The following is a 129,859-nucleotide window of genomic DNA, read 5'->3' as shown; positions in this document are numbered from 1 at the left end:
TGGTCCTATACTAGAGGAGTTGTAGTAGCCTGGTCCTATACTAGGATTGTAGTAGCCTGGTCCTATACTAGGAGTTGTAGTAGCCTGGTCCCTTATACTAGGAGTTATAGTAGCTGGTCCTTATACTAGGAGTTGTAGTAGCCTGGTCCCTATACTAGGAGTGTAGTAGCCTGGTCCCCTATACTAGGAGTTGTAGTAGCCTGGTCCTATACTAGGAGTTGTAGTAGCCTGGTCCTTATACTATAGTGGTAGTAGCCTGGTCCCTATACTAGGAGATTGTAGTAGCTGGTCCCTATACTAGGAGTTGTAGTAGCCTGGTCCCTATACTAGGAGTTGTAGTAGCCTGGTCCCTATACTAGTAGTGTAGTAGCCTGGTCCTATTCTAGGAGTTGTAGTAGCTGGTCCTATACTAGTAGTGGTAGTAGCCTGGTCCCTATACTAGGAGTTGTAGTAGCCTGGTCCCTATACTAGGAGTTGTAGTAGCCTGGTCCCTATACTAGGAGTTGTAGACTGGTCCTTATACTAGTAGTTGTAGTAATCTGGTCCCTATACTAGGAGTTGTAGTAGCCTGGTCCCTATACTAGTAGTGGTCGTAGCCTGGTCCCTATACTAGGAGTGGTAGTAGCCTGGTCCCTATACTAGTAGTAGGAGTAGTAGTAGTATGGTCCCTATACTAGGAGTGATAGTAGCCTGGTCCCTATACTAGGAGTGGTAGTAGCCTGGTCCCTATATTAGTAGTGGTAGTAGCCTGGTCCCTGTACTAGTAGTAGTAGTGGTAATAGCCTGGTCCCTATACTAGTAGTGGTAGTAGCCAGGTCCCTATACTAGTAGTAGTAGTGGTAATAGCCTGGTCCCTATACTAGGAGTGGTAGTAGCCTGGTCCCTATACTAGTAGTAGGAGTTGTAGTAGCCTGGTCCTTATACTAGCAGTGGTAGTAGCCTGGTCCTTATACTAGGAGTGGTAGTAGCCTGGTCCCTATACTAGTAGTGGTTGTAGCCTGGTCCTTATACTAGAGTGTAGTAGCCTGGTCACTATACTAGTAGTGGTAGTAGCCTGGTCCCTATACTAGGAGTGGTAGTAGCCTGGTCCCTATACTAGTGGTGGTAGTAGCGTGTTTATACTAGTGTGGTAGTAGCCTGGTCCTTATACTAGGATTGTAGTAGCCTGGTCCTTATACTAGTAGTGGTAGTAGCCTGGTCCTATACTAGGAGTTGTAGTAGCCTGGTCCTTATACTAGGAGTTGTAGTAGCCTGGTCCCTATACATAGTGGTAGTAGCCTGGTCCCTATACTAGGAGTGTTAGTAGCCTGGTCCCTATACTAGGAGTTGTTAGTAGCCTGTCCTATACTAGTAGTGGTAGTAGCCTGGTCCTTATAATAGTGAGTGGTAGTAGCCTGGTCCTTACTAGGAGTTGTAGTAGCCTGGTCCTTATACTAGGAGTGTAGTAGCCTGGTCCTATACTAGGAGTTGTATAGCCTCGCTTGATACTAGCTTGTGAGTAGCCTGTCCCTTACTGAGTTGTAGTAGCCTGGTCCCTATACTAGGAGTTGTAGTAGCCTGGTCCTATACTAGGAGTTGTAGTAGCCTGGTCCTTATATACTAGTAGTGGTAGTAGCCTGGTCCCTATAACTAGGAGTTGTAGTAGCCTGGTCCCTTATACTAGGAGTTGTAGTAGCCTGGTCCCTATACTAGGAGGTGTAGTAGCCTGGGCCTATACTAGGAGTTGTAGTAGCCTGGTCCTATACTAGGAGTTGTAGTAGCCTGGTCCTTATACAGTAGTAGGTAGTAGCCTGGTCCCTATACTAGGAGTTGTAGTAGCCTGGTCACTATACTAGGAGTTGTAGTAGCCTGGTCCCTATACTAGGAGTTGTAGTAGCCTGGTCCCTATACAGGATGAGTAGCCTGGTCCCTATACTAGGAGTTTTAGTAGCCTGGTCCTTATACTAGTAGTGGTAGTAGCCTGGTCCCTATTCTAGGAGTTTAGTAGCCTGGTCCTATACTTAGCGGTGAGTGCCTCGGTATACTAGGAGTTGTAGTAGCCTGGTCTATACTAGGAGTGTAGTAGCCTGGTCCCTATACTAGGAGTTGTAGTAGCCTGGTCCCTATACTAGGAGTTGTAGACTGGTCCTTATACTAGTAGTTGTAGTAATCTGGTCCCTATACTAGGAGTTGTAGTAGCCTGGTCCCTATACTAGGAGTTGTAGTAGCCTGGTCCCTATACTAATAGTGGTAGTAGCCTGGTCCCTATACTAGGAGTAGTAGTAGTATGGTCCCTATACTAGTAGTGGTAGTAGCCTGGTCCCTATACTAGGAGTTGTAGTAGCCTGGTCCTTATACTAGGAGTTGTAGTAGCCTGGTCCCTATACTAATAGTGGTAGTAGCCTGGTCCCTATACTAGGAGTTGTAGTAGCCTGGTCCCTATACTAGGAGTTGTAGTAGCCTGGTCCTTATACTAGTAGTGGTAGTAGCCTGGTCCCTATACTAGGAGTTGTAGTAGCCTGGTCCCTATACTAGGAGTTGTAGTAGCCTGGTCCTTATACTAGGAGTTGTAGTAGCCTGGTCCCTATACTAGGAGTTGTAGTAGCCTGGTCCTTATACTAGGAGTTGTAGTAGCCTGGTCCCTATACTAGGAGTTGTAGTAGCCTGGTCCCTATACTAGGAGTTGTAGTAGCCTGGTCACTATACTAGGAGTTGTAGTAGCCTGGTCACTATACTAGTAGTGGTAGTAGCCTGGTCCCTATACTAGGAGTGGTAGTAGCCTGGTCCCTATACTAGGAGTTGTAGTAGCCTGGTCCCTATACTAGGAGTTGTAGTAGCCTGGTCCCTATACTAGGAGTTGTAGTAGCCTGGTCCTTATACTAGTAGTGGTAGTAGCCTGGTCCCTATTCTAGGAGTTGTAGTAGCCTGGTCCTTATACTAGTAGTGGTAGTAGCCTGGTCCCTATACTAGGAGTTGTAGTAGCCTGGTCCCTATACTAGGAGTTGTAGTAGCCTGGTCCCTATACTAGGAGTTGTAGTAGCCTGGTCCCTATACTAGGAGTTGTAGACTGGTCCTTATACTAGTAGTGGTAGTAGCCTGGTCCCTATACTAGTAGTAGTGGTAGTAGCCTGGTCCCTATACTAGTAGTGGTAGTAGCCTGGTCCTTATACTAGTAGTGGTAGTAGCCTGGTACCTGCACTAGGAGTTGTAGTAGCCTGGTCCTTATACTAGGAGTTGTAGTAGCCTGGTCCTTATACTAGTAGTGGTAGTAGCCTGGTCCTTATACTAGTAGTGGTAGTAGCCTGGTCCCTATACTAGGAGTTGTAGTAGCCTGGTCCTTATACTAGGAGTTGTAGTAGCCTGGTCCCTATACTAGTAGTGGTAGTAGCCTGGTCCCTATACTAGGAGTGGTAGTAGCCTGGTACCTATACTAGTAGTGGTAGTAGCCTGGTCCTTATACTAGGAGTTGTAGTAGCCTGGTCCTTATACTAGTAGTGGTAGTAGCCTGGTCCCTATACTAGGAGTTGTAGTAGCCTGGTCCTTATACTAGGAGTTGTAGTAGCCTGGTCCCTATACTAGGAGTTGTAGTAGCCTGGTCCTTATACTAGTAGTGGTAGTAGCCTGGTCCCTATACTAGGAGTTGTAGTAGCCTGGTCCCTATACTAGGAGTTGTAGTAGCCTGGTCCCTGTACTAGGAGTTGTAGTAGCCTGGTCCCTGTACTAGTAGTAGTGGTAGTAGCCTGGTCCCTATACTAGTAGTGGTAGTAGCCTGGTCCCTATACTAGGAGTTGTAGTAGCCTGGTCCCTATACTAGGAGTAGTAGTAGCCTGGTCCCTATACTAGGAGTAGTAGTAGCCTGGTCCCTATACTAGGAGTTGTAGTAGCCTGGTCCTTATACTAGGAGTTGAAGTAGCCTGGTCCCTGTACTAGGAGTTGTAGTAGCCTGGTCCCTATACTAGTAGTAGTGGTAGTAGCCTGGTCCCTATACTAGTAGTGGTAGTAGCCTGGTCCCTATACTAGGAGTTGTAGTAGCCTGGTCCTTATACTAGGAGTTGTAGTAGCCTGGTAAGCTCATGGGCCTACTCTCTGGATTCCAGACAGTATCCCAGTATATGTACTAGACTACTAGACTTTATTAGAATGTACTAGACTGTACTAGACTAGACTGTACTGTATTGTACTAGACTGTACTAGACTAGACTGTACTGTACTAAACTGTACTGTATTGTACTAGACTGTACTAGACTAGACTGTACTGTATTGTACTAAACTGTACTGTATTGTACTAGACTGTACTGTACTAGACTGTACTGTATTGTACTAGACTGTACTTTACTGTATTGTACTAGACTGTACTGTATTGTATTAGACTGTATTAGACTAGACTGTACTGTATTGTACTAGACTATACTATACTAGACTAGACTGTACTCTACTAAACTGTACTGTATTGTACTAGACTGTACTAGATGAGACTGTACTGTACTAAACTGTTCTGTATTGTGCTAGACTGTACTAGACTAGACTGTACTGTACTAAACTGTACTGTATTGTTCTAGACTGTACTAGACTGTACTGTACTAAACTGTACTGTATTGTACTAGACTAGACTGTACTGTATTGTACTAGACTGTACTAGACTAGACTGTACTGTACTAAACTGTACTGTATTGTACTGTACTAGACTAGACTGTACTGTACTAAACTGTACTGTATTGTTCTAGACTGTACTAGACTAGACTGTACTAAACTGTACTGTATTGTACTAGACTGTACTAGACTAGACTGTACTGTATTGTACTAGACTGTACTTGACTAGACTGTACTGTATTGTACTAGACTGTACTGTACTAGACTGTACTGTACTATACTTTATTAGACTGTACTGTATTGTACTAGACTGTACTGTACTATACTTTATTAGACTGTACTAGACTACTAGACTGTCCTATAATGTACTGTACTAGACTGTACTAGACTTTACTAGAATAGACTTTACTAGAATACTAGACCTTATTAGACTGTTCTGTACTAGACTACTAGATTATTAGACTGTAATGTACTAGACTGTACTAGAATGTACTGTGCTATACTAGCCTGTACTATACTTTATTAAACTGTACTGTACTAGACATTATTAGACTGTACTAGACTGAACTATACTGTACTGTACTACAATGTATTAGACTGTACAGTACTAGACTGTACTAGACTATACTGTGTTGTACTAAACATTTTTAGTCCGTACTATACTGTACTGTGTTAGACTGTACTGTATTGTACTAGACTATATTAGACTATTAGACTGAACTGTACTAGACTGTACTGTGCTGAACTACACTGTATTGTACTATACTATATTATACTATACTGTACTATACTGTACTAGACTGTTTGTACTACTGTATGTGAATTCCTATTTCAGGGGGAAAGCAGTGCATTCCTGTTTCAGGGGGGAAGCACTGCATTCTTGTTTCAGGGGGGAAAGCACTGCATCCCTGTTTCAGGGGGGAAGCAGTGCATTCTTGTTTCAGGGGGGAAAGCACTGCATCCCTGTTTCAGGGGGGAAGCAGTGCATTCCTGTTTCAGGGGGGAAAGCACTGCATCCCTGTTTCAGGGGGGAAAGCACTGCATTCCTGTTTCAGGGGGGAAGCAGTGCATTCCTGTTTCAGCGGGGAAGCAGTGAATTCCTGTTTCAGCGGGGAAGCAGTGAATTCCTGTTTCAGCGGGGAAGCAGTGAATTCCTGTTTCAGCGGGGAAGCAGTGAATTCCTGTTTCAGGGGGGAAGCAGTGAATTCCTATTTCAGGGGGAAAGCAGTGCATTCCTGTTTCAGGGGGAAATCAGTGCATTCCTGTTTCAGGGGGGAAAGCAGTGCATTCCTGTTTCAGCGGGGAAGCAGTGAATTCCTGTTTCAGCGGAGAAGCAGTGAATTCCTGTTTCAGGAGGAAAGCAGTGAATTCCTGTTTCAACGGGGAAGCAGTGCATTCCTGTTTCAGCGGGGAAGCAGTGAATTCCTGTTTCAGCAGAGAAGCAGTGAATTCCTGTTTCAGCGGAGAAGCAGTGAATTCCTGTTTCAGGAGGAAAGCAGTGAATTCCTGTTTCAGCGGGGAAGCAGTGCATTCCTGTTTCAGCGGGGAAGCAGTGAATTCCTGTTTCAGCGGAGAAGCAGTGAATTCCTGTTTCAGGAGGAAAGCAGTGAATTCCTGTTTCAGCGGGGAAGCAGTGCATTCCTGTTTCAGGGTGGAAGCAGTGAATTCCTGTTTCAGGAGGAAAGCAGTGAATTCCTGTTTCAGCGGGGAAGCAGTGCATTCCTGTTTCAGCGGGGAAGCAGTGAATTCCTGTTTCAGCGGAGAAGCAGTGAATTCCTGTTTCAGGGGGGAAGCAGTGAATTCCTGTTTCAGGAGGAAAGCAGTGAATTCCTGTTTCAGCGGGGAAGCAGTGCATTCCTGTTTCAGCGGGGAAGCAGTGAATTCCTGTTTCAGCGGAGAAGCAGTGAATTCCTGTTTCAGGAGGAAAGCAGTGAATTCCTGTTTCAGCGGGGAAGCAGTGCATTCCTGTTTCAGCGGGGAAGCAGTGAATTCCTGTTTCAGCGGAGAAGCAGTGAATTCCTGTTTCAGGAGGAAAGCAGTGAATTCCTGTTTCAGCGGGGAAGCAGTGAATTCCTGTTTCAGGGGGGAAGCAGTGAATTCCTGTTTCAGCGGGGAAGCAGTGAATTCCTGTTTCAGCGGGGAAGCAGTGAATTCCTGTTTCAGCGGGGAAGCAGTGAATTCCTGTTTCAGGGGGAAAGCAGTGCATTCCTGTTTCAGGGGGAAAGCAGTGAATTCCTGTTTCAGCGGGGAAGCAGTGCATTCCTGTTTCAGCGGGGAAGCAGTGAATTCCTGTTTCAGGGGGGAAGCAGTGCATTCCTGTTTCAGCGGGGAAGCAGTGAATTCCTTTGATATGGAAGATAGTTGGCTTGTGAAGACTACAGGATAAATATTTCCCCTCTCTCAGCTCCCCTTCAGATCATCTGCCTGCCCCGGGATGTTAGTGAGTACTGTGGATGCTGCGTCAAGCAGCTGATAGCGATTCCGGCTGCTGTGAAATAGGTCAGAAAGAAGCTGATCAGTAAGATAGAGTGCCGACAGCTACTGTACATCTCCTCAGGAGCTATGTGAAGGTCCATACAGATTTTTGATTCATAAACTTCTGTTTCACCAACTTTTCTCTCTCGCTGTCACCCTGTATACTCTCTCTCTCTCAAAGTCAACTCTCTCTCTCAGACTCACACCTTAGGGACCCAGGGAAACCATTTTCCAAAACATTGACTCTGGGGAGGTCTTTTTTAGATGACTGGGGAGGTCTTTTTTAGGTGACTCTGGGGAGGTCTTTTTTTAGGTGACTCTGGGGAGGTCTTTTTTTAGGTGACTGGGGAGGTCTTCTTTAGATGACTGGGGAGGTATTTTTTAGGTGACTGGGGATGTATTTTTTAGGTGACTGGGGAGGTATTTTTTAGGTGACTGGGGAGGTATTTTTTAGGTGACTCTGGGGAGGTATTTTTTAGGTGACTCTGGGGAGGTATTTTTTAGGTGACTCTGGGGAGATCTTTTATAGGTGACTCTGGGGAGATCTTTTATAGGTGACTGGGGAGGTATTTTTTAGGTGACTGGGGAGGTCTTTTTAGGTGACTGGGGAGGTCTTTTTAGGTGACTTGGGAATATCTTTTTTATGTGACTGGGGATGTATTTTTTAGGTGACTGGGGAGGTATTTTTTAGGTGACTGGGGAGGTATTTTTTAGGTGACTGGGGAGGTATTTTTTAGGTGACTGGGGAGGTATTTTTTAGGTGACTGGGGAGGTATTTTTTAGATGACTGGGGAGGTATTTTTTAAATGACTGGGGAGGTATTTTTTAAATGACTGTGGAGGTATTTTTTATGTGACTGGGGAGGTATTTTTTATGTGACTGGGGAGGTCTTTTTAGGTGACTGGGGAGGTCTTTTTAGGTGACTGGGGAGGTCTTTTTAGGTGACTGGGGAGGTCTTTTTTAGGTGACTGGGGAGGTCTTTTTTAGGTGACTGGGGAGGTCTTTTTTAGGTGACTCTGGGGAGGTCTTTTTTAGATGACTGGGGAGGTATTTTTTAGGTGACTGGGGAGGTATTTTTAGGTGACTGGGGAGGTCCTTTTAGGTGACTGGGGAGGTCCTTTTAGGTGACTCTGGGGAGGTCTTCTTTAGATGACTGGGGAGGTCTTCTTTAGATGACTCTGGGGAGGTCTTTTTTAGGTGACTGTGGAGGTCCTTTTAGGTGACTGTGGAGGTCCTTTTAGGTGACTGTGGAGGTCCTTTTAGGTGACTGTGGAGGTCCTTTTAGGTGACTCTGGGGAGATATTTTTTAGATGACTGGGGAGGTCTTTTTTAGATGACTGGGGAGGTATTATTTAGGTGACTCTGGGGAGTTTTTTTTAGATGACTGGGGAGGTCTTTTTTAGGTGACTCTGGGGAGGTCTTTTTTAGGTGACTCTGGGGAGGTCTTTTTTAGGTGACTCTGGGGAGGTCTTTTTTAGGTGACTCTGGGGAGGTCTTTTTTAGGTGACTCTGGGGAGGTCTTTTTTAGGTGACTCTGGGGAGGTATTTTTTTAGATGACTCTGGGGAGGTATTTTTTAGGTGACTCTGGGGAGTTAAGTTTTCACAGACTATTCCCCTTTGACCATGCATAGGACAGATTGACTTTTCACATGATTCAACATGAACTCCCAAATAGACAAACACTTTACCCTCTACAGAATAATAGGTTAATACTGGGCTTGGGCCAATTCAGTTCAATTTCTCTGATGGATAGGAGAAAAGTAAACAAATGTGTGTCAATAATATCTGCTTGGAGTTTGTTTTGTCATGTGCTGTGTTTCTTGTAACTCTCCTCAGCCTTGTCAGCTCATGTGGAAGAAGGTCCATCTACAGCTCTGCAGCATGTCATATTCAGCCACTAATGTGTTTGAGACATCACTCACAGATTTAGGTCTTATTAATTACACTGATGGAGAGATAATATAATATAATTAATGTCACTCACTAAATCAGCCATGACTTATTATCGCTGTCTGGATATTCTCATCAAAATTAGGAATAAGTGTCCATACAGTAGGAGGATGTGATGGAGATGAACTTTACAACAGCAGTGTGAACATGAAGACTCACAAGCCAGGACAGGAAAATCCCCCCAGCAATGTTAACCAAAATAGAGAGAGAGAAGACAAAGAGGGAGAGGGAGAGGGAGAAGAAGAGGTAGAGGGAGGGAGAACAAGAGGAAGAGACAGGAGGAGGGAGAACATGAGGGCGAGAGAGAGAGAGAGAGAGAGAGAGAGAGAGAGAGAGAGAGAGAGAGAGAGCGAGAGAGAGCGAGAGAGAGAGAGAGAGAGAGAGAGAGGAGAGAGAGGAGAGAGAGGAGAGAGAGAGAGAGAGAGAGAGAGAGGGGAGAGGGAGAGGGAGAGAGAGAGAGAGAGGGGAGAGAGAGAGAAAAATAATCCATAGACTCTAACCACTTTGGAAAATTGAAAACAAACAACAACACAAAGAGTTATCTATCCAAAATGGAGATGTATGGGTAAATCACTTCTCCAATCCTATAACAAAGAACAAACAGCAAAAACATATACATGATTAAATACAAATCTTAGAATCAACTATTAAAGACTACCAGAAACCACTGCATTCTCCAATTACATTGAATGAACTCCAGGAAAAAATACAAACCTTCCAACCCAAAAAGGCCTGCAGTGTTGACGGCATCCTCAATGAAATGATCAAATATACAGACCACAAATTCCAATTGGCTATACTAAAACTCCTCCAGTAAGTCTCAGTAAGACAAAAATAATGGTGTTCCAAAAAAGGTCCAGTTGCCAGGACCACAAATACAAATTCCATACATAGCTCGGCCTAAACATCAGCGCCACAGGTAACTTCCACAAAGCTGAGAAACGAGCTGAGAGACAAGGCAAGAAGGAACTTCTATGGCATCAAATGGAACATAAAATTTGACATACCAGTTAGGATCTGGCTAAAAATACTTGAATCAGTTATAGAACCCATTGCCCTTTATGGTTGTGAGGTCTGGGGTCCACTCACCAACCAAGAATTCACAAAATCGGATAAACACCGAATTGAGACTCTGCATGCAGAATTCTGCAAAAATATCCTCTGTGTACAACGTAAAGCACCAAATAACACATGCAGATCAAAATTAAGCCGATACCAGGTAATTATCAAAATCCAGAAAAGAGCCGTTAAATTCTACAACCACCTAAAAGGAAGCGATTCCCCAACCTTCCATAACAAAGCCATCACCTACAGAGAGATGAACCTGGAGAAGAGTCCCCTAAGCAAGCTGGTCCTAGGGCTCTGTTCACAAACACAAACACACCCCACAGAGCCCCAGGACAACAGCACAATTAGACCCAACCAAATCATGAGAAAACAAAAAGATAATTACTTGACACATTGGAAAGAAATATCAAAAATCTGCGCAAACTAGAATGCTATTTGGCCCTAAACAGAGAGTACACAGTGGCAGAATACCTGATCACTGTGACTGACCCAAACTTAAGGAAAGCCTTGACTATGTACAGACTCAGTGAGCATAGCCTTGCTATTGAGAAAGGCCGCCGTAGGCAGACCTGGCTCTCAAGAGAAGACAGGCTATGTACACACTGCCCACAAAATGAGGTGGAAACTGAGCTGCACTTCCTAACCTCCTGCCAAATGTATGACCATATTAGAGACACATATTTCCCTCAGATTACACAGATCCACAAAAAAATTGAAAGCAAACCCAATTTTGATAAACTTCCATATCTATTGTGTGAAATACCACAGTGTGCCATCACAGCAGCAAGATTTGTGACCTGTTGCCACAAGAAAAGGGCAACCAGTGAAGAACAAACACCATTGTAAAAACAACCCATATTTATGTTTATTTATTTTACCCTTTGTACTTGAACTATTTGCACATAATATGACATTTGAAATGTCTTGATTCTTTAGGAACTTCTGTGAGTGTAATGTTTACTGTTCATTTTTATTGTTTATTTAACTTTTGTTAATTATCTACTTCACTTGCTTTGTCAATGTTAACATATGTTTCCCATGCCAATAAAGCCATTAAATTGAATTGAATTGAATTGAGTGGGAGACAGAGAGAATGAGAGACAGAGAGGGAGAGGGAGAGGGAAATGGAGAGAGAGAGGGAGAGAGAGGGAGAGAGCGAGAGAGTGGGGCTTTAACGGGGGGGAACTATGTGAATTGTCGGCCAGTGAGGAACGAACGTCTTGATGGAGAATTAAGCTCCAATGCTTATGTAAGCCGCCTCCACAAGCGTGGAGAATTTATGTAACAGGAAGGGAGAGTGCACCTTCTCACAGAGAGAGCTCAGCAGGAGAGGAAGGACATGTCTGGCACAGCCCCTACCACACTCCTTTCTAACCCCTTCTGCCGCTAGTCCATTAAACTATCTACACCTGCCTCTAATCCATTAAACTATCTACACCTGCCTCTAGTCCATTAAACTATCTACACCTGCCTCTAGTCCATTCAACTATCTACACCTGCCTCTAGTCCATTCAACTATCTACACCTGCCTCTAGTCCATTCAACTATCTACACCTGCCTCTAGTCCATTCAACTATCTACACCTGCCTCTAGTCCATTCAACTATCTACACCTGCCTCTAGTCCATTCAACTACCTACACCTGCCTCTAGTCCATTAAACTACCTACACCTGCCTCTAGTCCATTAAACTATCTACACCTGCCTCTAGTCCATTAAACTATCTACACCTGCCTCTAGTCCATTCAACTATCTACACCTGCCTCTAGTCCATTCAACTATCTACACCTGCCTCTAGTCCATTCAACTATCTACACCTGCCTCTAGTCCATTCAACTATCTACACCTGCCTCTAGTCCATTAAACTACCTACACCTGCCTCTAGTCCATTAAACTACCTACACCTGCCTCTAGTCCATTAAACTATCTACACCTGCCTCTAGTCCATTCAACTATCTACACCTGCCTCTAGTCCATTCAACTATCTACACCTGCCTCTAGTCCATTCAACTATCTACACCTGCCTCTAGTCCATTCAACTATCTACACCTGCCTCTAGTCCATTAAACTACCTACACCTGCCTCTAGTCCATTAAACTACCTACACCTGCCTCTAGTCCATTAAACTACCTACACCTGCCTCTAGTCCATTAAACTACCTACACCTGCCTCTAGTCCATTAAACTACCTACACCTGCCTCTAGTCCATTAAACTATCTACACCTGCCTCTAGTCCATTAAACTATCTACACCTGCTTCTAGTCCATCAAACTACCTGCCATAGAGTGATTGCTGCGTCTCAAGCCGCTATGTTGTGTTTGACAAGTGCCTTAAGCGTTCAGTGCCTCTACCTTGGCGAGGCCAGACCTGGTCAGTGTGTAATGTGCCCAGAGGAATGGATCTCTCCCATTGACTGCGCTCTCATCTCCCTCTCTCTCATCTCCATCTCTCTCTCATCTCCCTCTCTCTCTCAGCTCCCTCTCTCTCTCAGCTCCCTCTCTCTCTCAGCTCCCTCTCTCTCTCAGCTCCCTCTCTCTCTCAGCTCCCTCTTTCTCTCTCTCAGCTCCCTCTTTCTCTCTCTCAGCTCCCTCTTTCTCTCTCTCAGCTCCCTCTCTCTCTCTCTCAGCTCCCTCCCTCTCTCAGCTCCCTCTCTCTCCCTCTCTCAGCTCCCTCTCTCTCCCTCTCTCAGCTCCCCCTCTCTCTCAGCTCCCCCTCTCTCTCAGCTCCCCCTCTCTCTCTGCTCTCTGCTCTCTGCTCTCTGCTCTCTCAGCTCTCTCTCTCTCTCAGCTCTCTCTCAGCTCTCTCTCTCTCTGCGCTCCCTTTCTGTGTCTCCGCTCCCTTTCTGTGTCTCCGCTCCCTTTCTGTGTCTCCGCTCCCTTTCTGTGTCTCTCTCTCTCTCTCTCAGCTCTCTCTCTCTCTGCTCTCTCTCTCTCTCCGCTCCCTTTCTCTGTCTCCGCTCCCTTTCTCTGTCTCCGCTCCCTTTCTGTGTCTCCGCTCCCTTTCTGTGTCTCTCTCTCTCTCAGCTCTCTCTCTCTCAGCTCTCTCAGCTCTCTCTCTCTCAGCTCTCTCTCTCTCTGCTCTCTCCGCTCCCTCTCTCTCTCTCTCTCTCTCTCTCTCTCTCTCTCTCTCTCTCTCTCTCTCTCTCTCTCTCTCTCTCTCTCTCTCTCTCTCTCTCTCTCTCTCTCTCTCTCTCTCTCTCTCTCTCTCTCTCTCTCTCTCTCTCTCTCTCTCTCTCTCTCTCTCTGCTCCCCCTCTCTCTCTCAGCTCTCTCTCTCTCTCAGCTCTCTGTGTCTCCTCTCCCTTTCTGTGTCTCCTCTCCCTTTCTGTGTCTGTCTCTCTGTCTCTCTCTGTCTCTCTCTCTGTCTCTCTCATTGTCATGTGTTTCCATCGGTACACTGTTTCCATGACAACAGCTTCTTCCCGGCAAGATTTTGTAGTAATGTTTGATATACTCAAATATACACATTAGACATGGCAAAATGTATAGAATTGCAAGAAAATTTGCTTTAAAACTGCAAAATGTTCTCTCCGCCAACAAGAGGGGTGTGAACAGTTGGTGTCATGAACAGTGCTTGTGCCCATAGAAATAGATGTGCTGTGCGGGGGGGGGGGTCTGGGATCCAGGGGTAGAGAGTGACTGACGGAGCGTGGGGGGGGGGGGGGGGGGGGGGGGGGGTCTGGGATCCAGGGGTAGAGGGTGACTGACGGTGCGTGGGGGAGGGGTCTGGGATCCAGGGGTAGAGGGTGACTGACGGTGCGTGGGGGGGGGGTCTGGGATCCAGGGGTAGAGGGTGACTGACGGTGCGTGGGGGGAGGGGGGTCTGGGATCCAGGGGTAGAGGGTGACTGACGGTGCGTGGGGGGGGGGGGTCTGGGATCCAGGGGTAGAGGGTGACTGACGGTGCGTGGGGGGGTGGGGGGGGGGGTCTGGGATCCAGGGGTAGAGGGTGACTGACGGTGCGTGGGAAGTGGACTCTGTTGAACACAGCTGCGATACGTCAAGTGCTCCCAAGAGAAAAAAATAGAGGGCAAGAAATAGAGGGCAAGAAAGGGGGGGTGGCACCAATTGGACAAACCCTCTGAACAAATCCTCTGGGCTTTTATGTTCAAACTTTACAAGTAAATAGGGATCTGTGTGTGTGTGTGTGTGTGTGTGTGTGTGTGTGTGTGTGTGTGTGTGTGTGTGTGTGTGTGTGTGTGTGTGTGTGTGTGTGTGTGTGTGTGTTGCGTCATTTTCATAGCTAGAAAGTTCCATGCACTTTAGGCACTCCAAGTTGAGAATTTGCCCAATTTCCATCCATTCCAGCCTGCAGCTCTCCCCTGTTTTGTTCCCATTTTGATGAAACAACTCACCAGTGACAGAATCACATGGGAGTCACAGCAGGGCCTGTTCCAGGCATTAGACCAGTCGCATAGGGGCGCCAGCCACTAGGGGGCCCTAGACCTCAACTTACTATTATACAAAGTCTCAACTTACTATTGAGAGTAAGAATAGTAGAATACGTAAGGTGCCATTAATAAATGTGGTTGTGCATCAGCAGTTTTTCTCTTGTTGTGTCAGTCACTGACAGTCACTCAATTAGTCATGTCAAGTAAAATGTCTTAGATTGGTAGTTAGTCTAGCCAGCTGTCTAAACTTGTAGTAATCATGGCCGAATACTGACTGTGCATGCAGGACATGTGGCCCAGGGGCCCTGATTCATTCTTACACAGATATCATATTAACATGGCATAAGTCAGGACAAAATGTCTAAAATTGCAGGAAATTAGCTTTAAAACTGCAAACATTTCTCTCCACCCCATGGCAAAATGGGTAGAATTGCAGGGAAATAGCTGTAAAACAGCAAAACATTTATCTCTCTGCCCCATGGCAAAATGGGTAGAAATTCAGAAAGCTTGCTTTAAAAATGCAAATGTCCTCTACGCCCCATGGCAAAATGTGTAGAATTACAGGAAATTAACTTGAAAACTTATCTCCAGCGTCAAGAGGGGGGTCACTAAAATGTTTTGCCGTGAAGTGGGGGCCCCCCCAACCAAATCTCACTCACAGTGTGTAAAGTACTATACTAATATTCTGTCTGTATTCCTCATCATGTCCGCTCTGTCTCCATTCTCACTGTCTACTGGTCTGAATGAAATATTCTACCTTTTAACAGATGTGGGAGGCTGTGGCATGCAGTTTCACCTCTAAGGAATCAACAGACAACCAGTTGCCGTCATGAGAAGGGCTGTAATAACTACACAAAAGAAAAAGCACTATTTTTCCCGGGTGACTCGTCTTCACCCTGTTATCATCCCCTCTAAGTGTACCTCTACACCAACTTTTCACATGCTGACTGACTGAGCAGAGGAAGGATTTGTAATGCTATTCTGACTGCAAAATGTTTTCTGTCCTCTCAAACCCCCCCATTAACAGGATACTCAGGATGAAGTGGAACTGGAAAAGTGGTCTGCAGTGACGGTTCTCTCTCTCTCCCTCGCCACTATTTGACAGTGCTGAAGGATTTGAAGAGTGGTAACAGGCACAGGAGGTTGGTGGCACCTTAATTGGGGAGGACAGACGAGCTCGTGGTAATGGCTGGAGCAGAATAAGTAGAATGGTATCAAATACATCGAACACATGGTTTCCATGGTTTCAATTTGCGCCCTTCCAGCCATTATTATCAGCCGTCCTCCCTTCAGCAGCCTCCACTGGTAACAGGGCCGACCAGGTAGTCTGACTGTGTCTGACTGATATAAACAGTAAGTGATGCAGACAGCAAGAGGTAGAGATTAAACTTTGGACACACATTTTGAAGTTACTATATATCTGGGAATTTAAAAACATTCTAGAGTGTTGACAGTTTCCAGTAGCACAGTCTCCATCATTGGGAAATGGAAAAAATATGGAACTACCCAGACTCTGCCTAGAGCTGGCCGTCTGACCAAACTGAGCAACCGGGCAGGAAGGAACTTGGTCGGGGAGGTGACCAAGAACCCAATGACCACTCTGACAGAACTACAGAGTTCCTTGGCTGAGATGGAAGAACCTGCCCGATGTCTCTACAGCACTTTACCAATCTGGGCTTTATGGGAGAGTGACCAGATGGAAGCCACTCCTGAGAAAAGAGGCACTTGACAGCACACCTGGAGTTTGCAAAAAGGCATGTGAAAGACAGAGCATAATGCAAAAGATGATGTGGTCTGATGAGACAAAAATGTAACTCTTTGGCCTGAATGCAAAACTCATCACCTGTCGAACACCATCCCTACCGTGAAGCAGGTTGGTGGCAGCATCATGCTATGGGGATGCTTTTCAGCGGCAGGGACTGGGAGACTGGTAAGGATAGAGAGAACAATGAATGGAGCCAAATTCTTGATGAGAACCTACTTCAGAGGTCAAACGACCTTGGACTGGGGTGGAATATTTACATTGAAACAGGACAATGACCCCAAGCACACAGCCAAAGCAACGCTGGAATGGCTTCAGAACAAGAATGTGACGGTCCTTGAGTGGCCCAGCTAAAGTCCAGACTTGAATCCCATAACAAATCTGCGGAAGGATTTGGAGATTGCTGTTCACTGCTACTTCCCATCTAATTTAACAGAGCTTGAAAAAAATTCTGCAAGAAAGAGCGGGAGAGAATCCCCAAGTCCAGATGTGCAAAGCTGATACAGACATTCCCAAAACGGCTCAAAGTTGTAATTGCTGCCAAAGGTGCCACTACAAAGTATTGATTCAGGTGTGTGAATACTTGTGTATTTAATTTTCAATAACATGTTTTCACTTTTTCATTATGGGGTATTGTGTGTAAATGGGTGAGAAAATTGTATTAAATCGGTTTAGAATTCAGGCTGTAATGCAACAAAATGTGGAATACGTCAAGGTGTATGAATACTTTGTGATGGCACTGTGTGTCATTGCAGAACATGACCAAAAAGGACTTACACTGCCGCCTAGTGGACAAAGATGAAAACTGCTTGACAAAAATGACAAATCTTGAGATAAAACGCTTTATTGAGGGCCCAGTTTTTTTTTTTTAAACGTTTAATTCTCTAATCAATTTTTTTTGCAATCCAGGATCAGATCAATCTGGCTGATTTTGAGGCAATTTCTCTGAAAATAATGGGATAGGATTATTTTGATTCAGATCACAACAATATCAAGATCACAGAACACTGGTTTTCAGTGCTTTGAACACATTTCCATCTAATGGACATCTTGTGCTACTACTTCTACACTGTCAAAGGGAAACAGAGATGAGTGAAATACATGAAGGTACCTAAATAATAATAAAAAAAATACTATTTACATATTAGTAAGTACATGCATTAATTTGACATTTCTCAATATAACAACTGACCAGCTACCTATACTGTGGGAAATGTAACGTAATGAACCTTTGGTTTTCAGAAAATGTAACACCTCGTTACCTTAGTTACACTAAAATGTATTGGTTGTAGTTTCTAAATCCACCCTGAATTCACCCGTCCAGTGGGATCAAAATAATGCAGATTTTCACCATCAAAACACCTTTGAAAAATGAAAAAATGAAATGTAATCCTCAAGGTCAGATTGGATTACCAAACCAAATCCCTATCGGGAGGATCAGAATCGAATTGTTCAGTTTTGAAAATACTAATTCTAACATTTAATCCTATCTGATCAGATAACTTTAGAAAAACTGGGCCCTAGGGTATGAGTGTGCCCAGCCTATACCCTGTACTCATTTAACAGTGGTTCCCAACCCTGGTCCTCCAGTACCCCCAACAGTACACATTTTTATTGTAACCATGAACAAGCACACCTGATTTAACTTGTCAACTAATCATCAAGCCCTCAATGATCTGAATGAGGTGTGTTTGTCCAGGACTACAACAACAATGTGAACTGTTGGGGGTACTGGAGGACTGGAGTTGGACTGTTGGGGGTACTGGAGAAGTTGGGCTGTTGGGGGTACTGGAGGACTGGAGTTGGGCTGTTGGGGGTACTGGAGGACTGAAATTGGGCTGTTGGAGGACTGGAATTGAGCTGTTGGGGGTACTGGAGGACTGAAATTGGGCTGTTGGGGGTACTAGAGGACTGGAGTTGGACTATTGGGGGTACTGAAGGACTGGAGTTGGGCTGTTGGGGGTACTGGAGGACTGAAATTGGGCTGTTGGGGGTACTGGAGGACTGGAGTTGGACTGTTGGGGGTACTGGAGGACTGGAGTTGGACTGTTGGGGGTACAGGAGGACTGGAGTTGGGCTGTTGGGGGTACAGGAGGACTGGAGTTGGGCTGTTGGGGGTACTGGAGGACTGAAATTGGGCTGTTGGGGGTACTGGAGGACTGGAGTTGGACTGTTGGGGGTACTGGAGGACTGGAGTTGGGCTGTTGGGCTGTTGGGGATACTGGAGGACTGGAGTTGGGCTGTTGGGGGTACTGGAGGACTGGAGTTGGGCTGTTGGGGGTACTGGAGGACTGGAGTTGGGCTGTTGGGGGTACTGGAGGACTGGAGTTGGACTGTTGGGGGGTACAGGAGGACTGGAGTTGGGCTTTTGGGCTGTTGGGGATACTGGAGGACTGGAGTTGGGCTGTTGGGGGTACTGGAGGACTGGAGTTGGGCTGTTGGGTGTACTGGAGGACTGGAGTTGGGCTGTTGGGGGTACTGGAGGAGTGGAGTTGGGCTGTTGGGCTGTTGGGGGTACTGGAGGACTGGAGTTGGACTGTTGGGGGTACTGGAGGACTGGAGTTGGGCTGTTGGGGGTACTGGAGGACTGGAGTTGGACTGTTGGGGGTACTGGAGGACTGGAGTTGGACTGTTGGGGGTACTGGAGGACTGGAGTTGGGCTGTTGGGGGTACTGGAGGACTGGAGTTGGGCTGTTGGGGGTACTGGAGGACTGGAGTTGGGCTGTTGGGGGTACTGGAGGACTGGAGTTGGGCTGTTGGGGGTACTGGAGTTGTGAAACACTGCAGTAAAAGACCAATGAGATGTCATGGTTATTCTCAAACTGAGTCCATAGCTGTCAACAAGAAACAACCAGTAGCCTGACTAATTGACATATTCCTTCAGCATTGAATGTAGGCTGTGCTGTCCAGAGCTTGTATTGAGGCACTATATTCATCTTTTCAGTGGAGTTATTCTTCAGATACTAGTATATAACCAAACACAGAGCCAAAGTGTGAACATAACCAGACAGATACAAACCCCCAGCTGAACAGACAACAGACATACAGACCTGGGTTGGGTGAGTCTGATACACAAGCTATGTACATGTGGCAGGGTTTTACTCATTGTAATATGGCATGTGCTCTGACTCCATCAAGTGGTGAAGATGAAACTTGAAACTTCCATAAACGCTATCGGTGATAATCGTGGTGAGTATGGACGATTCATTTAAAAATGTCTCTTTCTTCAGATTATATTTGGATATTCATAATGACTACAGGTCTAACTGTGCAATTCAAAAATTCATGTAAGTAACGTAACCTTCAAAATGGTGGGAACATTTATCCACGCATTTTGTGGACCATTCAAGAGTTTGCCGGCATCTAATGTATGCATACTATTGTTAAATACTGTATTGATACTGAGAGGTTTCTGTCATATGGCCATCGACCACCTCAAAGCAGGGATTGGATGTGTCCCAACCCAGCCTGCCCCACCCCCAGATTAACAGAGGCACCCTGGACCCTGTCAACATCCTGGCTGTTCTTATGGAACAGATCTGTTGTCTCCTTCTATAGCCTGGTCCCAGATCTGTTGTCTCCTCCTATAGCCTGGTCCCAGATCTGTTGTCTCCTCCTATAGCCTGGTCTCAGATCTGTTGTCTCCTCCTATAGCCTGGTCTCAGATCTGTTGTCTCCTCCTATAGCCTGGTCCCAGATCTGTTGTCTCCTCCTATAGCCTGGTCTCAGATCTGTTGTCTCCTCCTATAGCCTGGTCTCAGATCTGTTGTCTCCTCCTATAGCCTGGTCCCAGATCTGTTGTCTCCTCCTATAGCCTGGTCCCAGATCTGTTGTCTCCTTCTATAGCCTGGTCCCAGATCTGTTGTCTCCTCCTATAGCCTGGTCCCAGATCTGTTGTCTCCTCCTATAGCCTGGTCTCAGATCTGTTGTCTCCTCCTATAGCCTGGTCCCAGATCTGTTGTCTCCTCCTATAGCCTGGTCTCAGATCTGTTGTCTCCTCCTATAGCCTGGTCCCAGATCTGTTGTCTCCTCCTATAGCCTGGTCCCAGATCTGTTGTCTCCTTCTATAGCCTGGTCCCAGATCTGTTGTCTCCTTCTATAGCCTGGTCCCAGATCTGTTGTCTCCTCCTATAGCCTGGTCCCAGATCTGTTGTCTCCTTCTATAGCCTGGTCCCAGATCTGTTGTCTCCTCCTATAGCCTGGTCTCAGATCTGTTGTCTCCTCCTATAGCCTGGTCTCAGATCTGTTGTCTCCTCCTATAGCCTGGTCTCAGATCTGTTGTCTCCTCCTATAGCCTGGTCCCAGATCTGTTGTCTCCTCCTATAGCCTGGTCCCAGATATGTTGTCTCCTTCTATAGCCTGGTCCCAGATCTGTTGTCTCCTTCTATAGCCTGGTCCCAGATCTGTTGTCTCCTTCTATAGCCTGGTCCCAGATCTGTTGTCTCCTCCTATAGCCTGTTCCCAGATCTGTTGTCTCCTCCTATAGCCTGGTCCCAGATCTGTTGTCTCCTTCTATAGCCTGGTCTCAGATCTGTTGTCTCCTCCTATAGCCTGGTCCCAGATCTGTTGTCTCCTCCTATAGCCTGGTCCCAGATCTGTTGTCTCCTCCTATAGCCTGGTCTCAGATCTGTTGTCTCCTCCTATAGCCTGGTTCCAGATCAGATTGTGTTTTTGCCAACTCCACTATCATTATCACACATGACAGTTCCATATGGAGTTGTCCAGTGGGCGGAATCAGACTGGCACCCAGGCTAAGGATGCAGCTGGCAGTCAAAGAATCATCACCATGCGTCCAATGGGCAGAGCCCCTCACCATGTGTGAAGCACAGAAGCTGCAGAGTGTAGGCCCCTCTATTGTCTTGAGCAGCCATATACAGTCGGCTAGGAACGTCGAGAATGTGTCCTTGAACATTGATATTTGTCTATCTCAGCTCTCGCTGAGTCTACATTGTCTCAGTTTGTGAATATGTCTTCTGAATTTATCACAGTATATGGATCTTATGACTAAATGTCTGTGAAATCTAGCCCCAGGGTTGTGTTCAGTCTGAGGGGAAAGGTGGAGTATGCAATGGAGTGATTGGATGAAAGGACACCATATGGCAATGGTGGAGATAAACAGGTGGGGAGTGTCAGAGTGCCTCTCTGCAATTCAACAGGCATAACTAGTTCATCTTTATCGTTCTGGGCAGGCTACACGCCCCCCCCCCCCCCCCCCCCCCCCTTTGAAGAAACCCTGTTGCTACTTCATATCGGCGTTGACTCATCTGCATAATCTCCCTACGGCTATTCAAAATCCTGATTTTCATCCATTACATAATTGCCTCTCTTCACCTCGTCATAATGCAGCTTAATAAACAGCGGGGTCTGAAGTGATTGACACCCTTTATAAAGATGAGAAATAATGTATAAAATAAATACATTCAAATACTGAGCTATATTGTAAGTAAAAACAATTGGGAAATTATATTATTTTATAATAATACATTTGCTTAGAGAATATGATTTTGTTTTACCAAGTATTATTTGTTTTATTTGTTTTAAAGGTAAGGGTCAAAATTGACACCATTAAATATTCTTATAAATAAAGTAATTGAAAGTTTAGTAGTTTGGTCCCATATTCCTAGCACACAGTGACTACATCAAGCTTGTGTCTCTACAAACTTGTTGGATGCATTTGCAGTTTGTTTTGGTTGTTTGAGAGATTATTTTGGGCCCAATAGAAATGAATGGTAAATAATGTATCGTGACATTTTGGTGTCACTTTTATTATAAATAAGAATAGAATATATTTCTAAACACTTTTACATGAATGTGGAGGCTACCACGATTACAGATAATTGTGAATGAATCGTGAATAATGATGAGTGAGAAAGTTACAGAGGGCTAAAGATTCCACCCTCGAGACATGCTAACATCTCACCATTACCAATAGCAGGGCACGTTAGCATGTCTTGGAGGTATGACCTTTTGACCCTCTGTAACTTTCTCACTCATCATTATTCACGGTTCATTCAGGATCATCTGAAATGACACCATATAGTATTTAATAACCACTCGTTTTTACTGGCCACAAAATAATATCAAACAAAAACAAAAAATAAACTGCAAATGCACCCAACAAGTTTGTAGAGTCACAAGCTTGATGTAGTCACTGTATGCTAGGAATATGGGGATGAAATACTAAACTTTTGACTACTTCACTTATAAGAATCTTTAGAGGTGTCAATAATGTTGACCCCTACCTTTTTTGAGAAAAACAATTATTACTTGTTAAACAAAATCCATTTCTCTGAGCAATTATTACTATAAAATAATATAATTTCCCCAGTATTTGAATAATTGATTTTATAGTCATTATCTTTATCAAGGGTGTCAATAATTTCAGACTGTTTTTCCTATCAGTGTGGAATCAGCAGTGTTACTCTGGGAACTGGTGCTGCGGCCCCTCCTACTACGTGGCATGAATATTTCATGTTGTGTCAGGATGTATGGAGGAGGATGAGATGGGCAGATCAATAGCCACCTCCCTTCCTCTTGCCCACACCCTTCTGAAACACACATGCAATATCAGACGCAGCTCTGGACTCGCTAATAGAGAGACATAGACACTGGCACGTGCAGCTTCTGGAACCAGCACACCCTGCTCTAAGGTAAGACATACTCTCCATTACATCTGTACATATATTAAATGTATATCATATTACATATGCTACGTCTATTAACTTATGTGGAAAGTTAGCCCATGAGCCTAATATCAGTGATATGATATCACTGAATGCCGTCATTCACCCCCCAGTGGGGTGGTCTTCAGGGAAACCGACGTCGTTAACAAATTGGTTGAGCGCGCAATCTGTGTCAGTATTATCTATCACGGTCCATATGCCACCCATTTACTTGGACGATAAAGCCAGTTACTTGTAGTACCACAGCAGGCTGGCTGTTAGACAGCGTTACCCCAAAAGAGTGAGGACATTTTAGGAGGGGATATTACTAATAGAATGGAATATAACGAGACACTTTCTCTCCCTGGGTGGTGATTGATTACATCTAACATGATACCTCTAGGAGGAGAAAGGAAGGGCTGGATTCACAGCGAGTGGTAGAAGGGGCAAATAGAGAGAATGAAGGAGGGGTAGAAGGGGGGGATAAACAGAATGGAGGATGGTAGAAGGGGGATAGACAGAATGGAAGATGGTAGAAGGGGGGATAGACAGAATGAAGGAGGGGTAGAAGGGGGATAGACAGAATGGAAGATGGTAGAAGGGGGGATAGACAGAATGAAGGAGGGGTAGAAGGGGGGGGTAAACAGAATGGAGGATGGTAGAAGGGGGATAGACAGAATGGAAGATGGTAGAAGGGGGGATAGACAGAATGAAGGAGGGGTAGAAGGGGGATAGACAGAATGGAAGATGGTAGAAGGGGAGACAGAATGAAGGAGGGGTAGAAGGGGGGATAGACAGAATGGAGGATGGTAGAAGGGGGATAGACAGAATGGAGGATGGTAGAAGGGGGTTAGACAGAATGAAGGAGGGGTAGAAGGGGGGATAGACAGAATGAAGGATGGTAGAAGGGGGATAGACAGAATGGAAGATGGTAGGAAGGGGGATAGACATAATGGAAGATGGTAGAAGGGGGGATAGACAGAATGAAGGAGGGGTAGAAGGGGGGATAGACAGAATGGAGGATGGTAGAAGAGGGATAGACAGAATGGAGGATGGTAGAAGGGGGATAGACAGAATGGAAGATGGTAGAAGGGGGATAGACAGAATGGAAGATGGTAGAAGGGGGGATAGACAGAATGGAAGATGGTAGAAGGGGGATAGACAGAATGGAGGATGGTAGAAGGGGGATAGACAGAATGAAGGAGGGGTAGAAGGGGGGATAGACAGAATGGAGGATGGTAGAAGGGGGATAGACAGAATGGAGGATGGTAGAAGGGGGTTAGACAGAATGAAGGAGGGGTAGAAGGGGGGATAGACAAAATGGAGGATGGTAGAAGGGGGGTAGACAGAATGGAAGATGGTAGAAGGGGGGATAGACAGAATGGAAGATGGTAGAAGGGGGTAAACAGAATGGAGGATGGTAGAAGGGGGATAGACAGAATGGAAGATGGTAGAAGGGGGATAGACAGAATGAAGGAGGGGTAGAAGGGTGGATAGACAGAATGGAAGATGGTAGAAGGGGTGATAGACAGAATGAAGGAGGGGTAGAAGGGGGGGGATAGACAGAATGAAGGATGGTAGAAGGGGGTTAGACAGAATGAAGGAGGGGTAGAATGGGGGGATAGACAGAATGGAGGATGGTAGAAGGGGGGTAGACAGAATGAAGGATGCTAGAAGGGGGGGATAGACAGAATGAAGGATGGTAGAAGGGGGATAGAGAGAGAAGGATGGTAAAGGGGAGAACAAAGACCAAGCCCAATAGTACATAGAGGATCTGAGGAGCAGACATGAGGGATCACTCAGCTAGGCAGAGAGACCAACACCCATCCATGAACCTCTTAGAACCAGCTGCCCTTCACAACCCACCTACATACACATACAGACAGCGGTAGCAATCTTAAAACTCCGAGGACATGAGTCATGTTCCATTCTAAGGCGTGTCCATACTCATAGCCATTCTGATAGTAACATATTGATACTAACTACTGTCTTATTTACAGCTCTCTTTCTCCACTTACAGCCATCATGTCTGACAAACCCAACATGAGGGAAATCTCCAGCTTTGACAAGACTAAGCTGAAGAAGACGGAGACCAGAGTGAAGAACCCATTGCCAACCAAAGAAAGTGAGTGAATCTTGTTAATCTAGCTGTGTGATGAATGTACTTGAGCCAGGGCTCAGCCCTGTGAGGCGTGCCATTGGCTGCTAGACGGATCACTCTTCATACTGGCATCTCTCCCTAGCAAAATGACCAGGCAACAACCACAAAAAATAGGACATTATCTCCCATCCATGTAAGGGCAACTGTGTGTGTGTTCAGGGGGGAGGGTATTCTGTATAATAGGTTGATTGACAACAGAAATGCAAATATGTAACAGATTAACCAAAATCGTTAACCACAGATTCCTTGTAAAAGACACTTTGTACTGTACCCTGTCCCAAACAGGGGGAGATGGTCTCCTAATTTACATACATTTTACATGGTGACAGTGGTGATGAGTCAACATTGTGCTTCAACTCAAGAGCTGCAATCTGTGAAAGTGACCTTCTGAGTCAGGGTGTCTCAGCCATCTCACTCAACCATTTTGCCTTAAGGGAGGATGAGAGAAGTTCATTGTATCATCCAATAATGGAAATGTAATGTTTATTATTCATGAATATCAGAGATGGCTGTCTTCATTGCAAAGGGTTCAACATTTGCTTTGTTTCTCTGTTGTAGCAATCGATGAAGAGAGGAAGCGAGAGCCATCGCATTGACCAGAGGAAGAGTTTCAGACAAGCTACTTTAATTTGATTATCTGACCTGTCTGCCAAGAACCACCACTACAACGAGACCTAGACTTATCACACTGGTGCTCAACAAAATTAAAAAATACTAAAGGGGTATTAGGATTGGCTGTTACAGTCAGAGTAGCAGGAGTTTTTCAAACACTTATGGCTCAATTTGTTTTGTATGTCTCTCTGGCTACGTTCACACAGGCAGCCCAATTCAAATCTTATTTTCACCAATCAGATCAGCTCTGAAAAATATCTGTGTTGCTGCCAGTGTAAACACCGCCTTAGTCCGAGCAATAAAGATGACATCGAGAAAAAAAAAGTTAGTTTTTCTTACATTGTCATGTTAACAGGATGTGTCCTCAAATTAAAGTACACTACAGGCCTAAAGATCAAAACCAGTATATTTTCCTCTTCAGATGTAGTCTTCTACATTTCCCAGCACCTCAGATTAGCAGCTGCAGCTCAAAAAACATGGAATAGTGGCTAGCCTGTGTGCCATTCAGTGTCTGCTCTCTTGCCAACTTGTTAGGCTTGATAATGGTGTAGGCAAAAGCACAAACAGATCTGGGACCAGGCTATTGGAGACAACAGACCTGGGACCAGGCTATTGGAGACAACAGACCTGGGACCAGGCTATTGGAGACAACAGACCTGGGACCAGGCTATTGGAGACAACAGACCTGGGACCAGGCTATTGGAGACAACAGACCTGGGACCAGGCTATTGGAGACAACAGACCTGGGACCAGGCTATTGGAGACAACAGATCTGGGACCAGGCTATTGGAGACAACAGATCTGGGACCAGGCTATTGGAGACAACAGATCTGGGACCAGGCTATTGGAGACAACAGATCTGGGACCAGGCTATTGGAGACAACAGATCTGGGACTAGGCTATTGGAGACAACAGATCTGGGACCAGGCTATTGGAGACAACAGATCTGGGACCAGGCTGAGACTAAAATTCCCACAAGTTTTTCTGCACCGTGAAAGAACATGAGGTGCATTGGTTTGCTCTGTTGCGGAACGGTTAGTACCGAACGACAAGTTTCCCCCAAAATGTTATTGAAGACTGAGGTACGTTTGCTGGGTGTGGCTTGAAGCAATGAGTGACCTTTTTGGTATTTTTATTAGGATCCCCATTAGCTGCTGCTTTTCCTGGGCTCCACACAAAACATAACACAGATCATTAGACATTTAAAGGGAAGTGGCTATGCTAACCATGTTCCCCACCACATTGTTCAACTGGTCATTCAGTACCGTACTGTTGCAGTTCAATTGAACATTCCAGAACATAAAAATGTATAGAATGCCACTATGTTCAATACAATTGATCTAGTCTGTATAATGTGAGACGCTTCACAGGCAATTTGTCACTGGATAGTGTAGAACCCATCAACTCAACTATGGACCCCAACACCAGTTCCATTTCATTTTTTTTTTCCATTGTGCCCTTCTAATCAGGGATAGATTTAGACCTGGTACACCAGTTGTGCAATTAAATCACGTATTACAGAACACTAACAGGTGGGAATTTAGGATTAGAGGTAATTCCCGTTGTAGACTTTGTTTTTGCTGCAGAGCTGACATGCATCTCCAAGACACTCAACGAACTTTAACACACTTCGTCTGCCATTGCAAAGCACTACCGTCCACATCGCCTACATGTAAGTTGTGTGTTCTTTTTGCAATGTGTACAGCTTCATTTACATAGGCAGCCCAAATATGATTTTAACATTTTTATTGGTGTTTTGACTGATAAGAGCAGACCTTTTGCCAATTGGGCAAAAGATCAAAATTGGGCTGCCGGTGTAAACCCAGCCATAAAATGAAAGCATAATGTTCAAAAATACCTAATTAACTTAAATATGCCAAAACGTGTCAGCAACCTCAGTTGGAAAAGCGCAAATATTTTACAAGAGGATTTTAAATTAGCCATTTGATGAACACTAAGACAGTCTCCATAAGTTATGCATTAAAACAGAGGATGGACACAAATTATAAACGAAAATGTTTATTTCTAACAATTTGCCAAAGACACTGGTGGAATGAAATTCCAGAGGGGCTGCAACCCCCTTGCAATATTTTAAGCATCAACTAGATGTATAAATGCCACTTAACACAGGTCAAAATTAAAATGAATCCAAAATATATTGGTTGCTTCCATCTACAAGCAGACATTTTCTAGAGACAATCTTAAATGAAATCAGATAAATCCCTTTTACATGATCGCCAATCCTACACCGAATTCCTTGTTGAAAGTCCTGTTGTCACTTGCAGTCAGAAAATAAAGTAATCTAGAAACCAGAAAAAAATTACTCAAAATTGCTTTATTTCAAAAGCTCTGACAGCTTCCGATGCTCATGTAAATCCAGTCGACATGTAAAATACCATACAATACATTAGATTCAAAGGTACCAAAAAGTACAGTAAAAATTACACTTCCATCTCTGGAAATGTGGACAAAAAAAAAAAAAGATTAAAAAAAAAAAAAAAACTTGGAAAAGTGACATTTGCTTCCCCAGTTCCTCAGATGGTCTGTACAAGTGGAGTTCAAGTCTGTCATCCCAAAGGAAAGAATGAAGTCCTGCACACTGCCGCACCCCAGTCTCAAATCTGGATTACTTGAGTCCTTTAAGAGAGGAGAAAAAGGGAATTGTTGCCACACCACTTATGACACGACCCCACCACCCTGCATCAGAGCAAACAGCTAGAGCAACAAGCATGCAAGAAGGGGATGATTAGGAAGCCAATGCTGCTGGTTAGATCGGTCATAGCATAGCATTAAGGGAAACGGCAGACATTTTGTTAAATTTGCTGTGCATCTTTAAGCAGATCGTCTCCCATCTCCCGCTCTAGAACATTGTTTTGAACATGGTCCACCGCAACATCAACCCTTAATGATCCAGTAGTGTAGTTGTAGGGGTGCATCTTTGATGCAGATTATGCTGACAAATTTGAGGGTTTGAGGTTGTGTACTTTTAAACAAAGTTTCCTGTCCCCAACAGAACGGTATTTTCTAAATCCAATTGATGAACAGTGGATAATTTCATTCTAATCCACAATAGCCTTTCCCCTGGGCCAGACTAAATCGTGGCAAGGAATTGTTGGCATCAATGCCACAAATCTAACAGCTATATATAGGACCACAATGTTACAAGGCACTAAAATGCATACCTGCACTACATGAGATCAGTATGGCTTGTAGCTACCCTGGTGACCTCCACGTCTTGGAGTTTTCCCATAGCTTGTATTGCCCTGGTCTGCAGGAATAGAGAGAGAGGACTGAGTGCTTCTGTGCAAAGACAAGTCATATAAATCAGGTAGGCGCTTGCCAGAGGTCTGTATACTCACTGTAGTCATAGCCACCTCCATAGCCACCTCCGTAGTATCCAGCAGAGTAGTCATAGTTGCCGTAAGCGCCATAGTTTCCATAGGCCTGCTGCCCACCATAACCATAACCCTGGTTGCCATAGCCCTGGTTGCCATAGCCCTGGCTGCCATAGCCCTGGCTGCCATAGCCCTGGTTCCAGTAGTTATTATAACCCTGGTTGCCATACTGGTTTTGACCTGAGGGAAACAAAATGTGGTTCCAAGTCAGACAAAGACTAAAAATAGTTTCACAACAAAAATTAAATAGACATTGATAGTCCAGAGATGCCAATTAGCAATCCAATTTCTCAGATCCTTCCCTGCCTTGAGTACCACACCCATCTTGCAGCCTTCGACCCAAATGTGTTCCTGCAGGTAGAACCAATTGCACACAGACCTTCTCTATGTCCTGGTCACTCATAACAACAACAAATTCAGTGTTGAGTTAACACTCACCACCACGGCTCCTGCCTCCCCGGCCTCCTCCATAGCTGCCCCCACCACGGCCTCCAAACTGCTGCTGCTGCTGGTACACCTCTTTGGGCTGGGCGATTTTGATCTCACACTGGGATGACAAACCGAGAATGTTTAATTATACAGATGCTGCAAAGATAAATCACAGCATGGAGTACAAACATGCTAGGGCTATTTAGACAAGTCACATCTTAAGTTGAAGCATTGATTTTAGCTTAAAGCTCACACTGGACCCCCCCCCATCTCAGTCAGAGGACACCGAATGTCAATACAATTCATTTAAAACTTAATTCTGAAATTCAAATAAGAAAATGTGTTCAAATTGATGAACCGAAGCATTCTAGTAATTTAACACCATGCAAACAGGTCTGAAACTCTTGCATGCAACATGAAAATGTCAATGAGGATTAGAGCTGGGCGATATGGCCAAAATATTATATCACGGTATTTATATATATAAATAAAATAGGGTATTTTTAGTTTTTGAATAAAAAAGTTTTACATTTTCTTTATGAGTAGTGAATGATCCTAGGGTGGCAACACATACATTCTAAGTGGTTTAAAGGAGTCTCTTCATTCTGATTGTTTTATACTGTTCAATTCAACCAAAATAAATTTCAGCACATCATTTCTAGGGTCCCAGGGTGCTTTATGAGTAGTGAGTGATCCCCGGGTGCTTTATGAGTAGTGAGTGATCCCCGGGTGCTTTATGAGTAGTGAGTGATCCCCGGGTGCTTTATGAGTAGTGAGTGATCCCTGGGTGCTTTATGAGTAGTGAGTGATCCCCGGGTGCTTTATGAGTAGTGAGTGATCCCCGGGTGCTTTATGAGTAGTGAGTGATCCTAGGGTGCTTTATGAGTAGTGAGTGATCCTAGGGTGCTTTATGAGTAGTGAGTGATCCTAGGGTGCTTTATGAGTAGTGAGTGATCCTAGGGTGCTTTATGAGTAGTGAGTGATCCTAGGGTGCTTTATGAGTAGTGAGTGATCCTAGGGTGCTTTATGAGTAGTGAGTGATCCTAGGGTGCTTTATGAGTAGTGAGTGATCCTAGGGTGCTTTATGAGTAGTGAGTGATCCTAGGGTGCTTTATGAGTAGTGAGTGATCCTAGGGTGCTTTATGAGTAGTGAGTGATCCTAGGGTGGAAACATACAGTCTAAGTGGTTTCAATGTAGCTCGCCATTCTGATTGTTTTATACGGTTCAATTCACCTTCAACCAAAACAAATTTCAGCACTTTTATCATTTCTGCATTTCCTACACTCAATTGCAGTGGTGTAAAAAGTACCCAATTGCCATACTTGAGTAAAAGTAAAGATACATTAACAGAAAATTACTCAAGAAAAAGTCACCCAGTAAAATACTTGAGTAAAAGTATGAAAGTATTTGGTTATATTAAATTCCTTATATTAAGCAAACCAAATAGCCAGGGGCACACTCCAACAGACATAATTTACAACAAAAAAAAGTGTGTTTAGTGAGTCCTCCAGATCAGAGGCAGTAGATGACCAGGGATGTTCTCTTCACAAGTGTGTAAATTGGACCATGTTCCTGTCCTGCTAAGCATTCAAAATGTAACAAGTACTTTTGGGTGTCAGGGAAAATGTATGGAGTAAAAAGTACAGTATTTTTAGGAAGGTAGTGAAGTAAAAGTTGTCAAAAATAGTAAAGTACAGATATCCCAAAAAGTATGTACTTAAAAGTATTTTTACACCACTGCTCAGTTGAGAATTTCCACACTGCCATGTAGGGCTGCAAATAATGGGCAATAATCTAGGACTTATTTTTAACCAAATGTTGCAACTGCGATTTGACTTGCAAATTAGAGCAACAATGTTGGAATCGTGGAAATAGAATGACTATTCTAATTATATACCGTAGTTAAAAATAAGTGGGCACTTTGAATACAGTTTTTGAGACAACGAATTAAAATGCCAGGGATGAGTTATTGTGACAGGGTAGGAACTAAAGTGTTGATAAGTGTTTCCTAGGGGATCCTATAAACGTCAGCTACATTGCATGTTTTCTCTTAGCTACTTCATGTAGCTAGCATTCTTGCTTTGTATATTCCTCTGATTTAGAAGATACTGTTGCACAAACATGCAGATTTAGGTCTACACCATCACTGGTATTATCAGGCTGTATTAGCTAGCTACGTTTGCGCTGACTCCGTACATTTATTAGCTAGCTAGCAGCTAACAATTAGCATCTCAAGATTTAGGGCAACTTGCTAAGAAAAGACAAACTATGTTTGCTGATGTAAGAAACAAACTAAGTGTCAATATAAATCCACCAGCGTTCTATAATAAGAAGCAAAGTGAAAACAGCGTTGTCATCAACATTGTTGACACTCCTTGAGTGACAGGGGGTGGGGCTAGGTCTGTGTGGAAAGTGGCATAGAGAAAGAGCAGAGAGATGACTCAAGTAGCAAAGTAAACTATACAAATTGACATTACACATGGCATATCACATTTAACAAACCCAAACATTCAAATACCGGTATATCATAAAATATGGTATACCGCCCAGCCCTAGTGCTGATACATTATTTCAAGCCAGGGTGCGTGACAATTTCCCAAAGCATTTCAGCAGGGAATGAAGACTATGCACGAACAAAGTTTCAATTAAACAAGTTAGCATTTCACACATAAAGGATGCTTAGCCAAATTGATATAGGATGCACCCAGCATGCACATGTCCACCAACAGTAAGTAGAAAAATAAAGACATATACATACAAGACCTTCCTTTCCATCTGTTACTTTAGTTCCACACACATTGTGGAACTTTTTCTCAAGGCATTTTTTAACAGTGGACTCTTCTTTGAACGTGATGAAGATAAAACCCCTCCTTTTTTTGAATTTGGGGTCCACTGGGAGTTCGATGGATTCAATCTAAAAAATAAAATAAAAGTTTGAAGAGACAAATTAATAAACACACTGGGAAAATCCATAGCTACTGAAACACAGGAGGGTCATGCAGAGGTCATCATAGAACGATAGAAGGACAGTGACAAACCTCCCCAAAGGTTCCAAAGTATTCTCTGATGGTCTCCTCTGTGGCTTCTGGATTTAGACCACCAACAAAGATCTTCTTGGCTGGTTCCTTCTTCATTGCCATAGCCTTCTTTGGGTCTATCTGTCGTCCATCTAGCCTGTGTTCTTTCTGCTCAAGAACCTTCAAGATTGCCCCCAACAACAAAAAATAAATAATTGTCTACAAAGCCCAACTTCCACAAATGTAAGATATCAAAATCATGTCCCCTTTCCCATGGAACACACACCTTGTCTACACTTGCTGCCGCTTGGAACAAGATGAACCCAAACCCACGTGACCTTCCTGTGTTTGAGTCCATCTTGATGGTACAATCTGTCACCTCTCCAAATTTGGAGAAGTAGTCTTTCAGGTCTTTTTTGCTAGTGTCCCAGCTAAGTCCACCAACAAACATTTTGCTGCAGAGAAACACAGATCAGTAAGGACCGAAGACAAAGCTCATGAACTGACAACTGAGCAGCCACTTAAATTTCATTCAAGTTCAGGGGGCACACATTGTGGCTTACAAACTAGTACAGGCCAATAAAACTGGGAGTTCCCACAGCGGTTGTATCACTGCAACTCAAAACACCGATTGCATAAGTGTAACAATGCTAGCCAGTTGAAGCCCATCCCCCAAATGGGCTGGGCATGGCGCCAAGACTAAACAAAAGATAGTCGTATTATAACAACGTTTGTAAAACAATCATACATAAACTTACCCAGCGTCATCCTCGCCTTTGCTTGCATTTATCTGTCCCCCCTCTGCCGCTCCGTTCTGAGCGTCCACTTCCTCCACAGCAGCCTCTTCCTCACAACTCTGTTTTTCTTGTTCCTCCGCCTCGGGCTGTAATGTGGATTCTTCTGCTCCATTCAGCTCTTCGGCTTCGTTTCCATTTTCGGAGGTCTCCATTAATTGCTGTTCAGCGTCGTCAGACATAGTGATCACCTACCATGGGGATAAAGGAAACGCTAGCTGGCTGTTGGCTAACATGCATTACATTTGTTGTAGACAATCGTGCACATTCTAACGCAGGCCATAAAGCTAACCGGCTTCTCTGGCTAGTTAGCGTGTACCATTGATAGCACAATCACTTTGAGCCAACGTTTTTGATTTGTATTCGAATTACTACATACGCAGTCATGCAAACTGTACAGAAACAATTCAAACGCCAGCAAAAAAAACAGCTTAACAGATCTAGCTAGCAATTCAGCTAGCTAACTTGGTTGGTTATTCTGTTAGTGTTCGCGGCCTGCCAGTGGTGCCTGACTTGACAAATCTAGTTAGTAATAGCTAACGTTAAGGTAATTATTTAGCTAGCTTGATGGCGGGTGACATAAATCGTTGAATCACATAACGCAATACGTGCGCGGTAAACAAATACAAACGGCGCTTACCGTTTAAAATTTAGCAAGGTCCCGGAGGCTAATTTTCAAGATGGATACTCTCCGACTCGGCGAGCTAACTCGTGGCAATCTTTATACTACCGGAAGAGAGCGCTCCTGTAAGAAGTAATTCAAGATTGGGTATCTAACGTTGTCATCATGATAAGTGTTTTCCTATTGGCTTCTTTGCAAAAAAGGTGCCACCTACTTACCGCAACTCACACGAGATGTTCCTCCTGGCAGCAAACCTAAATATTTCTTCCGGGAAGCTCCCAAACCTTCAAAACCCACAACATTGACCGTTCGATAGCCAATGGGCTCTCAGCAACGCTTCCACCGCCGCATCCAAGGAGAAGCTCACAATAGATCCACATAGCACTTTGGGGGCGATAAAACAACGGTAGCATATTCATTTTCAATGAAGGACCAACATTTGAATAAACTGAATTTTATTGAATTACTCCGCGACATCGCGTTGAGATTGACCAATCGAAGTTGACTATAGTTTCCACACCCTACTGGATTGACTGTTGATTTATATCGCTACCTGGCTGATCTCGGCCGGCAGTCTGCTACATCCAAAGCGGCAAAGTAGCTAGCTAACTACCGGCTGCGTCGCAAGACTGCAGAAATTCAGCCAGCTCCGATTGACTGACAGATAGCGAGCTAAATAAAATTAATGCTATATGTAAACTGACAAACTAGCTAACGAATTGGATTATAAATATAATTGCCGGTTCTAGATACAAAAACTACAGTTATGCTGGTGATGGACTGTCTCTTCCTCTTTCCCTTACCACTTTGTCTGTATAGTTGCATTTTGTCCTGCTAAAGTTACCATGTCCCCCAAGGCAAGTGGTCAGGGCCGCGCCTTGCCTTTCTGCCTCCCTAGGCGAGACCAAAAAATACCGCCCCTGCAAAAGTAGAATAGTCCCAGTAAGCAAAATCACGTTGAAAAGACTAAAGACTAAGATCACGTTGAAAAGTCTAAAATACGTATTTTCTAGATGTTGAAATTAGGTCCAATTAGGTTCTGAATGAAAGGTGAAAAGACATATTTTTCCGGATGTTGAAAAGGCATTAAAGACATTGAAAAATACGTATTTTCCGGACGATGAAATCAGGTAAATTTTCGGTTCTGAATGAAAGTTGAAAATGTAACTTAAATGTAATGTAATTTATAAACGTCTATGTTTGGCTGGTCCAGACCGCACCAAATCTGAACCAAACATAGACGTCTATGATAGGTTTGGATTTGGTCGGACCAAAAATCAATGTCCATGGATGTGATAATCAAAACCGATCCTAATGAGAGGCTGCCTAATGAGAGGCCGCCTAATCCTGCCTAATGAGCGGGCCCGGCTAATCCTGCCTAATGAGCGGGCCCGCCTAATCCTGCCTAATGAGAGGCCGCCTAATCCTGCCTAATGAGAGGCCGCCTAATCCTGCCTAATGAGAGACCGCCTAATCCTGCCTAGTGAGCGGCTGCCTAATCCTGCCTAATGAGCGGCTGCCTAATCCTGCCTAGTGAGCGGCTGCCTAATCCTGCCTAATGAGAGACCGCCTAATCCTGCCTAATGAGAGACCGCCTAATCCTGCCTAGTGAGCGGCTGCCTAATCCTGCCTAATGAGAGGCTGCCTAATCCTGCCTAGTGAGCGGCTGCCTAATCCTGCCTAATGAGCGGCTGCCTAATCCTGCCTAATGAGAGACCGCCTAATCCTGCCTAATGAGAGACCGCCTAATCCTGCCTAATGAGAGACCGCCTAATCCTGCCTAATGAGAGACCGCCTAATCCTGCCTAGTGAGCGGCTGCCTAATCCTGCCTAATGAGCGACCGCCTAATCCTGCCTAATGAGCGGGCCAGCTGTACAAGTGGTTCATAACAATGATGTTCATCTATTTTTAATAAATCTGAATTGTTGATTATCAGTTCATATGGCTTGAGTTGTCTCCTAGTAATAAACTTCCTGGTTGAGGTGTTGAAAATATGAATACATTGAAGGCCCAGTGCAGTCAAAAATGTGATTTTCCTGTACTTCATATATATATATATATATATATATATATATATATATATATCCACACTGAGGTTGGAATAATACTGTGCAATTGTGAAAATTATGAAAATGCCCTTTTAGTGTCAGAGCTGTTTGAAAAGACGGCCTGAAATTTCAGCCTGTTTTGGTGGGATGGAGTTTTGGGTCTGCCTGGTGTTTTCACCAGGCAGTAAATGAGTTAATAGACCAATAAGAAAGAGTTCCAAATCTCTTTTCCAATAACATAGTTTTCAGTTAACGAATACGTAGTTATTGTATACATTACATATATAAAACATGTGAACAGGTAGGAACATGTAGGCTGAGCAAACATTTATTAACAGAGAACACACACAAATCATAAAGTACTTCTATGTACTTTGAGGCGCTATGCCTTTTTAGGGCTTTTAAGCTCCTACTCCTGCACTAATGTACCACAAATCTGTGGATTATGTCATTGTAAATACACTGAAGAAAGACTGCCACATAAATGCTGTGGTCAGTTTGTAATACCTTGTGAATTAAATGAAAGTATAGTGGCTGGTGGGGCTCTACTTGGGGAGAGTGGGTCCACAGAGAGACCGTAGTGAGATGCGTGGAGGCACCACACATACTTCAGAGAAGTGTCTGATGCCCTCCCAGTTCTCCCGTCCAGATCCCTCGGATAGAGCCATCTCCACTCTCTCCAATGACCACCATTGGCTCCTAACTATAATGGCAAACAAGGAATAATAATTACTTGGCCTCCTCTCCTAATTTGGCCAGAACTCTTATTCATTGTACAGCAGGTTTGCAAGTCACAAAAATAAATACAATTACATTGTAGTATTGATAAATACTTCATTACCTCTTTCTCTAGCCAAGCTTGTCCCTCTCCAACTCCCCCTCCTAGTTAACCTTCTCTGTTGTTTATTATTTTGTTGTCATGGAGGACTGATTGGGCTGATTGCTTCGAGTTGAAAAATAAACGCTGCTCTCATAGAACGGCATGCTTTGAGCACTACAGAGAGTGCTAAATGCCATATGCTGAATTTGCTACAGGCCTATTGTTTACATTTTTGTTGGTGACACTTTCAATATCTTGGTAATTTACAGCCGTTTAAGTCTATCAAAAGTGTGCCAGTTTGCACATGTCCATTAGGCCTATGAATAAAAAAAATTTAAGCACAAATTAGATTGAGCAACAAAGCCAAACTTGTGGTCTTCTTAAATTAAACTTGTTTTTGACAGTATGTGGAGCACAATATTACGGAGGAGTTTAGAAGGGAGGAAGTCCTCAACCTTTTATTCCATAGGCTGGGATCCACACTATGCAGCTGTTGTAAGAGTGAATTTTACACGGTCTTGTTCACTAGTCGCAAAAACAACGAATGATAGGCAGTTTAAACTTATTTAATTCAACCATTATTGAGTTAAAATTTGTGAACAGCCATCCACAACAATCCAAAAAGCTACATGAGAGAACAGCAGGGTGATTCACATCAATGCGCTATGTAGATATCAATAATAAGTGAAATACGTATCGCCCGTAGGCTACACCACTACTGTCATTCTTACCCCAAGATTTTATTCAAGTTGGATAATCTTTGGATGCTGACAGCAGTCGCACCATTGGAAGACGTAGCTTGGACTGTAGCCTATAAAAGCCTGTTCCTGCTCCTTTCCAGCGATCCATCAAACGCATCATAGTGTGTCATCATAGTGGTCTCTGACTTGTGGTCAGACTTGCTCAGGTGGAAAACTTAAACTTGTGCCTTTTTCAATGCTTATTTGAATGTCGTGAAAACAGAAATGTGGCCCAGATTTTTTCCCCCACAAACATCCGTTCTGAAATTACAAGTAATCCTTTTTAATTATTATCTATTTTTTCAAAAGTATCTGTAATCAGATTACAATATTTTTGCTGGTACTTTAATGGATTACAGTATAAAAAAAAATGTAATCCGTTACATGTAAGTGTAACGGATGTGAAATGGCTAGCTAGTTAGCGGGTACGCGCTAGTAGCGTTTCAATCAGTTACGTCACTTGCTCTGAAACCTAGATGTAGTGTTGCCCCTTGCTCTGCAAGGGCCGCGGCTTTTGTGGAGCGATGGGTAACGATGCTTCGTGGGTGTCAGTTGTTGATGTGTGCAGAAGGTCCCTGGTTCGCGCCCGTGTCGGGGCGAGGGGACGGTTTAAAGTTATACTGTTACATAACGTATTACATGAAATCCGTTACTCCCTAACCCTGCCCCTTATGACCCCAAATTTACTGCATTGGTATCAGAAGTGCCATGGCACTATGGTGTGATAAAAGTGTCTGCTAAATGAATAATGTTATGTGGAAATGAACACTTGCAAAGCACACTGGGTATTATTCTAATGATCTCCGTCCCCAAACAAGGCCAAATTTGATTACAACACAAATTATTTGGACAGTAAGCATTTGAGCCAATTTTGATTGAAATTGGTTCAGTGGGTACTGAGGGAACATAGGGCTGAGGGGAACATAGGGATGAGGAGAAACATAGGGCTGAGGGGGACCATAGGGTCGACCCAGGTCAAAACCACCATGCCAATGATGCAACTTTAGCTCTATTTTTGTATCTGAAAACAATCAATTCTACTCGTAAACATATCTAATCCACTAACTAGCTTGCTTAGTTTACATGTAGCGTGGTGGCATTTAGCTTGCTAGGGTTAGGGTTAGGGGCACTGCGGCAGGCAGACTGCTACTCCTCGAACTGTAACGAATGTCGTCGGGAGAAGAGGACCAAAGTGCAGCGTGGTACGTGTCCATAATACTTTTAATAAATACGAACACTGAACAAAAACAACAAAGCGACAAACAAACAGTTCTGTAAGGTGCAATACACAAAACAGAAAACAACTACCCACAAACACAGGTGGGAACAGGCTACCTAAGTATGGTTCTCAATTAGAGACAACGATAGACAGCTGCCTCTGATTGGGAACCATACCAGGCCAAACACATAGAAATACAAAACATAGAACAACATAGAACACCAGACGTAGAATGCCCACCCAAACTCACGCCCTGACCAACCAAAATAGAGACATAAAAAAGGAACTAATGTCAGGGCGTGACACGAACGCGGCGGTGAAAGCGTGGCTATCGAACAGCCAATGGCGTGAGGCGTGGTTCTTGATGGCTTGGGAGCTTCCCCGAAGGAATATTTTGGTTCGCTGCGTTCCTGCTGGGATGAAATCAAATTGATTTTGCCACAACAGCAAATTGAAACATTGTAGCCAGCAAAGTAATATTATCAAATACATTTTTAAAGTTAATTTACTTGATAATTTTCTCCTCTATTTAGTAGCTATTTTTACATTGATGATTTAGCCAATCCCTGTTGACGTACAATACGTTTGAATTTGTTTATTTGTTAAATAAATGTTTGAATTTATAATGTCAATGCTGTGTTGTAACCATCTGACACTGAGTGAGGTGTGATGTGTCATACAATTGAATTAGGAAGTTTACATACACTTAGGTTGGAATTATTAAAACTCATTTTACAACCACTTCACAAATTTCTTGTTCACAAACAAAGTCGGTGAGGATATCTACTTTGTGCATGACACAAGTAATTTTTGCAAAAATTGTTTACAGACAGATTATTTCACTTATAATTCACTGTATCACAATTCCAGTGGGTCAGAAGTTTACATACATTAAGTTGACTGTGCCTATAAACAGCTTGGAAAATTCCAGAAAATGATGTCATGGCTTTAGAAGCTTCTGATAGGCTAATTGACATCATTTGAGTCAATTGGAGGTGTACCTGTGGATGTATTTCAAGGCCTACGCCTGAAGGTACCACATTCATCTGTACAAACAATAGTACGCAAGTATAAACACCATGGAACCATGCAGCCGTCATACCGCTCAGGAAGGAGATGCGTTGTCTCCTAGAGATAAACGTACCTTGGTGCGAAAAGTGCAAATCAATCCCAGAACAACAGCAAAGGACCTTGTGAAGATGCTGGAGGAATCAGGTACAAAAGTATCTATATCCACAGTTAAACCAGTCCTATATCGACGTAACCTGAAAGGCTGCTCAGCAAGTAAGAATCCACTGCTCCAAAACTGCCATAAAAAAAGCCAGACTACGGTTTGCAACTGCACATGGGGACAAAGATTGTACTTTTTGGAGAAATGTTCTCTGATTAGATGAAACAAAAATAGAACTGTTTGGCCATAATGACCATCGTTATGTTTGGAGTAAAAAGGGGGATGCTTGCAAGCCGAAGAACACCATCCCATCCGTGAAACACGGGGGTGGCAGCATCATGTTGTGGGGGTGCTTTGCTGCAGGAGGAACTGGTGCACTTCACAAAATAGATGGCATCATGAGGCAGGAAAATTATGTGGATATATTGAAGCAACATCTCAAGACATCAGTCAGGAAGTTAAAGCTTGGTCGCAAATAGGTCTTCCAAATGCACAATGACCCCAAGCATACTTCCAAAGTTGTGGCAAAATAGGTTACCGAACACAAAGTCAAGGTATTGGAGAGGCCATCACAAAGCCCTGACCTCAATCCTATAGAAAATTTGTGGGCAGAACTGAAAAAGCATGTGCGAGCAAGGAGGCCTACAAACCTGACTCAGTTACACCAGCTCTGTCAGGAGGAATGGGACAAAATTCACCCAACTTATTGTGGGAAGCTACCTGAAATGTTTGACCCAAGTTAAACAATTTAAAGGCAATGCTACCAAATACTAATTGAGTGTATGTAAACTTCTGACCCACTGGGAATGTGATGAAAGAAATAAAAGCTGAAATAAATCATTCTCTCTACCATTATTTTGACATTTCACATTCTTAAAATAGTGGTGATCCTAACTGACCCAAGACAGGGAATTTTTACTAGGATTAAATGTCAGGAATTTAGCTCTTCCCCTGTGAGATCTACTGTAAATTGCTATCCGGGCACCAGGTGGCGCCATTTAATACTTTATCGTTTTGAATCCACCCTGAACTTCAAGTACCGGTTGTAAAATGTTTTTTTTTATATCATTATGGTTGGTTAGGAGTGGAACAGTACCATTATGAGAAACAGGTGGGATAGCAGCATCTCGAATGTTGGTAGAAATAGATGACCTCTTAACAGCTTCGCTTATTAGTCAGGTGATGGAGGGTACCAAGCTCATTAATAGCTAGAGCCCAGAACTCAGGGATATTAAAGCCCCATTCAGTCTCCACACAGCCAGTAATACCAGTATACTGTCAGGACAGACATTACATGTACCTAATATCTGCTCAGAACACAAGCAGCCTTCCTAATGGTAGACTACATTCACATCCTGCAAAATTAATAGGCATATTCAAAAGTTTCTCTGTTAAACTGTCAGAAAATTATTGGAATGTATTTGATTCCTGCTCAGTTTCAACTGAACTGTTCTGCAGCCAAGTGCTGGTCATTTATGAACATTTGAACATCTTGGCCATGTTCTGTTATAATCTCCACCCGGCACAGCCAGAAGAGGACTGGCCACCCCTCATAGCCTGGTTCCTCTCTAGGTTTCTTCCTAGGTTTTGGCCTTTCTAGGGAGTTTTTCCTAGCCACCGTGCTTCTACACCTGCATTGCTTGCTGTTTGGGGTTTTAGGCTGGGTTTCTGTACAGCACTTTGAGATATCAGCTGATGTACGAAGGGCTATATAAATACATTTGATTTGATTTGATTTGTTGCTGTCTGAATAACTGCATGTATTGTTTTCCTGATGAAACATCGCCATTTCAAGTGAATATGATTAGACTGAAAAAAGTGTGCAACATAGGCTCAAAGAGCACTGGGCAAGACAAGACTTTAAATACACCAAATGTTTTACTTTGATAGAAACACACACATATTTACACTTAACAAAAATATAATTGCAACATGTAAAGTGTTGGTCCTATGTTTCATGAGCTGAAATAAAAAATCCCAGACATTTTCCATGCGCATTTCTCCTTTGCCAAGATAGTCCATCCACCTGACAGGTGTGGCATACGAAGAAGCTGATTAAACAGAATGATCATTACACAGGTGCACCTTGTGCTGGGGAAAACATGGAGTATTTCTGTCTGTAATAAAGCTCTTTTGTTGGGAAAAACTCATTCTGATTGGCTGGGCCTAGCTTCCCAGTGGGTGGGCCTGGCTGCCAAGTGAGTGGGCCTATGGCCTCCAAGGCCCACCCATGGCTGCACCCCTGCCCAGTCATGTGAAATACATAGATTACTGCCTAATTCATTTATTTCAATTTAACGATTTCCTTATATGTAACTCAGTAAAAATCTTTTCAATTGTTGCATGTTGCTTTTATATTTTTGTTCAGTGTACATATACTCAACAGCAACTAAACTCCACATTTCTTTGCCAAATGGTCATTATTCTAATCATTTTGCAGTTATTTTAATAGGTGGATTGACCAAGCTAGAAAAAAGTGAGAATTAGCAGGGGATTCCCTTGCACACTGTGAGGTGGAGTGGAGAAGCCTCCATCTCAAACCCAGGACCTCCTGCTACAGCCCAGCCCCAGGCCCCCTACCGTCCTCATTAGCAAGAAGCAGCTGGCTGCTGGGTGGGAGAGGGAAGCTTGGGCCTGGGGAGGGAGAGGGAAGCTTGGGCCTGGGGAGGGAGAGGGAAGCTTGGGCCTGGGAGAGGGAAGCTTGGGCCTGGGGAGGGAGAGGGAAGCTTGGGCCTGGGGAGGGAGAGGGAAGCTTGGGCCTGGGGTGGGAGAGGGAAGCTTGGGCCTGGGGAGGGAGAGGGAAGCTTGGGCCTGGGGAGGGAGAGGGAAGCTTGGGCCTGGGGAGGGAGAGGTCAACCTGGAACGTCCTAACAAAATGGATGGGTTGACAGATTCATCCGCTGGTCTTAAATGTTTTTTTTCAATTGTTGCTGGTTTGTTCCCCAGAGAATTCAGTTGTTCAGAGGCAGGTATGGTTTAGGACACTACAAGGACTATTATTATTTTTTTATTTTTTGAAAAATGTAACCTTTATTTAACTTGGCAAGTCAGTTAAGAACAAATTCTTACTTAAAATGACAGCCTACCGGTGAACAGTGGGTTAACTGCCTTGTTCATGGGGCAGAACAACAGGTTTTTACCTTGTCAGCTCGGGGATTCGATCTAGCCACATTTCAGTTACTGGCCCAACGCTCTAAGCACTAGCTAACTGCCACCCCAATTAAGGTTGAGTGAGATAAAAACATTGATGTGGTCAGACAAAAAGACAGTAATTATAAAATGGTGTACATTTTTTGTAATAAAAGGCACATCATTTAACAACAGATGGACCACAACTCATTTTCTTTGGATCAGTGTGCAGCTTTGGAATCGTTCTATATGAACATTTTTTTACCAGTTCCATTATTTTCTCTTATAGTGTGGTCTGGGGTACTACAGTCAGTCACCCGAACTCTGTTTGGTCACATACCAAACAACATCTAATGTAAAATATCTTCCTCTAGCCTGAGTGTCCTCCAAGGATCCCAGTTTCACCTCAGCAATCTGTGGAGCCTGCCATAGCACTAAACTGAGTAGGAGGATGTACTGGATCACACACCCCTGAAACACACAGAGAGAGGTACAGTAAGATAGAGACCCAGGGAAACAGTATCAGACATGAAAAAGTTTTCTGTCTGGAACACAAAGGCAACTACTAGACGGTATCATGCATGTGAAACAATTGCTTTGCAGATGACTGATGTGAGTAATACAGGTCGGAAATCAGAGAGAGAGATGACAGAAAAGCTTATCAGGAAGGAAGGAACCAACTCTTATCTCCTGAGATGGTGGGTCTTCTATCACGACTCATAAACACAGGCCTACAGACTGAAGAGGATTGTGAGGTATCTGAGATACTACACTTACAAGATACTAAACTTAAAACACAATGTTGTCTTTGTCTGTGGAGGGAGCCTTGCCCTCTCACTGTCTGTTTCCCTTTTAACCTAATCAAGGACCTGTACTGATTGTGTGTGTGTGTGTGTGTTGTCTATCCGGGTGTGAGGAAGAGCAGTTTCTGAGAGGAAGCGTGTTGGGATGATTCAGAGGAGTTATGAAGGGGACAAAGAGAGCCTCTGTCCAGGCATGGCCTTGAGTAAGCATCACGATCATGTGTCATGACTCTGTTCGGCACCAACGCTAGCGAACACAACGACCAAACACACTCCAAGAGCTAGTCCACTGCCAGCCTCAAACCCGCATGTGGACAAGAATGCACACGCACACACTTATTTGGCTTTGCATCATACTTCCAGAACATTAAAAAAGGTAGGATGTAGAACTGTATGGCATATAACAACCCAAATAGTATCAAATCTAACCTTGGCGCCAAGAATCAAATCTCACGTGCCAGTAACAAGACATTTATTTAATCGTATCACAAGAGACTAACTCAAACCTACCCCTCACAGTGCTGGCATGTTTAGTCGAAAAACATACATCAACCATATACCCATATGAAGCCATACATCAACCATATACCCATATGAAACCATACATCAACCATATGAAACCATACATCAACCATATGAAACCATACATCAACCATATACCCATATATCAACCGTATGAAGCCATACATCAACCATATGAAGCCATACATCAACCATATGAAACCATACATCAACCATATACCCATATGAAACCATACATCAACCATATGAAGCCATACATCAACCATATACCCATATGAAACCATACATCAACCATATGAAACCATATGAAACCATACATCAACCATATACCCATATGAAACCATACATCAACCATATACCCATATGAAACCATACGTCACTATAGTACCTGCAGTGAGTAGCTCTGCGTTCTTCCTGTCCTTTGTGATGTAGAGGGCTGTCATGAGGAAGAAGAGCCCACCCAGGACCCCTACGAAAGGGCAGAGCAGGAAACTGTACTCCAGACTACGGAAACTCCACGTATGAGAGTCAGGCTGGTATGTACGCAGAGCGTCTGAGATCTACAGACCGATAGGGGCATGAAAAGAGGCAGTAGTCACAGGGGTCTGACTCAATTCCATATTCAATTTAGTCAAATCAATGATAATTCAATGAGAATTTTTTTTAAATTGAAATTGACCTCAACCTTGATGGTCACTGGTTACTGACGTACACACGCACACAGGTTAGCGTTTTTTGTCATGAATGTTGTTCTGGAGGCAGAACTTCTGAGTGGTCACTAGCTGGCATAGCCACAAAGTCATCAAATCTGATTTTTGACCTAACCCTAACCACACTGCTAACCCTACTGACTAACCCTTACCTTAAATTAAGACCAAAAAGCTCATTTTTGTTTTCATGATTTCTTACAATATAGCCAATTTTGACTTTGCAGCTGGCCCATCTAGCAAAAATCGCTCAGTTCTGCCTCAAGGACAAGACTCATCCCAATAAATGTCAATCTGCGACATACACACCATACTGTAGGCCTAAGAGTTTTGATTCAACCATGAATGACAGTCTTACAGCTCCTATCAGGTAAGGGCTTCCGGCATCTCCTAGGAGATGACAGACCATGATTTGCAGAGCTTCAGCTGTAGCTCTCCTGGTTGGCACCACCACATACTGAGAAAAGAAGGAATACATCCAGGTGAACTCATTGACTTATAAATACACTGCAATATATATATATATATATATATATATATATATATATATATATATATATATATATATATATATATGAGGCTTTGTCACATAAGTAGAATCAAGAACTAGCTTGCTCAAGTCAATTCTTTGGCTGCAGGGTTGGAAAGGTATATAGACTTTGTCACACAGGAACATATGCCTAACTCACTGAGACTGTTGGGTTAATGCAATGTCCCATCTGAAGAGTCAAAAGATATCAGTGAATCAAACTCACCAGTAGGATATCAGCTAGAACGGCCCAGTTCAGTGACAATAGAGTCTCCCCAATGCCGATGAACACCTGAGCAGAATGAGACATTTACAGGTATCCAAAACAACATCTGGTCAATGTAACATTTGTTCAAAAGCATTTTAGCAGCTCCTAGTGAGAGCAGGACCTCAATCAAATTCATTTCTGAAGTATTTTGTCCATCAGCACTTGTCACAAAGTGATTTTTTACAGTAACCTGGCAACCCCAAAGAGCAAGCAGAATAAGCTAAAGAGCTGAGGTCATACATAAGTGGCAGGGATGCTTGTAGACGCCAGTACGATGGCGGCGAAGAAGCAGGGGGCGGAGCTGAGCATGCCCACAGCACAGATGAGGGGGTCTGCGTTGGGCACCCTGTCCCTCAGTCTCCTGGAGATGGTGCTGCCCAACGAAACACCCAAAATACCCGTCACCACCGTCACCACCCCGAAGATGTAACTGGACAGAAAGATTTAAAAAAAACAAACAGTTGAAACATGTAACTAAAGTGTTATTGTTTTAAGGAATTCAAGCGAAGAGAATGAAAAGGTCAGAGTTCAGGCAACAACAAAAAAAGGCTTTCATTCATTTGTTCATTCATTTATTTGTTCATACCTGTCGGAGGTGTCGCAGGGTGGCTGGATGCCCTGAGTGACCCGAGCTCGGCTCAGGAAGGTGGGTGTCCAGAAGGCCAGAGCTCCAGTCAGAAAAGCCATGGCAGTAACTCCCAGAGACGACCACACAAAACTCTTACTGCATGGAGAAACAAACAGAGATATTAAACAAACAGCATTCACTAAGTTGGTGAGTTATATTTTGGAGAATGTTTCACAGCTTTGTCATTCTATTTTTTATTTTAAAATAATTTTATATATTTGACATGTTATGGAAAATTCCATAAAATCCTGAAAGTTTCCAAAATTCCAGTAGTTTACTGGTAAACTTTGAAAGTTACCAGTAATATACCCTTCCCTTGTAACCCTACTGCATGGGGCTAGGGGCCTCCCACCAACTTTTTTTGTTTTTGTTTAAAGGAACTCAGCCGGAGTCTTAACTTAGTTAGACAAAGGTACAATTTTGAAACGTGGTTGTGCATCAGCAGTTTTCCTCTTGTTGTGTCAGTCACTGACAGTCACTCAATTAGCCATGTCAGTCACTGACAGTCACTCAATTAGCCATGTCAGTCACTGACAGTCACTCAATTAGCCATGTCAGTCACTGACAGTCACTCAATTAGTCATGTCAGTCACTGCCAGTCACTCAATTAGTCATGTCAGTCACTGCCAGTCACTCAATTAGCCATGTCAGTCACTGACAGTCACTCAATTAGTCATGTCAGTCACTGACAGTCACTCAATTAGCCATGTCAGTCACTGCCAGTCACTCAATTAGTCATGTCAGTCACTGACAGTCACTCAATTAGCCATGTCAGTCACTGACAGTCACTCAATTAGTCATGTCAGTCACTGACAGTCACTCAATTAGCCATGTCAGTCACTGACAGTCACTCAATTAGCCATGTCAGTCACTGACAGTCACTCAATTAGCCATGTCAGTCACTGACAGTCACTCAATTAGCCCATGTCAGCTAAAATGTTTTAGATTGCGAGGCAAGTTAGTCTAGCCAGCTATCTAAACCTGGTAGTAATCCTGGCTGAATTAACGACCGGGCAGGCAGGCCCCGGACCTCCTGAGGGCCCCCATTGATTTTGTTAGTCCCTCCCATCATATTAACATGGCATAAATCATGGCAAAATGTGTATAATTGCTGGAAATAATCTTAAAACTGCAAAATGTGAAAATACACTACATGACCAAAAGTATGTGGACACCTGCTTGTCAAACATCTCATTCCAAAATCATGGGCATTAATATGGAGTTGGTTCCCCCTTTGCTGCTATAACAGCCTCCACTCTTCTGGGAAGGCTTTCTGCAGAGACTTGATTCCATTCAGCCACAAACGCATTAGTGAGGTCGGGCACTGATGTTAGGCGTTTAGGCCTGACTTGCAGTCGGCATTCCGATTCATCCCAAACGTGTTAGATGGGGTTGAGGTCAGGGCTCTGTGCAGGCCAGTCAAGTTCTTCCACACCAATCTCAACAAACCATTTCTGTATGGACCTCGTTTTATGCACGGGTGCATTGCCATGCTGAAACGGGAAAGGGCCTTGCCCAAACTGTTGCCACAAAGTTGGAAGCACAGAATTGTCTAGAATGTCATTGTATGCTGTAGCAGCATTGTATGATTTCCCTTCGTTCGGCTTAACCCGAACCATGAAAAACAGCCCCAGACCATTATTCTTCCTCCACCGAACTTTACAGTTGGCACTATGCATTCGGCCAAATAGCATTCTCTTGGCATCCGCCAAACATAGATTCATCCTTCAGACCGCCAGATGGTGAAGTATGATGCAACACTCCAGCGAACACGTTTCCACTGCTCCAGAGTCCAATCGTTGCGAGCTTTAAATCACTCCAGCTGTAGCTTGGTATTGCGCATGGTGATCTTAGGCTTGTGTGTGGCTGCTCGGCCATGGAAACCCACAATTGGCCCATTGTCGTCCGGGTTAGGGTTTGGCCGGGATAGGCTGTCATTGTAAATAATAATTTGTTCTTAACTGACTTGCTTAGTCAAATAAAGGTTAAATAAAAAATACAAACCATTTAAATGAAGCTCCCAACGAACAGTTATTGTGTTGATGTTGCATCCAGAGGCCGTTTGGAACTCGGTAGTGAGTGTTGCAACCGAGGACGGACTATTTTTACGCACTACGCGCTTCAGCGGTCCCGTTCTGTGAGCTTGTTTGGCTTACCACTTCGCGGCTAAGCTGTTGTTTCTCCTAGATATTTCCACTTCACAATAACAGCACTTACAGTTGACCAGGGCAGCTTTAGCAGGGCAGAAATTTTACGAACTGGCTTGTTGGAAAGGTGGCATCCAATGACAGTCACTGAGCTCCTCGGTAAGGCCATTCTGCTGCCAATATTTGTCTATGAGGATTGCATGACTGTGTGCTCGATTTTATACACCTGTCAGCAACGGGTGTGGCTGAAATAGCTGAATCCACTAATTTGAAGGGGTGTCCACATACTTTTGTATATACAGTGTAGCTGTAAAATTGCTATTTTCTCTCTCCACCGCCAAGAGAGGGGTCACTAAATGTTTTGCCCACGTGGTGGGTAGGCCCCGAAAAGGCTACTGCCGGCCCTGAGTCGGAGACACAGTATTCAATCAAGGAGACAAGATGCATTATGTGTTCTCATTTTGTCCCACTTCTTCAGAAGGTACTTGACGTCCTCCAGGTAAGAGGTGTGCTCTATGGTACTTCCTCCATGGGCGTCAGAGGCCCCTCGTGGGGGGTTGGGGCACAACACAGCCAGCAGGAGCAGACCCAGGGAACCCAGGATGGGATTGAGCTGAGACAGACAGATGGACAGACAGAGATACCGACAGACAGACAGACAGGGAGAACGGCAGACAAATATGAGTCATCAAACCAGAGAGAATGTCTACTGCTCTTGCTCTCTGTCGCCAGGCAACAGGACTCAGGAGGGATGACATGATTTCATCTGCTTCTTCAGATAGAACTACTACTGTCCGATCTCAAATTACATTATTTCGTGACAGACCCTGCTTGTGAACAGCTGCAAGAACACATCAGGGGTCTAAACATTATGCCGATCCTGTGGGAAAAGTTTTGTCTGTTACAAAACGTTTTGCAACAGAAACCGTTCACTCCAAATGGAAAACGCAAACAAAAGTTTCTATTGGACAAATTAAGGTATTTGTTGGTCCCGCCCCGTTTCATTCCGTTTGGTTCTTACACGGTAAATGGTTTTCGGAATGAATACACACCTGATGAAATACTGAGAAGATAAATGTGCCACGGTGTGTGGATTAGAGGTGTGTTATAAAGATGCGGTGTCCCAACATGGGAACTGGAGGTGTGCTGCTTAATTTCAATAGAATACGTTGTGTTTCTGGGACTTACCCGTAAGGCCCAACGCCAGTCTCCAGTGGCATTGGCAACAGAGGATCCTATTATGTATCCCAGACCACTGAAAAACACAAACAGGAGGACATTGACATTGGAATGTGAACTAGCCTAATGCCCAAAAGAAATGCTAGTGCCCAACGTTCTGTTTGGTTGCAGAGAGACTTATTTTAGACTTTGTTTGCTTTCTTTCTCCAGTGTGATTCCCCTTGCCTGGGACTTGATTACGAGATTTCTGCTATTTTGCAAAACCACTAGAGCAAGATACAGTGCACACTTCACATGCATGAGTCTGAATTCTCCCCTATTCCACGTGGATCTGGTCAAATGTTGTAGTGCACTAAATAGGAACAGGGTGCTATAGTAGTGCACTATATAGGGAATAGGATGCTATAGTAGTGCATTAAATAGGGAATAGGGTGCTATAATAGTGCACTAAATAGGGAATAGGGTGCCATTTCAGCCACACTCCATTGGTAGTGTGTTGAGGGCACCATGAGGATTATTAAGCTACGGTGTGGAATCTGACCTTCCAACAGGGATGAAGATGTAGAAGGCAGAGATCATGACGGTCCTCTTGGCTCCAGAGAACAGGTCTCCTATGATGGTAGGGGCGATGGTGGAGTAGCTGGCCTCTCCTGTCCCCACCAGGGCTCTCAACAGCACCAGCAGCCAGAAATACTGACAATGCAACAATACTGAAACTTTACCAGTCCATTCCAGGGGTGAACGACTGCCCCCTCTCAGTGAAGCCATGAAGTTAAAAGACCAACCACTCCACAAATGTCTTATTAACAAACTAAAGTTTTGGCATGTCGGTTAGGACATCTACTTTGTGCATGACACAAGTAATTTTTCCAACAATTGTTTACAGACATTTCACTAATAATTCACTGTATCACAATACCACTGGGTCAGAAGTTTACATGCACTAAGTTGACTGTGCCTTTAAACAGCTTGGAAAATTCCAGAAAATGATGTCATGGCTTTAGAACCTTCTGATAGGCTAATTGACATCATTTGAGTCAATTGGAGGTGTACCTGTGGATGTATTTCAAGGCCTACCTTCAAACTCAGTGCCGCCTGGGAGCAATTTCCAAACGCCTGAAGGTACCACGTTCATCTGTACAAACAATAGTACGCAAGTATAACACTATGGGACCACGTAGCTGTCATACTGCTCAGGAAGGAGCTGTTCTGTCTCCTAGAGATGAACGTACCTTGGTGCTAAAAGTGCAAATCAATCCCAGAACAACTGCAAAGGACCTTGTGAAGATGCTGGAGGAAACAGGTACAGAAGCATCTATATCCACAGTAAAACGAGGCCTATATCGACACAACCTGAAAGGCCGCTCAGCAAGAAAGAAGCCACCTATCCAAAACCGCCATAAAAAAGACAGACTACGGTTTGCAACTGCACACGGGGACAAAGATCTTACTTTTTGGAGAAATGTCCTCTGGTCTGATGAAACATAAATACAACTGTTTGGCCATAATGACCATTGTTATGTTTGGAGGAAAAAGGGGGAGGCTTGCAAGCCGAAGACACCATCCCAACCGTGAAGCACGGGGGTGGCAGCATCATGTTGTGGGGGTGCTTCGCTGCAGGAGGGACTGGTGTACTTCACAAAATAGATGGCATCATGAGGCAGGAAAATTATGTGGATATATTGAAGCAACATCTCAAGACATCAGTCAGGAAGTTAAAGCTTGGTCGCAAATGGGTCTTCCAAATGGACAATGACCCCAAGCGTACTTCCAAAGATGTGGCAAAATGGCTTAAGGACAACAAAGTCAAGGTATTGGAGTGGCCATCACAAAGCCCTGACCTCAATTTTATAGAAAATGTGTGGGCAGAACTGAAAAAGCGTCTGCAAGCAAGGAGACCTACAAACCTGACTCAGTTACACCAGCTCTGTCAGGAGGAATGGGACAAAATTCTCCCAACTTATTGTGGGAAGCTTGTGGAAGGCTAAATCAAATCAAATGTATTTATAAGCCCTTCTTACATCAGCTGATATCTCAAAGTGCTGTACAGAAACCCAGCCTAAAACCCCAAACAGCAAGCAATGCAGGTGTAGAAGCACGGTGGCTAGGAAAAACTCCCTAGGAAGGCCAGAACCTAGGAAGAACCTAGAGAGGAACCAGGCTATGAGGGGTGGCTACTCTAAACGTTTGATCCAAGTTAAACAATTTAAAGGCAATGCTACTAAATACTAATTGAGTGTATGTAAACTTCTGACCCACTGGGAATGTGATGAAAGAAATGAAAGCTGAAAAAAGTCATTCTCTCGACTATTATTCTGACATTTCACATTCTTAAAATAAAGTGGTGATCCTAACTGACCTAAGACAGGGAATTTTTACTAGGATTAAATGTCATGAATTGTTAAAAACTGAGTTTAAATGTTTTTGGCTAAGGTGTATGTAAAGGTGTGTCGAGCCTGACTGATCTACAAATCACCTTGCATCATAAATAACTACTAAATATTATTTGTAGATCATTCAGTCACAATTTACCCATGATACACCACGATTTTGATGCTCTCGAACACGGCCAATGTTTTACTTACCGATTCTGTGACAAAAGAGCTGCCCAGAGTCATCACCACCCACACACTCAGCCCGCCAATCATGATGAACTTCCTGTTGTAGCGGTCGCCAAGGTACCCAAAGATTGGAGCCAAAATAATGAAACTGCAGATGAAAACTGTAAACGCATTAACAATTTAAGTGTGTTTACAGTTTGCAATATCATGAGACAGGTTTCTACTTCTCACAGGAATAATCCTAAGTATTGGTGGAAGTAGAAGCCTTATTGTTGTCCATTAGTTAACTTCAACTAGGGTTAAGGGGGAAATAATAAAGAAGGAAAATACACAGTACTAGTCAAAAGTTTGGACACACCTACTCATTCAAGGGTTTTTCTTTTTTTACTATTTTCTACATTGTAGAATAACAGTGAAGACATCAAAACTATGAAATAACACATATGGAACCATGTAGTAACCAAAAAAGTGGTAAACAAGTCAAAATATGTTTTATATTTGAGATTCTTCAAAGTAGCCACCCTTTACGCACTCTTGGCATTCTCTCAACCAGCTTCATGAGGTAATCACCTGGAATGCATTTCAATTAACAGGCGTGCATTGTTAAAAGTTAATTTGTGGAATTTATTTCCTTCTTAATGCGTTTGAGCCAATCAGCTGTGTTGTGACAAGGAAGGGGTGGTATACAGAAGATAGCTCTATTTGGTAAAATACCAAGTCCATATTATGGCATGAACAGCTTAACCTCTCTTGGGCACGTGAGACCTCTTCAACAGCCAGTGAAACTGCTGGGCGCCAAATTCAAATACAGAAATACTCATTATAAAAATTCAGAAAACAAAACATATTTTACATAGGTTTAAAGATGAACTTCTTGTGAATCCAACCACGGTGTCAGATTTAAAAAATGCTTTACGGCGAAAGCATACCTTACGATTATTTGAGAACATAGCCCACTAGACAAATCATTACAAACAGTAGCCAGCCAAGTAGAACAGTTACACATGTCAGAAATAGAGATAAAATTAATCCCTTACCTTTGATGATCTTCATATGGTTGCACTCAGCAGACATTAATTTACTCAATAAATGTTCCTTTTGTTCGATAAAGTCTCTTTATATCCAAAAACCTCCGTTTTGTTCGCACGTTTTGTTCAGTAATCCACAGGCTCAAACGCAGTCAAAACAAGAAGACAAAAAAATCCACATTGTATCCGTAAAGTTCATAGAAACATGTCAAACGATGTTTATATTCAAACCTCAGGTTGTTTTTAGCCTAAATAATCGATAATATTTCAACCGGACAATAACGTCGTCAATTTAAAAGGTAAACAAGAAACGCACTCTCTCGGTCGCACGCATGAAAAAGCTCTGTGACACTTTAGGGTCCACTCATTCCGACTGCTCTTACTTCTTCATTTTTCAGAATACAAGCCTGAAACAATTTCTAAAGACTGTTGACATCTAGTGGAAGGCATAGAAACTGCAATTTGAGTCCTAAGTCAATGGATACTGTAATGGCATTGAATAGAAAACTACAAAACCCCCCCAAAAACGACTTCCTGAATGGATTTTTCTCAGGTTTTCGCCTGCCAAATCAGTTCTGTTATACTCACAGACACTATTTTAACAGTTTTGGAAACTGTAGAGTGTTTTCTATCCACATCTACCAGTTATATGCATATCATGTCTTCTGGGCCCGAGAAGCAGGCAGTTTAATTTGGGCATGCATTTCATCCAAAATTCCGAATGCTGCCCCCTACCCTAGTGAAGTTAAATAAGCAAAGAGAAACAACAGTCCATCATTACTTTAAGACATGAAGGTCAGTCAATACGGACCATTTCAAGAACTTTGAAAGAGCAGTCGCAAAAAACATCAAGCGCTATGATGAAACTGTCTCTCATGAGGACCGCCACAGGAAAGGAAGACCCAGAGTTACCTCTGCTGCAGAGGATAAGTTCATTAGAGTTACCAGCCTCAGAAATTGCAGCCCAAATAAATGCTTCACAGAGTTCAAGTAACAGACACATCTCAACATGGGGTTTCCGAGTGGCGCAGCGGTCTAAGGCACCACATCTCACTGCTAGAGACATCACTACAAACCCTGGTTCGATTCCAGGCTGTATCACAACCGTCCGTGATTGGGAGTCCCATAGGGCGGCGCACAATTGTCCCAGCGTCGTCTGGGTTAGTGCTTGGCCGGGGTAGGCCGCCATTGTTAATAAGAATTTGTTCTTAAAACTGACATGCCTAATTAAAAGGTTACATAAAAAATAAAAACATCAACTGTTCAGAGGAGATAGTGTGAATCAGGCCTTCATGGTCAAATTGCTGCAAAGAAACCACTACTAAAGGACATCAATAAGAAGAAGAGACTTGCTTGGGCCAAGAAACACAAGCAATGGACATTAGACCGGTGGAAATCTGTCCATTGGTTTGATGAGTCCAAATTTGAGATTTTTGGTTCCAACCGCCGTGTCTTTGTGAGATGCAGAGTAGGTGAACGGATGATCTCCACGTGTGTGGTTTCCACCGTGAAGCATGGAGGAGGAGGGGTGATGGTGCTTTGCTGGTGACACTGTCTGTGATTTCTTTAGAATTCAAGGCACACTTAACTAGCATGGCTACCACAACATTCTGCAGTGATATACCATCCCTTCTGGTTTGCGCTTAGTGGGACTATCATTGGTTTTTCAACAGGACAATGGCCCAACACCCCTCCAGGCTGTGTAAGGGCTATTTGACCAAGAAGGAGAGTGATGGAGTGCTGCATCAGATGACATGGCCTCAACGATCGCCCGACCTCAACCCAATTGAGATGGTTTGGGATGAGTTGGACCGCAGAGTGAAGGAAAAGCAGCCAACTAGTGCTCAGCATATGTGGGAACTCCTTCAAGACTGTTGGAAAAGTATTCCAGGTGAAGCTGGTTGAAAGAATGCCAAGAGTGTGCAAAGCTGTCATCAAGGCAAAGGGTGGCTACTTTGAAGAATCTAAAATATTAAATATAGTTTGATTTAACACTTTTTTGGTTACTACATGATTCAATGTGTTAATTCATAGTTTTTATGTCTTTACCATTATTTTTACAATGTACAAAATAGTAAAAAGAAAAACCCTTGAATGAGTAGATGTGTCCAAACTTTTGTCTGGTACTGTATGTACAGAAAAATAAATATATGGGGATTGGAAATGATGCCAACTATTACATTGATAGAAACCACAATCTGCAATATTACAGTTTATCTACCCCCTAAAAAATGTTAAATTAAAATGATATTTCACAGTATGCAACATCATGAAACTGGATGATTCATTTTGTCGGAGTGAGGAACTGAGTGAGTAGTAAAGCATACTACTATCTCCTCATGAAGGCATTCAAAACAAAATGCCTGCCATCATGACACTCCAGTTTTTTTTACCAGTAACTGCAGCCACAATGCAAGGGAAATGTTTATGTTGATAATGCAATACACCACAGTCAGGAAAGCATCGTTAAAACTTTTGACAAATACTGCTGCACTATGCTTCTGACTGAAAAGCCTAGGGGTGAAAACAAAAGGGTCTCTGAGATAGTCTAATGTTGTTGCCTAAATCAGCTTGTATTGGTTAAGTCTACCTCGGTGCTGCGTCTCCACAATGCCTTCATTATATGGCCCAGTCAGTGTTAGAGTAAGAGGTGCTCTGTTGTCCGACACTCGTCCTGGTCCACAGGACCAGATGGTCATTAGGATTCAGTCGGAGGCAGATAAAGTATGAATGTCGCCAAAATACTTGATCTCAGTGAAGAACGCTGGACAATATGTTACATGTGAAGACACAGAACTAAAATGGACATGATTAGGAGATGTGGTAAAAACACACATGTATAGACCCTCCAGAAAGTATTCACACCCCTTGACTCATTCCACATTTTGTTGTGTTACAGCCTGAATTCAAAATGGATTACATAGATTTTGTTTCTATCATCTACACATAATACACCATAAAGTGAAAACATGTTTTTAGACATTATTGCTAATTTATTGAAAATTAAATACAGAAATATCTCATTTACATAAGTATTCACACCCCTGAGTTAATACTTTGTAGAAGCACCTTTACAGCTGTGAGTCTTTTTGGGTAAGTCTGTAAGAGATTTCCAACACCTGAGCTGTGTTCGAATACAAAATTAGATGATGCCATCTATTTTGTGAAGAGCACCAGTCCCTCCTGCAGTGAAGCACCCCCAAAACATGATGCTGCCACCACCGTGCTTCACGGTTGGGATGGTGTTCTTCGAATTGCAAGCCTCCCCCTTTTTCCTCCAAGCATAATGATGGCCATTATGGCCAAACAGATCTATTTATGTCTCATCAGATCAGAGGACATTTCTCCAAGAAGTACAATCTTTGTCCCCATGTGCAGATGCAAACCGTAGTCTGGCTTTTTTATGGCGGTTTTGGAGCAGTGGCTGAGCGGCCTTTCAGGTTATGTTTATATAGGACTCGTTTTACTGTGGATATAGATACTTTTGTACCTGTTTCCTCCATCATCTTCATAAGGTCCTTTGCTGTTGTTCTGAGATTGATTTGCACTTTTTGCACCAAAGTACATTCATCTCTAGGAGACAGAACGTGTCTCTTTCCTGAGCGGTATGCCAGCTGCGTGGTCCCATGGTGTTTATACTTGCGTACCATTGTTTGTATACAGTTGTGGCCAAAAGTTTTGAGAATGACACAAATATTAATTTTCACAAAGTCTGCTGCCTCAGTTTGAATGATGGCAATTTGCATATACTCCAGAACGTTATGAAGAGGGATAAGATGAATTGCAATTAATTGCAAAGTCCCTCTTTGCCATGCAAATGAACTGAATCCCACAAAAACATTTCCACTACATTTCACTCATGTCAGTGATTCTCTCGTTAACACAGGTGTGAGTGTTGACGAGGACAAGGCTGGAGATCACACTGTCATGCTGATTGAGTTCGAATAACAGATTGGAAGCTTCAAAAGGAGGGTGGTGCTTGGAATCATTGTTCTTCCTCTGTCAACCTTGGTTACCTGCAAGGAAACATGTGCCATCATCATTGCTTTGCACAAAAAGGGCTTCACAGGCAAGGATATTGCTGCCAGTAAGATTGCACCTAAATCAACCATTTATCAGATCATCAAGAACTTCAAGGAGAGCGGTTCAATTGTTGTGAAGAAGGCTTCAGGGCACCCAAGAAAGTCCAGCAAGCGCCAGGACAGTCTCCTAAAGTTGATTCAGCTGCAGGATCGGGGCACCACCAGTACAGAGCTTGCTCAGGAATGGCAGCAGGCAGGTGTGAGTGCATCTGCACGCACAGTCAGGCGAAGACTTTTGGATGATGGCCTGGTGTCAAGAAGGGCAGCAAAGAAGCCACTTCTCTCCAGGAAAAACATCAGGGACAGACTGATATTCTGCAAAAGGTAGAGGGATTGGACTGCTGAGGACTGGGGTAAAGTCATTTTCTCTGATGAATCCCCTTTCCGATTGTTTGGGGCATCCGGAAAAAAGCTTGTCTGGAGAAGACAAGGTGAGCGCCACCATCAGTCCTGTGTCATGCCAACAGTAAAGCATCCTGAGACCATTCATGTGTGGGGTTGCTTCTCAGCCAAGGGAGTGGGCTCACTCACAATTTTGCCTAAGAACACAGCCATGAATAAAGAATGGTACCAGCACATCCTCCGAGTGCAACTTCTCCTAACCATCCAGGAACAGTTTGGTGACAAACAATGCCTTTTCCAGCATGATGGAGCACCTTGCCATACGGCAAAAGTGATAACTAAGTGGCTCGGGGAACAAAACATCAATATTTTGGGTCCATTGCTGGGAAACTCCCCAGACCTTAATCCCATTGAGAACTTGTGGTCAATCCTCAAGAGGCGGGTGGACAAACAAAAACCCACAAATTCTGACAAACTCCAAGCATTGATTATGCAAGAATGGGCTGCCATCAGTCAGAATGTGGCCCAGAAGTGAATTGACAGCATGCCAGGGCGGATTGCAGAGGTCTTGAAAAAGAAGGGTCAACACTGCAAATATTGACTCTTTGCATCAACTTCATGTAATTGTCAATAAAAGCCTTTGACACTTATGAAATGTTTGTAATTATACATAGGTATTCCATAGTAACATCTGACAAAAATATCTAAAGACACTGAGGCTGCAGACTTTGTGAAAATGAATATTTGTGTCATTCTCAAAACTTTTGGCCATGACTATAGATGAACGTGGTACCTTCAGGCATTTGGAAATTGCTCCCAATGATGAACCAGACTTGTGGAGGTTTAGACCTTGTGGAGGTCTTGGCTGATTTCTTTTGATTTTCCAATGATGTCAAGCAAAGAGGCACCGAGTTTGAAGGTAGGCCTTGAAATACATCCACAGGTACACCTCCAATTGACTCAAATTATGTAAATTAGCCCCAGAAGCTTCTAAAGCCATGACATCATTTTCTGGAATTATCCAAGCTGTTTAAAGGCACAGTCAACTTAGTGTATGTAAACTTCTGACCCACTGGAATTGTGATACAGTGAATTATAAGTGAAATATTATAATTATAAGTCTGTAAACAATTGTTGGAAAAATTACTTGTGTCATGCACAAAGTAGATGTCCTAACCGACTTATCAAAACTATAATTTGTTAACAAGAAATTTGTGGAGTGGTTGAAAAACTAGTTTTAATGACTCCAACCTAAGTGTATGTAAACTTCCGACTTCAACTGTATATCCATGCTATGACCAATAAGCATACTACATAGTCAATTTACATAAAAAATAGTACGGTTAGTGCGAGTATTCGAACCCAACATTTTCCCTTCAAGCTCTGTCCAATTGGTTATTGATCATTGCTAGAGAACCATTTTAAGGTCTTTCCATATATTTTCAAGTTGATTTAAGTCAAAACTGTAACTCGGCCACTCAGGAACATTCACTGTCTTCTTGGTAAAGCAACTCCAGTGTAGATTTGGCCTTATATTTTAGGTTATTGTACTGCTGAAAGATGAATTCATCTCCTAGTGTCTGGTGGAAATTAGACTGAACCAGGTTTTCCTCTAGGATTCCGTATATTTTTTTATCCTGAAAAACTCCCCAGTCCTTAACGATTACAAGCATACCCATAACATGATGCAGCCACCACTACGCTTGAAAATAGCGAGAGTAGTACTCAGTAATGTGTTGTGTATTGGATTTGCCCCAACATTTGTATTTAGGACAAAAAGTGAATTGCTTTGCCACATTTAAGTTTTACTTTAGTGCCTTGTTGAAAATAGGATGTGAGTTTTTGGAATATTTTTATTTTGCACAGGCTTCCTTCTTTTCACTCTGTCAATTAGGTTAGTATTGTGGAGTAACTACAATGTTGTCGATCCATCCTCAGTTTACTCCCATCACAGCCATTAAACTCTGTATCTGTTTTAAAGTCACCATTGGCCTCATGATGAAATCCCTGAGCGGTTTCCTTTCTCTCTGGCAACTGAGTTAGGAAGGACACCTGTATCTTTGTAGTGACTGGGTGTATTGATACACCATCCAAAGTGTAATTAATACCTTCACCATGTTCAAAGGGATATACAATGTCTGCTTCTTCTTTTTTTTACCTATCTACGAATAGGTCCCCTACTTTGCGAGGCATTGGAAAACCTCCCTGGCCTTTGTGGATAAATATGGGTTTGAAATTCATTGCTTGATAATTGTATGTGTGGGGTACAGAAATTATGTTATTTAAAAAATCATGTTAAACACTATTATTGCACACTTACAGTGGCTTGTATTCACCTCCCTGGAATATTTCCTATTTTGTTGCTTTACAACCTGGAATTAAAAATATATTTTTTTGGAGGTTTGTATAATTTGATTTACACAACATGCCAGCAATCTTTAAGTCCTACCACATATTCTCAATTGGATTGAGGTCTGGGCTTTGACTAGGCCATTCCAAGACATTTAAGTGTTTCCCCTTAAACCACTCGAGTGTTGCTTTAGCAATATTCTTAGGGTAATTGTCCTGCTGGAAAGTGAACCTCCATTCCATTCTCAAATCTCTGGAAGACTAAAACAGGTTTTCCTCAAGAGTCTCCCTGTTTTTAGCGCCATCCATTATTCCTTCAATTCTGACCAGTTTCCCAGTCCCTGCTGATGAAAAACATCCCCACAGCATGATGCTGCCACCACCATGCTTCACTGTGGGGATGGTGTTCCCGGGGTGATGTGAGGGGTTGGGTTTGCGCCAGACATAGAGTTTTCCTTGATGGCCAAAAAGCTAAATTTTTGTCTCATCTGACCAGAGTACCTTCTTCTATATGTTTGGGGAGTCTCCCACATGCCTTTTGGCAAACACCAAATGTGGTTGTTAATTTTTTTCTGGCCACTCTTCCGGAAAGCCCAGCTCTGTGGAGTGTACGGCTTAAGGTGGTCCTATGGACAGATACTCCAATCTCCGCTGTGGAGCTTTGCAGCTCCTTCAGGGTTATCTTTGGTCTCTTTGTTGCCTCTCTGATTCATGCCCTCCTTGCCTGGTCCGTGAGTTTTGGTGGCCGGCCCTCTCTTGGCAGGTTTGTTGTGGTGCCATACTCTTTCCATTTTTTAATAATGGATTTAATGTTCAATGTTTCAGATATTTTTTTATAACCCAACCCAGATCTGTACTTCTCCACAACTTTGTCCCTGACCTGTTTGGAGAGCTCTTTGGTCTTCATGGTGCCGCTGCTTGGTGGTGCCCCTTGCTTAGTGGTGTTGCAGACTCTGGGGCCTTTCAGAACAGGTGTATATATACTGAGATCATGTGAAAGATCATGTGAGTAAGTAATTTTCCCATTTCACATCACCAATTTGGACTATTTTGTATATGTCCATTACATGAAGTCCAAATGAAAATAAATTTAAATTACAGATTGAAATGCAACAACAACAAAAAAAACGCAAAGGGGGATGAATACTTTAGCAAGGCACTGTATTATGAGTCCATGCAACTTATTATGTGAGTTGTTATGAACATTTTTACTCTAGAACTTATTTAGGCTTGCCATAACAAAGGGGTGGAATACTTATTAACTCAAGACATTTCAGTTTTTCGTTTTTAATTAATTTGTAAAAATGTACACTTTGACATGATGGGGTATTTTGTGTAGGCCAATAACCAAAAATTCTCAATGTTTCAATCCATTTTAAATTCAAGTTGTAACACAACAACATGTGGAGAAAGTCAAGTCGTGTGAATAGCTTCTGAAGGCACTGTAAAATCAGATAATCTGAGATGGTATCAATGCCTATTGCACAGGAAGTGAAGTAATCGGTGATCTATTTTCTTCCTGTCTTCCTGTAATGTGAGGGTATCTGTAGTCTGCACCTTCAGCATAATGTGGTTGTGGTTGTAAACACATTAACAGAAAAGGGTGTGAAGTGAATGTAAATTTGAATCATCATATACCTGTTTGTAGTAGTCCAGACGTGCTGTCAGTTATATCAAAAAACTTCTGGATACTGAGAAGGACCCCTGTGAGATAAAAAGAGAAACAGTATTGCATTAGTTAGTACAAAAGGGACCCTCCAATACTTATCAGCATCAGAAATGCCCAGTGGTGACCCGTCATTTAGGGCAGGTGAGGCAGCTCCAAAATGCAGGTGTTTCAGCCTAGCTCAGTGCTTTTTGTGATGGTGGGGCAGCCATTGGAAAATAAGGAGCTTAGGTGTTGGTAATGTGCTCTAATAATTTGGTCTATTTACCCCTCTTAATTTCCCCTACTGTTTTGACTTGGTGGTGCACATGTAGCCTATAACCTGTTTAATAGAAATGTAATCATTGAATTTTGTAAGAGCTTTCATTGTCTGCGTATAAGCCCCCTTTATTTATCCTACGGTTCTGACTTGGTATACAGGGAGAACACTGTAAGAACGGACCATTTTCTGAATTCTGTCGCTGTACATTTCAAAAGCACTAAACAAATAGTTATATTGACTACGTCCGTCCAAGCTCGCTCATTAATGTCTTAATCGAAATTACAGATGGCCTCTTATCCGCTTGTCGTCCCCTTATGCCATAGTTTGTACATCTCAATTGTCATTAGAAACCACATGTGTTCAGCCATATCAGCTATGTTTTTTTAAAAGGCAGTAAATGAGGCTGAATTAACTGTTCCATTGCCAGACAAGGCTCCGCTGACAGCCAGGTGTAGCAGTGGTAAGATGTTGGGACTGCTGTTGGGACAGCTTTATGTAGGCCCTAACAGTTTGTGGGCACCGTTTGTCACTGTTGTAGTGCAATTAATGTTTAGTGTTGTGTTGTGGCTTTGCTGGCATGCCTCCCACTTTATTACATTGTTTTGCCCCACCAAGATTTACATGCTAAAATCGCCACTGGAAATGCCCATGCATTATCTAAAACAAAACTAACTGCAATGCATCCAACAAGTTTATAGAGTCACAAGCTTGATGTAGGTTAGTGGCAGGAAACTTAGCAGTCATGAGCATTTTGGTCAGTAAGTGAAAGGTTGCTGGTTCGAATCCCCGATGTGCCGTTGTGCAAGCGCTTGACTGAAAAGTGGCCAGTGCCACCACAAAAAGGGGACGTTGCAAGCTTGACTGCAGGTGTTAGCTGTTTTCAAGAGAAGTGCTGAAAGACTCTCACCTGCGATTGTGTATCGGTCCATGTAATTGATTAAGTTGACATAACAGAGCACAGCTACTGTTATATAGGAGCGTCGTGGAGAGAGGACTGTTGTCTCCACTGTGGATGGTTCATCAGTAGGAAGGCTGTCAGCTATGGAACCGTAGCGTGTGGAAGTTTCATTGGAAACTGAACTCAGACGAGTCTTCTCTCCATCCTGCAGAGACATCACTGACCCATTCGTCTCCATGGCTCCCAACCCTGAGATCTGAACAAGGAAGGTAACATATGAAGAGGGTGACACAATCTGAGGGGTGGGGCAAACTGGATCAACTCCCAAATTCATATATGGAGCTATAGATACAACTGCATGTATTGCAGATTGCACTTTTAAGGTTGACATACAGCCTCTGACTAAGAGTGACATGCTCCTCAGAGTTCCGGTGATGAGAAAGACTATTGTTGTATCACATTTATTCATAGATACCACTGGTAAAAATCAAGAGTGTGTATGTGACGTCTACAGGTTTGAGTCTAGCTAATCTCAGGTAACCCAGGCCGTATGTCCCCTCCCCTTCCAAAATTCGAAAGATGCTAACACCTGTGAAATCATGATTTGTCCAAATAACCAGTGACGGAAAAACCCAAACACCGGAACCAATGCTGCTCATTAGCACACACATCCCGTTCCTTCCTGACAAATTCTACGGTACCAGTTATGTTTAAGTAGATCTGTCCACGAGGAATTAGTCTACCATACTCTGGCCCTCAAACATAAATTTAAGATGAAATCTCAGTCATAATTGAGTTAATGGGAATAGAGTGAGAAAGTAAAACAACAACATCTAGGAGACTGATTCAGGGGGCGTGGCTTCTCATTATGCCCTGATTACTTTACCATTGGTATGATATATAATATGTTATGAATTGCAATTCATACAATATGTTACGATTACAATTTGTTGTCGCTAACATTAGCTAGGTTGCTAACGCTAATGTTAGCTAGCTCTAGGGGTTAGGGGTTAAGGTTAGGAGTTAGGTTAAAGTGTTAAGGTAAGGGTTAGCCAACATGCTAAGTAGTTGCAAAGTAGCTAAAAAGTAGTAAGTAGTTGTAAAGTTGCTAATTAGCTAAAATGCTAAATATGTCCGTGATGAGATTCGAACTCGCCAGCTTTGGGTTGCTAGATGTTCGTCTGACCAACCACGTCTTATGTAACCATACAATTAAGCAATAAGGCCCAGTGGGTGTGGTCTATGGCAAATATACCACGGCTAAGGGCTGTTCTTATGCATGATGCAAAGCGGAATGCCTGGATACAGCCCTTAGCCGTGGTATATTGGCCATATATAAACAAACCCCGAGGTACCTTATTGCTATTATAAACTGTTAACCAAAGTCATTAGAATGGTAAAAATATACCTGATATACTACGGCTTTTAGCCAATCAGCATTCAGGGCTCGAACCACCCAGTTTATAATACGTAACATATCATACTAATTTGAGTATACCGGATTTACGTTTACTATGTTATGTGTAGTCTATGGGATCAGTCTGATCCACTCTAACCAACCACCCTAAAGTAACCTTCCATGAACGTTTACTATGTTACGTCTAGTCTATGAGACCAGGCTACAGTCTCTGGTCAGCCTTTAAGAGGGCAGTGCACAGACCTTTCAGGGGGCAGGTGCTCAAAATGAAAGACGCTCTATATCTCTCTGCTGCGCATATCAGCCAACCAGACCGTATATTTATGAAGATGTATGCTAAATCAAGTGAAATCAAGTGTTACGCAAATGTTATGCTGCTGTGGCAGTACTGTTGATATTTAAAAGTAGGTTGCTAGCTACACACACTCGACCGGTGAACGCATCTCTCAAGCCATGCATGTTTGGATAACGGTGCAATCTCCATACATGGCAGACTTCTACAGGGCAGATCAACCAGTGCAACCAACGGACGGGGTGGGGGGTGGCGAACTTGACAATGACTTGTGGGCAGTGGGTTCCAAACAACAATTACAAAACATGTATACAAAAAAATACTTTTTGGGGGAAATTACACCACCTCCCACCCAAAAGGGCACTTTGAAGACTGGAAGGACAAAGAGGCATGTGCTCTGGCGAAGCCGGTTGACTCACCTTACTTGTAGAGAAACGCCAATGTCATCCTCCTCTCTTTCATGTTGACAAAACGGTCTATCTTGCTCGCTTGCTAGCCTAACTTCCATTCATGGGCAATGTTAGTGAGTTAACATAAGCTTTCTACATCTAGCTTCTGGACATATCCTCTCAGGCCAGGGGCACAACAATGTATGAATTAATGGTTGGATCAGAATCATGTTATAATCACTGGCCAGTACAGAGAATGAAGTAAAACCACAAGTCCAAATCCCTATCTCCATCCATGGCTAATTTAGGAAAGGGACAATTTTAGCTAGCCAGCCACCGGAGTACAACAACACAACGAGATGTAACAATTCAAGTTGTTTCTGTCAATGACGTATGCTCTGAAAGCGATTTGATAGGAGAGACGCCAAATAAAAATGGACTTCCCTTGACATTTTTTTTATTTTCGCCAGGACCATTTACAGTTGAGTTTGCTCAGTTCAGCTCAACGCTGATTGGCACAATTTTATACTTTTTTTTGTCAAGACAGTATCAGATAGATGGCCCACATGTAGAGAGAAAGAGGGGCGCTGTTTAGCTCGCTATAATGCTTTCTCCTATGAGATACTTTACCCTGCCTTCATGTACATATCTACCTCAAATACCTTATTATTATCTATCCTGATGCCTAGTCACTTTACCCTGCCTTCATGTACATATCTACCTCAAATACCTTATTATTATATATCCTGATGCCTAGTCACTTTACCCTGCCTTCATGTACATATCTACCTCAAATACCTTATTATTATCTGTCCTGATGTCTAGTCACTTTACCCTGCCTTCATGTACATATCTACCTCAAATACCTTATTATTATCTATCCTGATGCCTAGTCACTTTACCCTGCCTTCATGTACATATCTACCTCAAATACCTTATTATTATCTATCCTGATGTCTAGTCACTTTACCCTGCCTTCATGTACATATCTACCTCAAATACCTTATTATTATCTATCCTGATGCCTAGTCACTTTACCCTGCCTTCATGTACATATCTACCTCAAATACCTTATTATTATCTATCCTGATGCCTAGTCACTTTACCCTGCCTTCATGTACATATCTACCTCAAATACCTTATTATTATCTATCCTGATGCCTAGTCACTTTACCCTGCCTTCATGTACATATCTACCTCAAATACCTTATTATTATCTATCCTGATGCCTAGTCACTTTACCCTGCCTTCATGTACATATCTACCTCAAATACCTTATTATTATCTATCCTGATGTCTAGTCACTTTACCCTGCCTTCATGTACATATCTACCTCAAATACCTTATTATTATCTATCCTGATGCCTAGTCACTTTACCCTGCCTTCATGTACATATCTACCTCAAATACCTTATTATTATCTATCCTGATGTCTAGTCACTTTACCCTGCCTTCATGTACATATCTACCTCAAATACCTTATTATTATCTATCCTGATGTCTAGTCACTTTACCCTGCCTTCATGTACATATCTACCTCAAATACCTTATTATTATCTATCCTGATGCCTAGTCACATTATCCTGCCTTCATGTACATATCTACCTCAAATACCTTATTATTATCTATCCTGATGCCTAGTCACTTTACCCTGCCTTCATGTACATATCTACCTCAAATACCTTATTATTATCTGTCCTGATGTCTAGTCACTTTACCCTGCCTTCATGTACACATCTACCTCAAATACCTTATTATTATCTATCCTGATGCCTAGTCACTTTACCCTGCCTTCATGTACATATCTACCTCAAATACCTTATTATTATCTGTCCTGATGTCTAGTCACTTTACCCTGCCTTCATGTACATATCTACCTCAAATACCTTATTATTATCTATCCTGATGCCTAGTCACTTTACCCTGCCTTCATGTACATATCTACCTCAAATACCTTATTATTATCTATCCTGATGCCTAGTCACTTTACCCTGCCTTCATTTACATATCTACCTCAAATACCTTATTATTATCTATCCTGATGCCTAGTCATTTTACCCTGCCTTCATGTACATATCTACCTCAAATACCTTATTATTATCTATCCTGATGCCTAGTCACTTTACCCTGCCTTCATGTACATATCTACCTCAAATACCTTATTATTATCTATCCTGATGCCTAGTCACTTTACCCTGCCTTCATCCTCAAATACATCAACTGCACATTGATCTCAAATCAAATCAAATTATTAGTCACATGCGCCGAATACAACAGCTGTAGACCTTACAGTGAAATGCTTACTTACGAGCCCCTAACCAACAATGCAATTTAAATAAAATGAATAGAATAAATAAATGTGAATAAGAATAAGAAATGAAAGTAACAAGTAATTAAAGACCAGCAGTAAAATAACAATAGCAAGACTATATACAGTAGGGTACCGGTACAGAGTCAATGTGCGGGGGCACCGGTTAGTCGAGGTGATTGAGGTAATATGTACATGTAGGTAGAGATATTAAAGGGACTATGCATAGATGATAACAATAGAGAGTAGCAGCGGTGTAAAAGAGGGGGGGGGGGGGGGGGGGGGGCAATGCAAACTGTCTGGGTAGCCATTTGATTAGATGTTCAGAAGTCTTATGGCTTGGGGGTAGAAGCTGTTTAGAAGCCTCTTGGACCTAGACTTGGCGCTCCGTTACCGCTTGCCGTGCAGTAGCAGAGAGAACACTCTATGACTGACATCGCCTGGTATAGAGGTCCGGGATGGCAGGAAGCTTTGCCCCAGTGATGTACTGGGCCATACGCACTACCCTCTGTAGTGCCTTGTGGTCAGTTGCCATACCAGGCAGTGATGCAACCAGTCAGGATGCTCTCGATGGTGCAGCTGTAGAACCTTTTGAGGATCTGAGGACCCATGCCAAATCTTTTCAGTCTCCTGAGGGGGAATAGGTTTTGTCATGCCCTCTTCACGATTGTCTTGGTGTGCTTGGACCATGTTAGTTTGTTGGTGATGTGAACACCAAGGAACTTGAAACTCTCAACCTGCTCCACTACAACCCCGTTGATGAGAATGGGGGTGTGCTCGGTCCTCTTTTTCCTGTAGTCCACAATCATCTCCTTTGTCTTGATCACGTTGAGGGAGAGGTTGTTGTCCTGGCACCACACGGCCAGGTCTCTGACCTCTTCCCTATAGGCTGTCTCATCGTTGTCGGTGTTCAAGCCTACCACTGTTGTGTCAACGGCAAACTTAATGATGGTGTTGGAGTCGTGCCTGGCCATGCAGTCATCTGTGAACAGGGAGTACTAGGAGGGGGCTGAGCACGCACCCCTGAGGGGCCAGTGTTGAGGATCAGCGTGGTGGATGTGTTGTTACCTACCCTTACCACCTGGGGGTGGCCTGTCAGGAAGTCCATCATCCAGTTGCAGAGGGAGGTGTTTAGACCCAGGGTCCTTAGCTTATTGATGAGCTTTGAGGGCACTATAGTGTTGAACGCTGAGCTGTAGTCAATGAACAGCATTCTCACATCTGTGTTTATTTTGTCCTGGTGGGAAAGGGCAGTGTGGAGTGCAATGGAGACTGCATCATCTGCAGATTTGTTAGGGAGGTATGCAAATTGGAGTGGGGTTTAGGGTTTCTGGGATAATGGTGTTGATGTAGTCATGACCTTCCTTTCAAAGAACTTCATGGCTACAGACGTGAGTGCTACGGGTCGGTAGTCATTTAGGCAGGTTACCTTAGTGTTCTTGGGCACAGGGACTATGGTGGTCTGCTTAAAACATGTTGGTATTATAGACTCGAACCGAGAGAGGTTGAAAATGTCAGTGAAGACACTTGCCAGTTGGTCAGCGCATGCTCAGAGTACACATCCTGGTAATCTTTCTGACCTGTTTAAAGGTCTTACCCACATCGGCTGTGGAGAGCGTGATCACACAATCTTCCGGAACAGCTTGTGCTCTCATGCACGTTTCAGTGTTATTTGCCTTAAAGCGAGCATAGAAGTAGTTTAGCTCGTCTGGTAGGCTTGCGTCACTGGGCAGCTCTCGGTTGGGCTTCCCTTTGTAGTCTGTAATGGTTTGCAAGCCCTGCCACAACCGACGAGCGTCAGAGCCGGTGTAGTACGATTCGATCTTAGTCTTGTATTGACGCTTTACCTGTTTGGTGGTTCATCGGGGGACATAGCGGGATTTCTTATAAGCTTCCGGGTTAGAGTCCCGCTCCTTGAAAGCAGCAGCTATAGCCTTTAGCTCAGTGCGGATGTTGCCTGTAATCCATGGCTTCTGGTTGGTGTATGTACGTACGGTCACTATGGGGAAGACATCATCGATGCACTTATTGATGAAGCCAATGACTGATGTGGTGTACTCCTCAATGCCATCGGAGGAACATATTCCAGTCTGTGCTAGCAAAACAGTCCTGTAGCTTAGCATCTGCTTCATCTGACCACTTTTTTATTGATTGAGTCACTGGTGCTTCCTGCTTTAATTTTCGCTTGTAAGCAGGAATCAGGAGGACAGAATTATGGTCAGATTTGCCAAATGGAGGGCGACGGAGAGCTTTGTATGCGTCTCTGTGTGTGGAGTTAAGGTGGTCCAGAGTTTTTTTCTCCCTCTGGTTGCACATTTAACATGCTGATAGAAATTTGGTAAGACCGATTTAAGTTTCCTTGCATTTAAGTTTCCAGCCACTAGGAGTGCCACCTCCGCTTTCCTGTTTGCTGGATACTTTCCCCACAACTTTTTCCATCTACTACTGATACTCCCTGTATAGCTCCATTCTTGTATATTTTATTTCTCATGTTACTATTTTTATTTGGATTATTATTTTTTAACTCAGCATCGTTAGGAAGAGCTTAGACCCGTTGTATTTGGCTCATGTGACAAATAAAATGTTTCACCGCCCCCCAAAAATGTCATTGGACACTTCTATTTTAGTCAATGCCAAAATATGTTAATCTTGTTTGAGGAAACACTGCAAATCACCCTTGTGATACAGACCAATCAGAATAGTGGGAACTAATTTTAGAACGCTGTAAACCGGATAAATGTGGTTGTTAGATGAAGAGGAAGGAAGAAGAGTTTAGCAATCCTCTACAATGTGTCTCAACGTACAATAGTATTTGGCTGCATCAACGTTCTACAGATACACCAGCCTCCTCCTCCTGGGTTTCTGGCAAAGAAGCAACCATAGTTGCATCACTATGTCATTCAGGACACAAGGTGTGTTGTTAAACAGGCAATTTATGTTGTAACAATGGTGGCCAGAGTTCAAAACGGTTTATGTTTATCAAAACTGTTTATGTTTAACTTTCCTGTGTTTGTTATAGACTTTTCTGGGCTGATAACCTCTGAATATAGTAGGAGATCTGATTGATGGGATGTCCTCTGTGTTTCAAGCTATTGATGTAGAGCATGTAAACAGAAGGCTCTGTTAGGCCTAATGGTAGGATGTACTTAGAACTCGATTCAATCTAAAATGGTATTCAAAAGAATCTGGGGCAAGATATGATTATTTGAATCTTGTTGTCCTCGACGTATCAGCTATTTCAACACCTCAGTGATTTGCAAATGATATACATTGACATTTTACTAATATTGACATAGTTCACTAATATCATACCGTGTGTTATAAATATGCAATGTAAATCACACATTGTTATGCTTTTTAAAATGATAGTTGCAGTGGTTGTTTACGTCAACAGTAGCAGTAAAGTCTGAGAGAATCTGTCAGGTCAATCCCAACAATACAGCAATTATGTGTGCAGCTTCTTCTTCCCAGAGCAACATACTACAATACAATGTCATTGTTCAGACATAAACACACCAACAACTGGGCAGTGGTGGAAAAAGTATCCAATTGTCCTACTTGAGTAAAAAGTAAAGATACCTTAATAGAAAATGACTCAAGTAAAAGTGAATGTCACCCAGTAAAATACTACTTGAGTAAAAGTCTAAAAGTATTTTGTTTTAAATATACTTAAGTATCAGCAGTAAATGTAATTGCTCCAATATACTTAAGTATCAAAAGTAAAATTTCAAGTATAAATCATTTCAAATTCCTTATATTAAGCAAACCAGACGGCACACTTTTCTTGTGTTTGTATTTTACGGATAGCCAGAGGCACACTCCAACAGTAGCAGTTAAGTGAGTCCACCAGATCAGAGGCAGTAGGGATGACCAGGGATGTTCTCTGTTTAGTGAGTTCACCAGATCAGAGGCAGTAGGGATGACCAGGGATGTTCTCTGTTTAGTGAGTTCACCAGATCAGAGGCAGTAGGGATGACCAGGGATATTCTCTGTTTAGTGAGTCCACCAGATCAGAGGCAGTAGGGATGACCAGGGATATTCTCTGTTTAGTGAGTCCACCAGATCAGAGGCAGTAGGGATGACCAGGGATGTTCTCTGTTTAGTGAGTCCACCAGATCAGAGGCAGTAGGGATGACCAGGGATGTACTCTGTTTAGTGAGTCCACCAGATCAGAGGCAGTAGGGATGACCAGGGATGTACTCTGTTTAGTGAGTCCACCAGATCAGAGGCAGTAGGGATGACCAGGGATGTTCTCTGTTTAGTGAGTCCACCAGATCAGAGGCAGTAGGGATGACCAGGGATGTTCTCTGTTTAGTGAGTCCACCAGATCAGAGGCAGTAGGGGTGACCAGGGATATTCTCTGTTTAGTGAGTCCACCAGATCAGAGGCAGTAGGGATGACCAGGGATGTTCTCTGTTTAGTGAGTCCACCAGATCAGATGCAGTAGGGATGACCAGGGATATTCTCTGTTTAGTGAGTCCACCAGATCAGAGGCAGTAGGGATGACCAGGGATGTTCTCTGTTTAGTGAGTCCACCAGATCAGAGGCAGTAGGGATGACCAGGGAAATTCTCTGTTTAGTGAGTCCACCAGATCAGAGGCAGTAGGGATGACCAGGGATATTCTCTTGACAACTGCACGAATTGGACCATTTTCCTGTTCTGCTAAGCATTCAAAATGTAACGACCACTACTGGTTGTCAGTGAAAATGTATGGAGTAAAAATTACATCATTTTTCTTTAGGAATGTAGTGAAGTAAAAGTAAAAATTTAAAAAAATATAAATAGTAAAGTACAGATACCCTAAAAAAACTACGTAAGTAGTACTTTAAAGTATTTTTACTTAAGTACTTTACACCACTGCAACTGGGTATGTTTTTTAAACATGATATAGCCTACACACACGGACATGGGTTCTGTAGTTAGAATATAACTTACTTTTGAGTTTGCTTGACATGACAGGTCAAAATCGCAGTTGTAGAACTCAGCGTAATGGCGACGTCAACAGTAGGCTACTTTAACCCATACAAACAGAATGAATTAAAAATAAATCAAATTGATCTTACATTTTGGTTAATGAAGTCTTGAAATCTTGAACAGGTCATTCCATGTTGTTTCTAGTGATGATGGGAAGTCACTGTGTGTGTCTCCAAAGCTGAGACAGAGACAGAGAGCATGCAGGAAATCCTCCTCAGGCTCAAACGGTTATATGCTGCTGGGATATTAAGTTAACAGTTAGTACAGGGGCCAGCCCCCTCTGGGTTGGGCATATGCAATCACACAGTTCTTCACTGTGATGCAATGTTGAAAACAAGCCAATGGCCACTTTGGAAACTAACACATTGCTATCTCTTACTGCACTCTACATACAATACTAAATGTTTGGATCCAACAGCTCAATAAATTATCTATTACCATGAGCCAAATACAAGGTAATTTTGAAGTACAAAAAAGCCTGTTGTCATTCAACTGGCTTATAATGGTTTAGGCTACTTCAACATATAAGTCGAGTGGACTAGTTGTGCATTCAAAATGTTAGGATTTCAAAGCCCTCAAAATACAGAATGGACTTGGAGCAAACACTAAGTGACACAACAGAATTTGGGATACCTCTTCACAGCCCAGATATCCTAACTGATTGAACTTTATATATCCTGCAAAGCAGTTACCAGGACAACATAACAGGCCATTATGCAACTTTGAAATTAAATAACACAGAGAGACAGTGCTGCTGTTTGTCTGTAGCCTTTGGACACAACCGTGAAGTTGTCGAAATTATATTGTATGTTGTTCACAACAATAAGCCTGGATAATATGTGATGCCTCCTCTAAATTTCAATTTGGCAGTCAGTTAAATGTCTTGCACTCAAACAATCTATCCTTCATTGCCTTCTACTATAAAAAAAAATATTACCTTACCAAAAAGACTATTAGAACCACCCATGTCTCTGCCACCTGCAAAATCTTGTTCATTATTTGTCTGTCTTCTTAACACTTTTGGCTGTAGAGGAGTAAAGAAACATGTTCATCTGTTCTGGAGAACGGTAGCTGTCTGTTTAACACCAGTATATCATGTCCCCTCTGTCCCCGCTTTTTCTAATCATACCTACAGTACAGTCAAGTGTGACAATGTATCATGAACTTACCCAAGCTTGTTTGGGAGATATGATCACTGACCTAGATCTTCTCCTCCATCTACTGGTGAAAATAGATGCATTGCATTTCTGGGTACTCTTATCCTGGGCTCTGTGGACAGACATACAAGTGGGATAAGAAAATGCTTGTATTAATGCACCTTTATGAAGAGGACTGGCCAGCCATCAGAGCATGGTTACTCTCTAGGTTTCTTCCCTCTCTGGAGTTTTCCCTAGCCAATTGCTCCTGCGTTGTTTGTTCTTTAGGGTTTTAGGTTGGGTATCTGTAAAGCACTTTGTGACAACTGCTGATATAAAAAAGGCTCTATAAAATACATTTGATTGATTGGCTAGAAAAGTAAAACAGTGAATTCTCAGTTACAAAATTACTAAAATGCTTGATAATCAGGGTGAAATAAAGATGTGTAACATCTAAATAAACTACAATTACCGCATGCCCATTTAGAGAAACAGTATAATCAAAACCGACCAAGTTAATTACATGATTCCGGTTTACTAGTTTGAAACAGGCTTAGGCCTAGAGTAAAACATATTGACTAAGTTGTACACAAATATCCCAGTTGTCACTTTCTAAAGTGCTACAGTGTTTCCACAGAGCTTATAGTCGCTGACTGATTAAAACAATTAAAAAATAAAAGTTGTTGAAAATGTGTTAGGAGGGCACTCTCAATAAACTGCTTAGTCCTAAAAGTCATCAAATCCTGGACAAACACGACATGAATACTTACATTTGAAAGTTATTATTGCAGATTAATCAGTGTGGTCATCGGAATGGAATCCATGGTTGTGGTCCTGATGTATGGAGGATCAAACCTGCCATATTTATAAATAAATACATGCACCCATAAATACATGAATAAATAAATGCACATATAAATAGATACATAAATAAATGAATGCACACATAAATACATCATTAATTATTTCAATAAAAATCAAATTTTCATTCATTTATATTATTTCTTCATTCATTTATTTATTTATGTATTTATTCCTCTAATATGATAATGAGGGGGTGTCAAGCTAACGTATATGGGTGGTATCTAACACACCATTGGGTAGACCCCTTTCCTGCAGTCAAATGACCAAATCGCCCCCTAGTGGCCTCATGGGTGGAATGATATTCATATTTTTCATAATTTCATAATTAATCAGCATAAAAAATTGAAACATCTGGTGTTTCTATATCAAACGTTTTGTTATATTTCAGTCTTCTGTTTTTGCTTTGTCATTATGGGGTATTGTGTGTATATTGATGAGGGGGGGTGGAAACTATTTAATCCGTTTTAGAATAAGGCTGTAACATTGCAAAATGTGGAAAAAGTCAAGGGGTCTGAATACTTTCCGAATGCACTGTATGTCTTAACGATGAATGTGGTACAAGAGTTGATGTTATTAGATGGGTTACATCCTGCCTGGAGCTCACACTGGCTTCTAACTCGATTGCATATATGTGTGAATGTAATGTAATGAATGATTCTACTGTTGGAAGTGATCATTTCCCAATTTCGTGTACCATAAACTTTGATGTTACTATTCCAGATTTTTATTTAACCTTTATTTAACTAGGCAAGTCAGTTAAGAACAAATTCTTATTTAAAATGACGGCCTAGGAACAGTGGGTTAACTGCCTTGTTCAGGGGCAGAACGGCAGATTTTTACCTTGTCAGCTCGGGGATTCGATCTAGCAACCTTTCGGTTACTGGATCAACGCTCTAACCACTAGGCTACCGCCCCTACACTCAAACCCTACACTCTAACCACTAGGCTACCTGCCGCCCCTACACTCTAACCACTAGGCTACCTGCCGCCCCTACACTCTAACCACTAGGCTACCTGCCGCCCCCAGATAGAGTACCATTTAGAAGATGGTGATTTCATAAAGCAGACTGGGAAAAGTTTGGTGAGCATTACTTAAAGTCTGTTGGACAGTTTGTCTTTAGAGAGGCCGGGTTGATGTATGTGCTGCTTTCTGTGACCTCTGATTTTGAGTGCTGCGAATGTATATGTGCCAGTGAGTGAAGTGGGTGAGAAAAGGAAGGTGGTTCCTTGGTGGACTGAAGAGTGCACTGCGGCTATACGAGAACTAAATAGGGTTTACAGAGTGTTGCGTGCAAATATGACTTCTGAGAATCTAGTTGATTTTCAAAGGAAGAGAGCTTTAGTACGTAGGGTCATTAAGTCTGTCAAGAGAAATGCATGGAGACAGTTCTGCTCTACAATAGGCAAGGGTACTGAGCTGGGGGATGTATGCTCTATGTTGAAGAAGAGGAATGGAAGATGCTCGACTTCCAGTTTTGGTTATGGATCAAAAAATGTCCGGGATCTGATAAAGAAAAAACTGACTTGTTGGGGGAGACATTTGCTAGCATACATGGTGAGGTGACTTTGGACGATGTATATAAGCAATGCAGGTGTGAGATTTTAAATGCTTATGTTAATGTGTATAAGAAAAGGGATACTGTTGACTCTTCTTTGGATGCTGGTTTTACCATACATGAGCTGTGTTCAGCCTTAATAGGCTGTGGATATACAGCCCTTAGGTCGTGATCAGTTGTGCTACGCAATGTTTAAGCATCAACCTGATGAGGTCATACATGTTCCCCTTGGATTATTTAATAAGATTTGGAGTGAGGGGGGTTATATCTTGTGGTTGGAAACATGCAGTAATATTACCTTATGTAAAGCCTGGTAAGAACTCTTCATGGTGCTGATAGTTATAGACCAATAGCACTGACCTCTAACTTGTGAAAACTGATGGAAAAGATTACGGTCAACTGATTGTCATATTTCCTGGAACATGGAGGTTTATTGAGTCAATGTATAAGTGGATTCCGTAAAGGTAGATCTACTTTGGATGCATTAGTAAAGGTAGATCTACTTTGGATGCACTAGTAAAGGTAAATCTACATTGGATGCATTAGTAAAGGTAGATCTACTTTGGGTGCGTTAGTAAAGGTAGATCTACATTGGATGCATTAGTAAAGGTAGATCTACTTTGGATGCATTAGTAAAGGTGAGTAATGAAGTTGAAAAAAACTCTGGTCATGAAAGAAGTAATGGCTACTGTCTTTTTTGACATTGAAAAGGCTTATGACACTATATGGAGAGAAGGCCTACTGATTAAGATGGAAAGACTTGGTATTGGTGGGAGATTATATAACTGGGTTTTGGCCTTCTTATTTAAATCGCAATTTTCGAGTTAAAATAGGATCCATTTTATCTGATGTCTATGGAGTAGACAATGGTATTCCTCAAGGCAGTGCTATCAGTCCTACTTTGTTCAACATTATGATTAATGATGTGTTTTTGAATGTAGGTAGGGGAATTGAGGCTTCCCTATATGCTGCTGATGGTGCAATTTGGAAGAGGGGAAGGAATATATCTAATGTGATCAAATCTATTCAACAAACTATAGTGGGTGTTGAAAGATGGTCTATTGACTGGGGTTTTAAATTGTCAGTGGCGAAGTCTTGTTCTATGTTCTTCACAAAGAAGAAAGTTACTGATAATATACAGTTGTTTCTGTATGGACAGCCTATGGGGAGGCTTTCTAAGTATAAATATTTGAGTATGGTTCAATGAGTGATTTACACGGAAAATCATGAAATAAATGTTCAAACATAGTGTAAGAAGGTGGTGAATCTTATGCGCTTTGTCTCTGGTTATGAACGGGGTGATGATAAACAGTCGTGGATGGATATTTAAAGAGCTCTGATCAGGACGACAATTTATCATGGGTGTATAGTTCATGGAACAAGCGGTGAAGAAATGGCTTCACAGGCTGGACAAAATCCAGTATATAGCTTTAAGGATATATGTTGATGCATTTAAATCAATGTCTGTATGTGCCTACTATTGGAGGCAGGTGAGATGCCTTTGGATATTATATATTTTTTTAATACCTTTATTTAACCAGGTAGGCCAGATGAGAACAAGTTCTCATTTACAACTGCGACCGGGCCAAGATAAAGCAAAGCAGTGCGGCAAAAACAACAACACAGAGTTACACATAAACAAACGTACAGTCAATAACACAATAGAAAAATCTATGTACAGTGTGTGCAAATGTAGAAGATTAGGGAGGTAAGGTAATAAATAGGCCACGGAGGTGAAATAATTACAATTTAGCATTAACACTGGAGTGATAGATGTGCAGATGATGATGTGCAAGTAGAGATACTGGGGTGCAAAAGAGCAAGAAGATAAATAACAATATGGGGATGAGGTAGTTGGGTGTGCTCTTTACAGATTGGCTGTGTACAGTGATCAGTAAGCTGCTCTGACAGCTGATGCTTAAAGTTAGAGAGGGAGATATAAGTCTCCAGCTTCAGTAAGCTGCAATTCGTTCCAGTCAATGGCAGCAGCGAACTGGAAGGAAAGGCGGCCAAAGTAAGTGTTGGCTTTGGGGATGACCAGTGAAATACACCTGCTGGAGTGCGTGCTACGGGTGGGTGTTGCTATGGTGACCAGTGAGCTGAGATAAGGCGGGTCTTTACCTAGCAAAGATTTATAGATGACCTGGAGCCAGTGGGTTTGGCGGCGAATATGTAGCGAGTGTAACCGATGTGAAATGGCTAGCTAGTTAGCGGTGGTGCGCGCTAATAGCGTTTAAATCGGTGACGTCACTCGCTCTGAGACCTTGAAGTAGTTGTTCCCCTTGCCCTGCAAGGGCCGCAGCTTTTGTGGAGCGATGGGTAATGATTGCTTCGAGGGTGGCTGCTGTCGATGTGTGCAGAGGGTTCCTGGTTCGAGCTCAGGTAGGGGCGAGGAGAGGGATGGAAGCTATACTGTTACACGAGGACCAGCCAACGAGAGCATAAAGGTCGCAGTGGTGGGTAGTATGTGGGGCTTTGGTGACAAAATGGATGGCACTGTGATAGCAAACTAGATGTAGTCTGAGTAGAGTGTTGGAGGCTATTTTGTAAATGACATCGCCGAAGTCAAGGATCAGTAGGATAGTCAGTTTTACGAGGGTATGTTTTGCGACATGACTGAAGGAGGCTTTGTTGCGAAATAGGAAGCCGATTCTAGATTTAATTTTGGATTGGAGATGCTTAATGTGAGTATGGAAAGAGAGTTTACAGTCTTGCCAGAAACCTAGGTATTTATAGTTGTCCACATATTCTAACTCAGAACCGTCCAGAATAGTGATGCTAGTCGGGCAGGCGGCTGCGGGCAGCAATCACTAGCATTTAAAAGCAGTTGGAGGCCACGGAGGCAGTGTTGTATGGCATTGAAGCTCGTTTGGAGATTTGTTAACAAAGAAGGGCCAGATGTATACAGAATGGTGTCGTCTGCGTAGAGGTGGATCAGAGAATTACCAGCAGCAAGAGCGACATCATTGATATATACAGAGGAATGAGTCGGCCCAAGAATTGAACCCTGTGGCACCCCCATAGAGACTGCCAGAGGTCCGGACAACAGGCCCTCCGATTTGACACACTGAACTCTGTCTGAGAAGTAGTTGGTGAACCAGGCGAGGCAGTCATTTGAGAAACCAAGGCTGTTAGAATTATAGTATGCTCAGATTCTCTGTCTGGATTAAATAGTTGATCATCTGGTAAATCTAATAGGTGTGATCTACTATTGGAGGTATTAATGTTATTATGGAGAATTGAGAGAATATGTGTATTAGTGAGATTCTGTTGGGTCCCAGCACATTCGGGTGTGGAAGGGAATGAAATTGTAGACCAGTTAGCTAAAAGAGCTTTGAAACAAGATATAATTGATATTAATGTTCCACTGAGCAGAGGTGAGGACAAATGTAAGATCAGAGCCATTTTGATAGATGTGTGGCAGAAGAGATGGGACTCTGAGCCCAAGGGCCAGCATTTACATGCCTCACATAGAAAGGTGGACAAAGATTGAAAGGTCAGATTAGGAAGGAAGAGGTGTTGTTTGCTCGATTGCGCTTAGGACATTTTACATTGAACATGTCATTACATCTGGTTGGCAGCATGTGAATGGTTTGTGTCTGGAGTGTATGCTCGATGAAATATAGCATGTGTTGCTATATTGTTGTAAGTATTGTATAATTACAGTATGTTGCAGAGAGGGAAAGTGTAGGATCATTGAGGTTGGAAGGGTTTTTTGGGGTGGGGGAGGGTCTATTAGAAGTTAGAAGGGCTCTTTATTACTTTCTTATAAGTACTAAATTAGGTAGGAGGATTTATAAATTATTATTATTATTTTCAAGCAAAGTGTAAGGGAGTTATACTCCAGTAAAGTAGGTGGCGGTAATGTAACATTTATTGGATGCCAATCGCCGTTAAACCTAATCAAAGAAGATGAAGAAGAAGAATTGTAAACCGTGATTGATCACACACTCCAGCACAGTAGGTGGTGGCATGCACCTTTAACGTTTGTTTGCGTACTGCTGTTATATCGAAGAAGAAGAACTGCACCGGCGCTGTCGTTATTTATTGAAAATAAATAGCTAGCTAATTCTCTCACCTCGCAATATTAACATTTGTCATTTTGTAATCCAAGTTGTAAAAACATGACGGAGCCTCAGGCAGCACTGTTACTCAGGAGACAGCTGGCAGGTAATTTATAAACTGGTGGCTAACGTCAACTAATTTAACGTTACCTAGTTATAAACGTTATTTTTCGCTTGTCGGGTTGCTATGCTAGCTAACGTTAGCTAATCCATCTCATTTGGCCCACTTGCGGCACATGTAATCTTTGTTTCGGCTTTTACTTTATCGATCTAGCTACTATCGTGTATATGGTGTGAGATGTCACATCTTGGCATACTTCGTTTTGATAGTTGAATATAGCGAGTCAAATAAAATATGTGGTCTAAGCCCCCTGTTGTACCAACGTTACTAGCCAACAAGCTAAATCTAACGTTACAGTTGGCAGTAATTTAGCTAGCATTGCTACAATATTTTCTATCTTTCAACCAAGTTTGGGGTAATATTTAGTCGTTCGGTGGCTAGCCATCCAAATGTATGTTGGGGGTAACGTCCACGTTGTTTAAAGATAAAATTGTTATTGTGGACGCGAAATGGTTCAACTTTAGCTAGCTAACTAGATAGCAAGCTAAACGTAACGTGTAATATACTATCCCTTTGTTTTGAACGTGATGTCGATTGCTAGCTAACGTTAGCAGACACACGTCAACTGCCAGTTGGTGGTCATTGGACAACTGTCAGCTTGATTTTAAATTAAGCAAGGGCCGTGCAGGAGTTTAACTGAACCACCCGTTATTTTTCCCTTCATGCAGAACAAATTGTCTCTTGACTGTAAGGCAGCATAATGTCTAGTCAACTAGGCATGGTATAATCCCTGCACACCACCGATTTCCATGATTAGCGGCTCGCTAACTACCTCAAATAACCGAGGTGCCAGGTGTACGTTCAGAAATGTACCTAGCTAGCCTAATATGGCTGTATCTGTCAAACTTAAAATGACCTATTCAGAGTGATAGATACCATGTTATATCGTTCGATTTTTTTTTTTATGTTGAAGGGGGATATGAAATCAATTGTGTACAATAGCCCATGATTTCACCATGATATCTTATTTCCTTTTTCATACACATGTAAAAGTTACAGACATACATAAACAAACACTGCTGCTCCTAGCCAAGTAAAATTAAACTCCACGATGTACTTGACTTCAACGAAGTTGAGCGGAGACGAGTGTGTGGACTGTATCTCCGACTACATCGAGTCGCCGAAGGTCGAAACTTAAACCCTTACCGTGTACATATGTTGGTACTCCGTAGCGGTGTGCCTTAATTTGTTTGCTGTAATCCATACTTTTCATTAAACGTTCATAAAATACAACAACCGTCTGTTTCCTCGTATCGACTGACAGCGACTCGATGTAGTCTGAGGTACACTGTATCGTTGAGTTTTACTTGGCTATGCTGCACCTTGCCAAGGTTTCTCAGCTGAGGGAGAACAGTTCAGTCTAAAGCCCCATGTGGCTGTGTTCCAGAGGCCTTCGCTGGCCCTAAACATGATCGCCAGGGTTGCTGTTCAAAGGGGATGTACTACTTCAGAACGTACACTACCAGTCAAACGTTTGAACACAATTACTCATTCAAGGGTTTTAGTTTGGACTATTTTATACAAATATTAAAAATAATAGTGGAGACATAAAAACAATCAATTAACACAACGAACCATGTAGTAACCAACAAAAAGTGTTAAATCAAACCATATGTATATTTGAGATTCTTCAAAGTAGCCACCCTTTGCCTTGATGACAGCTTTGCACACTCTTGACATTCTCTCAACCAGCTTCACGAGGAATGATGCTTTTCCAGCAGTCTTGAAGTAGTTCCCACATATGCTGAGCACTTGTTGACTGCTTTTCCTTCACTCTGTGGTCCAACTCATCCCAAACCATCTCAATTGGGTTGAGATCGGGTGATTGCGGATGCAATCTGATGCAGCACTCATCACTCTCCTTCTTGGGCAAATAGCCCTTACACAGCCTGCAGGTGTGTTGGGTCATTGTCCTGTTGAAAAACAAATGATAGTCCCACTAAGCACAAACCAGATGGGATGGCGTATGACTGCAGAATGCTGTAGTAGCCATGCTGGTTAAGTGTGCCTTGAATTCTAAATAAATCACAGACCGTGTCACCAGCAAAGCACCATCACACCTCCTCCTTCATGTCTCATGGTGGGAACCACACATGTGGAGATCATCCATTCACCTACTCTGCGACTCACAAAGACACAGCGGTTGGAACCAAAAATCTCAAAATTGGACTCATCAAACCAAAGGACAGATTTCCACCGGTCTAATGTTCATTGCTTGTCCTTTTAGTAGTTGTGTTTTTTTGCACCAATTTGACCATTAAGGCCTGATTCACAGAGTTTCCTCTGAACAGTTGATGTGTCTTACTTGAACTCTGAAGCATTTATTTGGGCTGCAATCTGAGTTGTATTTAACTCTAATGAACTTATCCTGCAGCAGAGGAAACTCTGGGTCTTCCTTTCCTGTGGCGGTCCTCATGAGTCAGTTTCATCATAGCGCTTGATGGTTTTTGCGACTTCACTTGAAGAAACTTTAAAAGTTCTTAATGTTTCACATTGACTGACCTTCATGTCTTAAAGTAATGATGGACTGTCGTTTCTCTTTGCTTATTTGAGCTGTTCTTGCCATAATATGGACTTAGTCTGTTTCCAAATAGGCCTCCTGTATACCACCCCTACCTTGTCACAACACAACTGATTGGCTCAAACGCATTAAGAAGGGAATAAATTCCACAAATGAACAAGGGGCACCTGTTAATTGAGATGCTTTCCAGGTGACTACCTCATGAAGCTGGTTGAGAGAATGCCAAGAGTGTGCAAAGCTGTCATCAAGGCAAAGGGTGGCTATTTTGAAGAATCTCAAATACAAAATGTATTTTATATAACACTTTTTTTTGGGTTACTACATGATTCCATATCTGTTATTTCATAGTTTTGATGTCTTCACTATTATTCTATAATGTAGAAAATAGTATAAATAAAGATAAACCCTTGAATGAGTAGGTGTTTCCAAACTTTTGACTAGTACTGTATATACACCCTGGATTGCTGATGCTATGTATTGGCTGTTGATTGGCTTTGAAGCCACCAGTCAGCCATATTGTGTAGACATTAATAAATGCATTACTATAGCTTAAAAAAAATTGAGTGCCAGGATAGCTGCCCTTTTGGCTTCAATACAGCGCCCCCTGTCAGTCCAGGGTTTATACACATCATTGGTACTACATCAGTTTCCCTTTGACTCCTCGCTCACCCCCATTAACAGCAGTAGTCGTAGTCACTCACCACCATTAACAGCAGTCCTAGTAATAGTCGCTCACCCCCCCAGTAACAGCAGTCGTAGTAATAGTCGCCCACCCCCCAGTAACAGCAGTCGTAGTAATAGTCGCCCACCCCCCAGTAACAGCAGTCGTAGTAATAGTCGCCCACCCCCCAGTAACAGCAGTCGTAGTAATAGTCGCCCACCCCCCAGTAACAGCAGTCGTAGTAATAGTCGCTCACCCCCCCAGTAACAGCAGTCGTAGTAATAGTCGCTCACCCCCCAGTAACAGCAGTCGTAGTAATAGTCGCCCACCCCCCAGTAACAGCAGTCGTAGTAATAGTCGCCCACCCCCCAGTAACAGCAGTCGTAGTAATAGTCGCCCACCCCCCAGTAACAGCAGTCGTAGTAATAGTCGCTCACCCCCCCAGTAACAGCAGTCGTAGTAATAGTCGCTCACCCCCCCAGTAACAGCAGTCGTAGTAATAGTCACCCACCCCCCCAGTAACAGCAGTCGTAGTAATAGTCGCTCATCCCCCAGTAACAGCAGTCGTAGTAATAGTCGCCCACCCCCCAGTAACAGCAGTGGTCACTGTTTACTGCTCTGCTTTGAGGTGAAGGTGGAGCTGAGCAAGCCCTGATCAAGTTAGTGTTTATGAATAATTGCTGTATTTAGAATGCTTGACTAGTTACTTACACAATAAGAGGTGTGTTATTGGAACCATTTTAATATGCCCTCTTTAGGTTGACTTCACTGTTGAGATGGTTGTTTCGTGAGGAAATGAAATAGTTGAAATCCACATACCAAGTTGATTCTTTTAGGACCAGAGCCCAGGATGTGACAGATGGGTACAGTTGTTTGACTGTGCTGGTGTTTCAGCACAGCAGGAGACGGGCTGCCACAGCAACAGCACATCTAAACCACAGTGAACTTCTGAGTTCAGTTTAAACTGCTACTTAGGAAGCTGTTTATTTGGTTTAATGGGCACTTTATAGGGATATCACTTTTTATAAAAAAATAAAATAAAATAAAAATTAGGGTTAAGGATGATTTGTGGAATATAAGATTTATGTTCACAGAGGAACATTTTCAGTCTGAGAAGGCTGACTCCAGCATTTCCACATACTGATTAGTGAGATGGATGTCTCACTTTATTGACTGGATAGAGTTGAAAAGTCAAACATCACCGTAGGACGGCACTGTCAAACATCACCGTAGAACAACACTGTCAAACATCACCGTAGGACGGCACTGTCAAACATCACCGTAGGACGGCACTGTCAAACATCACCGTAGGACGGCACTGTCAAACATCACCGTAGAACTGCACTGTCAAACATCACCGTAGGACGGCACTGTCAAACATCACCGTAGGACGGCACTGTCAAACATCACCGTAGGACGGCACTGTCAAACATCACCGTAGGACGGCACTGTCAAACATCACCGTAGGACGGCACTGTCAAACATCACCGTAGAACTGCACTTCAAACATCACCGTAGGACGGCACTGTCAAACATCACCGTAGGACGGCACTGTCAAACATCACCGTAGGACGGCACTGTCAAACATCACCGTAGGACGGCACTGTCAAACATCACCGTAGAACGGCACTGTCAAACATCACCGTAGAACAACACTGTCAAACATCACCGTAGGACGGCACTGTCAAACATCACCGTAGGACGGCACTGTCAAACATCACCGTAGGACGGCACTGTCAAACATCACCGTAGAACGGCACTGTCAAACATCACCGTAGAACAACACTGTCAAACATCACCGTAGGACGGCACTGTCAAACATCACCGTAGAACGGCACTGTCAAACATCACCGTAGGACGGCACTGTCAAACATCACCGTAGAACGGCACTGTCAAACATCACCGTAGGACGGCACTGTCAAACATCACCGTAGAACGGCACTGTCAAACATCACCGTAGGACGGCACTGTCAAACATCACCTTAGAACGGCACTGTCAAACATCACCGTAGGACGGCACTGTCAAACATCACCGTAGAACGGCACTGTCAAACATCACCGTAGGACGGCACTGTCAAACATCACCGTAGGACGGCACTGTCAAACATCACCGTAGGACGGCACTGTCAAACATCACCGTAGGACGGCACTGTCAAACATCACCGTAGGACGGCACTGTCAAACATCACCGTAGAACGGCACTGTCAAACATCACCGTAGAACGGCACTGTCAAACATCACCGTAGAACGGCACTGTCAAACATCACCGTAGAACGGCACTGTCAAACATCACCGTAGAACGGCACTGTCAAACATCACCGTAGAACGGCACTGTCAAACATCACCGTAGGACGGCACTGTCAAACATCACCGTAGGACGGCACTGTCAAACATCACCGTAGGACGGCACTGTCAAACATCACCGTAGAACGGCACTGTCAAACATCACCGTAGGACGGCACTGTCAAACATCACCGTAGGACGGCACTGTCAAACATCACCGTAGAACGGCACTGTCAAACATCACCGTAGGACGGCACTGTCAAACATCACCGTAGAACAACACTGTCAAACATCACCGTAGAACGGCACTGTCAAACATCACCGTAGGACGGCACTGTCAAACATCACCGTAGGACGGCACTGTCAAACATCACCGTAGGACGGCACTGTCAAACATCACCGTAGAACAACACTGTCAAACATCACCGTAGAACGGCACTGTCAAACATCACCGTAGAACGGCACTGTCAAACATCACCGTAGAACGGCACTGTCAAACATCACCGTAGGACGGCACTGTCAAACATCACCGTAGAACGGCACTGTCAAACATCACCGTAGAACGGCACTGTCAAACATCACCGTAGGACGGCACTGTCAAACATCACCGTAGAACAACACTGTCAAACATCACCGTAGGACGGCACTGTCAAACATCACCGTAGAACGGCACTGTCAAACATCACCGTAGGACGGCACTGTCAAACATCACCGTAGGACGGCACTGTCAAACATCACCGTAGAACAACACTGTCAAACATCACCGTAGGACGGCACTGTCAAACATCACCGTAGGACGGCACTGTCAAACATCACCGTAGGACGGCACTGTCAAACATCACCGTAGGACGGCACTGTCAAACATCACCGTAGGACGGCACTGTCAAACATCACCGTAGGACGGCACTGTCAAACATCACCGTAGGACGGCACTGTCAAACATCACCGTAGGACGGCACTGTCAAACATCACCGTAGGACGGCACTGTCAAACATCACCGTAGGACGGCACTGTCAAACATCACCGTAGGACGGCACTGTCAAACATCACCGTAGGACGGCACTGTCAAACATCACCGTAGGACGGCACTGTCAAACATCACCGTAGGACGGCACTGTCAAACATCACCGTAGGACGGCACTGTCAAACATCACCGTAGGACGGCACTGTCAAACATCACCGTAGGACGGCACTGTCAAACATCACCGTAGGACGGCACTGTCAAACATCACCGTAGGACGGCACTGTCAAACATCACCGTAGGACGGCACTGTCAAACATCACCGTAGGACGGCACTGTCAAACATCACCGTAGGACGGCACTGTCAAACATCACCGTAGGACGGCACTGTCAAACATCACCGTAGAGACACTACTATTTATTTTGTTGTGTATTTCAGATGGAAAAAACTGTTAATGTTTTCTCTTGATTTCCCAGAGCTGAATAAGAACCCAGTGGAGGGATTCTCGGCAGGTTTGATAGACGATAACGACCTCTACAGATGGGAAGTCTTAATAATCGGCCCACCAGACACATGCTAGTAAGTCTGCCAGCCCAGTTCCACTCTGATTTTGCTGTGTTGATGAGTCAGCTGGCGAGTATTTGGATGTGGGGAGGTATTTTAGTGGTGCGCGGTTCAGCTATTGCTAATAACCCATCTGTCATCTCTGCTTCAATCTCGAAGCAAAGACGTTTAGGGACCAGGGAGAAAATGCAGTAGGCCTAACTCCCCATAACCATGGGGACTGCGGGATATGAGTCAACCCGAGCACCACTAATGTATTTGTCATGTACAACAGTTGTCTGTCAAAATTTTTGGATCTTACCAACCCCTGCTATTTGACCATAACGACAGGCATTTCTCTCTGCCTTCCTGTTCACAGTGAAGGTGGTGTGTTCAAAGCACATCTCACGTTTCCCAAAGACTACCCTCTGAGGCCACCTAAAATGACATTTATCACAGATATATGGCACCCTAATGGTAAGTATGGGTCAATTGTACTGGGTATGTTGTTTTTTTTTCTCTTAGAAGTGTTAGTACCTTTTTTGGGGGGGGGTCTGTTTTACTGTTTGGGAAATGTCAGCTATCCCTCTGGAGGATAGGTTGTGTTTCTCAGTAAAGTAAAGATTTTTTTGGAATGCACCAAAATCCTTGTTTACACACACACATAAATAAATGGATGTGTTCTATTGAAACCTTTTCATGTAACAAGTCTAATTTCATGTCTCTTGTCCTGTTTGCAGTTGACAAGAACGGTGACGTATGTATATCTATTTTACACGAGCCTGGTGAGGATAAGTACGGCTATGAGAAGCCTGAGGAGCGTTGGCTACCCATCCACACAGTGGAAACCATCATGATTAGTGTTATCTCTATGTTGGCAGACCCGAACGGAGACTCGCCTGCCAATGTCGATGCTGCAGTGAGTCTCATTTTTACCTGAGGGGCCAAATCACTGGTTTAAGCTCACACGGATTAGTTCTTTATACGTAGACAATCAGGGGATTGTTGTTTGGGACAAAAGGAGTAAATGGTGATTTCTATTCTGTCTCTTTAGTGCACAGAATTCTGAATATATTCTGAATGTTCCAGGTTCTCAAACATCAAATTTGCCTTTTTGTGGAGAGCAGAACTGTGTCATCTTTGAACTTAAATGTTTTTGCACCTTTGATTTCCCCTGCAGAAAGAGTGGAGGGAAGACCGACATGGGGAATTCAAAAGAAAAGTGGCCCGTTGTGTAAGAAAGAGCCAAGAGACTGCCTTTGAGTGAATTTTATCAAGCTGCTTCTAGCTTCACTTTTTCAGGGTAAGAATAGTGGACTTTGGTCTTTTACAAGCCATGTCTTGTAATTTTGAAGAGGTCCCAATGCTATTATACTGCATCTCTGAGTCACTTATCCAGCTGTTCACACTTTGTTCATACCTGTTGGATTTTCTGAAAGACACTATACTGGAAGTGTATTACAGTATATCAATATGTTCTAAGTTTCAAGTTCTTGTCTTCCACAGGTCTCCAATTTGAGAAACAACATGGCACTGTTTTCCTGCACTCTACCACCCGATTGCCAGGCTCGTCTTCATTGCATTTGGCAGAAACCGTCTGGCAACAATAGGCTGCAATAGAACTTAACAGCTGTTACCACATGCTGACCGAAAACCGCCACGCAAGTGCCAACTCAAAAACAACAAAACAGAAGATGAATAACACGTTTTTTGAAGTCTATGAACTTTTCAGGAAGAGATTGTAAAGACCTGTATATAGCACAGACCTACAACTGGATAATATATCAACTGTTCCTACCCATCCAGCAAGACACATAGTACCAAATAAGTAGTGCTTCTGTAGGTAGAATTTGAGCCCTGTAAGTTATTGAAGTTTTTAGTCCTCTTCCCCATTCAACATCCACTCTAGTGTGTATTAGTATAGGTATGTTACAGGTTGCTTTGATGGACAGGAAGCCTTGAAGAAGGCAGAAGGGTAAGAATGCGTTGCTGTTGTAGAATCTCACTGTTGGAGAACAGCGGCGTTTGGTTCTAGAATGACCGGAGTATCAGGCCAAAATGGCAGAGGGTGCACTAAAATAGACACATCATGTAGCATGCTTGTCATGATGGGTCCTTCACCCTTAGCACTTCAGGAAAATTTGCTGTAAGTCACCGTTTAAAAAAATATATAAGGTTATAGAGGCAAGTCTTTATTTTGGATTTTAACAACATTATGAACTTCCCCTACCGTGGTGGACATGTACCCCGAATTGATCACATACCCCATTTGTCAAGTTCTGGTGTGTTTCTTTGGAGATGAACATGGCCATTACAAGTCATGCATTCACAAATTGAGCTCATAGTTAGGTTTTTAATTATACATTTTTCAAAAGTGCCTCCTATTAAATTGCTTGGCAATTGCACCCTGTATTGAACCAGAGTTAGTTTCAGAGAAATTGTTAACTGCTTAAGTGTTATTTTATAACCCTTCACACCAGTACAATGTATAATCAAAAATATTGGTAACCATTTGGTGTAGCAATAACCTTCCCCGGGTGTGTGGTGTACAGTCTTATATTTGTTTTAATATTCTGATGAGATTTAGGGTGACGTGGGGAGCTATTTCACCTTGATGAAGCAGATTAATTTACAACGCTTGATTTCCTTTGTGTGGTGTCCTAGGTAGGATTTGTTATGCATGCTTTAACATTAGGTTTCCATGCTGGTAGTGTCTGGGTTTTGATTTAAAATGTATGTTTGTGCCATGTTTTATTTTCCCTTCCTCTTCTCCCTGAATCTCGATTTCCCCTGGTGTATTATTTTATTCTGGCTCTGATGGACTATTGCAGTTTACTTGCCTAATGTACAAAGACAAAATACTGATGTATATTTTTCATGTTATGAAAATTGTCACCTTGTGTAGTGAGTTATTTTAAAATATGATTCCCCTCCAATAATTGTTGGGGTGTTTTCTTTTAATGAAAATGATATGTACAATGTTTTGTCATATTATCAGACATGTACTTCTTTGTTACACACATGATCTTACTACCTAGCATGTTCTCATGTGTATCTGTATCATGTGGTGTCTGAATCCCTAGGTCAGGGTATCCCAAACTTGGTCCTCCCCCCCCCCCCAGTTCTAAACAGCTGATTCAGGACAGAGTTTGGGAAACCCTGCCTGAGGTGAAACATACACTACATGACTAAAAGTATGTGGACACCTGCTCGACAAACATCTCATTCAAAAATCATGGACATTAATATGGAGTTGGTCCACCCCATTTGCTGCTATAACAGCCTCCACTCTTCTGGGAAGGCTTTCCACTAGATGTTGGAACATTGCTGCGAGGACTTGCTGCCATTCAGCCACAAGAGCATTAGTGAAGTCGGGCACTGATGTTGGGCGATTAGGCCTGCCTCGCATTCGGAAACTCCAATTCATCCCAAAGGTTTTCGATGGAGTTGAGGTCAGGGCTCTGTGTAGGCCAGTCAAGTTCTTCTACATCAATCTCGACAAACCAATTCTGCATGGACCTTGCTTTGTTGATGGGGGGCATTGTTATGCTTAAATAGGAAAAAGACCTTCCCCAAACTGTTGCCACAAAGTTGGAAGAACAGAATTGTTTAGAATGTTAAGATCTTCCTTCACTTGAACTAAGGGGCCTAGCCAAACCATGAAAAACAGGTCCAAACCATTATTCCTCCTCCACCAAACTTTACAGTTTGCACTATGTATTTGGGCAGGTAGCGCTCTCCTGGCATCTGCCAAACCCAGATTTGTTTGTCGGACTGCCAGATGGTGAAGTGTGATTCATCACTCCAGAGAATGCGTTTCTACTGTTCCAGAGTCCAATGGTGGCAAGCCTTACACCACTCCAGCCGACGCTTGCCATTGCGCATGGTGATTTTGGACTTGTGTGTCGCTGCTCGGCCATGGAAACCCAATTCACGAAGCTCCATATTAACAGTTCTTGTGCTGACATTGCCTCCAATGTAGTGAGTTTTGCTACTGAGTACAGATGATTTTTACGAGCTTCAGCATTCGGCGATCCCGTTCTGTGAGCTTGTGTGGCCTACCACTTCGCAGCTGAGCCGTGGTTGCTCCTAGATGTTTCCACTTCACAATAACAGCACTTACAGTTGACCAGGGCAGCTCTAGCAGGGCAGACATTTGACGAACTGACTATGATGGTGCCACGTTGAAAGTCACAGCTCTTCAGTTAGGCCGTTCTACTGCCAATGTTTGTCTACGGAGATTGCATGGCGGTGTGCTCAATTTTATACATCTATCAGCAACAGGTGTGGCTGAAATAGCCGAATCCACTAATTTGAAGGGGTGTCTACATACTTTTGTATATATAGTGTATCATGTAGTTCTCACACAACACATTAAGCTAGATTTAGCAAGTATCCATGACTCATTGTTATCCATTAACAATTGAATACTGTCACTTGGCACAAAGGTGTGAATAGTGTGTGTGTGTGTTAGTAGTTTCTCATATTCAGAAGAAAGCCAAGTGGCACTTTTACACACCATGTGAGGTGTTGTGATTGCCACAGACTTATTCCCTTTCCCCACATGAACTGCTGGCCAGGCAGAGATCTCAGAAAAGCAGGTTTCAGGGATCTGTGCCAAGAACAGGCTCCAGTCTAGACAATGCAAGTACCACTTAACCTTATGCCCGGCAAATGTCTCACGCTTTTCAACCAATCACAAATTATTATGAAGATCATTCGTAATAACATGTAGGTATAGCTAAACACAAGTACCTAATGCATGCATTCCCATAAATCTGAACAAGTGGAATTGATCTGAAACAATATGCAAGGTAGATTTACGCAGTCAATGCAGATTTGTATTATTTCACAATGCATATCAGTCAAAGATGCCAGTTACTTTTTAAGGCAACGTTGGAAAGATGCTGGTACACCTGTCGAATAGAGAATTTACTGTCACCGCCCACTTTCGGCTTTGTGATCTCGCGATAGCAAACCAAAAGCCACGGAACCATCATGGCTGAAGGTATGTGACTGTTTTTTTGAACATTTTTACGCCCTTTCTTTATTAGAATCGAATTAAATGCATTATTTGAATGGCTATACTGTATTTGATTTAATTGGGATTTGTAATGTTATAAAACATAGACGACTGTCTCCCCTTCGTCTTGTACAGTTAGTTGCTAATTTTCACTTGCAACTAACTAGCTAGTCGGGTTCTTCTATATCTATGGTCGGGTGATATGTTGTTGGGTTGGGCGGAGAAGGCAACTAACGTTGGCTAGTTTAGCAGGCTAGCCACTTAATTCGCCGGGTGGTTGGACTCAATGAACGGGATTGGTAACTAAAGAAAGCAGAATTTGCTAACGCAGAATGCATAAGGAAGGTGATTATTACACGTGATCATTTAGCTAACGTTAGTATTTTTGTTGATTTAGTAACTTAACAAATCGACCGAGGACGGGTTCATTTTTATGATGAGCATTACGTTACAATGTACCGTTAGTTAGCTAGCCAGCTCGCTAGCTAACTTTGGCTACAGTACCATGCTAGATAGTTAAATTAAACATTGTAACCAAATGCAAAATTGCTGTTGTGTTATTGAGCACGTATTTTTATTGTAACTAGCGAAAATGTTTGGGTGTTTGACGGGTGTGATATATCAATTTGGCTTCAGTCAAGATGAATTGGTTACTCGGCAACAAATGTGCTTGTTTTGACAGCACTATCAGTGTCTCGATCATGTGTTGTTTAGATGTGACTACAGCCAGTTTAAACATTTTTACATTCAGCTGTGTGTGGTTGCAACCTCATCGAAGAGTGAATGTAGAGTAGGCCTACAGTACTAGCTTGCTACTCGGTATAAATTATAATGATATACCAGTTGGTGTGTGTGCTCCCTTTTAACTGTTGCATGCATTGATTTCGTTTAGTATTTCCCACATTTTTTCAAGTCAGTCAATCATTTCTCACTAGCTAGATTGCGTAAGCTTGTCACTCTTCCATTGTGGTCCCAAGTGCTGTGGACACTTAGAGAAGGCTATATTTTTATTGGTCCTATAAAGTTTATTTTAAAGATGTCTAAAAGTGCTGAGTTGGAAGGTAAGAAGCTTATAACATGCACAACATTGGTAATCATATCCTCCCTTTCCAAAATGAATGGAACATTGTGAATGAAGTGTGACAATAAGTTGCACTGTGGTAATATATGTGACTCAGAAACAGTTTTTCGTTAAACAGCTCAGCCTATCTTGCTGTTGCAGCAGTGATCCTTTCCTGTGGCCGTTGGTCAGCTGGTACTGGCAGCCGTCCCTTCCCCATGACAATAGCCCAATGACTGTATATGAAGCTATAGCCAGTCAGCTAGTTAACCCTCTGACCCGTGGGAGGGCAAAGTTATGTGCTGCCTCAGCATTCAGTCTTCACTCAAATGTAAGCAGAAATGGGAAGGAAATGGGAGCGGGAAGTTATGTGCAGTCCTGGGTTGAGTGTGCTCTGACACATAATACGCCTGAAAGAGAAACATCCCCAGGAACCTGCCTTGAGAAATACTAGGCATCCTTGAAACAATACAACCCTAATTTGGGTTACTATAGCAAGAGAAAATTAGACGGGTTGTTTTTACTGTTTGGTTGTACAATGTCTATTTTTGTTAATTTCATAATCTGGACAAACAACACAAAGCATTGTGAGCCAGAATGTGCTTAATGCAACTCTAATCCAGCATAAGGCCTAGCTCTTTACTAGCTTCCTTGTTCTCTTCACCTCCTCCATTTGCCTCTCTACCTCTCCCCTCACTCCGTCTCTTCCCTCTCTCTGTGGCAGAGGAGGTGGCCAAGCTGCAGAAGCACCTAGCCCTGCTGAGGCAGGAGTATGTGAAGATGCAGCAGAAGCTGGCTGACACAGAGAGGCGATGTGCCGTGCTGGCTGCTCAAACCTCTGGCCAGGGCTCCACCAACACCTTCGGAACCGGGGCAGGAGACACCTTCATCAGCCGTCTGCTGGACATCGTGGCCCAGCTCTACCAGCAGAACCAGTACAGGTGAGGGGAACAGGAGGGGAGAGGTGTGATATAATGTATGCAGCAACATGTGCTGTTGCCGTGGTTACAGTCAGAAAGAGGACCTGCTGGTTTTCTCCCCCCCCTCCTTTTTCTTGATGTGGAAAAGCCAAGAAAAGGAAAAATTGCTCTTGATGTGATATTCATTGTTTTATTAATTGATGTCATATTCATTGTTCAATGACACCCCAATGATCAATTATTTCCAGTGGTTATACCAAGGTCTAAGATTCTATGATTCACAGCTTTCTACAGAAATCCTGGGAAAATATATGCAATACCTAGTTACTGTAGTTATGGACATGGGCTATATTCTTTCTCACTTATGTTGTGACTGTTGCCGTGTTTGTAGTGATCTGAAGGTGAGGGTTGGAGAGATGACACTCAACGCTCACAAGTTTGTACTGGCTGCTCGCAGTGATGCCTGGAGCCTGGCCAACCTGGCCTCCACCTCAGAACTGGACCTGTCTGGTGAGTTGAGCACCCTCCCTGCTGTCACATTACCGGTCACAATGCCCCAGAATGTACCCCCCCAAAAAAGATGAGTCCACTGTTTTCACAGTTTTTGGAAAATGCACTACAAACTGTCTTCCAACAACTGCATTAAAAGCAGTTTATTGATAGTGTAGCTATAGTTAAGTAAAGTTATATTTCATTCCACTCTGGGTCGTTAACACTGTCTTCGACCATGCTGGGTGTTCCAGATGCCAAACCGGAGGTTGCCATGGCAATGTTGCGCTGGGCCTATACAGACAACCTGGAGCTCAGCGAGGACGATGCCTTCCTCATCGACCTGATGAAGCTGGCCAACCGCTTCCAACTGCAGCTGCTTCGAGAGAGGTAGGTAGGGGCTGCCTGACACACACAACACTGTCCGTGTTTGAGAGAATCAGTTCTGCTCAGTCGCTGATGACCTTGCCTCGTAGATGACTACTCGTTACGGTTTGTAGATTAGTTGGTGACTGCACTGTTACCGACTGTCATCTAAAACTCAGTCCCTCTATGCTCTTTGTGTTTTCCTATCCTCTAGGCTATGAATGCAGTGTACAATATCTCCCATTGACATCAATGTCCTCAAATATTGCTTTTGTTCTCTTGGAAAAGGTGTGAGAAAGGGGTGATGTCATCGGTGAACGTGAGAAACTGTATCCGGTTCTACCAGACGGCTGAGGAGCTGGATGCCACAACCCTCATGAACTACTGTGGAGAGATCATCGCCAGCCACTGGGTGAGTCTCCGCTGTCCAACTGACTGTCCAACTGACTGTTCACTGTTCCACTGACTGTTCACTGTTATTAGCTAGCTAGCTAATAAATGTACTGAGTAAGAGCAAACGTAGCTAGCTAATACAGCCTGATAATAACAGTAATGGTGTAGACCTAAATCAGCATGTTTGTGCAACAGTATAGAATATGCAAGAATATGCAAAGCAAGAATGTTAGCTACATGAAGTAGCTAAGAGAACATGCAATGTAGCCGACGCTTATAGGGTCCCCTAGGAAACACTTATCAACACTTTAGTTCCTACCCTGTCACAATAACTCATCCCTGGCATTTTAATTCGTTGTCATCTCAAACACTGTATTCAAAGTGCCCACTTATTTTTTAAACTATATAATTAGAATAGTCATTCTATTTCCATGATTCCAACAGTTTTGCTCTAATTCGCAAGTCAAATCACAATTGCAACATTTGGTTAAAAATAAGTCCTAGATTATTTGCCCATATCGTGCAGCCCTACGTGGCAGTGTGGAAATTATCTCTACTGAGCAGTGGTGTAAAGTACTTAAGTAGTACTTTAAAGTATTTTTACTTAAGTTTTTTTTTTTGGTATCTGTACTTGACTATTTTTTTTGACAACTTATACATTTAATTCACTGCATTCCTAAAGACAATACAGTACTTTTTACTCCATACATTTTCCCTGACACCTAAAAGTACTCGTTACATTTTGAATGCTTAGCAGGACAGGAAAATTGTCCAATTCACACACTTGTCAAGAGAACATCCCTGGTCATTTACTGCCTCTGATCTGGAGGACTCACTAAACACACACGCTTTGTTTGTAAATGATGTCTGAGTGTTGGAGTGTGCCCCTGGCTATCCGTAAATAAAAAGAGAATGGTGCTGTCTGGTTTGCTTAATATAAGGAATTTGATATTATTTATACTTTTGATACTTAAGTACGTTTTATCAATTACATTTACTTTTGATACTTAAGTATATTCAAAACCAAATACTTTTTGGCTTTTACTCAAGTAGTATTTTACTGGGTGACTTTTTCTTGAGTAATTTTCTGTTAACGTATCTTTACTTTTACTCAAGTATGACAATTGGTTAATTTTTCCACCACTGCAATTGAGTGCAGGAAATGCAGAAATTATAAAAGTGTTGAAATTTGTTTTGGTTGAAGGTGAATTGAACCGTATAAAACAATCAGAATGGCGAGCCTCATTGAAACCACTTAGAATGTATGTTTCCACCCTGGGATCACTCACTACTCATAAAGCACCCTGGGATCACTCACTACTCATAAAGCACCTTAGGATCACTCACTACTCATAAAGCACCCTAGGATCACTCACTACTCATAAAGCACCCTAGGATCACTCACTACTCATAAAGCACCCTAGGATCACTCACTACTCATAAAGCACCCTAGGATCACTCACTACTCATAAAGCACCCTAGGATCACTCACTACTCATAAAGCACCCTAGGATCACTCACTACTCATAAAGCACCCTAGGATCACTCACTACTCATAAAGCACCCTAGGATCACTCACTACTCATAAAGCACCCTGGGATCACTCACTACTCATAAAGCACCCTGGGATCACTCACTACTCATAAAGCACCCTGGGATCACTCACTACTCATAAAGCACCCTGGGATCACTCACTACTCATAAAGCACCCTAGGATCACTCACTACTCATAAAGCACCCTAGGATCACTCACTACTCATAAAGCACCCTGGGATCACTCACTACTCATAAAGCACCCTGGGATCACTCACTACTCATAAAGCAAATGTAGAGCTTTTATTATTCAAAAACTAAAAATCCTGTCAAATACCGTCCATTTTTTTTGTATTTAAAAAAAATACTGTGATATAATATTTTGGCTATATCGCCCAGCCCTACTTTCACCTGGTCTATGTCATGGAAAGAGCATGTGTTCAGAATGTTTAGTGCACTGTGTATATATCTTTATAAAAAATGTACATCATATTTTGGGCCACTGCTGCTAAATGAATATAGGATAAATACTACACTGACTATCCCAACTGTAGACAGGATTATACTGTCATCTTAACTGTCCTTTACCTTGTCTAAAGATAAATATATTTTAAAACGCCTTCAATGGAATTGATCAATAATCTATCAGTTGTACCCAACAGCTGAATCTCGAGAAGGTATCAGTACGTTCCCCATGGAAACAAGTAATCTGTTCTGTATCCATTTGTCTAGTCTCTGGGGGTAATATACCGTGTCTTTTAGTACTGAGCCCAGACTGGAGTTATCTCTCTTTTCTCTCGCCCTGCATGTCAAGAAAACCCATCGTTTTGTAACCTCGTAAATCCCTTCGCTCGTCTTCCGGAGCCCTGTGATTCTCAAGGTTATGTTTATGACTAGTACTCAGGAAATGACTGGTCATCTTCAGCCACCTGACTGACTGACCGACCGACTGCTTTTAGTGCTGCTGCTCAATCTGTTGTGTCATTCTACCTTTATTACTCTGGCATAGACTTTGATTAGAGGTTTGGAGTGAGGAGGAGATGGATCTCATTTCAATAGGAATACAATTTCACACCTTGGAAGTGTTTTCATTAAAGACAGACAACTAGTGCAATGTTCTAAATGCCTGTATCGCAAAAATCTAGGTTTTTATAATTTTTTTATGTTTTTATAAGTGTTTTTGTCTCGTCTCCTTCATTCCTTCTGTGCTGTGACACCAAGCCCCTCCTTCCATGCTGTGTGCCCTGTGCACATTCCAACACCAAGCCCCTCCTTCCATGCTGTGCCCTGTGCACATTCCCACACCAACACCAAGCCCCTCCTTCCATGCTGTGCCCTGTGCACATTCCCACACCACCACCAAGCCCCTCCTTCCATGCTGTGCCCTGTGCACATTCCCACACCACCACCAAGCCCCTCCTTCCATGCTGTGCCCTGTGCACATTCCCACACCAACACCAAGCCCCTCCTTCCATGCTGTGTGCCCTGTGCACATTCCCACACCAACACCAAGCCCCTCCTTCCATGCTGTGCCCTGTGCACATTCCCACACCACCACCAAGCCCCTCCTTCCATGCTGTGCCCTGTGCACATTCCCACACCAACACCAAGCCCCTCCTTCCATGCTGTGTGCCCTGTGCACATTCCCACACCAACACCAAGCCCCTCCTTCCATGCTGTGTGCCCTGTGCACATTCTCACACCAACACCAAGCCCCTCCTTCCATGCTGTGCCCTGTGCACATTCCCACACCAACACCAAGCCCCTCCTTCCATGCTGTGTGCCCTGTGCACCTTCCCACACCACCACCAAGCCCCTCCTTCCATGCTGTGCCCTGTGCACATTCCCACACCACCACCAAGCCCCTCCTTCCATGCTGTGCCCTGTGCACATTCCCACACCACCACCAAGCCCCTCCTTCCATGCTGTGTGCCCTGTGCACATTCCCACACCAACACCAAGCCCCTCCTTCCATGCTGTGTGCCCTGTGCACCTTCCCACACCACCACCAAGCCCCTCCTTCCATGCTGTGCCCTGTGCACATTCCCACACCACCACCAAGCCCCTCCTTCCATGCTGTGCCCTGTGCACATTCCCACACCACCACCAAGCCCCTCCTTCCATGCTGTGCCCTGTGCACATTCCCACACCACCACCAAGCCCCTCCTTCCATGCTGTGCCCTGTGCACATTCCAACACCAAGCCCCTCCCCCTGCCGTTCACAACAACAAAGACAAAATATAATCTGTTCCTCTCTGACAATAAGCCGTTTCAACTCGCTATTTGCTCTTGAGGTTGTCCATCATAATCACTCCTATGTGCACGGAAACACATTGAGATGTTATTTTACTATAATAGAGTAGTACTTTGTAACGATACCCTTTGTCTCAATTCCCCAAATTTACAACAGCGCCGACCCTACTAAAACGGCGGTATTAGTGAACATGATTGTGAATATTTTATGCTCCGTTTCTATTGCGCGCGGCGTTGAGGTACCATGTACCGCTAGCAGCATTTTAGACACCGTTGTGTTCTAGTTGTCTCGTCTGTGTTTTTATAAATGTGCAATGAGCATAACAATACATTTTATATAAGGAACTGACAAGTCGTTCTCATTCTGAGAAATAAGCAGTTTATCCAAGTAGGCCACTTGATTTCAACATCGTTGTTGTGCAAACAGTCGGAGGGGAGGGTGTATTCATAACACTTCTAGTTTGTTAGCTAGAAAATAGATAATTGGCTGAACTTGAGATATATAAAGATTAGCTGGCTAGCAGGTGGGCTTGTGCTTGAGAGATTGTTTATGAGAGCTGTGTATATTTTCTATAAGGCCTGCTACAGGAAGTTAGTCGTTATTACTGAATGTTCATTGTTCATGGTTCTGGTTACATCTGTATCAAAAAACTGCATTTTCACCGTCTTGAAAGCCAAGATCAGTGAGTATTGCAAAAAAAAAAAGCAGGTTAAACTATTTTGATTAAATTATTAGTGCGTCTTAGAGTTTATAGGCTTATATTTAATCTCGGTATAATTTTACATTATTCCAGACTGTTTGAAATGCAGTGTATTGACCTTTTAATTGTTCAACATAGCGTATTTAGAGAACTTTTATATAAACAATCGAGATATATTAAGTGTATGTGTATATATAGATATACACATCTCGTGAATCACCTATAAATTTGAAAAAATCTAGATATGTAATTTTGTCCATTTCACCCTTAAGGAAAATATAAAGAAATGAAGTATTGAAACAAAACCCACATCAACCTGTCTTAATGTAACACCATCTAGAAGTATTAGATGGGACAAGACTCCTCCTTAAGACCACTTTTTAATGGGAATGTCTGTTCTAGAAATCATATTTCTATAACCTAGATGACAGAGCATTTTTTTTTTTAAATATATCTTTGTCTCGACAGGATGACCTGAGGAAAGAGGACTTCAGCACTATGAGTGCGCCGCTCCTCTACAAGATGATCAAGTCTAAAACGGAGTTCCCACTTCACAAAGCCATCAAGGTCGAGAGGGAAGATGTGGTCTTCCTCTACCTCATTGAGATGGACTCGCAGGTGAGCGACACCTACACACGTTCGCCTCAGAGGCAACCCTTAAGTTTGTTCAGTGTAACAGGTTTCACTGAAGACCAACGTCCTGTTATCTCATCTGGAGCAGGGCCTGTATTCAGAGTCTGTTGGGCGCTGATGACAGATCAGTGTTGCTAACTAGACGGTCTTCTTTTTACACGTCTTTCTATCTACACGGAACAAAAAATATTACATGCAACAATTTCAAAGATTTGACTGAGTTACAGTTCATATAAGGAAATCAGTTAATTTAAATAAATGAGTTAGGCCCTAATCTCTGGATTTCACATGACTGGGAATACAGATATTCGTCAGTTGGTCAAAGATACCTTAAACAAAACAAAAAAAAGTAGGGGCGTGGATCAGAAAACCAGTCAGTATCTGGTGTGACCACCATTTGCCTCGTGCAACGTGACACGTCCCCTTCGTATAGAGTTGATCAGGCTGTTGATTGTGGAATGTTGTCCCACTCCTCTTCAATGGCTGTGTAAAGTTGCTGGATATTGGCGGGAACAGGAACACGTTGTCATACACGTCGATCCATAGCATCCCAAACATGCTCAATGGGTGACATGTCTGGGGAGTATGCAGGCCATGGAAGAATTGGGATATTTTCAGCTTCCAGGAATTGTTTACAGATCCTTGCGACATGGGGCCGTGCATTATCATGCTGAAACATGAGGTGATGGCGGCGGATGAATGGCACGACAATGGACCTCAGGATCTTGTCACAGTTTCTCTGTGCATTCAAAGTGCCATTGTCAGGTCAAGACCCTGGTGAGGACGACACGCAATCATATGAGCTTCCCTGAGACGGTTTCTGACAGTTTGTGCAGAATATCTTTGGTTGTTTGAACCAACAGTTTCGTCATCTGTCTGAGTGGCTGGTCTCAGACGATCCCACAGGTGAAGAAGCCGGATGTGGCGGTCCTGGGCTGGCGTGGTTACATGTGGTCTGTGGTTGTGACGCCGGTTGGACGTACTGCCAAATTCTCTAAAACAATGCTGAAGGAGGCTTATGGTAGAGAGATGAACATTAAATTCTCTGGCCGTTCTGGTGGACATTGCTACAGTCGGCATGCCAATTGCACACACCCTCAACTTGAGACATCTGTGGCATTGTGTTGTGACAACTGCACATTTTACAGTGGCCTTTTATTGTCCCCAACACAAGGTGCACCTGTGTAATGATCATGCTGTTTAATCAGCTTCTTGATATGTCACACCTGTCAGGTGGATTGATTATCTTGGCAAAGGAGAAATGCTCACTAACAGGGATGTAAACAAATTAGTGCTAAAAATTTGAGCGAATGGAACATTTCTGGGATCTTTTATTTCCATTCATGAAACATGGGACCAACACTTTACATGTTGCGTTGATATTTTTGTTCAGTGTAGAGTGGAATACATGTTCTTCTATTCTCCACTTGCCTAGTTGCCTGGGAAGCTGAATGAACTGGACAACAATGGGGACTTGGCCATGGACCTGGCTCTGTCTGGTAAACTGGAGAGTATCGCCACAACACTGGTGAACAACAAGGCAGATGTGGACATGGTGGACCAGAGTGGTTGGAGCCTTCTGCACAAAGCCATCCAAAGAGGTAAGGGGCGCCGCACATTCCCTACAGTATGTCATGTACTATATTGCTTCAGGCTCAACGCTGGGCTAGAGACAATAACACAACTCTCCCTATCAACGCTCAACGCTGGGCTAGAGACAATAACACAACCCTCCCTATGAACGCTGGGCTAGAGACAATAACACAACTCTCCTTATGAACGCTGGGCTAGAGACAATAACACAACCCTCCTTATGAACGCTGGGCTAGAGACAATAACACAACCCTCCTTATGAACGCTGGGCTAGAGACAATAACACAACCCTCCTTATGAACGCTGGGCTAGAGACAATAACACAACCCTCCTTATGAACGCTGGGCTAGAGACAATAACACAACCCTCCCTATGAACGCTGGGCTAGAGACAATAACACAACTCTCCTTATGAACGCTGGGCTAGAGACAATAACACAACCCTCCTTATGAACGCTGGGCTAGAGACAATAACACAACCCTCCTTATGAACGCTGGGCTAGAGACAATAACACAACCCTCCTTATGAACGCTGGGCTAGAGACAATAACACAACCCTCCCTATGAACGCTGGGCTAGAGACAATAACACAACTCTCCTTATGAACGCTGGGCTAGAGACAATAACACAACCCTCCTTATGAACGCTGGGCTAGAGACAATAACACAACCCTCCTTATGAACGCTGGGCTAGAGACAATAACACAACCCTCCTTATGAACACTGGGCTAGAGACAATAACACAACCCTCCTTATCAACGCTCAACACTGGGCTAGAGACAATAACACAACCCTCCTTATAAACGCTCAACACTGGGCTAGAGACAATAACACAACTCTCCTTATGAACGCTGGGCTAGAGACAATAACACAACCCTCCTTATGAACGCTGGGCTAGAGACAATAACACAACTCTCCCTATCAACGCTCAACACTGGGCTAGAGACAATAACACAACCCTCCTTATGAACGCTGGGCTAGAGACAATAACACAACCCTCCTTATGAACGCTCAACACTGGGCTAGAGACAATAACACAACCCTCCCTATCAACGCTCAACACTGGGCTAGAGACAATAACACAACTCTCCTTATGAACGCTGGGCTAGAGACAATAACACAACCCTCCTTATGAACGCTCAACACTGGGCTAGAGACAATAACACAACCCTCCTTATGAACGCTCAACGCTGGGCTAGAGACAATAACACAACCCTCCTTATGAACGCTCAACACTGGGCTAGAGACAATAACACAACCCTCCTTATGAACGCTGGGCTAGAGACAATAACACAACCCTCCTTATGAACGCTCAACACTGGGCTAGAGACAATAACACAACCCTCCTTATGAACGCTCAACACTGGGCTAGAGACAATAACACAACTCTCCTTATGAACGCTCAACACTGGGCTAGAGACAATAACACAACCCTCCTTATGAACGCTGGGCTAGAGACAATAACACAACCCTCCTTATGAACGCTCAACACTGGGCTAGAGACAATAACACAACCCTCCTTATGAACGCTCAACCCTGGGCTAGAGACAATAACACAACCCTCCTTATAAACGCTCAACACTGGGCTAGAGACAATAACACAACCCTCCTTATGAACGCTGGGCTAGAGACAATAACACAACTCTCCCTATCAACGCTCAACACTGGGCTAGAGACAATAACACAACCCTCCCTATGAACGCTGGGCTAGAGACAATAACACAGCCCTCCTTATGAACACTCAACACTGGGCTAGAGACAATAACACAACCCTCCTTATGAACGCTCAACACTGGGCTAGAGACAATAACACAACCCTCCTTACAAACGCTCAACACTGGGCTAGAGACAATAACACAACCCTCCTTATGAACGCTGGGCTAGAGACAATAACACAACTCTCCCTATCAACGCTCAACACTGGGCTAGAGACAATAACACAACTCTCCTTATGAACGCTGGGCTAGAGACAATAACACAACCCTCCTTATGAACGCTCAACACTGGGCTAGAGACAATAACACAACCCTCCTTATGAACGCTCAACACTGGGCTAGAGACAATAACACAACCCTCCCTATGAACACTGGGCTAGAGACAATAACACAACCCTCCTTATGAACGCTGGGCTAGAGACAATAACACAACCCTCCTTATGAACGCTGGGCTAGAGACAATAACACAACCCTCCCTATCAACGCTCAACACTGGGCTAGAGACAATAACACAACCCTCCTTATGAACGCTCAACACTGGGCTAGAGACAATAACACAACCCTCCCTATCAACGCTCAACACTGGGCTAGAGACAATAACACAACCCTCCTTATGAACACTCAACACTGGGCTAGAGACAATAACACAACCCTCCCTATCAACGCTCAACACTGGGCTAGAGACAATAACACAACTCTCCCTATCAACGCTCAACACTGGTCTAGAGACAATAACACAACCCTCCTTATGAACGCTCAACACTGGGCTAGAGACAATAACACAACCCTCCTTATGAACGCTCAACACTGGGCTAGAGACAATAACACAACCCTCCTTATGAACGCTGGGCTAGAGACAATAACACAACCCTCCTTATGAACGCTCAACACTGGGCTAGAAACAATAACACAACTCTCCTTATGAACGCTGGGCTAGAGACAATAACACAACCCTCCTTATGAACGCTCAACACTGGGCTAGAGACAATAACACAACCCTCCTTATGAACGCTGGGCTAGAGACAATAACACAACCCTCCCTATGAACGCTGGGCTAGAGACAATAACACAACTCTCCCTATCAACGCTCAACACTGGGCTACAGACAATAACACAACCCTCCTTATGAACGCTGGGCTAGAGACAATAACACAACCCTCCTTATGAACGCTCAACACTGGGCTAGAGACAATAACACAACCCTCCTTATGAACGCTGGGCTAGAGACAATAACACAACCCTCCTTATGAACGCTGGGCTAGAGACAATAACACAACCCTCCCTATGAACGCTGGGCTAGAGACAATAACACAACTCTCCCTATCAACGCTCAACACTGGGCTAGAGACAATAACACAGCCCTCCCTATGAACGCTGGGCTAGAGACAATAACACAACCCTCCTTATGAACGCTGGGCGAGAGACAATAACACAACCCTCCTTATGAACGCTCAACACTGGGCTAGAAACAATAACACAACTCTCCTTATGAACGCTGGGCTAGAGACAATAACACAACCCTCCTTATGAACGCTCAACACTGGGCTAGAGACAATAACACAACCCTCCTTATGAACGCTGGGCTAGAGACAATAACACAACCCTCCCTATGAACGCTGGGCTAGAGACAATAACACAACTCTCCCTATCAACGCTCAACACTGGGCTACAGACAATAACACAACCCTCCTTATGAACGCTGGGCTAGAGACAATAACACAACCCTCCTTATGAACGCTGGGCTAGAGACAATAACACAACCCTCCCTATGAACGCTGGGCTAGAGACAATAACACAACTCTCCCTATCAACGCTAAACACTGGGCTAGAGACAATAACACAACCCTCCTTATGAACGCTGGGCTAGAGACAATAACACAACCCTCCCTATGAACGCTGGGCTAGAGACAATAACACAATCCGGCGCCGAAAAGAGATGGCAGCCTCGCTTCGCGTTCCTTGGAAAATATGCAGTATTTTGTTTTTTTACGTGTTATTTCTTACATCGGTACCCCAGGTAATCTTAGGTTTCATTACATACAGTCGGGAGGAACTACTGAATATACGATTAACGTCAACTCATCATCGTTCCTACCAGGAATATGACTTTCCCGAAACGGATCCAGTGTTTTGCCTTCCACCCAATACAATGGATCTGATCCCAGCCGGCGACCCTGTGCGACGCCGAAAAAGGGGAAAACGAGGCGGTCTCGTGGTCAGGCTTCGGAGACGGGCACATCGCGCTCCACTCCCTAGCATACTACTCGCCAATGTCCAGTCTCTTGACAATAAGGTTGATGAAATCCGAGCACGGGTAGCATTCCAGAGAGACATCAGGGATTGCAACGTGCTCTGCTTCACGGAAACATGGCTAACTCAAGGGACGCTAACGGAGTCGGTGCAGCCAGCTGGTTTCTTCATGCATCGCGCCGACAGAAACAAACATCTTTCCGGTAAGAAGAGGGGCGGGGGGGTATGCCTTATGATTAACGAGAAGTGGTGTGATCATCATAACAACACACAAGAACTCAAGTCATTCTGTTCACCTGATCTAGAACTCCTCACAATCAAATGTCGACCGCATTATCTACCAAGGGAATTCTCTTCTATCATAATCACAGCCGTATATATTCCCCCCCAAGCAGACACATCGATGGCCCTGAACGAACTTTATCTGACTCTTTGTAAACTGGAAACCACACACCCTGATGCTGCATTCATCGTAGCTGGGGATTTTAACAAGGCTAATCTAAAAACAAAACTCCCTAAATTCTATCAGCATATCGATTGTGCTACCAGGGCTGGAAAAACACTAGACCATTGTTATACTAATTTCCGCGACGCTTATAAGGCCCTCCCCCGCCCCCCTTTCGGAAAAGCTGACCACGACTCCATTTTGTTGATTCCAGCCTACAAACAGAAACTCAAACAACAAGCTCCCGCGCTCAGGTCTGTTCAACGCTGGTCCGACCAATCTGAATCCACGCTTCAAGACTGCTTCGATCACGCGGATTGGAATATGTTCCGCATCGCGTCCAACAACAATATTGACGAATATGCTGATTCGGTGAGCGAGTTCATTAGGAAGTGCATTGACGATGTCGTACCCACAGCAACGATAAAAACATTCCCAAACCAGAAACCGTGGATTGACGGCAGCATTCGCGTGAAACTGAAAGCGCGAACCACTGCTTTTAACCAGGGCAAGGTGACCGGAAGCATGACCGAATACAAACAGTGTAGCTATTCTCTCCGCAAGGCAATCAAACAGGCTAAGTCTCAGTACAGAGACAAAATCGAGTCGCAATTCAACAGCTCAGACACAAGAGGTATGTGGCAGGGTCTACAGTCAATCACGGATTACAAAAAGAAAACCAGCCCCGTCGCGGACCAGGATGTCTTGCTCCCAGACAGGCTAAACAACTTTTTTGCCCGCTTTGAGGACAATACAGTGCCACTGACACGGCCCCCTACCAAAACCTGCGGGCTCTCCTTCACTGCAGCCGAGGTGAGTAAAACATTTAAACGTGTTAACCCTCGCAAGGCTGCAGGCCCAGACGGCATTCCCAGCCGCGTCCTCAGAGCATGCGCAGACCAGCTGGCTGGTGTGTTTACGGACATATTCAATCAATCCTTATCCCAGTCTGCTGTTCCCACATGCTTCAAGAGGGCCACCATTGTTCCTGTTCCCAAGAAAGCTAAGGTAACTGAGCTAAACGACTACCGCCCCGTAGCACTCACTTCCGTCATCATGAAGTGCTTTGAGAGACTAGTCAAGGACCATATCACCTCCACCCTACCGGACACCCTAGACCCACTCCAATTTGCTTACCGACCCAATAGGTCCACAGACGACGCAATCGCAACCACACTGCACACTGCCCTAACCCATCTGGACAAGAGGAATACCCATGTGAGAATGCTGTTCATCGATTACAGCTCAGCATTTAACACCATAGTACCCTCCAAACTCGTCATCAAGCTCGAGACCCTGGGTCTCGACCCCGCCCTGTGCAACTGGGTCCTGGACTTCCTGACGGGCCGCCCCCAGGTGGTGAGGGTAGGTAACAACATCTCCACCCCGCTGATCCTCAACACTGGGGCCCCACAAGGGTGCGTTCTGAGCCCTCTCCTGTACTCCCTGTTCACCCACGACTGCGTGGCCATGCACGCCTCCAACTCAATCATCAAGTTTGCGGATGACACTACAGTGGTAGGCTTGATTACCAACAACGACGAGACGGCCTACAGGGAGGAGGTGAGGGCCCTCGGAGTGTGGTGTCAGGAAAATAACCTCACACTCAACGTCAACAAAACAAAGGAGATGATTGTGGACTTCAGGAAACAGCAGAGGGAGCACCCCCCTATCCACATCGACGGGTCAGTAGTGGAGAAGGTGGAAAGTTTTAAGTTCCTCGGTGTACACATCACGGACAAACTGAATTGGTCCACCCACACAGACAGCGTTGTGAAGAAGGCGCAGCAGCGCCTCTTCAACCTCAGGAGGCTGAAGAAATTCGGCTTGTCACCAAAAGCACTCACAAACTTCTACAGATGCACAATCGAGAGCATCCTGTCGGGCTGTATCACCGCCTGGTACGGCAACTGCTCCGCCCACAACCGTAAGGCTCTCCAGAGGGTAGTGAGGTCTGCAGAACGCATCACCAGGGGCAAACTACCTGCCCTCCAGGACACCTACACCACCCGATGTCACAGGAAGGCCATAAAGATCATCAAGGACAACAACCACCCAAGCCACGGCCTGTTCACCCCGCTATCATCCAGAAGGCGAGGTCAGTACAGGTGCATCAAAGCAGGGACCGAGAGACTGAAAAACAGCTTCTATCTCAAGGCCATCAGACTGTTAAACAGCCACCACTAACATTTAGCGGCCGCTGCCAACATACTGACTCAACTCCAGCCACTTTAAAAATGGGAATTGATGGAAATTATGTAAAAATGTACCACTAGCCACTTTAAACAATGCCACTTAATACAATGTTACATACCCTACATTACCCATCTCATATGTATATACTGCACTCTATATCATCTACTGCATCTTGCCATCTTTATGTAATACATGTACCACTAGCCACTTTAAACTATGCCACTTTATGTTTACATACCCTACAGTACTCATCTCATATGTATATACCGTACTCTATACCATCTACTGCATCTGCCATGCCGTTCTGTACCACCACTCATTCATATATCTTTATGTACATATTCTTTATCCCTTTACACTTGTGTGTGTGTGTAAGGTAGTAGTTGTGGAATTGTTAGGTTAGATTACTGTTGGTTATTACTGCATTGTCGGAACTAGAAGCACAAGCATTTCGCTACACTCGCATTAACATCTGCTAACCATGTGTATGTGACTAATAAAATTTGATTTGATTTGATTTGACAACTCTCCCTATCAACGCTCAACACTGGGCTAGAGACAATAACACAGCCCTCCCTATGAACGCTGGGCTAGAGACAATAACACAACTCTCCCTATCAACGCTCAACACTGGGCTAGAGACAATAACACAACCCTCCTTATGAACGCTCAACACTGGGCTAGAGACAATAACACAACCCTCCTTATGAACGCTGGGCTAGAGACAACACAACCCTCCTTATGAACGCTGGGCTAGAGACAATAACACAACCCTCCTTATGAACGCTGGGCTAGAGACAATAACACAACCCTCCTTATGAACGCTCAACACTGGGCTAGAGACAATAACACAACCCTCCTTATGAACGCTCAACACTGGGCTAGAGACAATAACACAACCCTCCTTATGAACGCTGGGCTAGAGACAACACAACCCTCCTTATGAACGCTGGGCTAGAGACAATAACACAACCCTCCTTATGAACGCTGGGCTAGAGACAATAACACAACCCTCCTTATGAACGCTCAACACTGGGCTAGAGACAATAACACAACCCTCCTTATGAACGCTCAACACTGGGCTAGAGACAATAACACAACCCTTCCTATCAACGCTCAACACTGGGCTAGAGACAATAACACAACCCTCCTTATGAACGCTCAACACTGGGCTAGAGACAATAACAACCCTCCTTATGAACGCTGGGCTAGAGACAATAACACAACCCTCCTTATGAACGCTGGGCTAGAGACAATAACACAACTCTCCCTATCAACGCTCAACACTGGGCTAGAGACAATAACACAACCCTCCCTATGAACGCTGGGCTAGAGACAATAACACAACCCTCCTTATGAACGCTCAACACTCGGCTAGAGACAATAACACAACCCTCCTTATGAACGCTCAACACTGGGCTAGAGACAATAACACAACCCTCCTTATGAACGCTCAACACTGGGCTAGAGACAATAACACAACCCTCCTTATGAACGCTGGGCTAGAGACAATAACACAACCCTCCTTATAAACGCTGGGCTAGAGACAATAACACAACCCTCCTTATGAACGCTGGGCTAGAGACAATAACACAACCCTCCTTATAAACGCTGGGCTAGAGACAATAACACAACCCTCCTTATGAACGCTGGGCTAGAGACAATAACACAACCCTCCCTATGAACGCTCAACACTGGGCTAGAGACAATAACACAATCCTCCTTATGAACGCTGGGCTAGAGACAATAACACAACTCTACCTATCAACGCTCAACACTGGGCTAGAGACAATAACACAATCCTCCTTATGAACGCTCAACACTGGGCTAGAGACAATAACACAACCCTCCTTATGAACGCTGGGCTAGAGACAATAACACAACCCTCCTTATGAACGCTCAACACTGGGCTAGAGACAATAACACAACCCTCCTTATGAACGCTGGGCTAGAGACAATAACACAACCCTCCTTATGAACGCTCAACACTGGGCTAGAGACAATAACACAACCCTCCTTATGAACGCTCAACACTGGGCTAGAGACAATAACACAACCCTCCTTATGAACGCTCAACACTGGGCTAGAGACAATAACACAACCCTTCCTATCAACGCTCAACACTGGGCTAGAGACAATAACACAACCCTCCTTATGAACGCTCAACACTGGGCTAGAGACAATAACAACCCTCCTTATGAACGCTGGGCTAGAGACAATAACACAACCCTCCTTATGAACGCTGGGCTAGAGACAATAACACAACCCTCCTTATGAACGCTGGGCTAGAGACAATAACACAACCCTCCCTATCAACGCTCAACACTGGGCTAGAGACAATAACACAACCCTCCTTATGAACGCTCAACACTGGGCTAGAGACAATAACACAACCCTCCCTATCAACGCTCAACACTGGGCTAGAGACAATAACACAACCCTCCTTATGAACACTCAACACTGGGCTAGAGACAATAACACAACCCTCCCTATCAACGCTCAACACTGGGCTAGAGACAATAACACAACTCTCCCTATCAACGCTCAACACTGGTCTAGAGACAATAACACAACCCTCCTTATGAACGCTCAACACTGGGCTAGAGACAATAACACAACCCTCCTTATGAACGCTCAACACTGGGCTAGAGACAATAACACAACCCTCCTTATGAACGCTGGGCTAGAGACAATAACACAACCCTCCTTATGAACGCTCAACACTGGGCTAGAAACAATAACACAACTCTCCTTATGAACGCTGGGCTAGAGACAATAACACAACCCTCCTTATGAACGCTCAACACTGGGCTAGAGACAATAACACAACCCTCCTTATGAACGCTGGGCTAGAGACAATAACACAACCCTCCCTATGAACGCTGGGCTAGAGACAATAACACAACTCTCCCTATCAACGCTCAACACTGGGCTACAGACAATAACACAACCCTCCTTATGAACGCTGGGCTAGAGACAATAACACAACCCTCCTTATGAACGCTCAACACTGGGCTAGAGACAATAACACAACCCTCCTTATGAACGCTGGGCTAGAGACAATAACACAACCCTCCTTATGAACGCTGGGCTAGAGACAATAACACAACCCTCCCTATGAACGCTGGGCTAGAGACAATAACACAACTCTCCCTATCAACGCTCAACACTGGGCTAGAGACAATAACACAGCCCTCCCTATGAACGCTGGGCTAGAGACAATAACACAACCCTCCTTATGAACGCTGGGCGAGAGACAATAACACAACCCTCCTTATGAACGCTCAACACTGGGCTAGAAACAATAACACAACTCTCCTTATGAACGCTGGGCTAGAGACAATAACACAACCCTCCTTATGAACGCTCAACACTGGGCTAGAGACAATAACACAACCCTCCTTATGAACGCTGGGCTAGAGACAATAACACAACCCTCCCTATGAACGCTGGGCTAGAGACAATAACACAACTCTCCCTATCAACGCTCAACACTGGGCTACAGACAATAACACAACCCTCCTTATGAACCCTGGGCTAGAGACAATAACACAACCCTCCTTATGAACGCTGGGCTAGAGACAATAACACAACCCTCCCTATGAACGCTGGGCTAGAGACAATAACACAACTCTCCCTATCAACGCTAAACACTGGGCTAGAGACAATAACACAACCCTCCTTATGAACGCTGGGCTAGAGACAATAACACAACCCTCCCTATGAACGCTGGGCTAGAGACAATAACACAACTCTCCCTATCAACGCTCAACACTGGGCTAGAGACAATAACACAACCCTCCCTATGAACGCTGGGCTAGAGACAATAACACAACTCTCCCTATCAACGCTCAACACTGGGCTAGAGACAATAACACAACCCTCCTTATGAACGCTCAACACTGGGCTAGAGACAATAACACAACCCTCCTTATGAACGCTGGGCTAGAGACAACACAACCCTCCTTATGAACGCTGGGCTAGAGACAATAACACAACCCTCCTTATGAACGCTGGGCTAGAGACAATAACACAACCCTCCTTATGAACGCTGGGCTAGAGACAATAACACAACCCTCCTTATGAACGCTCAACACTGGGCTAGAGACAATAACACAACCCTCCTTATGAACGCTCAACACTGGGCTAGAGACAATAACACAACCCTTCCTATCAACGCTCAACACTGGGCTAGAGACAATAACACAACCCTCCTTATGAACGCTCAACACTGGGCTAGAGACAATAACAACCCTCCTTATGAACGCTGGGCTAGAGACAATAACACAACCCTCCTTATGAACGCTGGGCTAGAGACAATAACACAACTCTCCCTATCAACGCTCAACACTGGGCTAGAGACAATAACACAACCCTCCCTATGAACGCTGGGCTAGAGACAATAACACAACCCTCCTTATGAACGCTCAACACTCGGCTAGAGACAATAACACAACCCTCCTTATGAACGCTCAACACTGGGCTAGAGACAATAACACAACCCTCCTTATGAACGCTCAACACTGGGCTAGAGACAATAACACAACCCTCCTTATGAACGCTGGGCTAGAGACAATAACACAACCCTCCTTATAAACGCTGGGCTAGAGACAATAACACAACCCTCCTTATGAACGCTGGGCTAGAGACAATAACACAACCCTCCTTATAAACGCTGGGCTAGAGACAATAACACAACCCTCCTTATGAACGCTGGGCTAGAGACAATAACACAACCCTCCCTATGAACGCTCAACACTGGGCTAGAGACAATAACACAATCCTCCTTATGAACGCTGGGCTAGAGACAATAACACAACTCTACCTATCAACGCTCAACACTGGGCTAGAGACAATAACACAATCCTCCTTATGAACGCTCAACACTGGGCTAGAGACAATAACACAACCCTCCTTATGAACGCTGGGCTAGAGACAATAACACAACCCTCCTTATGAACGCTCAACACTGGGCTAGAGACAATAACACAACCCTCCTTATGAACGCTGGGCTAGAGACAATAACACAACCCTCCTTATGAACGCTCAACACTGGGCTAGAGACAATAACACAACCCTCCTTATGAACGCTCAACACTGGGCTAGAGACAATAACACAACCCTCCTTATGAACGCTCAACACTGGGCTAGAGACAATAACACAACCCTTCCTATCAACGCTCAACACTGGGCTAGAGACAATAACACAACCCTCCTTATGAACGCTCAACACTGGGCTAGAGACAATAACAACCCTCCTTATGAACGCTGGGCTAGAGACAATAACACAACCCTCCTTATGAACGCTGGGCTAGAGACAATAACACAACTCTCCCTATCAACGCTCAACACTGGGCTAGAGACAATAACACAACCCTCCTTATGAACGCTGGGCTAGAGACAATAACACAACTCTCCCTATCAACGCTCAACACTGGGCTAGAGACAATAACACAACCCTCCCTATGAACGCTGGGCTAGAGACAATAACACAACCCTCCTTATGAACGCTCAACACTCGGCTAGAGACAATAACACAACCCTCCTTATGAACGCTCAACACTGGGCTAGAGACAATAACACAACCCTCCTTATGAACGCTCAACACTGGGCTAGAGACAATAACACAACCCTCCTTATGAACGCTGGGCTAGAGACAATAACACAACCCTCCTTATAAACGCTGGGCTAGAGACAATAACACAACCCTCCTTATGAACGCTGGGCTAGAGACAATAACACAACCCTCCTTATAAACGCTGGGCTAGAGACAATAACACAACCCTCCTTATGAACGCTGGGCTAGAGACAATAACACAACCCTCCCTATGAACGCTCAACACTGGGCTAGAGACAATAACACAATCCTCCTTATGAACGCTGGGCTAGAGACAATAACACAACTCTACCTATCAACGCTCAACACTGGGCTAGAGACAATAACACAATCCTCCTTATGAACGCTCAACACTGGGCTAGAGACAATAACACAACCCTCCTTATGAACGCTGGGCTAGAGACAATAACACAACCCTCCTTATGAACGCTCAACACTGGGCTAGAGACAATAACACAACCCTCCTTATGAACGCTGGGCTAGAGACAATAACACAACCCTCCTTATGAACGCTCAACACTGGGCTAGAGACAATAACACAACCCTCCTTATGAACGCTCAACACTGGGCTAGAGACAATAACACAACCCTCCTTATGAACGCTGGGCTAGAGACAATAACACAACCCTCCTTATGAACGCTGGGCTAGAGACAATAACACAACCCTCCTTATCAACGCTCAACGCTGGGCTAGAGACAATAACACAACCCTCCTTATGAACGCTGGGCTAGAGACAATAACACAACCCTCCTTATGAACGCTCAACACTGGGCTAGAGACAATAACACAACCCTCCTTATGAACGCTCAACACTGGGCTAGAGACAATAACACAACCCTCCTTATGAATGCTCAACACTGGGCTAGAGACAATAACACAACCCTCCTTATGAACGCTCAACACTGGGCTAGAGACAATAACACAACCCTCCTTATGAACGCTGGGCTAGAGACAATAACACAACCCTCCTTATGAACGCTGGGCTAGAGACAATAACACAACCCTCCTTATCAACGCTCAACGCTGGGCTAGAGACAATAACACAACCCTCCTTATGAACGCTGGGCTAGAGACAATAACACAACCCTCCTTATGAACGCTCAACACTGGGCTAGAGACAATAACACAACCCTCCTTATGAACGCTCAACACTGGGCTAGAGACAATAACACAACCCTCCCTATGAACGCTGGGCTAGAGACAATAACACAACCCTCCTTATGAACGCTCAACGCTGGGCTAGAGACAATAACACAACCCTTCCTATCAACGCTCAACACTGGGCTAGAGACAATAACACAACCCTCCCTATCAACGCTCAACACTGGGCTAGAGACAATAACACAACCCTCCCTATGAACGCTGGGCTAGAGACAATAACACAACCCTCCTTATGAACGCTGGGCTAGAGACAATAACACAACCCTCCTTATGAACGCTCAACGCTGGGCTAGAGACAATAACACAACCCTCCCTATGAACGCTGGGCTAGAGACAATAACACAACCCTCCTTATGAACGCTGGGCTAGAGACAATAACACAACCCTCCTTATGAACGCTCAACACTGGGCTAGAGACAATAACACAACCCTCCTTATGAACGTTTGGCTAGAGACAATAACACAACCCTCCTTATGAACGCTCAACACTGGGCTAGAGACAATAACACAACCCTTCCTATCAACGCTCAACACTGGGCTAGAGACAATAACACAACCCTCCTTATGAACGCTCAACACTGGGCTAGAGACAATAACACAACCCTCCTTATGAACGCTCAACACTGGGCTAGAGACAATAACAACCCTCCTTATGAACGCTGGGCTAGAGACAATAACACAACCCTCCTTATGAACGCTGGGCTAGAGACAATAACACAACTCTCCCTATCAACGCTCAACACTGGGCTAGAGACAATAACACAACCCTCCCTATGAACGCTGGGCTAGAGACAATAACACAACCCTCCTTATGAACGCTCAACACTGGGCTAGAGACAATAACACAACCCTCCTTATGAACGCTCAACACTGGGCTAGAGACAATAACACAACCCTCCTTATGAACGCTCAACACTGGGCTAGAGACAATAACACAACCCTCCTTATGAACGCTCAAACACTGGGCTAGAGACAATAACACAATCCTCCTTATGAACGCTGGGCTAGAAGACAATAACACAACCCCTCCTTATAAACGCTGGGCTAGAGACAACTAACACAACCTTCCTTCTATGAACGCTGGGCTAGAGACAATAACACAACTCTCCCTATCAACGCTCAACTACTGGGCTAGAGAACAATAACCACAACCCTCCTTACATGAACGGCTGGGCTAGAGACCAATAACACAACTCTCCCTATCAACGCTCAACGCTGGGCTAGAGACAATACACACAACCTCCCTATGAACGCTGGGCTAGAGACAAATAACCACAACCCTCCTTATGCAATCGCTCAACCTCGGGCTAGAGACAATAACCACAACCCTCCTTATTGACACGCTCAACACCCTAACCAGCGTCTGGGTTACCTAATAACCCAACATGTGTTCTGTCTACTATTTAACCAGGCGCCGGGTACCTAATAACCCAACATGTGTTCTGTCCACTATTTAACCAGCGCTGGGTTACCTAATAACCCAACATGTGTTCTGTCCACTATTTAACCAGCGCCGGGTTACCTAATAACACAACATGTGTTCTGTCCACTATTTAACCAGCGCCGGGTTACTAATAACCCCAACATGTGTTCTGTCCACTGTTTAACCAGCCTGGGTTACCTATAACCCAGCATGTGTTCTGTCCACTATTTAACACCATTGCCTGGGTTACCTAATAACCCAGCATGTTTTCTGTCCACTGTTTAACCAGCGCTGGGTTACCTAATAACCCAACATGTGTTCTGTCCACTATTTAACCAGCGCTGGGTTGCCTAATAACCCAACATGTGTTCTGTCCACTATTTAACCAGCGCGGGGTTGCCTATAACCCGCATGTGTTCTGTCCACTATTTAACCAGCGCTGGTTACCTAATACCCAACATGTGTTCTGTCTACTATTTAACCACGCTGGGTTACCTAATAACCCAACATGTGTTCTGTCCCTATTTAACCGCGCTGGGTTACCTAATACACAACATGTTTTCGTCCACTATTTAACCAGCGCTGGGTTACCTAATAACCCAAATGTGTTCTGTCCACTATTTAACCAGCGCTGGTTATAATAACCCAACATGTGTTCTGCCCACTATTTACCCAGCGCTGGTTACCTAATAACCCAACATGTGTTTCTGTCCACTATTTAACCAGCGCGGGTTGCCTAATAACCCAACATGTGTTCTGTCCACTGTTTAACCAGCGCTGGGTTACCTAATAACACAACATGTGTTCTGTCCACTATTTAACAGCGCTGGGTTACCTAATAACCCAACATGTGTTCTGTCCACTGTTAAAACCAGCGCTGGGTTACCTAATAACCCACTTGTGTTCTGTCCACTATTTAACCAGCGCTGGGTTCCCTAATAACCCAACATGTGTTGTCCACTATTTAACCAGCGCTGGGTTACCTAATAACCCAACGTGTTCTGTCCACTATTTAACCAGCGCTGGGTTGCCTAATAACAAAACATGTTGTTCTGTCCACTATTTAACCAGCGCCGGGTTACCTAATAACCAACATGTTCTGTCCACTGTTTACCCAGCGCTGGGTTACCTAATAACCAACATGTGTTCTGTCCACTTTTAACCAGCGCGGGTTGCCTAATAACCCAACATGTGTTCTGTCCACTATTTAACCAGCGCCGGGTTGCCTAATAACCCACAATGTGTTCTGTCCACTATTTAACCACCCGGGTTGCCTAATAACCCAACATGTGTTCTGTCCACTATTTAACCAGCGCTGGGTTACCTAATAACCCAACATGTGTTTCTGTCTACTATTTAACCAGCGCCGGGTTGCCTAATAACCCAACATGTGTTCTGTCCACTATTTAACCAGCGCTGGGTTACCTATAACCCAACATGTGTTTCTGTCCACTATTTAACCGCGCTGGGTTACCTAATAACCCAACATGTTTTCTGTCCACTGTTTAACCAGCCTGGGTTACCTAATAACCCAACATGTGTTTCTGTCCATATTTAACCAGCGCTGGGTTACCTAATAACCCAACATGTGTTCTGTCCACTATTTAACCAGCGCCGGGTTGCCTAATACACACAATGTGTTCTGTCCACTGTTTAACCAGCGCCGGGTTACCTAATAACCCAACATGTGTTCTGTCCACTATTTAACCAGCGCTGGGTTACCTAATAACCCAACATGTGTTTCTGTCACTATTAACCACGCTGGGTTACCTAATAACCCACAGTGTTTGTGTCCACTATTAACCAGCGCTGGGTTACCTAATAACACAACATGTTTTCTGTCCACTGTTTAACCAGCGCTGGGTTACCTAATAACCCAACATGTGTTCTGTCCACTGTTTACCAGCGCTGGGTTACCTAATAACCCAACATGTGTTTCTGTCCACTATTTAACCAGCGCTGGGTTACCTAATAACCCAAACATGTGTTCTGTCCAATGTTTAACCAGCGCTGGGTTACCTAATAACCCAACATGTGTTCTGTCCACTATTTAACCACGCCGGGTTGCCTAATAACACAACATGTGTTCTGTCCACTTTTAACCAGCGCTGGGTTACCTAATAACCCAACATGTGTTCTGTCCACTATTTAACCAGCGCTGGGTTCCTAATAACCCAACATGTGTTCTGTCCACTGTTTAACCAGCGCTGGGTTGCCTAATAACCCACATGTGTTCTGTCCACTATTTAACCAGCGCTGGGTTACCTAATAACCAACATGTGTTCTGTCCACTATTTAACCAGCGCCGGGTTGCCTAATAACACAACATGTGTTCTGTCCACTATTTAACCAGCGCTGGGTTACCTAATAACCCAACATGTTTTGTCCACTATTTAACCAGCGCGGTTGCCTAATAACACAACATGTGTTCTGTCCACTATTTAACCAGCGCTGGGTTACCTAATAACACAACATGTGTTCTTCACTATTTAACCAGCGCTGGGTTGCCTAATAACCCAACATGTGTTCTGTCCACTATTTAACCAGCGCTGGGTTACCTATAACCCAACATGTGTTTCTGTCCACTGTTTAACCAGCGCCGGGTTACCTAATAACCCAACATGTGTTCTGTCCACTGTTTAACCAGCGCCGGGTTTACCTAATAACCCAACATGTGTTCTGTCCACTATTTAACCAGCGCTGGTTACCTTAATACCCAACATGTGTTCTGTCCTACGTTTAACCAGCGCTGGGTTACCTAATAACCCAAACATGTGTTCTGTCCACTGTTTAACCAGCGCTGGGTTACCTAATAACCCAACATGTGTTCTGTCCTATTTAACCAGCGCTGGGTTGCCTAATAACCCAACATGTGTTCTGTCCACTATTTAACCAGCGCTGGTTACCTAATAACCCAACATGTGTTCTGTCCACTATTTAACCAGCGCCGGGTTACCTAATAACCCAACATGTGTTCTGTCCACTATTAAAACCAGCGCCGGGTTACCTAATAACCCAACATGTGTTCTGTCCACTATTTAACCACGCGGGTTACCTAATACCCAACATGTGTTCTGTCCACTATTTAACCAGCGCTGGTTACCTAATAACACAACATGTGTTCTGTCCACTGTTTAACCAGCGCTGGGTTGCCTAATAACCCAACATGTGTTCTGTCCATTTTTAACCAGCGCTGGTTACCTAATAACCCACATGTGTTCTGTCCACTATTTAACCAGCGCTGGGTTACCTAATAACCCAACATGTGTTCTGTCCACTGTTAACCAGCGCTGTTTACCTATAACCCACATGTGTTCTGTCCACTATTTAACCAGCGCTGGGTTACCTAATAACCCAACATGTGTTCTGCCCACTATTTAACCAGCGCTGGGTTACCAATACCCAACATGTGTTCTGTCCACTATTTACCAGCGCTGGGTTACCTATACCCAACATGTGTTCTGTCTACTATTTAACCAGCGCTGGGTTACCTAATAACCCCAACATGTGTTCTGTCCACTATTTACCAGCGCTGGGTTACCTAATAACCCAACATGTGTTCTGCCACTATTAACCACGCCGGGTTGCCTAATAACCCAACTTGTGTTCTGTCCACTATTTAACCAGCGCTGGGTTGCCTAATAACCCAACATGTGTTCTGTCCACTATTTAACCAGCGCCGGGTTGCCTAATAACCCAACATGTGTTCTGTCCACTATTTAACCAGCGCAGGGTTGCTTAATAACCCAACATGATCCAGGTTCTACTTCAGCAGTCTAGATCCAGGTTCTTCTTCAGCAGTCTAGATCCAGGTTCTACATCAACAGTCTAGATCCAGGTTCTACTACAGCAGTCTAGATCCAGGTTCTACTACAGCAGTCACACACACACACACACACACACACACACACACACACACACACACACACACACACACACACACACCCACACACCACACACACACACACACACACACAAACACAGACACACACACACACACAAACACAGACACACACACACAGACACTCACACACAGACACAGACACACACACAGCCACAGACTCACACACACACCCAGACTCTCTCACACACACACAGACACAGATACGGCCAGATACATACACAAACACAAACACAGACAAACGCACACACACACACACACACACACACACACACACACACACACACACACACACACACACACACACACACACACACACACACACACACACACACACACACACACAGAGACACACACACACAGACTCATACACACAGACTCACACACAAACACAGACAAACGCACACAGACACACACAGTCTCTTCCATACTCTGTTGATCCTGTACTTTGTTACCACAGGTTACAGTAGGTTGTTCTTTCAGAAGTCCACATTGGCACCCTATTATCTAAACAATCCGTGTTATGCTAATTGTGACCAGGGCCCTGCCATTCTGCTGTAGATAGCTCTGTAAGGGCTGCAACATCAAGAGCATCAGCGCCTCTGCTTTAGAAACTGCTCATACATTACCTGAGACGTGACTGAGTTACGACAGAGGAACAACGTGTCAACAACGTAATCAACAAGCCCTGACAGATCACACCGAGGACGACAGTCAACAAGCCCTGACAGATCACACTGAGGACGACAGTCAACAAGCCCTGACAGATCACACAGGACACATCACAAGCCTGACGATCCTGAGGCGACAGTCAACAAGCCCTGACAGATCACACTGAGGACGACAGTCAACAAGCCCTGACAGATCACACCGAGGACGACAGTCAACAAGCCCTGAACAGATCACACTGAGGACGACAGTCAACAAGCCCTGACAGATCACACCGAGGACGACAGTCAACAAGCCCTGACGGATCACACTGAGGACGACAGTCAACAAGCCCTGATAGATCACACTGAGGACGACAGTCAACAAGCCCTGATAGATCACACTGAGGACGACAGTCAACAAGCCCTGACCAGATCACACTGAGGACGACAGTCAACAAGCCCTGACAGATCACTCTGAGGACGACAGTCAACAAGCCCTGACAGATCACACTGAGGACGACAATCAACAAGCCCTGACAGATCACACTGAGGACGACAATCAACAAGCCCTGACAGATCACACTGAGGACGACAGTCAACAAGCCCTGATAGATCACACTGAGGACGACAGTCAACAAGTCCTGACAGATCACACTGAGGACGACAGTCAACAAGCCCTGACAGATCACACTGAGGACGATCAACAAGCCCTGACCAGATCACACTGAGGACGACAGTCAACAAGCCCTGACAGATCACACTGAGGACGACAGTCAACAAGCCCTGACAGATCACACTGAGGACATTTACATTTACATTTACATTTAAGTCATTTAGCAGATGCTCTTATCCAGAGCGACTTACAAATTGGTGCATACACCTTATGATATCCAGTGGAACAACCACTTTACAATAGTGCATCTAAATCTTTTAAGGGGGGGGGGGGGTTAGAAGGATTCCTTTATCCTATCCTAGGTATTCCTTAAAGAGGTGGGGTTTCAGGCCGCCGGAAGGTGGTGATTGACTCCGCTGACCTGGCGTCGTGAGAGTTTGTTCCACCATTGGGGTGCCAGAGCAGCGAACAGTTTTGACTGGGCTGAGCGGGAACTGTACTTCCTCAGAGGTAGGGAGGCGAGCAGGCCAGAGGTGGATGAACGCAGTGCCCTTGTTTGGGTGTAGGGCCTGATCAGAGCCTGAAGGTACGGAGGTGCCGTTCCCCTCACAGCTCCGTAGCAAGCACCATGGTCTTGTAGCGGATGCAGCTTCAACTGGAAGCCAGTGGAGAGAGCGGAGGAGGCGGGGTGCCGTGAGAGAACTTGGGAAGGTTGAACACCAGCGGGCTGCGGCGTTCTGGATGAGTTGTAGGGGTTTAATGGCACAGGCAGGAGCCCAGCCAACACGAGTTGCAGTAATCCAGACGGGAGATGACAAGTGCCTGGATTAGGACCTGCGCCGCTTCCTGTGTGAGGCAGGGTCGATCTGCGAATGTTGTAGAGCATGAACCTACAGGAACGGGCCACCGCCTTGATGTTAGTTGAGAACGACGGGTGTTTGTCCAGGATCACGCCAAGGTTCTTAGCGCTCTGGGAGGAGGACACAATGGAGTTGTCAACCGTGATGGCGAGATCATGGAACGGGCAGTCCTTCCCCGGGAGGAAGAGCAGCTCCGTCTTGCCGAGGTTCAGCTTGAGGTGGTGATCCGTCAACCACACTGATATGTCTGCCAGACATGCAGAGATGCGATTCGCCACCTGGTTATCAGAAGGGGGGAAAGGAGAAGATTAATTGTGTGTCGTCTGCATAGCAATGATAGGAAGACCATGTGAGGATATGACAGAGCCAAGTGACTTGTGATAGCGAGAATAGGAGAGGGCCTAGAACAGAGCCCTGGGGGACACAGTGGTGAGAGCACGTCGTGCGGAGACAGATTCTCGCCACGCCACCTGGTAGGAGCGACCGTCAGGTAGGACCAATCCAAGCGTGGGCCGCGCCGGAGATGCCCAACTCGGAGAGGTGGAAGGAGGATCTGATGGTTCACAGTATCAAAGGCAGCCGATAGGTCTAGAAGGATGAGAGCAGAGGAGAGAGAGTTAGCTTTAGCAGTGCGGAGCGCCTCCGTGACACAGAGAAAGCAGTCTCAGTTGAATGAATAGTCTTGAAACCTGACTGATTTGGATCAAGAAGGTCATTCTGAGAGAGATAGCAGGAGAGCTGGCCAAGGACGGCACTTTCAAGAGTTTTGGAGAGAAAAGAGAAGGGATACTGGTCTTGTTGTTGACATCGGAGGGATCGAGTGTAGGTTTTTTCAGAAGGGGTGCAACTCTCGCTCTCTTGAAGACGGAGGGGACGTAGCCAGCGGTCAAGGATGAGTTGATGAGCGAGGTGAGGTAAGGGAGAAGGTCTCCGGAAATGGTCTGGAGAAAGAGGAGGGGATGGGTCAAGCGGGCAGGTTGTTGGGCGGCCGGCCGTCACAAGACGCGAGATTTCATCTGGGGAGAGAGGGGAGAAAGAGGTCAAAGCACGGGTAGGGCAGGGTGAGCAGAACCAGCGGTGTCGTTTGACTTAGCAACGAGGATCGGATGTCGTCGACCTTCTTTTCAAATGGTTGATGAATCATCCGCAGAGAGGGAGAGGGGGGGGGGGGGGGGGGGGGGGGGGGGGAGGAGGATTCAGGAGGGAGGAGAAGGTGGAAAGAGCTTCCTAGGGTTAGAGGCAAATGCTTGAATTTAGAGTGTAGAAAGTGGCTTTAGCAGCAGAGACAGAAGAGGAAAATTAGAGAGGAGGGAGTGAAAGGATGCAGGTCCGCAGGGAGCGAGTTCTCCTCCATTTCCGCTCGGCTGCCCGGAGCCCTGTTTCTGTGAGCTCGCAATGAGTCGTCGAGCCACGGAGCAGGAGGGAGGACCGAGCCGGCCTGGAGGATAGGGGACATAGCGAGTCAAAGGATGCAGAAAGGGAGGAGAGGAGGGTTGAGAGGCAGAATCAGGAGATAGGTTGGAGAAGGTTTGAGCAGAGGGAAGAGATGATAGGATGGAAGGAGGAGAGTAGCGGGGGAGAGAGCGAAGGTTGGGACGGCGCGATACCATCCGAGTAGGGCAGAGTGGGAAGTGTTGGATGAGAGCGAGAGGGAAAAGGACAAGGTAGTGTCGGAGACTTGGAGGGAGTTGCAATGAGATTAGTGGAAGAACAGCATCTAGTAAAGATGAGGTCAAGCGTATTGCCTGCCTTGTGAGTAGGGGGGAAGGTGAGAGGGAGGTCAAAGAGAGAAGGAGTGGAAAGAAGGAGCAGAGAGGAATGAGTCAAAGGTAGACGTGGGGAGGTTAAAGTCACCCAGAACTGTGAGAGGTGAGCCATCCTCAGGAAAGGAACTTATCAAGGCGTCAAGCTCATTGATGAACTCTCCAAGGAACCTGGAGGGCGATAAATGATAAGGATGTTAAGCTTGAAAGGGCTGGTAACTGTGACAGCATGGAATTCAAAGGAGGCGATAGACAGATGGGTCAGGGAGAAAGAGAGATGTCCACTTGGGAGAGATGAGGACCCAGTGCCACCACCCCGCTGCCCAAAGCTCTCGGGGTGTGCGAGAACACGTGGGCAGACGAGGAAGAGCAGTAGAGTAGCAGTGTTATCTGTGGTAATCCATGTTTCCTCGTCAGTGCCAAGAAGTCGAGGGACTGGAGGGAAGCATAGGCTGGGATGAACTCGGCCTTGTTGGCCGCAGATCGGCAGTTCCAGGCTGCGGAGACCTGGAACTCCACGTGGGTCGTGCGCCTGGGACCACCAGGTTAGAGTGGCAGCGGCCACCGGTGTGAAAGCGTTTGTATGGTCTGTGCAAGAGGAGAGAACAGGGATAGACAGACACATAGTTGACAGGCTACAGAAGAGGCTACGCTAATGCAAAGGAGATTGGAATGACAGTGGACTACACGTCTCGAATGTTCAGAAAGTTAAGCTACTTGTGCAAAAATCTTATTGCCTAAATGATTAAAATGAACAGTACTGCTGGCTGGTGAAGTAGGCTCTAGCAGTGGCTGCGTTGTTGACTTTGTTTGAAAGTGTGCTGGCTAGTAGCCTCGATAACTGGCTAGGTAACCTCGATAACTGGCTAGATAATTACTCTAAACTACACAATTATCTTAGATACAAAGACGCAAAGACAACTATGTAGCTAGCTAACACTACACTAATCAAATCGTTCCGTTGTAATGTTTCGGTAGAAGTTGGCTAGCTGGCTAGCTAGCAGTGTTGACAACGTTAGAAGATTCGATAATTCGCTAATAATCTAAACTACACAATTATCTTTGATACAAAGATGGCTATGTAGCTAGCTAAGAAAAAAAAAGTGCTAAGATCAAACAAATCAAACCGTTGTACTGTAATGAAATGAAATGAAATGAAATGTAATACTACCTGTGGAGCGAAGCGAAATGCGACTACTCGCTCCAACCCGGAAGTCCAGTATGGGGGACGACAGTCAACAAGCTCTGACAGATCACACTGAGGACGACAGTCAACAAGCCCTCACCAGATCACACTGAGGACGACAGTCAACAAGCCCTGACAGATCACACTGAGGACGACAGTCAACAAGCCCTGACAGATCACACTGAGGACGACAGTCAACAAGCCCTGACAGATCACACTGAGGACGACAGTCAACAAGCCCTGACAGATCACACTGGAGGACGACAGTCAACAAGCCTGACAGATCACACTGAGGACGACAGTCAACAAGCCCTGACAGATCACACTGAGGACGACAGTCAACAAGCCCTGACAGATCACACTGAGGACGACAGTCAACAAGCCCTGACAGATCACACTGAGGACGACAGTCAACAAGCCCTGACAGATCACACTGAGGACGACAGTCAACAAGCCCTGACAGATCACACTGAGGACGACAGTCAACAAGCCCTGACCAGATCACACTGAGGACGACAGTCAACAAGCTCTGACAGATCACACTGAGGACGACAGACAACAAGCCCTGACAGATCACACTGAAGACGACAGTCAACAAGCCCTGACAGATCACACTGAGGACGACAGTCAACAAGCCCTGACAGATCACACTGAGGACGACAGTCAACAAGCCCTGACAGATCACACTGAAGACGACAGTCAACAAGCCCTGACAGATCACACTGAGGACGACAGTCAACAAGCCCTGACAGATCACACCGAGGACGACAGTCAACAAGCCCTGACAGATCACACTGAGGACCATAGGGTTCTGGTCTAAAGTAGTGCACTATATAGGGAATAGGGTGTCATTCGGGACCATCCCATCATAGTACTGTACCAGATGTGCTCCCCCCCAGTCCCCTCACTATAAGCTGCTTGAATTAATATGACATCTACATTTATAAAAATACAGGCTTGGTGATAACTAGGAGCAGCTGGAAGGCACAAGGCAAAAACCCAGCAGTTCATTTATCCTCCATTGTTTCTGCAATGTCTTCGTTGTTGCTTTTTTTGCGTTTGACATGTAATCCCTGTTTGGCTCTTTTTTTGGAGGCCAGCGAGGAAGGGAAAGAAGAGAGAGAGAGAGAGAGAGAGAGAATGACAGAGAGAAAGACAGAGAGAGACAGAGAGAGACAGAGAGAGAGACATAGAGAGAGAGAGACAGAGAGAGAGAGAGACAGAGACAGAGACAGAGACAGAGACAGAGACAGAGACAGAGACAGAGACAGAGAGAGAGAGAGAGAGAGAGAGAGAGAGAGAGAGAGAGAGGGAGAGAGAGAGAAAAGAGGGACAGGAAACAACAAGAAAGAGTGAGTGAGTCACAAAGTAATGATACCCTCTGGGAACAGACGTCAAGTAACGATACCCTCTGGGAACAGACGTCAAGTAACGATACCCTCTGGGTACAGACGTCAAGTAACGATACCCTCTGGGAACAGACGTCAAGTAACGATACCCTCTGGGAACAGACGTCAAGTAACGATACCCTCTGGGAACAGACGTCAAGTAACGATACCCTCTGGGTACAGACGTCAAGTAACGATACCCTCTGGGAACAGACGTCAAGTAACGATACCCTCTGGGAACAGACGTCAAGTAACGATACCCTCTGGGAACAGACGTCAAGTAACGATACCCTCTGGGAACAGACGTCAAGTAACGATACCCTCTGGGAACAGACGTCAAGTAACGATACCCTCTGGGAACAGACGTCAAGTAACGCTACCCTCTGGGAACAGACGTCAAGTAACGATACCCTCCTGGGTACAGACGTCAAGTAACGATACCCTCTGGGAACAGACGTCAAGTAACATACCCTCTGGGAACAGACGTCAAGTAACGATACCTCTGGGTACAGACTTCAAGTAACGATACCCTCTGGGAACAGACGTCAAGTAACGATACCCTCTGGGTACAGACGTCAAGTAACGATACCCTCTGGGAACAGACGTCAAGTAACGATACCCTCTGGGAACAGACGTCAAGTAACGATACCCTCTGGGAACAGACGTCAAGTCATTTAAATGACGGAGAAACAAGGTTGATTCAACCGGTGGTGCAGGAGGCGGAGGAAGATACTAATTTAAAACTCTATTTTTACACACTTTTATTCCTGGGAAAATGTCCAGAATAGGACATGACACTGTCTCTCACTCCTCGCACTGTTAATAAAGTACTGCTTCATATTAAAAAGCCCCAAACTGAGAGGGGAAATGGAGACAAGAATTTGACTTCACTCGCAATAACATCTGCTATCCATGTGTATGTGACCAATAAAATGTGATTTGATTTAAGAAGGAGATGCAGAGAAGGGGAGGGGAGGGGAGACAGGTCTCTAATGTAGAGAGAACATGGGGGAAACGATAAAACATAAAAACAGTAAAATACTTTTGCCCCTAGAGAGATGAGATCTGAGAGACAGAGGGATGAGTGAGCAGGATTGGAATCTTTAGTGGATGTACAGGGATGGAGGAGAGAGGAGGTGGATAGAGAGATGGAGAAGAGAGGAGATGGATAGAGGGATGGAGGAGAGAGGAGATGGATAGAGAGATGGAGGAGAGAGGAGATGGGAGAGAGGAGGTGGATAGAGGGATGGAGGAGAGAGGAGATGGATAGAGAGATGGAGGAGAGAGGAGGTGGATAGAGAGATGGAGGAGAGAGGAGATGGAGGAGAGAGGAGGTGGATAGAGGGATGGAGGAGAGAGGAGATGGATAGAGAGGGGACGGAGAAGAGATGATAGAGGGATGGAGAAGAGAGGAGGTGGAAAGAGGGATGGAGGAGAGAGGTGGATAGAGAGATGGAGGAGAGTGGAGGTGGATAGAGGGATGGAGGAGAGAGGAGATGGATAGAGAGATGGAGGAGAGAGGAGATGGAGGAGAGAGGAGGTGGATAGAGGGATGGAGGAGAGAGGAGATGGATAGAGAGATGGAGGAGAGAGGAGATGAGGAGAGAGGAGGTGGATAGAGGGATGGAGGAGAGAGGAGATGGATAGAGAGATGGAGGAGAGAGGAGATGGATAGAGGGATGGAGGAGAGAGGAGGTGGATAGAGGGATGGAGAAGAGAGGAGGTGGATAGAGAGATGGAGGAGAGAGGAGGTGGATAGAGGGATGGAGGAGAGAGGAGATGGATAGAGAGATGGAGGAGAGAGGATATGGATAGAGAGATGGAGGAGAGAGGAGATGGTAGAGGGATGGAGGAGAGAGGATATGGATAGAGAGATGGAGGAGAGAGGAGATGGTAGAGGGATGGAGGAGAGAGGATATGGATAGAGAGATGGAGGAGAGAGGAGGTGGATAGAGGGATGGAGGAGAGAGGAGATGGATAGAGAGATGGAGGAGAGAGGAGATGGATAGAGAGATGGAGGAGAGAGGAGATGGAGGAGAGAGGAGGTGGATAGAGGGATGGAGGAGAGAGGAGATGATAGAGGGATGGAGGAGAGAGGAGATGGTAGAGGGTCACTTATGAACATTTTGAACATCTTGGCCATGTTCTGTTATAATCTCCACCCGGCACAGCCAGAAGAGGACTGGCCACCCCTCATAGCCTGGTTCCTCTCTAGGTTTCTTCCTAGGTTTTGGCCTTTCTAGGGAGTTTTTCCTAGCCACCGTGCTTCTACACCTGCATTGCTTGCTGTTTGGGGTTTTAGGCTGGGTTTCTGTACAGCACTTCGAGATATTAGCTGATGTACGAAGGGCTATATAAAATTAACTTGATTTGATTTGATTTGAAGTCCACTTCAGTTTATCCGGCTAATTTAACTTTTTTCAGGAGATTTTAGGTTTTTATTTGGCAGGTGATGAAATACCAATTAAAATAAAAATATATATATAAATGTTTTATATTTCATACATTTTAGTTCATTAAAAGTTAAAATGTGTGACAGTCTCTGCGGTTCTGTAGCTACCAGAGAATCGCCGATGCTATAAATAATTATTTACTACAGACTATGGCATTGTTTTCCCTAGTTTCAGAGTCCT

At 44.1% G+C, this 129,859-nt stretch overlaps 4 protein-coding genes and 1 long non-coding RNA gene across 6 annotated transcripts; 2 read left to right on the top strand and 3 right to left on the bottom strand.

Moving 5' to 3' along the window:
- The first annotated feature begins 24,898 nt into the window (after nt 1–24,898).
- Nucleotides 24,899–25,630, top strand: LOC120056418 (thymosin beta-11-like). Its single transcript, XM_039004574.1, has 2 exons — nt 24,899–24,998; nt 25,593–25,630. The coding sequence occupies exons 1-2, from the start codon at nt 24,899–24,901 to the stop codon at nt 25,628–25,630; spliced, it is 138 nt and encodes a 45-aa protein (XP_038860502.1).
- A 2,019-nt stretch (nt 25,631–27,649) lies between these two features.
- Nucleotides 27,650–34,021, bottom strand: LOC120056830 (heterogeneous nuclear ribonucleoprotein A/B-like). 2 transcript variants are annotated; one of them, XM_039005059.1, is made up of 9 exons: nt 33,923–34,021; nt 33,247–33,473; nt 32,775–32,943; nt 32,510–32,668; nt 32,230–32,385; nt 29,480–29,588; nt 29,006–29,221; nt 28,829–28,914; nt 27,650–28,283 (listed from the first exon to the last, which is right to left on the bottom strand). In XM_039005059.1, the coding sequence occupies exons 2-8, from the start codon at nt 33,462–33,464 to the stop codon at nt 28,844–28,846; spliced, it is 1,098 nt and encodes a 365-aa protein (XP_038860987.1). In that variant the 5' UTR covers nt 33,465–33,473; nt 33,923–34,021; the 3' UTR covers nt 27,650–28,283; nt 28,829–28,843. The 2 variants fall into 2 exon arrangements, with proteins under 2 accessions (XP_038860987.1, XP_038860988.1); XM_039005060.1 differs by lacking the exon at nt 28,829–28,914.
- An 8,994-nt stretch (nt 34,022–43,015) lies between these two features.
- Nucleotides 43,016–72,616, bottom strand: spns3 (spinster homolog 3 (Drosophila)). Its single transcript, XM_039005058.1, has 13 exons — nt 72,474–72,616; nt 63,013–63,259; nt 61,816–61,881; nt 52,401–52,537; nt 50,357–50,508; nt 49,825–49,891; nt 49,107–49,249; nt 46,448–46,585; nt 46,102–46,291; nt 45,820–45,885; nt 45,423–45,521; nt 44,746–44,917; nt 43,016–43,503 (listed from the first exon to the last, which is right to left on the bottom strand). Exons 1-13 carry the CDS (start codon nt 72,510–72,512, stop codon nt 43,439–43,441), a joined length of 1,581 nt encoding a protein of 526 aa, XP_038860986.1. The 5' UTR covers nt 72,513–72,616; the 3' UTR covers nt 43,016–43,438.
- A 730-nt stretch (nt 72,617–73,346) lies between these two features.
- LOC120056828 lies at nt 73,347–81,478 on the bottom strand. Its single transcript, XR_005477843.1, has 4 exons — nt 81,272–81,478; nt 74,291–74,375; nt 73,554–73,653; nt 73,347–73,408 (listed from the first exon to the last, which is right to left on the bottom strand). It is a non-coding gene; the product is annotated as an uncharacterized LOC120056828 (long non-coding RNA).
- LOC120056827 (ubiquitin-conjugating enzyme E2 G1-like) lies at nt 79,933–90,076 on the top strand. Its single transcript, XM_039005056.1, has 6 exons — nt 79,933–80,110; nt 87,029–87,131; nt 87,475–87,572; nt 87,836–88,014; nt 88,276–88,398; nt 88,602–90,076. Exons 1-5 carry the CDS (start codon nt 80,065–80,067, stop codon nt 88,360–88,362), a joined length of 513 nt encoding a protein of 170 aa, XP_038860984.1. The 5' UTR covers nt 79,933–80,064; the 3' UTR covers nt 88,363–88,398; nt 88,602–90,076.
- Nucleotides 90,077–129,859: the final 39,783 nt, after the last annotated feature.

Source organism: Salvelinus namaycush, chromosome 12 (genome assembly GCF_016432855.1).
Source record: "Salvelinus namaycush isolate Seneca chromosome 12, SaNama_1.0, whole genome shotgun sequence".
Lineage (NCBI taxonomy): Eukaryota > Metazoa > Chordata > Actinopteri > Salmoniformes > Salmonidae > Salvelinus > Salvelinus namaycush.
The sequence above is the reverse complement of the archived record's forward strand: the minus strand, read 5'-3'. Positions and strand labels throughout refer to the sequence as shown.

Bases quoted from the DNA above. Each gene is read 5' to 3' on its own strand.
- LOC120056418 (XM_039004574.1), top strand. From the start codon at position 24,899: ATGTCTGACAAACCCAACATGAGGGAAATCTCCAGCTTTGACAAGACT. The intron at 24,999-25,592 runs GTGAGTGAATCT...TCTCTGTTGTAG, and splicing joins CCCATTGCCAACCAAAGAAA to CAATCGATGAAGAGAGGAAG.
- LOC120056830 (XM_039005059.1), bottom strand. From the start codon at position 33,464: ATGTCTGACGACGCTGAACAGCAATTAATGGAGACCTCCGAAAATGGA. The intron at 32,386-32,509 runs GTTTGTCACTGT...TTTATTTTTTAG, and splicing joins ACTTTGGAACCTTTGGGGAG to ATTGAATCCATCGAACTCCC. The intron at 28,915-29,005 runs GTGAGTATACAG...CTATTCCTGCAG, and splicing joins TGGAGGTGGCTATGACTACA to ACCAGGGCAATACAAGCTAT.
- spns3 (XM_039005058.1), bottom strand. From the start codon at position 72,512: ATGACCTGTTCAAGATTTCAAGACTTCATTAACCAAAAT. The intron at 50,509-52,400 runs GTAAGTAAAACA...TTGCATTGTCAG, and splicing joins GCTCTTTTGTCACAGAATCG to TATTTCTGGCTGCTGGTGCT. The intron at 49,892-50,356 runs GTCAGATTCCAC...TGTGTTTTTCAG, and splicing joins ATCTTCATCCCTGTTGGAAG to TGGTCTGGGATACATAATAG.
- LOC120056827 (XM_039005056.1), top strand. From the start codon at position 80,065: ATGACGGAGCCTCAGGCAGCACTGTTACTCAGGAGACAGCTGGCAG. The intron at 87,573-87,835 runs GTAAGTATGGGT...TCCTGTTTGCAG, and splicing joins AGATATATGGCACCCTAATG to TTGACAAGAACGGTGACGTA. The intron at 88,015-88,275 runs GTGAGTCTCATT...TTTCCCCTGCAG, and splicing joins CTGCCAATGTCGATGCTGCA to AAAGAGTGGAGGGAAGACCG.